The following is a 119,931-nucleotide window of genomic DNA, read 5'->3' as shown; positions in this document are numbered from 1 at the left end:
GAGGAAAGGAGGTTGGGAAGGTCAAAAAACAAGTAGGAGCAGGACAGCTGGAGAGGCAGATGTGCTTGTAGCAGGATGTAGAGTCCCCAAAACTTTGACTGCTGATGTCTGGTGTGATGGCAGCAGACTATGAAGCTGAAGGGCACTTCTGCTGCTGCATGTTTCCGGAAACAAACCCTTGCTAATGTTAGCCATGAGGGAGAAGGAGAAAAGGAGCTGCTGTCCCAGAACAGCTGTTGGTGGGTTTCCAGCAGGGAAGGCTGACGGGTTCCCTGCTGGCTGCTGCCGTATCTTATATTTTAAAATTCTTTCAAATGACAAATGAATAGCTTTGATAGAAGCTATTTTCAACAATTAAGCAGCTTTCAGTGAAAACCAAATGGTCTTAAGCCCTGTTTTGAAGGAGAGGGTCTCTGCTGCAGGAACAGTTAGTACAAAGACCTGACCTTGCTGTCTGTCTTCTCTCAGAACCCTTGTTGATGTTTTGCTCTTGGTCACCGTTGTGCAGACCAGTGCTCTTCCCGAGACGGGAGCTGGACTGTTCTTTAGTGAAAGCTGCTGGGACAGATTTTCAGGCTAGGTTAAACACATGTAGAAGCAGCACTGTGTGTTCTGAGTGACTGTCTCCTTTAAACACTGGCATTCAGGAGTATTTTTCATGTCTCTTTTAGCCTCTCTAAATGTAATGAATAGTGTTTATTACTAAAATGTGGGCTTTTGCTGCTTATGAATTACATTAGATCTTCATCGGCAAACACAAAGCAGATTCAGCCTTCTGGGAATATGAAGGCATGTTACTTGCCAATTTCTTTGCAGAAGTTTATATAGAGAGAATAGAATAGAGTTAGTTTTTTTCCATCATATAGCCAAGTTAATAGTGTTTGAATATTACTCACCATTAAAGTGACAATATTATGTATGTAATAACAATCAGTACAATCCTTAATAATTACATGATGTGCCATCTTACACGAATTTATTAGCTGTAAACTTTAGGCAGACACTGTCTCATCTGCACTGCTAGCACAGTAAAGGATTTTCCATCTTGAAATGGGAATATGATGCAAATCATTTCTGCAATTACATGACGTGGAAAACTTGGCTTAGGGAAAGACAGCCTTCTAAACTTTAGGTGGGAAGGGTAATACAATACAAAAGTATAAATACCAGAGTAGTGTGCAAGAACAGTACTAATATGTTGCTGCACTACCGGCATATAATTTGGTTTTGTGGGAGATGACATTGCAGTTTGTTATTTATGTAAAAATACTTAACATGTGTTTCTCATCCAATTTTGATTCTCCCATGTAGTGTTGTAATTTACCACATATGGCGTATGGTGATAGATATAAATATAAAAATAATGCAGTGAATGATTAAATGACAGTAAACTCACATAAAGGAGAACAAAAACCACAAACCATAAAATATCTGTGGTCATGTTACCAAAAATTATTAAGAATTGAAACTGAAGTCCTAAAAAGCACTTTAGGACAGTAGGTAGCTGGTGAACACTTTGTAACTCAGGTTATTGCGCCAGTCTCTGCTGTTGAACAATATGATAAGATTATAATCCCCATTCTCTTAGAATTGGTTGTGCTAGTGGGAGGTGAATGTTTTATTGATCTCTTTATCTTTTGATAATAATTAGTAATATTACTAGTGGAAACATTGTGATTTTACATAACGCTGTGGTGTTTTTGTTTCTTGGGAGGGTGCAGTGTTAAACTGGAAGCTGGGATTTCCAGTTTACTGTAGCACTGAAGGCAGCGGAGTAAGTTCTTTGTAGTCTATAGAGAGCTGTCTGTCTAGTGATGATTTGCCAAAACTTTTTGGGGAGTGAATTGAGGTGAATGGGAAGTGTAATCATTAAAAATTCTTTCTGAAAGCAGTCTGAAAAGCAGATATCCATGCTGGTTTGGACTTCTCAAGCTCAACAATTATTTAGGAATTCATTGGTTTCTTATAATAGCTTTCCTTTAGAAATACTTTAGTGACCCTGTGAAATGTAAACTTGACCATTTAACTTGGATTTGATTATTGCTCCCAAATATTTCTTCCCCACTGTCTGCTTGATGCTTGTCAGATAATGGCTGTGATCCTTCTTCTGTACTGGACTTTACTGGTATGGGCATTTGAAGCCTCATCCCCCTAAATGATTATTGCTTCCAGTGGGCCTCCAAATGAAGGAAAAACTTAAATGTTCAGAGCTTGGTGTGTTCTTAGTGATTGACTTTTGTCTGCTTATACATTTTTGTCCCACTGAACAGCAGTGCAAACCTGAAATACTTCTGTTTGTCACATCGTACATTGTAATTCTAGAACCACACTATTGTGAATTAGCATGAGAAATGCTTGCTTCATTAAATATTTGTTGCATGCTACACACAGAGATGTTTCACTATTGAAATTCAGTGTGAAATTCTAATGAACTATTTGTGGGAAATTAACCTTTATTATTCTAAAAGGTTCAAACTGCAGGATTTTCTGTTTGAAGTAGCTATAGATACTCTGCTTCTGTGAAGCTTTGAATCGCATCACCCTGTTTTGACAAGGTGACCAGAGTTTGAACTGGGAACTGGAGTGACATTTTTAACTGCAGTGACTTTTAAGTGGCTGAAAGCGGAATTGAGGTAGCACACTCCCAGTATGTGTGTTAGTAACAAAAAGTCAGTGGTTTCTTCCTAAATGTTGAGGTCATCAGTGGATATGTATTAGCATGTCTGTAACTTCAATTCATTCCAGTTTTTTAGGCTTCTGTTTTCCATCTCACCATTTACAAGGTGTTTAGGACACAATCCATCTTGTATTATACACGCATACAGGGCACAGTTTTTGACTGGAATTAATAAATGGTGCTGCAGTACAAATTCTGAAAAGTAAAAATGTTGCTAACCTTAGTTACGGTCTTGTAAAGTCAATGACATTACAACTTCTTCACATGGGGAAGCACGAGTGTCGTTAGATTTTTTTAGTATTTAGGTAAGTTTCCTATATCTTGTTAAGTAGAACTTCCCTGGTGAAGTCTTTGTGGATGTGTCTACTGTCACGTGATTCACTAGGCACAAAATTAAAAAAAAATGTTTTCCTGTCAAATTTTTGATTTTACAAAATAAGCTTTTGCCTTAAGATGGGTACCTTTGCACTTAGGTTTCCAGCTATTTGAGCTAAGTAGTATGGATGCGGTTTTCTGTAATTTAGGAGTGAAATTTATCAATATTTTAAAAATTCAGTAAGAATTTATAGAACAGCTTCTTTTTGATCTAAATATGTTCAGCTGTTCTATCTCTACAAAATATCCAGGGAAAAAAAACAAATGCACGGAGAATAAAGAGGTGTTTATTCATTCCCAACTCTACTAATGGACCTGTGTACAAAGAACATGCCAAGTCATTCAAGTTGAAGACATGTATAGGGAAGAGTGAAATTCAGTGTGGTTTATGTGTGTGTTTGGCACTCATTCAATTTTCACTTGTTCAAGTGCTGGATACATAGCTAAGAGTTGAAAAAATAAATCCTCTGTAACAGCCCTCCAGTGCCCTACTGCACAGAGAGGCTTCTTTTAAGTAATGTAAGATCTGATTCCATTAATCAGCTGTTGCAGCAAAGTTCTGAGGAAACCAGAGGTTTCAGTTTCACAATTACTTGAACACGTGAAGGACACACTCTTGTATGCAACTCTGAAGCATTTATTAAAGTTTATGTGAGACGAAGGGAAATACATTACTCAACAGGCAGATGTTTGTTTTTTCCTTTCATATGCACTTAAAATATACTTTAAAAGTGACATTAACATTTTTATTCCCAGTGAGAATGATCTTGGATCAAAAAATAAAAAGTATCAACTTTAATCAAGAAAAAATTATAAAATAGAATTTTAAGGCTCAAAGTGAACATCTTTGTATTGGAAATAGTAAGGCAATAAACAATGAATCACTTCTCCAAGATTTAACAGTTTAAATATTTCGTTAGGTCTTGCTAATAATTTTGTATGAAGACATTTTCCAGAAACCAATGCTTTTGAACCTGGTAGCGTTAAGAACACAGTTCTGAAAGGAATTCTTATTCCAGATTTGTTGCTTTGAAGTACCTATGATTACTGTCAACAGTTGGGATTGGCAGTTGTTTACACACTAAGATGAAGACTGCAGACTTGGTTTTTCGTGCTTGAAGTGTGTGCTCCCATCTTCTCCTCACGTTAGCAGACGTGAGGCATTCAGAAAGTATGCTCCACCTTCCCCATGGAAGCAAAGGGACTCAATCCAGCTGTTTTAAAGCAAGAAGTCCAACGATATCAGTATAAACTGCTATGTCATGCTGCTGAAGACTGGGTTTGCACCAAGCTGGACCAGAATTTCAAAGCAAATATAATACTTTTGCTTTCTAGAATTGCAATACAAAAGTTGTCATTTCTGCTCTTCTTTGAAATATACTGTGCCTCTGTTTGGTTGTGTACAAAACCAGGACTGGAAGGAAACAGGAAACTAAATAAACCTACAAGATTCCTAATCAGAAAACAGTGAGAGGTTACAAAATGGAGCATTTCTGTATCTCAGTGATACAATGTTACACTCCATCTTGTGGTGATTTAATGGACTCTTGGAAGATAATAGCTAACACTGGTTTCAGTGGATGTTCTAACATTGATTTTTGTTGTTGCAGTGGCCTGCCCTGGATAAGAGAATGAAATACCATGTTAGTGTGAAGTCAAAGTGGTTATTCAATTAAACAAAAACAATGAACAGCCAAGCTGTTCAGGAAGGGAGCACAGTTGCATAGTCTGTAGCGCATCTTGACACGGTATGATTAGCTAGTGCCATCCTTCACAGGACATGAACTCAATCAGCATCACATGTCTTGTGACAGCTCAGTGTGGTCTCTGCTGCTCACACAAGCCTTTTTCCCTTGGCGTTTCCATCAGTTAGCAACACAAACATAGGTTTTGTGTCTTTTTCTAGCAAGTCTTCTTTGTGATGAGCAAATCAATACTGCTTATTAACAGCATTTACATCCATTCACGTAAACTTCTTTCACATACTTATTTTATGGGCTCAGTATACGCAGAGGAGAAATGTCCTGTAGCAGTTAATGAGCAAAATTTAATGACTACAGACCATTTAGGATCAGATTCTGATTTTGTCTGTATCAGATGCACTGAAAGTAATTGAAATTACTGACTTCTGCATTATGTAGGGAGATACGATGGGTAAAGTTTTGATCCTTTTGCTAGTAAATTTTGTAAATGCTCAAGCAGAGAATGTTGTAGTTCAGCTGATCCACTCTCTGTAGCCTACCTTGCAGTGAGACTTCTGGGCCCCTTCTTGAATGACTAAGGATTAATCATTCTTACACAGATTTTTGGGAAAAGTCTTTCAGCAGTAGCTTCTTGTCCTCCCACTTCCAAAGAACTGAATGTACATTTTAAAAAACATTGCACTGCTTAATCCTCAGCTTGTCAGTTCAGGCTATATTGATGTAGGTTTGGGGACATTCCACTGAAATCACAGAGAAAAGGCTGAAGAGGTATGGTTTACGTATTTTCTCTGTGCACTTTGTATTTTAATTTGTATTGAGTTTTTGGGTGTGTTGTCTGATGTTGTAAAATACGAGAACCACTACTACTGTCAGTAATATTAACAGTATGATTCCAGAACTGGTAGCCAGATATTTGCTAATAGTAAGTACTAGTATTCCTTTCCTCTTAAGCATGTAAAGACCTCTGATTAAGTGATGACTCTTGTAGTTAGAATTACCTAATAGGATGTATCCCAGTCAAAAAGGAAAAGTGTGTGCTTACTTGAATTCTTAGTGTCTACTCAGTCAATAACTTATTCCACATAGGGTATTCAGACAGGCAGTACAAAGTAAAATAATTTAGGACGTATAGAGTGCTTTAGGTCCGAAGGAACCTCAGGAAGTCATCTGGTCCAACTCCTCACTCAAAGCCACGCAGGGAGGACACAGGGGAGTTCTAAGCAGACAGTCGCTTGACTAAGCCCATGCTAGTGTAAAGCCTGATAACTGATCACAACGTGGAATACTTCGGGTCAAAATCTACTCTTCAGTTCTTTCATGAAATAATGGGAAGACCAGGGCTGTAGATGGGACTAGAATTTGATCTTTTGCATCTAATTTCCTCTCTTCTCGCTTCCCAATAGCACTGGATTAAATAAGCAAAGTGCAATAACTTTCCTTGGATTGTTTTCCCAAGAGTAGTTACTAATGTGGGAAACTCTAATTTTTGGATTGCCTAACTCAGTCGAGGTTTAGTTTTGGAATCCCTAAGCCATCCTAAAAACAAGTGAAGATAAGAGGAGCAGTAGCTTCTCTGTCCTAGAAAATCAGATACACAATCTGTCTTATGTTGGGCACCCCATAACTGAAGTCTCCTGAATCAATGCATCACTTTTAATAGCTGCTATTTTTATTTTGTTTGCCAGCAAGGAGGTACAACACGGGCAACAACTGGTATTTCTACTTTCCCACTTAAATACCTGCACCTTCTTTTGTGTCTCAGGATGCGAATGTACTTTAGTTTCCTGGTCTGTTCAGTCTGGAGTGAATCGCTTGAGATTCCTCACACAAGCATGGAAGTTATAGTGATTTTTTGTTTTATGGTCTTCACTCAGGTGGGAAGTGGAAAAATACAAGAAATTCACTTCCTCTAAACCCCTAAGGCACCAACAGTTAGAGACAACGTATGCTGTATTTGAAGGAAACCCAACGGAAGACTCTCTCAGTCTCTGGCTATATCCAGTATCCTTTTGCTCTAAAGATAACTCCTTGTTGTTTTCTTTGCATATGTAATTTTTTTAAGTTACATTTTTAACTTTGAAAAAATCCAAATAAGGTCTAAAATGAAAGTATCTGTTAATTTTTCTTTTCAGTTCTGTGACTTTGATTAGGACTTTGTTGCATTCTCTAGCCACGGTTGAAAGCAGTAAGAACTGCTTGAAAACAATATCCAAAGAAGAGAGATACCAATAATTTAAAGATGCAGGAAATCGTCTGAGACATTCACAGATTCTAAGTGCTGGGAGGTATTAATACAACTATATAGATTCTAAATATAATTAAATCAGTCATTAAGTGTTGTCACTTAACAACTTCTGTTGCACTTCCATTAACTCGCCTTATTTATTACTACTATTAGTTACAGTAGATTTTTTCAGCTCTTTGCACCTAACTGTTGCTTAACTTCATAACTTCGTATATTAACAGAATTTTCTCTGTCTTTATAGTAGACACCACACTTGTGATTATTTCTGAAAGGATGTTGAAAACTTGAATTCTACCAGATAATAATTCCTTTTCAGTTAAATAAAAAATGAGCTAGATGGTAGATGTACTTTTCTTTTACTCACATTAAAAATCAGGAAAAATAGACTGGTATTTAAAAACCATGAAGTTACAAGCTTGATATCATCTGTGGTTAAAGGCAGAGAATCACTATAACTGTAAAGAAAAAAAATATGAAGCATATCTGGAAAATAGTTTCAGCTGTAGGCTCGAGAGTACATGCTTCAGACAACAGGAATTTTGGTTTCCTATGTTGGTGTCCTATGCATGTGCCCTGTACCTTACTTTATGAATCCTTACACCATGAGTACACAGTTCATGGGGTACACACACACACAAATATAAATATATAGGGTATACAGCTGTACCTACATGAAACACTATATTTATCTAGTCTTGAGTTCAAAAATTCTATGATTATCTGGCATAATAATATATAAAAATGAGTTACATCTTTTCCCTTTAACTTGTGCTTTGTGATTATCTGGCATGTTTTTTTTTTAGAATTACATTCAAAGTCATGTTGTTTACCCTCCTTCAGGATTGTAATGTCAATGTTTTCACTGGCATTATTCCAGCTAAACATCATCAATCCTTAACATGGCTTGCTACAGTACAGTAGCTTTAATTCAAGCAGTAAAAGTGGTATTGGCTTTTAAGTGCTGAAAACTTTTTTTACCATGTAATTCTTAGCAGACTACACAGTACTGGATTTATTGCACAACACTCCATACCACAATTATCCTGCAGTAAAATAATATGCAAAATCTTGTACGATATGTTACTTGCAACATTTGCAGCATTGCAGCAGCAGTACACTTAATTACAAACAAGTCGCTTGTAAACCTTGAGCATCTTGACTTGTACCTCTTTTTTTTTTTTCTTTTCCTTTTTTTTTTTTTTCCCCCACAGTTCTAATATCTCTGCAGGTGTAACTGGAACAATAGTTTGTTTGTTTTTCAAAGTTCTTCACTTTCCACCACCTTTTGGGTTGGGGATGAAAACAACATAGGGCTTTCAGTAGTTGGGAAGGCAGGAAAAATGTCGAGTCCTTGACCAGTAAGGTTTGCATACCGGCTGTTACCTGATCGAAGCTTTATTGGTTGTGGAATTTGATGATGCCACTGAGCTGAAGCAACAGAAACAGAATAGGCAGTATAAACCTCTAAGTCAGCAATGAAACAACAGAAATCAATGCACACAAATGGAAAGTTGCTTCCAACATCCTTGAAGAGAGCACAGCATTGTTGTTCCCTGTTTTAGGATCTGCCCCTTCAAATATTATCATTCACATAGGTTATATATTGAGTATTTTTATTGAAGTCTACTGATGGAATTCCATCCCTGTTCAATTCAATGGCAACATTTACACGGATTTTACAAAGTCTAAAATTTAATAATTTAGTCTTTGTAGCCTTCTCCAAAGCTCTTGGAGTCAGAACTAAAAACATACCATAGCATGAACAGAGATGAAGAAGCTGGACACGGCTCTGATTGTGTACTACTCCATCTTCTAGGGGACTTTTCTTCCTGAATTTTTTTTTTTGGTGGTATTTAATTTCAAAGTAATAATCTAGGGATTTTTTTTTAAAAGAAATTATTACAATTTTTATTTCCCTCTACTACTTATAACTAGTAACACGTGTTTCTTAGGTTTTTTAAAAGATACTGAAGGAAATGTAATCCAAAGACACATACTCAGTAATTTAAAAGTAACATTCAACAAGTTCCCATATGGACAAATACTGCCACTATTTTCTAAGAATATCTAGCTATTACATAATACTTAACAGTAGTTATTCTCAAAACACTTCCAAGAGGGGAAATTGCTATTATCTTTGCCAGTATTTATCTATACAAAACCTCCAGGTCTGAACCCAAACTGGACAAACGTATCTGTCAGCAATTAAAATGAAAAGGTAGAAGTTCAGTCTACAGTACTCTGAGAATAGCTTTGTTTGGGAGACCTACACTGATAGGAAATGTTCATTATCTTTCCATGCTGAATTTTGACCCACTCTTTTTGGAAATATTTGAACAAGAGCCTCCTTTTTTTCTTGGAGCCCCGATTTGTTTCTATTTGAACAATACACTCATTATTTATTGTACTTTTTTCTTTGCATATGGAATTGCAAATATTAGATCACACTTTCAATCCCCCAACCCCATCTATTCAAAATAGCACAAAGAAAAATTACTTCTGTCACTCCCTTTTGTGCGTAACACTTGCAGAGTCTTTAGAAAATATGGTTGGAATCGGGAAACATTTAGTCTCCAGCTTTTTTTTCTGTTTGTACCTTGAATCCTTTATATGAAAATTGAATTTATGTTTTTCAACGTTTAGCTACCTAAGGAATTATATTTTCATTTTATGTGACCTTTGTTGAATCAGGCTCTTGCCAGCCCTCTCGAACATTACATGACCGTTGTCTGTATCACCACAAGGTGGCAGAAAACTGACAGAGATGCACTGGTGACTTGTGGTTATCGCTGATCTTTAATTAAGTGGGATTTTTTTTTTTAAATGATAAATACGAGGTTGAAAACGTGGTTTCTTTTCCCTTTGAGGGTATGGCTCTAATCCAGTAGTTTGTGGAATGCGTTTTCTGTTTTATGCTGCTTAAGTGATCGAAGTACTCTCTTGCTCTAGATAAATTGTCTTGACTATTACATCTTGCATAGATAGAGTAATTAAATGATGTGCTGTAGTTCTTGAACTGGGCTGGAGCCTTCTGAGTCCTAGACAAACATATTAGATGCAAACTAGCCTCCATTAATTAAGCGTAGTCTGCATTATACGTGCTCCATAGAAGAAGAGGTCTACTTTCTTGTCTGAATTTATTTTTCCATCTCAGGTCAGGGCTCTAGCACAGGCATGTGTCAGAGAGAACAGAGTTAAGGTTCAGCTTGAATACATGTTTATTGTGTGCTTGCATGTCTAGGACATTTCGAAGGTGGCAAATAGGAGTAGAGAATACAGTGCAAAACTCCTCTTCTATATTTTTCCCCTTACCTGCCTTTAAACTGGTGCAGGAGAGCTAATTTGGCCATTTAGCTGTATTATTATACCTCCTCCTGGTGGCCATATTAAGCTGTAGCCATGCTGTGACACTAATTTCTAATCCACATCAAAACTAGCAATTTACAGGCTAAGAACTAGGTGAGGGCTGAGACTAGTCAAAGCAAATAAATTCTGATTTATTTGCTAGCCCGTACTTACCGTATATGTCAAGTCTAGCAGTACAAGAGACAATACCAGCTTCGTTTTTTGCGGACAAGGTATACCAGCCAGCATCTGCTTTCCTGGCAGGTTGAATCAGGAGGCAGACATACCCTGTTGTATCTTGATGCATGCTGGGAAAACAAGTGTGTTGGAGTTAGTATTTCTCAACAGCCTGTCAACTTTGAGATTTTACAATATGTACATTAAAAACGAAATAGGTTGTAACTTCTGTTCCTAAAGAGGTAACGTTCCAAGGCGTTTATAGTCAATAGATTTGCTTTCAGTATGGCCTCAATCAGTAATCAGAGTAGCTGAAATCTGTTCTTGGTCCTCTCAGCTGTGCAAAGCCATGGTGTGACAGCGTGAGCTGAATTGTTGCTCTGTATCTGTTAATATTGGAATTGTTTATTGAATTCCAAAGAACTAAACCCATACAAAGCTCCTACATGGTATTTTAGGACAGTTGTTCGTTTTACGTTAACTACAGTGTTTGCATGTGTACGTATATGTATAAAGGTCCATCACCATTCTCTGCAGCCGGGGTATATTATGCTCCATACCTTTATTCTGACTCAAGGAAATAGCTGCTGTTCATTTCACAGTGAAGCCAGCTTTTTAAAACTTTATGTGAATGAAAGAAATTATTTTCAGAACACCACCACTTGTACTTATCACACAGGTTTTCATGGAAACAATTGCTCCAGCCACAAGAAACTCCAAGCATGAGTATGACAGTACAGTACCTCATCCTCTCTCTGTTTGATGGGATGGTCTCATTATCCTTCTTCCAGTAAAATATGGGGGGTGGCATTCCCACAACTCTGCACTCTAATCTGACGGGGTACCCTTCAGGAACGCCACAGTTCTGAAGCTTCTCCAAAAACATGGGAGCTTTTTTAACTTCCTTTGCTGGAAAAAACAAAAAGAATTATTGAACAACAAGTATTTGATTCTTTGTTTCACTTTGAACAGTATGGAAGAACACGACCAAAAATTATTCTTGTGATACCAAAATAGGTTGTGACTTTTTAATGGGATGTTGGAAGGATAGTGAAATGCCGTGACATAGCCTCTCTAAGGGAACATAAAGAAAATAATAGGCAGAACTGATGTTCATAAAAAAAGGTATGCATATCTAGTGGGTCTAAACATACTACCAGGAAATTAATCCCAGCTCTGTGAATTTCAGTATCTCACATCTTGTAAGGCTTTATTAAAGAACAGTATTCAGGTTTGCATTTTTCTATTTAAAAATGTTTTTAAAGTAATAAAACTGTGACTGAAATCTAGGAGACCTCAACATATATTATTAATTCAAACTCTAAGCATTTTCTGGGGGGAAAATTAAGAATGTCATTTTGCAAAAGTGATGATGAGACAGAATTCTTACAGCCCTCTGTTAATAACAGGAGTGCACCTATTGACTGAGCACCAGATCCATTTCCCTCCATCACATGAGTTTTATAGCTGTTGAACCCTCCTGCTATCAATGGATTAACTATTTATTTATACTTGTCAGTAGGGAAACTAAGCAAGGTAAGTTTGAAGAAGTGAGTACAAATAACTTCATCATTGTGACTAATTTTTCGATTATTCTTACCTACAACAGTGAGCTCCAGACTAAATGAATTTTGTCCTGTTCTATTAGTCGCAAGGCAAGTATAAGTTCCAGCATCATTTTGTGAGAGAGGATCAATAAGCAGAGAGTGAACTCCAGTCTCTCTGACCAGCATCTTGTGGGTGCCATCTGGTAGCACAGGTTTGCCGTTCAGAAGCCACGTCAGGTCTGGAGTTGGTAACCCGCTCACCTAACAGACAGAGAAACAGCTAGAGACAAATGTTGAACTGACAAACAGATTTTAGTAAATTCGCAGGTAAGCCTTTTTTCAAATACCTTCTGAATTATTTCAGAACTTAGAACAGAGATTTTTTTTTTTCATTTCTCAGTTTCTGTTTTTCTGCTGATTAGTTCCAAAAGGGAGAAAAACAAAACAAACAAGCAACAAAATCCTGAGAGAAACAAATACGTGAAATGCCTAGATGTTTTTTAGTCAGAACGGAAGAAACTTGGTTATATACCAAATTCACAAAAGACTTCTAACAATATGTTAGTTGGTTTTGTTTGTTTGTTTGTTTTTTAATGTTGAGTATAAATCAAAACCCTGGATCTAAACCACTACAGAGTTTAATAGAGATGAAAGAGTTCTATACAAAGACTTCGTATTTCATAAAATTTGATGAAGAATGATACAGTTCTTTGTAGCTGTTAAACTTACGTGCTTTAGAACACTATAGATTAAGTAATTTTTAGAAAGATTATTAGGCTGTATTATAGTCTTAAAGATCTTTCCGATAGATAGAAGTACTTACTCATGTCTAAAATATTGCTTTCCAAACAATATTCTACAAACCAGAGAAACAGGGAAGTGGAACTTTCCTGAATGAGGGCTGCTGTCTTTCAGGTTTGTGCAATGCCAGACATGCCTTAAGGCTTCACAAGCTCTGCCAGGATAGCAGAGCTAAGAATAACCAAATTCTTTGGCATGCTCCCTAGTAAACTTTACATCATAAATTAAGTAGTAATGAATCTTGTTCATCTTCAGGGCATTAACTTCTGCTTCTGCTCCTACCTTGAAGAGTATAGGAGACAATCTAGAGCATGGAAGGGGTCAGTGTCAGTATTACCACCTTTGCTGTGCTACTGGGACAGAGGGCTACCAAAATATGTTGGAGCAGATGAGTTTCTTAAAGCTATTCAGTAACAGGATGTTCACTGTGTGTACTCTAACCTCTGACAACTCTCTCATGGGGATTTGAATTTGTAAATGGGGATGTTTCTGCATCTGTGCATGCTGGGGAAGCATAAAATGAACTGGGCTCTGTTCCCTCTTTTCAGGGAGCATTAATCTTCAGTAATTCAGTCCAATACAATGGGAACATTTGTTTGAACAGAATCCAACTTGCTGAATCCTCTCTTTCTCATGGTTTTGTGCTATTCTGGATTATGTTCAAGAATCTGATAATGGAGCAGAAGGACCTGTCATTCCCAGATGAACTTCTGGAGTTCAGACTGGTAAAGGACACGGTGAACGTATCTAGTAATCTGAACAGCTCACAGTAAGTGAGCCTTCTATTTCTGGGGTTGTGTTTTCAGTGTTCTTCATTCCACATAGCATGTGTTGAAAAGAAATCTCCTGAATCAGCTCAGAGACAACAGCAATAAGAAATAATTTTTTAAAATGAAGTGTTAAAACTTTAACAGAAAATGTTCATGCATGCAATAAAGAATATGAGAACACCTAACAATACCCGTACAGAAGTAGGGAAAGTGAGAATGAACAGAAGAAACAGTTAATACCTTACAGTCCAACCTACAAAGTCCCCCTTCGTGTGCTACCATGTCACCCGGAGCCTGTAGAAAGTATGGCCTGAAAAAGCGTTCTTGAACTGCCTCTTTGTCTCCTTCTGGTGCTCGGGGTCGTGTTCTGCAACACAAAAATTGCATGTGTATGTTTGGAAGTCAAACTTTTTTTTTCCTAATGCTTAAAGAAAGGAAGAAATTGTGGAAAAGGATGAACAGATAGCTTGAGTTAAATAAAAGAGCAGAAAGAAATGGACTGCTTGTCTTTTAATACTTGCATATTTTCCACTTAGAAAAGTTATCAAATTAACTATATTGTGTAGTATCATTGGATTCCCAAGCTGTTCTTAGCTTCTTTTTGCTTTTTTGGCTGAATATCATCTTGCTAGTCCGTCCCTTGCCTTTAACTCCAATGCAACAGGTAAATGAAATAATACTTTACACTTAAACTTCCCTGTGTTTGATGATGACTTTCAAAAATACTACATTCTAGAAGTGACCTGGTGGGAGGAAGCTGCTGCTACTATTTCCATTTTATGGCTGAGAACTGAAGTATAGAGTGCATTGAAGTACAGTAGCTAGTTATTTTGAATGCGCTCAGTACGAAGCATAAAGAGCGTCTGAAGGTCTTTTCTTTCCTTTTACCTGTGAGGCTGAATTGTTGATATTCGGCCCCGAACGGGGATACTCTGAACCATCAGGTGGCCTGAACAACTGATTCTCCCCTGCAAATCGTAACAGAAACAGAATTAATAGTTGGTTAGTAGCTCATTTCATTTTAAAGTATAAATATCTAACATTTACAATGCATCAGGATTTATTTTTAACAAGTAACTGAACTGCAGTGTCAATATTACTTTTTCAAAGTGAATGCTATTAGCATGCAGTGGCGTGCAGTTGAGGGGGGGTTTCATTGTGTGTCTGGAGCGGTCTCTTTCTCAGACTCTCAAGGCTGTGGCAATGCACTTAGCAGTGGTGCTGTGTAAACCAGCTTAAGCGGTGTCTGTCCCTGCTTGTTCATTCCTGCCGCTGTGTCTCCACAGGTACGCTCTGCTAGTACCTTTGCACTACCATACTTGTTTATGCAGCCACACAGAAACAGAAAAGTAGTTGGGTTGAAATATGATTCAGAAAAAAAAGGAAAAATTTAAACTGGAAAAAGTTACCTGATGTACTTGAGTGTACTGCTAAATAAACAGCTAAATAAACACTCTAGCACATAGGGTGAAGGAGAATGGTATTAGGGGATGAAACTGTTTCCCTTGAAACAAAACTTTTTGTTTCCTTTGTCTTTCTGCCTGAAATATCATGTCTGCCTTGTCACCACATCTCAAAAGATATCTGTCGGCAACAGAGGAGGGGTCAGAAGATAGAGCAGGAGTTATTAATGTGAAAAAAATGTCCCTAATGACTGTGAGTGGGATGTATAAGAAAAGGGGAGTAGTTCCATCATTCTTCATGATGTGGTTTCCTCTCCTGTCCTCTGAATCCTCTGATTTTTGATACAGTCACCACTCAATGTCAGACTGGGTTGCACAGTCTGTGTTCCTATTAACATATATTGGAAAAAGATGAAACAAGCATTTTTGTAGAGGAAAACAGAACACCTTACTTGTGGGTTTGCAGCCATAATCGTATAGTTGCCATCATCATCATTAGTAGAGGCTTCAATGTGTAAAGAACATGTTCCATCTTCTTCTCTGTTCATTTTGAAATGCGTGTTTTTCTTTGAAATCTGCTTGCCATCCTTGAACCAGTATACCTGTAGTGATCAGACCCCCCGCCCCCAGTGACTTAACACTTGCTCTGTGGTGGAATAGTGACTAGAAAAAAAATGTAGATAAGAACATGGCATAAGTTGACCAATTGCTGGTAAAAAATTTAGAATATAAAATCAGTTACAGTGTGAAATAGAATGATTCCAGGTTGAACTCAGAAAGCTGCATATCTCCTTTACATAGCTGAGCCTGTCAGGTTTGCTTTTCTTGGTTATATACACATTACTGGTTATCTCAGATCAGCTCTCATCTTCCTGAGAAGTTAATTTTTATGAAATTCTGTTTCTCTTGGAGTCAGGTGGTGTGAGGCAGTCCATACAAGTACATCAAGGCCTGATACGTGCTCAGGAGTTGATATTGTTATTTTAGAAAGCGGGTGGGAAATAATTTGTTTTAGAGCTCTCTTCACAGAGCTGTGTTCTTAGGAGTGAGACTTTCCAGAGGGATGTATAGAAAATAGCAGGTAGTTGATTTTTGTTCCTTTACCACTAACAGTGAGAATGACATAATGACATACCTTGGGAACAGGTATTCCAACTATTTTGCAAGTGAATGTGATAGGAGATCCTTCCATTACCCGAAAATGCTTGAGTCTCTTGTCAAAGATCGGTGCTATGTATTTGCCTGTAGGGATTTCCTCATGATGGACTTCATCATCTGATTCATCCACTGGAGTACGTTCAAGGCGAAATTCTATTTCGTTCATCAGCCTCTGCTCAAAGCTCGAAATCCTGTATTCCTGCAGAGTGAGAGAGGCATGGTTCTGAACAAGACGAGTCGCATTCTGTGGTATTTGCAGTCATTTGCGCTTTTAGACTAATTTTAAAATGAGTGAAAATAAAAAAGCCTACATACTAGGACACATTGAAACAGTCTGAATTTGGTCTGCAGGCACAGATTCTCACTGCTTCTAAAGTTTGCAGAATGTAATTAATGAAACTGAGGGTTTTTTTTAGAGGCAGCTAAAAAATGAAACATGTAATTTCTCTAAGTCTCCATGAAAAAAAAACTATGCTCTTGCACACTTGATCAAAACATCATTAAAATACACCAAATTTTTGAGGATTTTGTGATCTCATATTAGTCACTTGAAATTACAGAAATGAATACTGGTGTATATTTCAATTCGCAATTAGATAAGGAAAACTATACATACTAAAAGAGAAAACTAGGGAGAAAGTGAAATATTTTCAGAATAATTTATCTTCAGGTTAAAACCTGACCAGATTTCTAGCTGATGTAACTGAGAAAGCAAAACATCACATCTAAATCCTTAGAAGATTAAACAGATGATGCAAGAAAACCAGTATATTTGTACATAAATGACCATTTCCAGATAGTTTGATGTGATTATGAGCTTCCTCCTAATCCCATGAAGTCAATTAGAAACCTCTTGTTACTTAGCTGTTTTGCATGGGGATGTTTCTTCTCTAGGCCAAGAGGCATTTGACCAAATATCTCCTCCTCCTTTTTTAAATACAATTTTAGAAACTGGTGAATAGTAAATAAGGATGTAGCCTATCCTTAGATATATTCCATTTGCTAAAAAAACAAGGTTCAACAAATAACACTTGTCTGAAATCTTCTAGCAAGTTAATGGAAGAACCAGAAAAGATCACAAATCACTGGGACTTACATCCCTGATCATTTAGCCATTCCATCATACTGCTGATTATGCTTTTGACCAGTTGTTCCTAAATAGTAAGGAGCAAAGATTTTAGCTGACAAAGTCTTCTGATTTCTTCAGGAGACCAACAAGACAGAGTGGCCAAAGGTTGAGAGGTTACGGGGAATTTTGAGGAGACAGGTCTGTGAGACTTGGGGGTGAGAGGAGGAAAACGTGGCAGCCACAAAGTAAAAGAAGTTGGAAGTTGCCATGGTGGAATAAACCCCCTGGTAATATTTGATTTTGGTACTGTAAAGGTAGATGTTGTATATCAGTCTCTTAATCTAAAATATTTTTGGGGGGAGTTGCTCTAAGATCAGCTCTAATAAAGATGAGCTATGGGAGGAAAAGGCAGACAGGTCAGAGTAGGGAGGAAAGGACTTTGACAAATGAACTCTCTTTACTGGAAATGAAGTCCTCCTTCCGCTTCTCCCCTCTTCTCTGATGCTGTAGGGCTGTTCCTTCCACACACACAGCTTTGGAGCAGTGCCGATAATCACAAGGTAACAGGAGTGTTCACTTAGGTTGCTAGGTCCCCGATTCAAGATACCTTCCTTACCCTTAACACTCTCCCTCCACTCAGACAGGGAGAGTCTGCTCTCTGGTACCTTCTTCAAGCGTACCAATGCGAGTGCAGCTTTGCCAAGCAGAACTTTTTGACCTTGCGGGTCTGGATAAGTGTGAGCAAGATATGAGCCAAAGGATGGGAGCCAGCCACTAGATGGTATCATCCACTTTCTTGGTTGGCTTTGCTTGCTCTGTGGGCTGGCCAACAGCTGGTGGTCGGCAAACAGCCTTCTAAAGTTTCATCTTGTTGAGCTTTTTTTTCTTTCACCAGCATGTCTCAACAAATCACTTCAAGAGATCAAATTCTAATCTCAGTTAAGCCAGTGTAAAACTGGAGATTCTCTACTTTCTGACCAACCAAAGCTATAATTTTTCCCTTTAGATGGTGAGAGCTGATTATGATGTTCTAAGGGAAAGTTAAGCAATCAGTCTTTTACCCTTCATACTGAAAAAAGTCTCTGTGTTTTTGGGAACAAAGAATCAAATGAAAATCAAGCAGTGACTACTATGTTTTAAGTAGCAGCCATGTCACCAAAATGGACTGCAGTCATAATTTTGATTCTAGAGTCTCCCATAAATTAAGGAATTCAGACCTCAATACTTTGTTGCTAGCAATGTACTGAAGAATGTATTTGAATTTTTGTTTTCCTTCCATTTCTTTGAGAGTTTTAATAGTTTCCTTCATGTTGTTTAGGTAGTTCTTGACAGCAGAGAGCAAAATCTGTGGCATAAAAATTGCACCTACTGAGAAAGGATTACCTTGAGTCTCTGAAGTTTCTAGTAGAACCTGAAGATAAGATACCTAATTCTTCTAAGAATGAAATTGTTTTCAAGGATTACACATGCTATGTGGCCTTTAGAAATGTGGAGGCTAATTATGGATTAATTAAGATAGAAGTAATCTCTTTCTCTTCTTCTCTTTCCATTGTCTAATGGTTTGTCACATGAATAAAGGCTAGGGCAATATTGCAAGTATGGTACAGAGAGTCTAATTTCTGCCTGTTTAAACATATTACTGTTTATTATGTAATGACTCTCTCAAAAAAAATGTAATTATTTCTGGATATTGGTTATATGACAGCATAATTATAAAGCCAAATACATTGTTTTGCATACATGTTTCTCATCTATTGAATGGGAGCACTTTTGAGCACTGTTAGTCCCTTTGTAAAGATAAACCATTTTTCAAGTGTTATGCATGTTTAGAGGGCAACAGGGCTGGTAGACCGAGTAGGTGAAGCGGCTCACAAATTGGTTATCTCAGAAGCTAGGCACAGTAAGTCCATGAGGAATTGTTACTCTGAGAAGGCAGCTCTGAACTCAGATTAGAGTAAAATGAGTGGGAATGAAAAGTGTTAAGACTTATCAGAGTCAGATAGCAACTGAAAGCAGTAGTCTAGAAGACTGAAAATTGGAAGAGGGCTTTTGGAAGAGCCAACACCTTTTACTTGTTAGGTGTGACGTAATAAAGAACAAGGGAGGAAAAAGAGGCCTGCCTCTGCTCCCACATACGAAACCAGTCAATCTGTGTAATGTGGAAGTCAGCAGACCAGTTTTTTACTGCTTTACCAACAGTTAACATCATTCTTTTATGGCTGTACATAAATCTGCGCTGGACTGTCTTAGTTGGATACATTCTTCAACTTTATTGAGCTACGTGCATGTTTCATTAACCTACCAAGTGTGAATGTGATGACTTTTTTCAGCATGGTGTAACTCATCTCTAGATAAAATTTTTCTTTAGTTCAATTTTCTGGTGACTGTGTCAAAAGCAGGTTTTGGAAATGAAAATTGCTAATGACAAGAATAATGTTTCAAATTGAAAAGGCAGTATTGTACTTCTATACTTTTAATACATCCATAACTGTATAGTTGAAGATGGGGGAATCGTTGCTTCATCACCGAAGTGAGTTTTTCATCATATAGTGTTCTCTAGCAGAGAGATGTAATGGGCCTAGAAAGGCATTACCATTACACTTTCAAGGCATGACGATAATGAGTAAAGTGTTGACTCCAGAACAAAAAGCTACAGCGTGGAGTTAGGAGGAAGTGAAATACTGCAAGCTAATGGGCGAGTTCAGTATCGTTTATAGATAGCTGAGGTTGGTCAGCAATTTTTCATACCGATTTTTTTTCTGATTCATTGCTGTCCAAAAGAAGTTGTGGTATGTAATAAGAAATTGATAGCACAGGGTTGCTGTAGCCGTGATTCAACCAAACAATGCTGATAGAGACAGCTAACACTTTTTATTACCTCTAGTCCAAAGTTATAGGTTTGTCTTAAGTTGTCTAACCACCTAACATAAATTAAACTTAGAGCAATTATTTTCAAACTGTAATTAACCTAATGTTTCTTGCCTTTATTTTCTGTGAACACAGTGTATCATTTTTTCCTCACTGATGTACTGAAGAGACTAATTTCTTACAAACTTTACTTTATTAAGAAATATGGGCAGTTCTTCCTTTCTGTATGTCTGCTTGCAGAAGGAAAAATGATAGAGGAAGGAATGCATTTAATGGGGCCACTTTGAAGTTTATCAGGGATGGGTTTTTTCTCCGATTTCTGGAGTGCATGTGACTCTGAGTGTACGTGCACACACAGAAAAAGGTATAAAATAGAAGTAGCAGTTTGTCAAAACAAGTGCATCTTGCTGCACTGTCAACACTGGGCTATCATTAGTGGCGGCTGCTTCTCTGCGCGTGGAAGCCACAAGAGTCATTGTCTTTCCATGCTAACAAAACAGTCTCTGGCTAGGAACTGTGCCAGCTGCATGTGTTAGGATGGGTCATTTTAAGGACTTATATTAAAAAATACATTTTAAATCTGAAAATACTGAAATTAGGGTTCCCACTGCCCCGAAGTGTTGCCTGTGTGTTGTGCTCATACTTCAGTCTTTGTCTTTCTAAATGTGTTGTTTGGTGTGCATCTACATAAAAACCAACAGGGGTAAGTTAACTTTGCTGTGAAAATTTGAATGCCATCATACACACACTGCAGGTGGTATGCCAAACTTCTTATAAAGAACAGGAATCTCTGAAATAATTAGATATACACAGTTGTATAAAGAATATAATCTTGGAGTTTTTTGCTTGTTTGGTAGATTTTCTTCTAGGATTAGCAAGAACAGAAAATAGTTGTTAATACGGCTTTCTGAAGAACAGTTTTTATCACATAAGCCATAAAGCTATTTCTGAATGTGATTACGTAAGTGGAGTAGGGCAAAGTGTTTGTGGTTGTGGTTCAGACAAGTATTTTGTAAAGCGTAACACAAAGAACAAGTCAGTGTGATCACTGGTGCAATGTTAAAACTAGGCTGCAGTTCAGCATACTGAGGACACTAAGGGAAAGAGTATGAAGGTTCAAGCTCTGGTTTTAGGACAAAAATGTAGGATTCTAGCTGCTTTTTGGCAACTTTTCTGGAACATGAAATTTTTACAGACAGGATTTTACACACTTGTTTAATATAATAGCCAGATGTTTAAAATTGTGCTGTCTCCCAGCTAGAAAACTGTCAAATTCAAGCTCCTATCTACAGATGTAAGTGTTCTGTACAAATTAGAATATATATAACACATATATTATATTTGTATATAATTATCTATATATATGCTGAGTAGACTGCAACTTTTGAAACCTGGATATTTCAACTCCATGTATTGTCGAAAGGAGAGTAGGCAGTGGTGGTTGCATTAATATTGGCAGGGTATAAGTAAAAGGGTAAAAGAGTGTTAAAACTGGCCAGAGCAAAGCCAGGAAATGTGCTGGTGAATATGTGTCTTAAGCAATTCTGTACCATTTTTCTCTAGTCATTAGTAACACCTTGTAGATGAGCCGTGCAGCATTATTGCCACAGAGATGTGTGGTGTATTCGGTGTATGATTTGACAGTGTGGCTGAACCAGTTGAGTTGCCAGCTTGTGCTAGCACCAGCATTCCCTTGCTTCCCTCTCTGCTCATATTCGTATGCTGCCACACATCCGATCCCACAGTGACCTGTTCTGCGGGAGTGAGCCAGGAGAAAGTTAACTCAAAAGGAAAAAAAAAAAGTCAGACAAGTACTAGTGGAAATTTGGGGCAAGTGGAGAAGTGAAATGCAACTTCTGGGGGAGATGCTAACCTTTACACTGCCTTGGCAATATTGTTGTAGTGTGCTGCTGGATGGTTGTAATTTGACAAGTATGACAAACAAAATCTTCTCTCAATGCAAGTTTTGTTGAAGGTATGGATTGGCATCATCTTGTTTCTGTGACGGATCTGTTTGGCTCCATCACCATCATTTTTTGAGCACCTGACAGCAAAGCACTCTTCAGGGCAGGGCTGTTACCTGCATTTTACATGTGAGAAATTGAGGCCTAAGGAAGCTAAGTGACCTGTTAAGATGACAGAAAGTCTGTGACAGAGCAGGTAGTTGGATCATGTTCTCCTAGATCTTGAGTCAAGTAATCGTGCTCCTGGGCCACTCTGCTACCTGTGAAGCTTGTTGGCAAAAAGGGAAATTGCATAGAGTGTAGTAATTCCTAAAAGTTTTTGAGCATCTTTGTGTATGAATATGAGCTCTAAAATCCTGTATTTGTTGACGTTAAAACCTATCTTACTGTTGACTTTGTCAGGATTCAGATCTTAGTGAAAATACATGTTTACAGTTAGTAGAAGCTTGTAGCATCAAAATAGTCTCACATTAGCATAGTAACCCAGGGAAATTACCACAAATAGAAATGCTAGAAGAACTTTATTTGAGTGTTGATTCTCATATACTGTATAAAAACATAATTCTGTTTGCCACTCATTGCCAACTCCAGACAAATTTCCCAATTTATTCCCAGTTTTGTGACTTTCATTAGACTGGCTTTTTGGCAGAGTTATTATAAATCCAGTTAACAGTTTATCTAAGAAACTGGCATATACTGCATCTCAGTGTCTGTTTCCATGCTGTAACACTCCTTGGCTTCAATGTCTAATCCAGGTACTCTGACTGAAATCTTCTGTTTAGTTTGGATTCTCTCTCTCCCTCCCCTCCCACTGTCTTTCAGCAGTGGGAATAAAAAACCAACAGATCCAATGTGCAGATCATGTTCCATGGAGACATATCACTGAGGTGACAGCATAAGGCATGAATATCATGCCATCCAGATGTAAACATGAACCCTTGAAGAGTCTAGCAAGTCGTCTGTGGTACACAGCTAGACAATATTCAAAATACAGTTCAGCTCAAAGTGTTAGAGCAAGAGGAAAACGGAAGAGAAAGCAAATGAGGTTTGCATCTCCAGCTCCCACAGGCTTATTCTCTGGAGTGAGCACCTTAGGACTGTGTATGAAAGCATGAGGAGCTGAGGTTCCCTTTCCTAGGTGATGAGTTCTGCAAGCCAAGATCTTTACCAGGAAAACCTGTCTGGACATTGTTGTTGATTACATCTAGATCATGAGAAGGCAGCTACAAGTGCTTGTTCAAGAATTCATTCCCACGATTATTGGGAGTGTATACCTATTAATGTCAAGATCTGGTAACTTGTCTTTGTCAGGTTCTTAAGTCTCTTCTCATTTCTAGTACAGAGCAAACAAGCTTCCTTGGGGTTTAATTCCTATCCTTAATCCCAAATTGCCTACATTTGCTGACCTTTGGGAGGTAATATGAAGCTTGCTTTTGAGCAACATTTTTAGAGTGAGTGAGTTAAGTATCATTCTTGCGCTCTGGGGAACAGAGTTCTTGGTGATTCTTGCGACCTTTCTGAGGCTGACTGCTTATTATGGGAACTGCAAGGAGATGATTCTGTTTGATCAATGTTGAGGTGTTAGTGTGATGTGGCCTCTGCGACAAGTTGGGTTCTGCATATGGCTTTACAGGCTGTGGCTTTTAATGATCTAAAAGCTTTTGGACACACCCTGCATCTCCTCTGCTCTGAAATTTCTTACAAAGTATTCCATAGCAAAAGTAAAGAATATTCATGTGAGGGCTGTGCATAATTTTTTAAAGAGCTGTGGCTTTACTCTTTGTCCTAAAAATAAGGCAGTGACCATGCTGCTGTCTGGGTCTTATATAAGACACAACCAAGCAGCATTGCCACGCCAGCATTCTTCGTCATAAATGACAGAGATATGTGAGCAGAGTTTGTAGTTCTTATAACCCAAAGGTATAAACCAGGCCCAAGTATTTAAATCTCCTTTCTTTTATTATTGCACATTTAATTCCTTTATATCTATTACTATACAGGCTTTCAAGGTTTAATTACCTCATTTTTCTATTTTATATTATTTGACTGAAGATGTTTGATATAACTGAACCTCTTTTTTTCAACACTCCTAATTTTGGTGAAATTTCGTCTGGCAATACAGCTTACTACCATCTGCATAAATGACAGATATGGAGGGGTTTTTTTTCTGGTAAAAATCACAGCTTGTTAGTGCATGTACTTGATCAGAGTTGCAGCTAGAATCTTAGCAAAATCATATTTGTATTTCTATCAGCACTGCATGGTTACCATAGCTGTAGAAAAACAAACTAATCTGTTCTGTCTCATGCAACATCAGCAAAATTAGCAACTACATTCTGATTCTGGATTTCTTTGTGGTTGGTGATGAATGCTATACTGGATGAAACAGAAGGAGTACATCTGGATTATTACATATCATGCTGAGTGCATAATGCTGACACTTAGGAAAATCTTGACTTGTAAGCTAAACGCTTTTCATATGGAAGTCAATGATAGATAATAAATAAGAGCACCAAGATGTAAAGCACTCATGTTCATTACTGCGCTTTCTATAGTAATATAAAACAATACCAGTACTTTAAGACACAGACTTATCAGTTGCAGTTTTCAGTCTGGGTGATCCGTACATGCTCCACAGAGATTATAAATGAGACGAGATACTGCTATTAAAATACGGGGTTACAGTACAATTCTCTAAATAAAAATATGCTACAGAACACATTTTATGAGAAGGAATTTTTAAAATAGCATGTGGAAAATACAAGGAAGCCAACACTTTAAGATGCTTATTGGATGCTGTACTCCATTGATGCAGTTGTCTCTCATATAGAGGAGAGTTACGTTCGTATTTATGAGAAAGTGAATAAGAAGCCCTTCCCTACTATTATAATAACCAATTTAATGCAAATCTGCTATTGTGGGATGAAAATGTCTCCTTTTTAATTCTGTGTTAACTAGGAGAGGAAAAACCAGGACAAAATCTATGGCTGTGAATCCAGCACTCCAACATATTATTCTCATGATGGCAAAGCAATAGGAATTTTGGAAAATGCTGTGCCTCCTCTCATCTCGCTAAATAATCACTGCTTTCATGGAGGAGAAAACTCAGACTTGAATTTCCTAGAGTCAGTCTGAGCAGTGATTTTCCTGGATATGGAAGAATAAAATCAGAAGTGATTAAAGGTGGGGACTGAGGGGAAAATGAGGGAACTTCTATTGAGCAATCCTAAAATTTTTGTTCTCTAGTTCATTACCATTGACATTGTCATTACCATAACAATTGTTATGTGTGTATTTTACAGTGTTTGGGGGATTTGGGAATCAAGATTTTGGTTTGGTCTCATGTGGGACAGCAAATAAGTGTATAAATAACTTTTGCTGTCAGCAGATAACTTTGACACTAGTAGTGATCATTGTTTCTAAAGGGGTTATCATGCAGTTAACTCGAAAGACTGATTGGTATTTCACAGCGGCTCTCTAAATAATTTGTCTTACTACCATAGCAAGTACAAATTGTGACACTTGTGATTCATCTGCAAAACATACCGCTTGCCAGTTGTTTTACTCAAAGTGCTTTGGCAGCGTGATCTGTCAGAAAGGTCAACAGCAAAATTAAAAAACCAGGGATTACACTGCAGTTGTCCACAGAGGGTAATTTACTCCGAAGACTCCATGGATTTTTGTTTATCTTTGCGTGTTCTCTGTCAGAAGGGCTAACAGACGTTGTGAAAAGTTCCCTTGTTGATGACAGGTCAGGGTAAACTTATTTGCTGCATTAAGCCTGAGCTGGCGGGGAGGCCTCTCTGGCCAAGGTGAGAGCAGAGTAATGGCCTACAGACAGAACAGCTATCTAGCAGTCCTTTGTGTGTCCTGCTGTTACTGAACCTGATTTACAGTGATTTCAACCTCAAAATGTTATTTCATTTTTTAATTTATTCTTTAATTTCATAGACAATGTCCAGATCCGGTAAATATATTGATTCCAATTAAGAATGAACTGATATTTAGTTCCTTGAACTTTGTAAAAGGCTTGTTATTTTGCTAAACTGATGCTAGACCTAAAGTTTGGTGCATGCCAGTAACAGCTACCAAAACTTTAAGTTCCTAGCAAGTCCCTGTCAATTCATGTAAGCCAGGAGATTTGGGAAAATAGGTTTAATGCTAAAAATTGAATACCACATTTTGGTTCAACCAAAGTAAAACCAGAAACCTTTTCTTACAGGTTTGATTACTCCTTTGTTTGTGTTAAAAACATATGGTGTATGGATGTGTATGTGTGCAATGAGTTGAGCAAGTCGTAAAGTGAAAAATGAAATCCAGTGTGCAGAAGCTTCCCTGAAAGTTTTACATTCCTACCGGTCTCTAATAGAGATGATTAGTAATTAAAAATGCTACTCAGTCACAAAATAAACCCTCTATAGCTGCATGCCCTCGTACTTCCTATTTAAAGCTCCACTTTGCTATTCCAAACCAGTACTTACCACAAAAGCTCGCTCTGCAAAGTAGTGTAGCAGCTCAACCACACAAACACCTTTTGTGCCACAAGTCGTAATACATCTTGTTCATGAGTAAAATTTATTTTAATAACACTCAATTTACTTACCTGCTGACTACTTTGTTGGTTAACATCCTCTCTGAAATGGAGTTTTCTTTCCAGATCCTTTACAAGTGCAGTTTTATTTTCCCGAATAGAATCATCTGTTGCTAACGGCAGAGGCTTCAGATTTTTCTTTTTTAATCCCTGCGTGGGGCTATTAAAAGAAAATTCTGATACTAACATGCAGCAAAGAGTATATATATTTTTTATGTCACCTGTGTGATATGATATGTTACATTTCAGTTGTCTGGAGGAACCTGTTATTTATTTATTTATTTAGTGGCCAAAACACAACATGGGATTTTCTTTTTGTTTTGTTTTGTTTTGTTTTCCTTTTTGGTACTACTTTTAATGGTGCATCTCATTCCTGTGCCAGTAGGAATTGAGGAAACACATCTTTAAAAGAATAAGTATTCTAATACTATAATAAGCATCTAAGTTCTGTTTATATTTATCCTGGAATAATGATGTCACAATGAATGCTAAATAAATATGTATAGGTGTTACCATAGGTACACAATTTGTACATTTTACTGTATCAGGCGATAATTTAAAAGTTAATACAACTTCTCAGTGATATTTATCTCACATCTTCCTTGATCATTTACTCTTTCCATGAAGTTTTACTTCTTTCATTTCTCTCACCCTTTTATAACATCTAACATCAACAAGTTTGGTGGGGTTTTTTTTTAAGTTTTTATTTTTTAGATGTAGTCTGTTTTATTTTGGCAAGGTTTGAAAATAATTACATTCTTAAATAAGGCTGTTTGGAGACTGTGAGGATGCACTGCTGAAGCACAGCAGCTGCACACTACTAGAGAGCGTGCAACCTTCTGGTAGTTTCCCAGGACTTGGGATCTCAATAGCAGCGAGTCTAGGTAAAAGGCATAACTGGCAATTGCTGTGCTAGATATCTTCCTGTTGTCGTTCTGCAGACATAATCTCTCACTGCTTTTGTAACCAGAATTACTATAATTGATAATGCCAAAAAAGGAAGCTGAAACTTCAATAGCTGTTCACAGATTAGTACAGATACTGTTCGGGTTCCTTCCTGATCTTTTGTGCCCTCACTTTGACTCTCTCCCATGTAGAGATCTAGATCTGAATCTCAGCATGATGAGCTCTAGTTACGTGGGAATTCAGCTCTAGGCCGGGACCCAAGAAAGGTGAGTTGTAGAAAACAATATGAAACTACTCTACCTGGTAGGCATATTGATAAAGCCTGTACAGCAGTTAGAAAAAGTAAAACACTTAGCAAGGGTTACGTGTCGTTAATGCAGAGAGAATAGTGCTTGAGCACCTGCTCAAGGGGAAGGAGAGGGGTGGATGAGCAATTGCAGTTGATTTTTGCTTGCTGTTGCGCTATTGTGAAAGCAGGCCGAAGGCTTGAGCTGGGTATAGTTAAAACCTTAACTGTGAGCTTCATAACTTTATTAGGTACGCCTGCCCCTAATGCCAGGGCTGCGAAGGCCTGCAGGCGTGTGCCACAGCATGATGGTGGTTACGTGGCTGTGCTGGGCAATTAGGGGGTCTGGGAGTAGGAGTGCGACAGCGGTTTGAAGGCAGGATTTCTTGGCACACAGAGTAGTGAATGTTATGTATACAGGGACACTTTTTTCTGTTAGAATTACAGATTGGTTGATAGAGTATTAGCAAGACAGGTAGGAGATTGTGACTTACTGATGGTTATCACTACTATTCCTTCTTTTGTGCAGAGTTTGGATTTCTATGGATAAAAAGTTGTATCAAACTACCAGTGCTAGCTGTGCTAGCGCAGAGTTCACATAGTCCACAAAAGGAATACTAATTTCAATTCTGTTAGTAAAGAAGGAACTCTTAAGGGCACGACCTTCCCAGTATATCATCATCCTTATTTGCTTGTATGGTGGTAGCCATTTTGCCACAGAAATCATGCTGTCTGTCAATTAAAATATTTACGTGCAAAGCATTAACTCTCCTGAGATTTCCTGGGGAACTTTAAATATAGAAAGTATTGCAACCAGAAAAATGCCTTTACATAAATGATTTCTTAGATTTACCTAGACTAAGAAATAACTTACATTGAGGTACCTTTTAAAACTTCATGTGTTGCTTATAATAAAGAATGTTTTATAGCCCATATAGGTACATGGTCGTAGAGTGACTTATCCTGCAAGCTCATGAAATCTCTTTTCTCCCACTAGTACAGTCTCATGAATCTCTGAGCCCCCAAATTCTTGTATATATCTATTTATAAACTCTCATTTCTCTGTCTTGAACTTACCTTACTCTTTATGTATCTTATTATAGAAGGTATTATCCCTTCCTTTCTCAACTGAATGAAAAGCTTAGATAAAATGACCAGAATATATGAATAACTTGCTTTTCTATTTTATAAATGACTTGCATTTAAGTAAACTTGAACAGAAATTCGTCTTAGTTTCCTTTACTGGTATTTCTTGCCTCAGCTTTTGCGGATAGGGTTTATTCTACTTACGTGGCTGGTGTACTTCTGGGCAGTCCCATAGCATTGGTTGATGGCACAGTTGGAAGTGAAGGAAGAACAGCGCTAAGGAAAGCCACTGGATTCTGAATCCGGCCAGTTGGGGAGATAGGAGCAGGAGTCACACTCTGTGGCTGAAAGTGTTTTACGCTAGATATAGAGAGTGTTAATGGAGGCAATGTGGATTCTTTAGGCCTTGGTAGAGACTGTTCACTTTTGCTTGTAAACCCTCCTGAGGACCTTGATTGGGCAGATGGAGGATTTCCTGTGAAATTTTCCTTGTTATTTGTTCTTTGAGTTCCTTGAGAGATGTTGCTGAATGTTTTAACTGAGGAGCTAGAAGAGGAGCTGGTAGGCGGTGGAGTTTGTGATGATAGGAACTGCTTAGGTCGCGTATAGCTGAATGCTTGTGAAGTAGAGGCTTTACTTTGTTTGTGCGTAGTTGAGGTGGACTGTTGATGGAGTGAAGTAGCAGGATTCAATAAAGCTGTGCTAAATGACAACTCTCTTGTAGATGTCTGATGCACCTGCTGTTGTTCAAGCAAGACTTGGTTGTGGAGCTGTTTTAACTGGGTCTGATCACTGCATATAAGACAAAGATGAGCAAAATTGGTCACAGGCTCTGAACGTGCTGGCTGATTACATTTCCATCTGTGAATTGCGAGAGAAAAGTTCTATGTCCTGTGATACAGTAAGTGGTAGGGGGAGCTGCTACATGATGTATTCTCTAACGTTATGAGAAGAGCATAATATTAGTTTGCTACTAAAATAAACTTTTCCTTCCTCTCCTCTTCTTTGCCAGAGCTACAAAAGGTTTTTGTCTGAAAATTATATGAGTGAAGATGATGCTTACATTTTAACACATGAAGTATAAATACTAAACTTACCTGAAGACATTTAAGGGGTAGCATTGTCAAATTCTGCTCTATGTCACCTTCATACCTCTTTGCTTGTCTACCCAAGAGTAGGATTTGGTTTATCAGATTTTAAATGAGCATTTGTAAGCCCAATTGCAGTTACTTAGCTCCTCTTAAAATGGGTTCTGAAAACAGCACTTTGGCTAATAAAGCTTTGTGTTAATCCAGCAAAAGATATATTACCAATGCAGTTTAGGTGGTGCTGACATTCGGTGACAGGCAGGAGTGCATCATTCAGTGAGGACTTGCATTTCATGCAGTTATTTCCCAGATGCTATCTACTCAATGTGTCTTCAGGGCTTTTTTACTTTGCAATTAAGGAAAATTAGTTTGCCTTATCAAGTGGTTTATTTAGTTATTATGTGTATGAAAATACAGCATATGGAAAACAGGCTAACTTTTCCCCTTCCAACAACAAAAAAGGACATAGAGGGTATGGAAAATGATCATGTGCTAAATTGTCAAGTACTAAATAACTACTGTTAAAAAGTGAGAAGTGTGGAAGTAGAAACCAATCATAACTGGCATTGAAAAACCAAATACATGAAGTCAACAGAACTTCTTTTTATTTAAAAGAATTCTTGTTTCTATAATGTACTAAACAAAAATCACATTAAAGGTAGATAAAGATAGCAACTTCAAGCTTTCAAAAGGTAGAATGTTAGAGAGCTAGAAGTCGTGCAATCCTGGTTTTGTGCCCTTCATATATACATCTACATAATAATGCACTCCTTTGTTACGGGGTGGGGAGGTTTTTTTTGGGGGAAGAAATTCTGCTTTATGCAAGCATTGCACTACTTAAATCCTGCTTCTGCTCCCCTCTTAAATACACTATAGCTCTGGAAGTAAATAGGGTTGTGAATATGAGCTTAACAAATTAAAAGAAACACTGTTCTTCCTCTGCTACATGGTATCCAAGTTCTGTCTTCTCACTTGTAATGTTTATGCTATAAAATACATCCCTGCTTAAGAGTACCAAGGAATTACTGTATGAAGTCCTTCCTGAGTCTTTAGTTAAAGTTTTTGCACATTTAAGAAAGAAAATTAAGAACTCTGCATGCTTTTTGTTAAACTAGATTTGGGAGGTTTCAGAAATGCTGAAAAGATATTTCTTAATAAGCTGCAGTGTGAATTCCATAAATTGTCCTCAAAGAAAACTACACTACTTCTTAAAATTTCTCCTTCAGCTTAAAGTGCACTAATCAAGCAGGTGCTTTTTAGGTCAAGACTATGTATAAGACTGAATATATCTGGTTCTGGCAAGATTGCATACTCAGAATTGAGTGAGATATATTTCAACAACCTGCTTTTATTTTGCCTGCATAAAGGCAGCGTTGTTCACCTTTTGTTTGCAGCAGAAAACATTGTGGAATTAAATAAAATTTCAAAGGGAAAACATTTTCCTTTTAAATTTGGAGAATCGTTTTCCCAGGAGGGATATGCAGGAAAAAATACCTAGCTTTGTAGAATATGTTTTGTTTTTTTTTAATTAGGCCTGCACCATGTGATACTGACTGTATCTTTTTGTTCTGTGTTTGAGTTTTTTGCTCTGGTGCACTAGTTTCCTGGTCTATGAATGCTAAATAATATCAGTAACGCTCCTAAGACTTAGAATCCTTTTTACTTACAGCTTTGGTTTAGCCAGTACTGGAGGGGGTTCCTTGGATGGCGATGTTGGCTCTGGTATTTTTATTGGCTGTCCATTTATTCTCTCTTGGAAATAGTTGGGTCTGCTTTGGTTTGTAGTGCCAGGTCCATCCTCTGATGATTCACTTCCTTTATCATCTTCAGGCAGCTTGAAGTGCACACGGAGACCTATCTTAGAACTCGATCTAGGTTCATTGTGGTTCACGAGAACACCTTCAAGTTTAGGTTTGGGATTTTGATTTACTACATGATGGGAAGAAGTACGTGGGGAAGGTTGATGGTCAGCAGCAATTAAGTTGATTGAGCTTGTTGTGTGAAGGGTAGCAGGATTACTAGTGTCTTCAGATGCTGAAATAGAAAATATCAAACTTCTGGTGATGTGTAAATACAATAAATTACAGTGACATGTAATCACAAAAGTTACAGTTTGAAAAACTCACTCTGATGTCCTTTCAGCTGTTGGACTGAGTTGTTTGACCTCATGTGTTTAACAACAAATTCCCTTAACAAAGGAATGTTGTAAAGGCTGGGGGAAAAGAGATATAGTTCTAGTCTGGAAGATCCAGCAGTGGTCTTTAGCCATGTCCTCCATGAATTCCACCAGCATCTTTGAAATACAAACTTCCTTTTCAAAGAATTCTCTAACTTTTTAGTTATGAAGAACACTGCCAGAGCCTGAGCTGAATTGGAGTCAACAGTGCACTGTGCTTTCCGGTACTGTACTATGCTCACCTAACATAGTGCCTTGGCAATATACATCGTGTAGGCAGTATGAAAGAATCTCTTTTGAGGTTTCCTCCTTTGGGCTCTGCACCAAAGAGTTATTGAAACAGCAAATTAGACAGTCCATAGAGATTCCAAAAATGGCTATTGCCCAAATCTTGAGGCCAGCAAGAGTTATGTTCTTGGAAGGGCTGTGTGGGATTCATTCCCTTATGTTCCTTCACATTTCTAATTGGGGAAGGACACTTTGAAAAGACACAGCAATCTGTACGTTCGATAAGCAGCTTGGACTGTACAGTGCAACAGCCTGCTCTGCTTGTGTTTACTGGCAAGCAAAGGACTAAACCAAACTCTTACCTTTAACAGTTAGATGAGCTATACTAGATACTGTGCCGTATTTATTGCTTGCAGTACAGGTGAAACTGCCAGAATCTTCGGAAAATACTTCAGCAATAACAAGAGTACAAATTTCCTCTGCAAAGCATCAGAGCAGTATTATTACTTGAAGTGAATATGCATTGAACAAACACAGAAAGCCTTGACTACCCTCAGGGACATTTCCTTAAGATTTTCTACCTTGCTCCATTTGATCTTAGTTTCATCAGTATTATCAATTTTGTCAGCCTTTGTGTGTAGCAGCTGTTATCAGCATTGTCTGCAGCAACTGGTACCCTCTCTGCTCCAGCATGCCCAACAAAAGGGAAGAACAGGTGTCAGCAGTGTTTGGAAAACATGAGAAAATGTTTTCCTAATCACATGAAAAGATTAGGATAGACTTTCTCTCTGAAGAACTTAAAATTTTATTTGGAGAAATATAGTGTACTCTATACTCACAAATCACTAAAATATACGTATTTTTATCTCTGAAAATTGAAAGATTAGTTATAATTAACTGGGAACAGTTCAAGTAGAGTCACTCTGTAAGGTGAAGAAATACAAAACAAGCTGGCATTTTCCAAAAGTACCAGTGCAGATTTGCAGAGAGAGGGGATTGTGCTAATTGTGCTTACAGAAAATTGCCTTTTCACTTCTTTGTGAAGAAGACTAATAGGCACCAAAATAGTACTAGCAAAAATTAAATTCAGTCTTGAAAAGTCAACCTGGGGTTATGACATTCCTGTCTGACCAGTATCTGACATGTCTGGGCAGCAGTATCTATGGTGATGGGATTTTAAATCTTTCCTTTGGCCGGTTAGCTGGGGTGGGGAGGGAGAGCAGCATCTAAAGTGTGTTGAAATGTGGGCTGACAGCATTTCTTCAAGTAGACAGTGACTATTTTGCAAGAAACATTCCCAAAACCCTACAGGACTAATATTTAATGAGTATTGCTGTAGAAGACCATACCACACTGAAACATGATTGTTTAATGTCATCACTGAGGAAAATCTAGCAGCAACAAAGAGATTACTTGCTAACAATTACAGGAGAATAATAGTTTATTATAGCACTAGGATTATAGAACTAGTTTAAGGCATTATAGTATCTAGTTTATAGGACTTGGATTTGCCAACCAGTGCATGCATGGCGATCCAGATTCCTTCTGAATGAGCAGCAGGTGATGTGGCAGTGACAACTGCACCCAACTGATTGCCCTCTAAAAACTGCTTCACGTTACTCAGCAGTGATGCCACTGGACAGTAAAGGAACGGCACCGACAGATTCTGGTAGGAGCTCCATTTATTCATTCTTAAGCCTCAGCTAGAGACATTGCAGAGAGAGAGAGAGTCTCTTTCAAGACACTTTTTGAGGTAAAAAACTTTTAGTAGGGCAAGGAGAAGAGTTACAAAAGTTTATATTCTATAAGAATGAATACTCCTTTGGTAATTTTCTGTCTTAAAGGGGCAGCTTTGTATTTTTAATAGCGAAAAGTGTAATGGGGAGACTGATTGTCTCAAAATTTATAAGGCTCCTTTGCTTGAATAATGCAGAATGGCCTATGTTCTGCTCTGACCCTTGAAATTAGCAAAACCAGTCACTTTTATAGGACTTGCTGATATCAGGGGTGGAACACCTGATGTGATACTCTCATATTACGCTGGTAGGGAGCAAAGGGAATGGCTGACATGGCTAAACATCTGATGCAATGTTCCCTAACTGGTAAACTAGATAAAAATAGCTCAGTCCTACATCATCTGGTGTACTTCTGAACCTGAGATATACAGGGGACCCTCATACATTAATTTTGTTAATTTTTGGCTCATAAGGTGGTAATGTTTAGGTCCTAAGTTAGAACTGGGTCAAACCAGAATGAAAGCATGATTTTGCCCGAAAGTGATAGAACTGATTCAAATTATATGGTTATGGAACAGTTTACAGTGAAATGGATCTCACTAGTAGCTATAGAACATGGGGAAAATAAGAAATCTTGTTAATTAAATTATGCAGTTTAAATAATTAATATTTTATGAGGTTAAATCATCACATTTGTATAATCAAAAAAGTATGAGCCTTTTGATGATCCTCACCTGGTTCAGCCATAGATCGTGGTTCTAAAGGGAAGAAGAGCAGAATTAGTAGATTGAATATACTTTCTTTTGCCAATATTTTTTTTCCTTAAGCACTAACTGTGATGTTTGAACTTCTCTATATAGTGGAATACTTATCTTGATCCAATTTTCTATCTAAGGGGTGGTGGAAACAGCCAGGCCTTGTACTTAATGGTATGTGAAATGCACTAAACAGTATGAACGCTTATAAACACTTCTGAGAACTTATGAGTAGGAAAATAAATTCTGCAATAAGTATTTTTTTTGCAATCTTTGTACTACTTTAGTGTGCCTTGAAGACAATTTCTGAAACTGTTACACACATGAAATCAAGTTATGATAAGACATTATTTCATTTAGGTTTGATTTAGTGTGGTATTTAAGGAATTTTTATTGAGTTTTAGCAATTTTAGCATTCCAGTGACTTTCATGAAAACTGCAGGTGTTTTGACTACATTTGAAAATTAAAGTAGAAGTATATATTTATGACCTATCATGTATTATGTGCACACACATGATTGTGTGAGCATACTAACATGTTCGTCAGGGTACTTTTGTGGATAAATAAGCAATCCAGTCCCCATAAGCACAAAGATGAGGGACTTTACAGGCAATGGAACTCTACATAAATGATGCGAAAAGAAAAGCAAGCAGCTGAAGTAAGGCTGAATTAGAAAAGAACATTGAAGTGGCAAAGGGATCAAAACAGACAGCAAAACATTTCAATAGTTTGGAGAATCTCAGAGAAATACTACCTGTGAGTATGCTGTTCAATTCATCCACAGTTTTGGCTTCTGGAACTCAGATTTATTGCCACATATATGGCTTACATAGTTCTTACCATTGTAATAAGAAATTCGAAGTGTTGCTATGTTAGCAATTTTGTTGCTTACCTATCTTTTATTAGACACAATATTTCCACACAAGAAACATACTTTTCTGTAATATCCTAAAATCTGGAGAATCTTCTATGAGTGTTCCTTCTCTATACCATTCAACCTTTGGAGAAGGAGCTCCTTTCACTCGACATTCAAAGACAACAAGCTGCCCCTCAGAAGCTGAAATATCCTGTAACATCTAATAAAGAAAATGAATAGACAGTCAGTAAATGTCTTATTGGTCTGGAAGTAATACTGATTTCAGTAGGATTTCATAAAGCCACTTAAATCCTTGACTGGCTTGAGAAATGCATAATTCCTTTTGATATCTAGAAAATTTTAATTATCTCTATATACAATTAATTGACCTCTTTATTTTTCAGATATGTCTTAGAACAAATTACCTTTGTAAATACAGGAGCAGCAATTATAGGTCTTCCATCCAGTCCTTGCAAATAGTTGGTGGGGCTTTGAGTCTGTAGGTTGTAAAACATCACATGATGTTGTTCAGGTATACAGAAGATATTTTTCTATATACAGGAGAAACATGCTTTTGGAATGACATAAAAGAGATTTTGGTGGATGAAGTCCAAAGCAGAATATTTAATGCAATGAATAAAAGTTGCTCGATTGTAGAAAACTGCTGGCAGCCCTCCTGGATGGGTTACTGCCTCAGTAACAAAAATGCTGTTATCGCCTTATTGCCTTACTGAGTTAAGCACGGCAAGGAAAACTTCACTGCAGTGTATTATAACATCTTTCATTAATACTTCACTAAGGCAAATCTGTGTAGGCTGCTTGGTGGTAGTCTTCTTTTAAAAACTCTTACTTAGAAAATGTTTATTGATGTTAATAAGGAAAAGTTAAGTCATGTGTGTGACTGCTACTGTAATTCTTCTCCTTTGCTAAAACCAAGCAATTTACAGAGGTGGAATATCACCCTATTGATCCTCCTCAGTGACATCAGAATGAAATTATTCTCCTGGAAAACTTCCTTCTAGAACTTGTTTAATAGAGTTTTTCTTTTAGTGAAATAGAAGCTGCACCAGAACAGCAGAATTAGTGATTCAGTATCTCAGGAAACATAGCCAAATTTCATAAATGGTGTCTTATAAGCCAACAAGATTAAAAGTGCTAATTTTTGAGATAACTGTCACTCTTGACTTAGGAAACCTCTGTCAAAATGGCAAAATATTGCAAAAACTTAGTTCTGTTCTCTTTGTACTCAAAAGGAAATGTGCTTTACTTCACCTATTCAGCACATGTTTATTGGTTAGTACTTAGTTCTAGGCTGTAAACATGAAAAGGCAGTGTGAAGCGAGTTTCTCATTAACTTTTCAGTTTTATTTTTAAGTAAACATGTCTATTTTTTCCTATTAGGAAAGAATTCGCAGTTATGAATATTCTGGTAGTTTGCAACCAAAAGGACTTGAAATGCATAGTAACATTAATTAGAAAACTTTGGGTATGGATATTAAAGTGTTATGTGGTAAATCAGCGTATCTACAGAGAAAGTAAACATAGTAGTGAAATGATATAGCTTAAAATAAGTTTCGTTGAAATAAAATGATTTCAAGTGAGTTCTGTAGAGAGGGAGAGGAAAAGTTCCAGGCTGCCACTATTGAAAGTGAATGAGTCAGTCTGCAATGTGAAGAGGCCGGAGAGCTGACTTGCACGTCCAAGTGCCCTCCATGGCATGCAGTCTCGGACCTGCTGAAGCGCACATGGATTCTCGCCGCTGGCTGACCTAGTGGCAGCTGCTCCTTCTGCTCACTGCTGCAGAGACGCATGTAACCTGGGGCTGAAAGGTTCTCTTCCCTTTGCCAGGTGCTAAAGGTTAGCTAGGAGGCAGGACATCTCTTCTCTCTATGCAGCTACTGTATGGCTGTAAGGTTCAAAGGTGAAGTTCAATGGGAAAACGAAAAAGTAGAAAATTTGGGTGTTCTGAGTCACAAACTGTAGAAGAAACACCTTTTTAAGAGCTTGCTTTTGGTCCTTGAAATGCACTGTGTTGTCTCCCCTACCTGATTAACTGTTGTTGACACAGGCTGGACAGGTACAGACACAGGCTGAACCACAGCAGATGATGCCTTGGAGGTTTCTTGATGCTTGGTTGCAGTTCTAACAGCAGGAGATGCTGCATTCAAGGAGGTGTCAGCTGGCTTTGGTTTGCTGTGAAATATTAACCGAAAACAAGTTGTCTAATTGGAAGCTAGAGCTTCCCCCTTAGTTATGTCTGTCCCAGTTACATGTCAACCCCAGCCTCACTTCTGGGATTGAATTGCAGTTGATCTAAACTGATACGTACTCCTAGGGAAACTCATTTTATAAGAATCAGGCTGCATATTGTGCAACTCTCATGTCTCATACTTAGTTCAGGTACACCAAATGTAATAAATGGCCTGGATTAACCCATTTGTGGCCTGAAAGCTGCTGTTACCAGCTCTGAGCAGTATGAGAGCGCGATGCTAGTTTCTCAGAGGACAGTGCTAGCTTCTCACAGAATCACAGAATTATCAAGATTGGAAAAGACCTAAAAGATCATCCAGTCCAACCATCACCAATACTTCTCAGCTAAATCATATCCCTCAACACAACATCCAAACGTTTCTTGAACACCCCCATGGTCGGTGACTCCACCACCTTCCTGGGCAGTGCATTCCAGTGCCTGACTACCCTTTCCGAGAAGTAATATTTCCTAATGTCCAGCCTGAATCTCCCCTGGCGCAGCTTGAAACCATTGCCTCTGGTTCTATCACTGTCTACACGAGAGAAAAGGCCGACCCGTAGCTCGCTACAACCTCCCTTCAGGAAGTTATAGAGAGCTATAAGGTCTCCCCTGAGCCTCCTCTTCTCCAGACTGAACAATCCCAGCTCCCTCCGCCGCTCCTCATAAGGCCCGTGCTCCAGACCCCTCACCAGCTTCGTAGCCCTCCTCTGAACGCGTTCCAGGGCCTCAATGTCTTTCTTGCAGTGAGGGGCCCAAAACTGAACACAGTACTCGAGGTGCGGCCTCACCAGTGCCGAGTACAGGGGGAAAATTACCTCCCTGTTCCTGCTAGTAACACTGTTTTTGATGCAAGCCAGGATGCCGTTGGCCTTCTTGGCCACCCGGGCACACTGTCGGCTCATGCTCAGCCGAGCATCAATCAGTACCCCCAGGTCCGTTTCCTCCACACAGTCCTCCAGCCACTCCGCCCCAAGCCTATAGCGCTGCCTGGGGTTGTTGTGGCCGAAGTGCAGGACTCGGCATTTGGTCTTGTTGAACCTCATCCCATTGGCTTCAGCCCAGCTCCCCAGCCTGTCCAGATCCCTCTGTAGGGCCTCGCTACCCTCAGGCAGATCCACACTCCCAGCCAATTTGGTGTCATGCACTCTTGCACTGCTCCCTAAGCTTGTATGATGATTTGAGCCTAACAGGTAACGAAAATGTCATGGTCTGCTTGGATACAGATTCAATAATTTACTGCTGAAAAATAATAAGAGAGATGTATGCTTTTTGACCACCATATCATGCAATTTTGATAATGTACAAGTTGGCACCTCTTCCCTTCTTCTAGGCTGTTTGTATATGGAAATAAAAGAGTTAGCCCTATTTATTTTTATGCTAAGTAAAATAATGCAGACAGTGAAGAGATGGCCTTTTTATTCAGTCTGAGGTACGCACTGGCTGCTCTGGAATGTACCACAGGTCCCCCCAGGAAAGCCAGCCTTCAAACCAGAGGAAGCTTTACTCAGAGTTAACATACAGTTGTTGTGATTACTGATTTCTCTTTTGAAATGGTGAACTTTCTTTTGCACCTCTTCTCATATTAATCCCTTTAACTACAGGTGGTCAGATTCATGTGACAATGGCGGGAAGCTAAGTGAAAACTCTGATTATACCCAAACTCTATCTTTCATAGTTCTATAATTTGAGGACATCCTGATACAATGCCAGAGCAGTTTTTTTGTTTGTTTTTTTTTCCTAAAAAATACAGCATGCAACATATTACTTCACAATTTAATGAGGTAAGCAGCTTAGACATGCCATCAAGTGATCAGGATCATGGTCAGCACTATGTTAACACCTAATGAGATGAATAAGAAAAAATGTTATGCCTGAGACATTTGGAAAAGTCTGAGCTAGAACTATGAAAAACTTAGCGATTCGTACCAAAACCTTGGAGATCTTCTTGATCTTAAGTTTTATATTAAACCCTTACATTTATCAAAGTCCCTAAACCAATCCAATTTGGAGTACTTTATGACTTTGAAGTAAAAATCACCTAAGACAGGATTTGCTGTCAGCCTGAGGTCTTCAGTCAAACACACTGCAGTGTTTTCTGTTTGCATTTTAAAAGAACATGACATTTGTAATGAGTATAACCCTCCTTAGTGAATAATGGAAAAAAAAACCCAGAGTGCATAAGTTTGTCTGATAAAAATTTCCTCTTTATAGAGCACTGGTTGCTTTTGAGGTTGAATTACTGCATACAAAGGAGTTCAAAATAAAAGATCTATTATTTTAGTTTTCAACCAGTCTGACTCCCTTTCCAGTTTATAGAAAGACTTTGATTCTGAAAGACTGTAGATTTTAACAGCATTGATTCAGGTGCTAAATGCACAGGGAATGGATTTTATTAAGGAAAAATAAAACTATTTCCTAGGTTTTAGATTACATCTGACACCTTTTCTTTCTTTTTATAATTAAGTAGTCTTTTATACCCATCATTTCATTTTACTCTCCTTCATATGTATTAATTTCCTTATCTTAAATCTAAATAATCCAAGTATAGCCATCTTCTGCCAAAAACTTAATGACATTATATTTTAATGTGAGAAATTTTACTACACTGTTTTTCTAAGTCAGACACTTAAATCAGCATTTAAGTTGGCTCCTCTCAAATGGCATCTGTTTTAATAAATTAATTTTAGTAGTTTAATCTTTAAGATAACTTATTTCATCTTATGTTTATATTTAATATTAAAGTTTCATTTCTTAAGCTAAAGTTGTAGACATACAAGCAAATGTGTATTTGTTCCATGCTATTTGTAAAGCAAACAAGCAAACACACAAACAAAACCCAAGACAAACAATCCAAACAAATCCCAAACAAAAGCCCAAACAAGAGTATTGGAAGTTGCAACATCAGTAGAAACTAAAGTGTCTCCTCTTTGGGGGTTTTTTAACTGTAAGAAATATGGAAGATGTAATTGATTTTAAACTTACTGATCCATTTCGTCTTTGACGATTCCACCTTCAGAGTCAGAAGAAGAGACTCCTATGAAAAAGAAAAAAAAATCACTTAGCAGAGGGGTTTTTGGAGAAGTTTGTCTATGAATTATACAAACCTGTATTCAAACTTCCTCTAGAACATTCTAAGGATATATAATATAAAGCTGTGCTACAACAAAAGATAACATTGCAGTGGAAATGAGCCAAGGTTGCATACTGTGTAAGATGCAGAGCTGCTATTGATGTAAGGCAGATTTGGGATGAGATGCAATTGAAATGAGGAAAACAGCATCCAAGAGTGAATGTATACCTGGGTCTTCCTCAAGTTCTCTTTAAAATGCCACTAGTATGGTTTAGTCTGTAATTGCTTTTGTGAGTCAAGTAAGAGTTATTTTTTTTTCTCAGACACCTTATACTATGAGTTTTTAAGGAAAAAAGGGAAACAAAAGAGAAACACGTGGATTCATAGCTATTATTCTGAAACTAGTGCCTTGTAGCACAGTTTGGAGACAATACTAGCTCAGTTTACCAACAGCTGTCTTATTGAGACATTTTACACTTCCCATTCAGCCTTCACTGCTTTTGCAATTTGCATTTTCTGTGCAGTTCCTGACAGTGAGCATCTCCATCAGCCGTGGCTTCCATCCAGTATCCACTGAGTGAGGTAAAAGCAGGCCTTGGCCTTGGTCTCGAGAACTAGTGAATCCCTGCCAAGCCCAGACATCTCCCATTAATGTCAGGGGCAGTGCAGATACTAAAAAAGGATTCGTCCTTTCACTGTCAGATTAGAGATGTGAAAGAAGAATAACAGTAGAGCAAAATTAACCTTGTATTGAGTAGAGTAGGTGCTTTAATTTATGAATGGTCTCACTCTTGTCAGTGGTGGTACTCATAGTTTATTTCTCTGCCTGAGAAATGGAAAAAAGGCAAAAGGAAAAAAACAATTCTGTGTATTTATTTTAAATTTGTAATTCTGCTAACACAATGATGGATGCAATCTATAACCTTACTCAAAAATGTGTTAAAAATAAATATAACAGATGTCTCTTAAGCCAGGTAGGATGTGTTAAAAAGCATACGGAGAAAGAAGAGACACCTAAATCTGCAGATACATATTCTGTTTTATTTACAGCATCTATTGTGCAAGTAAAATATCAAATTGCCGGCATGTTTGTTTTCGTTATAAGGTCCCAATAACAGGTTAGAATGAAGCTATCCCATATTCAATTTGTAAGACTGTAGGGAAAAGGGCTTAATAAGAATTAAACATAAAGTTTAGATTCTTATATTTCTGTAGAGTAACCACACACACACCAACATAAGGTAGCATCAGAATCTGAATATTTCTAGACTTCGAATTTGCAGTGAGATATGTAAAATCTCTGAGAAGCAACACAATAAAATTGTATGTAAAGGGCAGTCACTTGTCTGAAGGGTATTTTACAGAGAAATAAAAAATATGTTAATAATGACGAAAAGTGTTGACTCCCTGCTATGTATTTTTTTTGTGACAAATCTATTACACAGTTAACATAGAAAATACATAATTGTATCTTAATCCTGCATGACTAATTTCAACAACCCATTTCCACAACAATTCTGACGTTACCTTCTATGTAAATCTCTGCAGAAGTGGAGTCTGTTCCATAGATGTTTGAAGCAAAGCACGAGTAACGTCCTGTATCCTCCTCAAAAGCTTCAACAATAACCAGTGAGTGTTGATCACCTGTCTGGATAATTTGAATGTCTGGTGAGTTTTCAAGCTCCTTCCCTTCACAGTACCACCTGCAAGGCAGAAAATATTGTTTATCAATGCAAACAATTTGCCAATGAGAATGACAACGTTGGAAGGCTTTCTTATGATAAAATGAGTGGGTTTAGCTTGAAGGTTCTCTCAGAGTACTGGAGGCAAGTGTCGAATCAACAGTCATAGGAATAAAATATTTATTATTTTCGTAGTATATTCAATTACGGCATATAGTAGAGCTCTTTTCCTTGCAATATTTAAACATATTAACAAGTTCGTTTATGTAAGTGACTCTAGTGCGTATTTTTCTTGATATACGGATTTCAATAGCAGTAGAAGAGCTCTGAATCTGGAATGCTCCCAATTCAACTCTGAATTTCTCCTGAGGTGCATTCTGATCTGTGTTGTGGCTTAAACTATAGCAAAACCAAAAACCTAACTAAACAAATTTCCCTCAAACTTCTGATTCCAAAGTTCATGTTGATTCAGAATGTGACTGAAATTTACTATAATGTTACTCTTTGTTTTGTCATATATTTAAGAGAATCTGCTTTTTATAAAAGATGGCGTAAGTGTATCACAAGGAAAGAGAAGTTCTATTACAGTACAGAGGCACTTCCTTACAGGAACGTGGCCAGTAAGACAGCTGAATTATTTTCTGCATCATATTGCTGTGTTTCGCATTTAAACCCAGCTACACATCCAATAATATTTTGGGCCCTTTAGAGGCTTCACACTCTCATCTAAGGCATTCCTGAGTCTCTCAGTGTTCAGAAGGGTTGTTTCAGTAGCAAACGCAGGAATCCAAGCAAAAGCAAAAGCAACACCTGAAAAGACAGCTCCATGGGAGCTCCATTGTGTTAATGACAGTAACCATCAGCTCGACCTGAGAGCTACTAGGAGGGGAGAGCAGGCCTGATTGCTGTTGCTTGCTAATATGGAAAAGACAACACAGAAAGAGAAAAAGCAGGTGGGTTTGCAGAACCCAATTCAAATGTAATAAGACAATCTAGGTTTTATAGAGAAAGTGTAGTACTATGTATCCAGAGGTAAATTTTTGGGATAATACTCTGAAATTCCTGTATTTTTAAATAATTAGCTAAATTTAAAAAGCCAAACTAAGGTGCATTCATATTCACCATAACTTTTTGCATAAAAATGGATAGATATAAAATTCCACAAAAATATCTGTATTTTCTGTTTACTGCTGCTTTTTTCACTAGGTGTGGTCAATTAATGCATCTTGTGCATGTGGGCGTGGGGGCTGTCATACCAATAACATTTTTTATTAAATTGGTTTTTTGAAATGAATAATTGTTTCATCCATCTTTATATGGTACCTTGGTAAAAGTACCTGCTAGCTTTTGAGTGCATACAAATGCTATCAGAGCAATGGCAGATGTATTTACTATTACATATTACGGCAACTAAGATTAGTTGTGGAAAGGATAAGGATAGGTTTTTGAGTAATAAATTGTAATAATTAATATTTCCTGGCTCATACTATAAGGTACTTTGGTATATTTCCATCTCAGATAATTTAGAAAAGCATTAATAAATAAATTTGTTTAACCATTCAATTGTATTCACTTCCAGTTCATGCTACAAATTGAGTATGAAGAAAACCCCAAATTAATATCTTGGGAAAAAAACTTCCTGTAAGACAGTCCATACCAATGGAAAGCCAGAATTAAACAGAAGTATAGTGTAAAATTGCAAAGGAGCCTCAAAGGGGCTATGAGATATGAAGGAGTACAGATCTGGCACGTAGATGCTGATTACATAGCTCAGAAGTAAACCATGCACTATTTGTGCGCCAGCAGGCCTAGCTGTCCAGCATGGCTTTCTTAAAGTAGACAGGGTATTCCCCCGTCCGCTCCGAGTTGCATGTTAGTGTAATCTGTAGCTGTACAGTCAACTGACTTGAATGTACAGCTTGGAAAGCGTACAGAAGGAAGCTCCTGCACTGCAGAATGAATCACACTGCTTAACACAATTTCCCCTTTTAGAAAGTCTTGGTTCGTGTCTGCATCTCCTTGCTTATCCTCTTTTACAAGCCTCTGTTGTAATAAGAATTGAAAATGGGTTTAAGAAAATGATTTTTATGAATTTAACATTTCCAGTTGCAAAGCACAGTCATGTAGTAAATATCATCATGTTAAAAGAGGATGCCAGTAGGGTGTAAAATGTCCTGGCTCTCTTCCCTGACATTTCACAGTTAAAGTACAGCTTTGCTTCACTAAAATACATGCACATCCTTCTTGCAGGGTTTTACCAAAGACAAACGGGCACCGCTTTATGCGGAGAACTTAAACCAAAGTTACTAACTTCTCTTCCATTTGCGCCTTAGGACTCTGATAGACAAGCTCTTGCAGATCTAGCAGTACTTTAAAATGTTAAAATCCTGATGCTGACTTCTTTGATGGAGGTTTCTTTCTCTGAGGGAAGGATGACAGGTTCAAGTGTGTTCCCAAGCCCAGCTGAGTGAGTCTAATGAAAATGAGTGTGCACCAGAACACAACATATGAGGATCTAGGATAACTGAACCATACAAATTCTCCTATTTACCACTTTTAATAACCATAAAAGAAGACACTAGGCAGTCAGGAGGCTACAGCTGCATCTTAAATTGCCACAGGTGTTTGCCTGAACTCAATGTGAGCCACAATGTTCAGAGAGTATTCCTCTGTCCCTCTGAAGTGCGACATAGTTTGTTTGCTAGGTTTTCTACCAATCTGGTAGGCAGAACGAGGTGCTCTGAGGTACTTTCTGTCTGTGGACAATCTGCCTAGGACAACAATTTACTCCAGGATTGCTTTCAGCAGCCGTTCATGCTACATCTCAAACCTCAATGGAACTTGTTTAAGGAACTTCACAATACAGTTGCAAACAGTGTTCTGGATATTAACCCAACCCATACAATGTGCAGCACCCTTGGAAATTTAGGAGACAGCTGTCATCATAGAAAAGGGAGTAGTAACATCAGCACACATCATAGGATGCCAAATAAGCTAGCATGTGTAAAAGATAAATAAGAACTTCCTGGGTGCTCTGGCTCAGACTACAAGTCCACCTAACCCAGCGTGCTGTCTTGACAGTGGCCAAAAGCAGACACTTGCAGAAGAATATAAGAACAGGGCAAATATATGCATACACATTTATATGTACTCATATAGTTCTTTGGAGTATCTAACCATTATCTTTATCTTTTTAATCTTTTTATCTTTATCTTTTATCGACTATTCTCTTTATCTTTTTTAGAAGGCATGAAGGAGCACTTAAAAATAATTTTACAAAGGTGAAATCACTGGTCTTAAAATTATTATTTATGTGTTCATATTCCATCATAGTCCAGTCAGGAACCTTCAGATTCTCTAATAGAAACCCATTCAAACAGAAGGAACAGCTGCATCTGTTTTAGACTTTGCCCATAATGACTTGTCCAAATCTGATATTTTCCCCACTAATAATTAGATATGATGGGGATTTTTTGACTGACTCCCCTCGAAGTGCGTATCACGCTTAGTTTTCTGTTCAGTGATGTCCTCATAAATGTTTAGATACAGACACCATAGCTAGTAGTGGGGTCCTTGGTATCCAGAACACAAAACACCTAGTGCTTGGGATAAAGGAAGAATTCTACGAGTAAGTAGAGGAAATGTTTAGCAGTCCCAAGGGAGAAGTATAGTAATGTACATTACAGGGTTGATTGAAAAGATCCTTTGAAATTGGTGAGTGCCATTTTTAAGCTCTAGACCAGGAAATTATATAGGATTCCTGTGATCCTGAAGGGAGAGGAGGGTTTTTATTCTAGGTACAATATGGTTTAGTCTTGTGTTGGTTTCAAGATTTGCAATTGGTGATAATTGACAACGGTCACATTTTCAGGAGAGAATACTTAAGGCTCATGCACAGTTGTATGACTACAAGCACAAATTGGGTATATGAATGTACAAGTGCCTTTTAGGTGTGTAATTCATGTAGGCAACTGTGTACTTTGGGAAGTGAGTCATGGCACTTACTCATATCTTTTTATATATCTACCTCATGCCTCTTCCTTATAATGTACCCTTGTTTTAGCATGTTAGCTTTGGCAGATATGAGAAGCTATTAAAGATAAAGGGGCGTTCTAGAATTTGAGCTCATTTTCAGCAGCATCTTTTCAGAACATTAAAATAACTTACATAGTACAGTGATATTATATTTTTGTGTCCACTCAAATGTGGCTTCTCACTCAAGTGACACATAAAGCAAACCACATTACACAGAATGCTGCTGCATAATCATCAATAAGATGTATGAACTCTTTGTGTAACCACTGATCAGCTTTTCCAATTCACTTGTGTTTGTGTAGAGAGGTCTGTATTCCATGCCTTTGTGAGGCACAATTCTGATTTCCTATAAGCAAATTATAAACACCATGTAAGCTATTTCTTCCAGTCATTTTAGTAGTATGTGAGTAGAATATTCCTTTAGTAGACTCAAACAGACAGTGAAGCAGGATTGAGCTAATTCTTTTCTTGGCAGTTACTTTTCCTTTGACTAGGCCAAAATTTGCAACATAAATGATTTAAAACTTCAGAAATAAACTTCTGTTTCAAATCTGTGTTTAGCTGTCCTATGCAGTGTGTTCTTTAGTCACTATTTTCACTGTGATATTGAAGTATTTTGAGATTAAGCTGAGAAGAACAGCGTGCTACATGTATGTTATCTCTTTGCAATGCTTAGAAATGAAAAACAACTCTCTCTTGTGAAATTAAGCTTTATGTAAATCTTTGGTATGGCCATATCTACTCCTTGCTTATTAACATTTTATTTTTTTCTTACTGTACAGCAAAATGTTGTACGTGGTAGCATTGAAATGTCAGTTCCAAGGGGAGTTCTGACATTGAGATATGTGGCATGACTGAAGTAGCAATACTCTCTGTCACTGACATTTCATTCCTGCCATGAATTGTAATGATAGCTTCGTCATACAAGGCAGGTTCACATTAAGCACAAGCAGCATCATCCGCTGTGCCAAATTCATCCTAGGTCTTAATCCATTGACTTGACTGGAGTTGCATGTAAGAGAAGTTTGGCTCTGTAGACTCTGAGCACTAAAACAGATAAATGTTTTCATTTGGCAGCCAGGAAGAAAAAAATCTTAATTAATCTTGTGTGGCTTCAGAGTCTCTAAAAATCTGTGATTAGTTGCAGATCTAGTCTCCTTAAACAAAGCAGCACTAAAATGAGCTTTTAAAGCTTTGTATGCCTATGTTAAAGAATGTTTTCATGGAAACCTATGACACGCAGCCTGTTTTTAGAACATCAAATCCTCCTGACGCTTCCAGGATAGCTGTGTATGCGAAACCATGCAATGTGATTCATAAGTAAAATTAATCTGGGAGTGATGTGCCAAACAGTTTGGAAAAATGTAGGCACCTCTGAACTTGAGGGAATAAGGAGTCCTCTCCTGACAGAGAGGAGTGAATGTCACACCTATCATTACTCATACAGAAACAGAGCTGTAGAAGAAAGCATGAGAAGGAGGTCATCAAAACCTTTAATGCTTTGGAAATATGCTACACATTTCTTTTTAATACTTTTTTCTATCCTGCAATATAGTCAGACTAAAATAATCAGTCACTACTGTAGTAGTGCTCTTTAATTGTGAGCTATGTTTGAGCTAGCTAGAGGCCCATATACTATAATATCAATCTGTTAGACACTGTATTCAGCTGATGATACTGAAAAATGGGTAATATTTCACTGAAACTTCTTTCTAGATAGGTAGGATTAATGAGCTTCCTCTAACGTGTGGCCTTGTTACATGAAGGCTGAGTTACCTGAAAAAGCAATGGCACAGTGTATGTGTATTCACCCGAGCAGGATTTAGCTTTCCATATACTGATATTTCAAATCAGTTCCCAGTTTCTTCTCTTGTTTCACCATCCAATTTTCTGTCCCTCACTTAGCCCTTGTATATGCCAGTTAGTTACCTACCAAGCCTGTAAATTATACTGCTTTATCATTGCCAATGATATTTTGACCCTGATCCATCATGAATGTAATTTACACCATTTTTTTACATCATCAATTGTTTTGTACTGTCTTGCTTTCAAAGTGGTATCTGTCCATCATATTTTCCAGTCCTTTTCATTCCTGTGATCAGCTTCTTTCTAAATCTCCCGTCTATCATTTCTCTCTTATAATCCCCATTACGTCAGTTTAACCATCTGATTGCTCCTAGTGTTGACTGAGAAGCTACATTACAGAGCTTGTTGAATCCTGTTCTTGTTTCACAACATTGGGTTCCCACAGTACCACATCTGCATTGTAAGCGTATATATTATACGCGTTATAAGTAACTTGGGATTCCTGCCTATGGTTGGAAAGTCCATTTTAAGGCAAAGGATGCAGGCAAGCATACATTAGCACACATGTGTCGAAAGGATGCTTGTTTACTGAGCTTGGTCATCCAGCTAAGTTGAAGGAAGAAGAAATCATGCCTTAAAGCCAGTCAGCATTAAGCTTTCTTTCATCAGTTGCCATCTTGCCAGTTAGTCCTTTCCTGGCACTACTGATTTTTGTATCTCTCTTGCTTATCTATTCAAATTCTTCTCTTCTTGCCCAGCTCCACAGATATTGAAGTAACTCACCACAAACCTTGGAAAATTGTTACCCTCAAAGCAAGATGGTTGCCAGTTCTGAGCCCAGTTCTGGACACAGTTCCACAACTACAGCCAAAAAGATTCTTCCTTCGGTATTTTGGAAGCTTTGCACAGCAGATCAAAGCCAAGCACTGAAAAAACCCTGCATTCTCATGGTCCCCATGATTAATGGAACACATACCCCAAAGTGCATTGTATTTTCTGTTTTCCTCATGCTATAGCAGTGACTAAAAAGGCCATGATGACTAGATGCACATGAATACTTATCACTCAGGCAAGTAAATTTTTTTACACCCTTTCTTACTGTTACTCCTACACATTGATGGATTTGAAAGAATCATGGATGAACAGGACAAAAATTTTGTTAATAAACAACTGTCATCAGGAAACTCTATTCAAGCAGCTAACATTCCCAGCTTTCTCCTTAATATGGCACATACACAGACACACCAAAAAAAAACCCAAACCCACAAGGGGAGAGACAGTTCAAACTTACCCCCTTGTGATTTCTCTTTTATTTGTTAGTTTAAATTTTGAAACTGAAAGCTGAGCCTGATCTTTTTCTTGAGCCTGATTGTTTGGGACTGATTTTCCCTGTAGAACTTAATTCTCCCTGTCCCTACTTCCCTTGGCCTTAGGGCATCAGCGTGTGAGTTCTGGACTTCTGTGTTAGCTCCTCTAAGACCCTGATCTGACTATAACTGTAAATCAGTAAACCAAGTGTGCGTTTCTGTTTGGAGCACTACAGTGCCTGACAGCAGTGTATTATCATTGGAAAAGTCTGATAGATGCTTATTCTATAAAAGTGTTAACAGCTTCTGTATTGGCTGTCATTCACATAAGTAGCTTATTTTAGTATTTAAAATGAAGAAAATAAAATATTTAAATAGAAATTTCAATGCAAAAGCTTCAGTTTTGTTGGGACAAAAATGGACCCAAGTTACAAAGATACCTGTCAACCAATTCTGTGGAATCAAGCAGTCCCTGAATTGGGTGCATAGGCATCCTGGCCATCCCTGGATCCTCCATGGGATGAGTCATTGTTCCTGGGTTCTCTGATCTGCCCTTGCGAGGCTTCAGTGACTTTATAGTGTCATCTTCTAATTCAGATCATTGTTAAACGCCTAAATTTAGATGGCATGAACCCCTTGTTAGTGTCAACGGCATGGGCATGTTGTGCTGTTTTAAGGATGGTGGTGTGGCTTTCTGAAGAAATACATAAACTTAACATCACCCACCACAATATATGTCTATAAACAAGCAATTCAGTGTTCACCTTCTCTGAATCAAAGAAAGCCACACTGAGTTTGTGTACAGGTCTATATACATAAGAGAAGATTGTCTCAGTTGTTTTCTTTGTCACAGTTCAGGGATCCTATGAAATGGGTAACTTACTGCCTTCATGTCAAGGCTGTCCATAACAAGAGGATTCATTTGTAGATCCTTGTTCCTATGTACTTAATAATGTGTTCTAAAAGCTTCTCCTTCTGAAAAATTAGCAACTGGTATGAGAGAAATCCAAGGGAGTGGAAGACAAAGATTCTTTACCACAAAAATCTTTAGCGCTTCCATCTATGGATGTTGAGATAGGCACAACCATCAAATTAAAACTATTAGTTCAGTGAGAAAGATGATAAAAGGTGTTGACTACATTAAAGTGGTAGTAGTGCTGTACTCAGCATTGTTTCAGTATATAAGGAAGACAGTGAGCTGACAGTTAGGAAAAGTGGACCATCTGTGAAGCTCAGAGTGCTTTAAGGAGATGCTGAAGATGCAAATAGCCCTTTTCAATATTTAGAAAAGCAACACAGATTTCTAAAAGGATAGGCAACCATCTAGACTAAGGGTATCTATTTAATATACTGCAGATACCAGGGTGCAAATATGTATAGTACGTCTCCAAAAGGCAGATGTTTTCCTTTCTATTGGATTGGTACAGTCCCAGCAAGGGAAATATAAGTCCACCACTGTAAGTGAGAGGTAAATTTCACTACTGAGCTCTATATGCACAAATTTAGATTTAGAAATGCTGATGAGATCTAAGAGTTTTCAAGATAAATTTAAAAGTTACAATAATCTGTTTCTCATTCACTGATGTCGTTGATGAATGAAGTGTAGCTTTTTCACATTTCCTTTAATCTCCAGTGATCTTTGCGAATGTTACTTATTTGACTTTCAAAATCCTCATAGATAAGGGTGAAAACTGAAGCATCAGAATTAGCAGGGTAGTCACACAGCATGAATAAGTATCAATTAATAAGAATGTCTTCTACCTGATAAAACAGAGATGTTTTTTCTAAGGTCACAGCAGAATCATTGTCAGAATCTGAATTAGAACTGAGCTGCTCCTGGTTATTTGTAAAATAGCTTAAATGAACTCCTTTCCTCTCTGTTCATGTATGGATGGTTTTGGTTTATAGGATCCTATGTTCACTCATCTGAAATACCTCATGCTGATGTCTGAAGGTATCGCAGCCACCGGTGCTTTTACACAATCAGTCTCAATTTCCGTAAAGATAAATAACATTTCTCACTAAGGAGTTAGCACTTTCTTTTAATTATTGAAGTATGGTATTTAAAAACAGTTCTCTAAAATTCAAAGAGTTTAATGTGTCCCAAAATGTTGTTTTAAAATGTAAGCAACCTGTTGTATGATTTAAAGAAAGCCTTTTTTTTCCTTAATCTATTTTAATAACTAAGATCAAGAGACTTTTGCTACAGATTACTGAAACATATGCGTCAAAATATCTGGACAGTGTGAGGCGTACACCTACTGTCACAGAAACACAAAATGACAAGTGCAGAATATGTTTACCTGACTTCAGGTGCTGGGATTCCTACCACAATGCAGTCCAATTGCACTTTGGTTCCTTCAGGAACTTCCCTGCTCTTCAGTTTTTGAGTAAAGCGTGGTGGTTGTCCAATAGGCTCATCAGAATATACAGAGGAAGATTCTGACTCTGTTTTAAGCTCTGCACTTGTTAATTGATTGATAGATTCCAAGTTTGCCGCCTGTTGATCGTCTGTTTGTTCAAATGTTTTCTCCGCTTTGTTTTCCAAGTCTTGAGGTACTGAAATGGAAAGCCTTTCTCTGTTTTCTGATGTGCTAGATAGGTTAGAGCTGCCCTTTTGAGCAAGCTTGTTCTTAGAATCAATTTTGCTCCTGTAGTTTTTGCATGTTCGGGGTCTTATTCTTTCAGAGTTGTGAGCTTTAAAAAGTGACGAGAGCTCCTCAATAAAATCCGCAGCCTTGTTTAGGAATTCCTTTTTTGATTCTGATTCGGAAGGGGGGTGTTTCTTTAGATCTTGGGAGCTCCCTTTGGAGCCCTTTGTATTTCTGACATGGTCCTGACAAAAGTTGGAGTGCAGGCCATTGTCTGATGTTTTCAAAGGTGTAGACTGGGCCATTTGTTTGTGTTTTCCTACGTTTTTTAGCTGATCTGGGGGATGCTGTGAATGTGCCTGAAGCTCATCCTGTTTAGTTTCCAGTGGATTCTGATCAATAGCTTGTCTTGCCAGGTTTACGCTTTCATCTAGCTCTTCTTGGCTCAAAAAGGCAGAGAGATCTGGAAGGTCATCTTGGGCAGCTACCTCATCTGAATCACCAGAAGCGTTGCCATAATGGAAGTTATGAGAAGCTGGTTCTGATCTGCTTCTTTCACTCTTTCCTTGATGTTTAGTTTCAGCTAAATAACTTTCTCTCAGAAGCTGAGATATTGAAGTTGAGGATTCTAAACTGTCGTCTTGCATGCTGCCAACAAAAAGGACAAATAGGACCATTCCTTATCAATAGCAATTTTTTTTTTTTATTGCATGCAATTACAGGCTTCTGAAAAGCAGAACACAACAATTTCAAAGTGCATCTGTGAATGCTGAATATTAACTTGTAAGTATGGCCTTGTTTTAAAGGCCTGCTTCTGGACATATTGCCAGCTACTATTGTCTTTACCCAGTAAAATCCATTCTTTTTAACTTTCTGTCATTGGTAGCCTTACATAGCTAAAGCAACTGCTAGTGTGGTAATTTATACTTTGTTCCAGGCAAACTTCAACTACAGAGCTATTAACTGAGTTTCAGTGTCAAATCATTGCTGACGTGTGTTTCTTAGCTAAGAAACAACCTCATTAGGTAGATTAAATGCTGGGTACTTAAAGGACTGAAAATTGTGAGAGTAACAGTACTTTTAAATTAAGTAAATTTGGTTCGAAAGACACTGAAGTAGTAAGGAAATGAACCCTCAAAAGCATTTGAGGTATAAGAGGACAATTTTAAATTTAAAATTCTTAGATATTGCATTATAGGAAGCAATAATGGTGCTAAATGTTCTATATATTCTTAAATTAAGTATTATTTCTAATAAGCTATTTAAAGTAACTAGAGAATTATGTCATTATTTGATACTAACATCATTTGTACTACAGACCTTTCGAAATTGTTGTCTTAGGTCATCCTGATTCTGAGAAAAGGTACTATAGATGAGAAGACAGTATCAGAAAGCCCATACTCAACCCGCGTGCCTGATAAGCAAAGCTAAAGTATCCCTTTTGATACTTCAGTAAATACTTCTGCATACTATTCTCCCTTTTATTTACACAAAAGCCATTATGAATGTAGGATTCAGGCATCCTATTAACACACTAATCTTAAAGTAGCTTAAATATGAAGACAAATAAAACAAATACTCTTCACAAGCTTTCAGAGAGCAGACACATCAGAGATACTGAAACACATGCATGAATATGTACTGGATCTGTCTCTCAGAATATAGAGTCCACAGTATCTCTCCCCTACTTCATTTATGGCCTGGCAAGTCTTGCTGTGATGGTTTCAGATATTACTATCCCAAGGTGTCTGATTTGTCGCACTGCAGAAGGTTCCGTTCCTGTTGTGGCATCAAGAGAAGGGAACATGCATGACCTTGCCCCAGCCATTTTCAATCCTAGCCTTATGTGATTGCTTAAGTTGCCACAGAGAGAGAAGTAAAGAAGGTATGTCTGCTCTGAAAGGCTTTCTGCTCTGCTAGTGGGACTGGAAAAGGGCTGGTAAAAAGCAAATGAGGTGGTAATACCTCATACTGCTGCCGTATTTCTTCCTGGAATGTGAGTGACAGCCCTTCTTCCTTATTTACAAAAAGGAAAGCTTTGATTTAAACTGTTTATATTCTTTTTCAGTGAACAAACATAAAGCTCTCATATTCTGATGTGCATTTTGAGACCTTAATCCTGCTGCTTGAGGCACAATTTGTTACATTGAAATTTTTTTTCTTACTTAAATATTTAGCAGTTTAGGTTTATTTATTTCATTGTTTTGTTTTGGTAATATGAAACAAACAAAATCAGTAAGACAACAAAGGCACCCAACCAAAATGTTGGTAAGTTTGTGCCTGTACAAAAAAATAACAAATACCATATAATTTATATGCTTCTAAGCACCCGGTCTAGTCCCTGCAACTGAGCCAGCATCTGCAGTACTAATTGAACACTTGGCATTAAATTATCTGGCACAGTGTTTCAGTAAAGCTGTGGCACATAAGAGGACATTGATTTGGGAAACCCACATGAGATAATGTTGTAAGCTATTCCATGACTGGACAGAGTATGTAATTTAACCTCTTAAGAGAACAAAGAGGTCTCCGTGAGGCTGAAAGTTCTCGCTCTGTGGATACTACTTTTGCTTGCTCAGCTTTTACGTCTTAAACAGCTGTGCAACCTTACTGAGACTGAACGTGTTTAAGGGGTTATATTATCTTGTTTATGTGCTGATAGCATAGTATGTGCCATAAAGGTCACAGCTAAAGCTACAGGTTCAACTCTGAAGAGTTTAAATGCATTCTAACATAAGGAGTTTACAGCCTGGAAGACAAACCTCACATATGAATGAACTGCAGACTTTGTTCTGGATCTTGTATATCTTCTATTCATCTTTTGAACAAAGCGTTGAAACTTGAAAGAAATAATTTCTGCTAATGTGAGAAATCATTTCTGCTAATTCCCTTAAGTATTACTGCAATATGAGGAGATGCTCTCAAAGAAGACATGTTTAGATGGCCAAAATAGCTTTATAATTCTAGTTTACAAAAAAGTAGAGTGAAGAAGCCACTGTCTGATAGCAAAAGGAGGAAAATTACATGCAAATTACTGCCACATAACAAAACCATAGGGGTGCCTATGCCTGGTGAAAAAAATAAAATGGCAGAGGAAATTAAAGTAGTCAAACCAAAACTTCCTTGTCCTGATGGTTCATTTTGGTTGGCTGTAATCCAGCTGTATAAAGCATCTTCCGTTTGGATGACCAGGCTAGACAGCACAGCCGTATGTGGAAGAGCAAAACCCACTTGTCTGTCACCATCCTGAGTGAACAAATAGGAAGCAAATGGACAGATCACTGGTTCAGCCCTGTCTCTGCCCCTCTGAGGGCAGCTCAGCAGATGTGAGTGTGAGAAAACAAAGTTTCTCAACAAAGGAGCTGGAACAACTTCCTTCCTTCTGCCTATTGGAGCAGAAGAGGTAGAAGGGAGCAGAGGGCTCCTTCTGGTGTTGGGAAGCAAGATATTGATGAGAATGAATCTGATGCCAAATTCTTAATCCTTAGAGCGCTGTCACTTTTCTTTAGAGCTCACCCAGGGTCAGAATATTATATCTGACTCTTCTCTATTTTCAGCTTGTGTAGAAGATAACTTTTTATTCTATTTTTAGTAAGGAAGAAGTTGGGTACTAGTCAAATGTAGCACTTTGAGGCAGTGCTTGGCTGCTGAAGTTTTAAGATATCTTGAATTATGTGATATTTCTAATTAAATGAAAAATGTTGAGTTTCAGCAAATGTTGCTGTGCGGCTACCAGACAATACAGTTACAATTATTAATTATGCCTTGCTTATGCCTTGAGAGATGCTCCATTTCTTTTTTTTTCCCCTCAAGGAGTTATACTCTCCAAGGACTACAGAGTGCTGATGATTGAAGGAAGCACTGGGTGAGCTGAGCCATTCAGATTTCGTAGTCAGGGGAGAACAATGTTGGTTCAATGAGACCAAGCCTGACAGGGTCTTGGGCTAAATAGCAATAAGGCTGAATTTAATATATTTTCTAAAATATCTATTCAACCATCTTTTTTTTTAGTGAGCTAAAAGATATCACCAGATGAACAGCTATGCTATTACAGGTTTGATTAATGATAATTAATAATAATTTAGCCTTCTATAGACAAAATTGGAATTCAAGCTCCAAAATGAAAATCTAGTCTTGACTCCAGTCTTTCTCTTTGCGTGACTTTCTGGATTGTTTAGATTGAGATATGGAATTGGCCTTGATAGGCCTTGAGCCTTCCCTTTAATTTTTCCTGATTGAGATTTTTGGAACAGAAGTGTCTTTGTGACTGCACAAAAACCATCCCATGGTCCCCCAGTGTGCAGCAGCACAGAATGCTGGCACTGAGTGGCAGTGCACAGCAGACCGCTGCCAAATCATGGAGCGAGCGAAATGTATACAGTAATAGCAGATATCTCTGGTGAGCAGATAAGTGCAGATAACTCTGCAGTTAACTCTGTTGAATAAGCAGTAAGGACAAACTCTAGTAAAAACACAGTAGATGGCAATCTGTGGTGTCAATGAAAGCACCAATCATTTTGCAGACTGGAAAAATCTGTCTCATCATGAACTAGTATCAAGGGGAGGAATTGCAATGCTAGTTACAAATAATAGCCCTAAACTGGTGTTATTTGGGACTGAAAATGGGGTGCCTGACTCCAGCTGTCAGGAGTTCTCGACTCTTGACTGGTCCATTACCTTCATTACCAAATAAGTGCGTCAAGGGCAACAGTTTTTGCTTTCCTAGGACACTAAGAGCTGTCACCTTGGGCACCTATTATGTTGAGAGACATCAGAGGATGTCACGAACAAAACTGCATGAACTTCTTCAGTCTACTAATTCAGTTTCCCCTAGCCAGCTAATGGCACAAGCTTTCTGGGTTTCCAAGAGCCTATCTTTATGCCAATGTTCTCTTATTAGCCAGGTGATCTTTAGGATAAAATACTCACAAAGGTGGAATTCGTTTCCATTGTTTGTTTTGGCAATGACTTGACCTGAAAATCCTTACTTAGAAGGGAGGAAAATCGCACTGCAGGAAGCTTGCACAGTGTGACGCCAAACCCTTGAATTTCCTCTTTGTTTGAGGCTTGTTAGACCATTGCTGAGTCATCACTGAAAGAATCAGAGCTTTTCCTAAGAAACAGCAGCAGTGAAATCTCAGCAAAGCTGAAGGGAATCCCAGATATATCTGAGTGCAGATCCTCTGTTTTATCTGATGAGAGACAGCTTTGTATGCTTGATGCCCTAAAGGTGTTTTTTTCAGTCTTTCTCTGTATCATAATAAAGAGGTTATCTGCAAATAGCAGATTTAGTGCAGAAAGCATTTGAACATCTTCTTGGGCCTTCAGTTGTAGTTAAAAATGAGTAATTTTCGTCAGTGCATGTTCCTGTCTAGCTTTTCAAGCTATGGTTACTTTAACTGAGACTGCTTTCGTATGAAACCCCAGGATCAGAACAGCTAGCAAACTGCTGCTTCCTTCTCTGCGTGGTGGCACCTTTGTGGCCTTTGCAAGGCTCCGGACCGCTATGTCCAGCACCTCTGTTTGGAAATTGGAAAGTTTAGCGGATATTAGAAGCTATATCCTTTTCCAATTAATTTAATTGCACATAAATTGCACACTGTTGAACACTAACAGTTATCCGAGTGTTTCAACTGTATGATTACAGCTCTGAAAAACAAGCTAAGAGATACACAAATGATCTGTCTTGCAGGCATTTAATTATCATAATCGCATTCGTACGTGCTTGCAGGAATTCTCACTTCGCAGTTGCCATTGTCCCCATTTTCATTACTGCCTGTTGAGCTGTAGCTGCTGCAGAACGGACTTTGAGACTCCAGGCATAGGAAAGGTTAGGCTGGAGCAGAGGACTAAGCGGTCTTGTGTGTGTTTGGGGGTGTAAGTGTAAGATATTTTTAATAATTGCATTTAGAAGGCTATGTACAAGAAGGTGGTTTACTTTTCTGTTATAGACACATTAGTAGCTTTGAATTCCATTGCTTATAATGGGTCAAGAAAGTCAGATAATTAAACTCCCATTTCCAGGTAATGTAATTAAATAATGGAAAATAGAGAGCCTCCAAGCCCAGGAGTGTAACAACTTCTGATAGAAACAGAATCTCTCTAAGAACAAGTAGGCTAAAGTTTATGTCCATGTTTAGGAAACATCCTACTTCTTTATGTATATTTTTCAATATCGTATTTTTAATGGTCTAAGTATATGTTGCATTTTCTTCCATCTCTAATTCGTTTTATATATTCTAGACCTTACGTCTCTCACTTGATTGTAAGTCTAGAAGAGGCTGGTAGCTGTTTCTTACTCACTGTTACATAATTTTGTACATAGTGAAAAGACTGGTGGTGTTTTAAATATCTTCACATACTGCTGCTCTTTGCTTTAATATAAATATCTGCTGTTCAAGGGATTTTTTAAATTGCTGTTTTAACTGAAATATGGCTACTACCGCTTCTGTTCAGAAAAATAAGTAGAATCAGGCCCTCTTCTGTACATAAAACCTCTAATAGTCCAGCTCCTCTCCTTACATACAGTGCAGGATAGACCTGGAGCAACTTCACTTAAACTGCCCAGGATGTAGCTGCAGACAGAATTACTAACTCCTACCTCACAGCCCCTCTCTTTGTAAATGCCACACAGTAAAATTTTTAAAGCAGTTTTCAGCTAAAATGCAGAAGTTTTCCTCTACAAACTTGAATCTTAAACCTTGAGAAGTCTTACCTATAAAAGAAAGTTCCCTTCTAAAAGGAAGAGAAAAAAGAGAAAGGAAGGGAAGACAGGGAAGAAAGAAGGGGAAAAAAAGGTAAATATAGAATAACAAATATCTAGAATTTTGAGTAAATGTCATTCTTTTTAATAAATATTTAATGGCTTGGAAGTTGAACAATGCTTCATCTTTTGAATACTTCTGATAGCGGATTGGGGCCTTAACTGGTAAAACTACTTCTAAATTCCTTTTAAACTGAAATTGCTATCTAGATTTTCATTTGAAAGGGAATATAGAATTGAATTAATTATATTAATTAATTATATTATTATATAGTATATGTATAAATGTATATACGGTTTTATATAATACATATAGTTAAAATATTATGCTGAAGTAATAAATAATTCAAATTTACAGGGATATAATTTAATGTGAATATTTTTGAACATTAGGTAAACAATCTTAAACCACAAGCAAGTGATTAGAAGCTGGGAATATTTAAGAGTCTAAATTCCTGTAGCAGAGGATCTATCTAGACTGCTTTTTGTGGTGATGTTGGTCTCCTCTAATACAGTTCTTTTCCTCACCAATTTCACCCATAGGTGTTTGAATGCAACAAAAAATGTACAAATCTTAAAGCCTTAAAAGCACCTATTTTGCTTTAAAAAACTTTAATGAGCCTTACGAGCACCTGTTTTGCAAGCAAGCAGTGATATTTGTCCTTTTGGTGCTAGAAATGTGAGAGGCTAGTTCTTGATTAGCACTGTATTTCATCCATAATGTCTCTTCCCTTTCCTGCTGATAGCGTAATCACACAGCCCATAAGAGGAAAAAAAAAGTTGGAATTCATAATCTCAGAAGTGGGCTGGGATAAATCCTCTCTCCAAGTCATTCTGCAGAAAACACTCAAGAGGCCTATGTGCACTTGGAGTCAGGCCCGGGCCTGTGACCTCCGTATTACAGTAGCGGGCTCCCTCAGCAGCATAAAACATTTGTCTTCTTCAAGGAAAAAGCACATTGAAAGCTCTTAACTTTTTCAACATTTCCTTCATACTCTTATGTAATGAAAAGACCTGGGTTTTTTTTACTCTGATCACAAAAAGTCTTTTATTTTTTTTGTAAGTAATATTGACCCTTAGTAGTTGTCAAAATGAGAACCGAGACCCGTTCTTACCCATGTCTCACGTTCTCTTTGTCTCCTCAGTAAGTGAATCTCCTTGAACTGCAAGGTAAACAATATCTTGAAGAAACTTCATATTAAGGCAAATTGAAATGGAAATAAATTTAATCTGATGTTTAAATTAAAAGGTTAAAAAGGAAAAGAGGTGATGGCTGTCTTTGAGGCCTGCCTGGGATGCTACGCCATCCTACTCTCCCATGGACCTGTGAAGGCTGGGCCTCAGATGTCCAGGCAGGCTTGGAGTGTAAGACCTCAAGTGCTCGAAATGTAGGACAAGTTTTTATTGACTCAAGTAATGTATGCAGTCCAGTTTCCTTCAAGGATTGCCTGCATGAGAAAGAGTTTATATGAAAGGCCCAAAAAGATACAGCAGAGGTCTGCATTTTGGTGCTGAATGTACATACAAAATTCCTTACTGGAAAAGAGAACTAACTGGCAACAATATTCATTTGTCCTGGTGGAGGCACACCACCCTGCAAAGCATTTCATGGCTAAAGCTGCAAATCCACTTCCATGAACTGTGACCCAAATGATTTAAATGAGGTCATTTCTCTTATTCCTGCTAGCAGCATGTGTGAGCTGCATAGAAATCCACAAACGTACACAGTTGAGGACTACTGTAAAGTTTTAGTTTGGGACTGAAGCTACAGCTTAGCTCTCTGTAAAAAAGTGATTTCTGTGTTGCATGGGCTCAGTCTAGACTGACAAATTACAGCACTGCATAAGGTACGGTAATGAGAATCTGCAGGACTTAAAACGCTGAGCAAATGTCTCTGTTCTACACAGGTGTGTAAGTGACCCCGACGGCAGGGGAATTGTGCACGTGTATCTGAAGACTGGACAACCCACAGCTTTTGTGCCCAGACTGAACAAGCACAGGATGGACAAGTATGCAAACTAGATGGCATTTGCACATCTTTTTGTCTGGTAATTTCAAGTCTGTGGGCTCTTTTGTTTTTAAAATTAGATTCAGTTTTCATACAAATACAGATTCCTAGTGAAAAAGAGAACTCAAGCCTTAAATGAGACACAAAAGTAATGTGGCTTGCATTTTTTCCCCCAAGATTTTTCCAGTTGGGCCTTTCTTTTTTCACAATCTCACTCTTATTTGTTTCTTTTTGTCTGCTGTTTTGTCTTTTTATGCTCTTTCATCAGTCTTGTTTAAGAATATTGTAACATAAAAACCTTCACATTTGAATAATATTTTCAAACGATGATGTTTAAAAGAGATTTCTATTAGGCAGAATTAATTTCCCTGTCTCTGAGAATATTACTGTTCATGAAAACAAGTACTAAAACCGTTTTAAGTTTTAAACAGAAAAGTAAACTGTTGGGGTTTTTTTGCCAATTATTTAGATTACAATTTAGATTGCATTGCCCAATTGCTGTTAAAATATTGTGGAAATTTTTAACAAACCACCTTAATGTTGTATTTATGTGCAAATATACCTAGACTGCTAATTCTTAGCAGCTGTTGAAAAGAAACATTCCTTCAGTACCACAGCAAGACCTGCTGTAAAACCTCTACAGAATGCACAGGAATAGCAAACCAGCACAGAGCACACAGTTCTCCTTTTGTCTTTGATAGTCTGTCCAATACAAAACCTAGCTAACTCCTCAACTGACTATAAATGATTTCTGATATGTAAGTATCATTCTGCTCGGCTACAGGAACTAACACACTTCCTATTGCTGTTTAACTTTGTTAGCGCATTCTGAAAGAAAAAAGACAGAAAGAAATATCTTGACCTTAGGAGCCTTCAGGAGGTGTAGGAGAGGGAAAAGAGCAGTGTTGAAGTTTGTGAAATTGTTCCATTAACCTGTGTTGATTTTGTTTCCACTCTTAAACTCTAGAGCATCTTCACAAATGTAAACCTCATAACCAAAACAAAACTACTGATAAAGTAATCAGTGTCTTCAGCATGATTTGTATAATGTTCTATTGACGTCAACTCAGGAGCTACTCCGTTCTCTTGTCAATTGTTGACATATTATTTTGTAAAACTTAAGATGGGCTTCTGATTACTGCTTAATGTTGCAATATATTCGGCCAAACATTTGCTACTGACAGTCAAATACTTTTCTGAGAGAAAGAGAGCAAGGGAGATAGTGAGAGCTCAAGCGGGAGAGCTATGCCCTTCCAGCAGGACTGTTTCTGCAGCTGTTGTGTACATTAATCCAGCGAGCAGATCTCCCAGGACTAAATATAGCCCGTGGGGTCATTTTACACGACAAAATAAATAAATAAATAAATAGAAAGTATTTAACTATAGGCTCACATTAAATTAGGTTTGATTTTGCTTAAGAAGGAAATCCAAATTACGGCATCTTGGTTTAAGGCTGAATAGCAGAATGTAAATATTTCAGAACGTGGAGGGGGAAAAAAAGCAGGACGAAGAATACAGTCCCGGCAAGGAACTTTTCAGGTCGTTACAGTCTTCTGTTGACTCTTTGGAGGAGTCAGACTGGCTCCGAGGGATTTTGAGAAGCCCACCAATGCTATTCAAGCCCTTTATAATGCTGCAGAACATTGCTTCTCTTTCTCTGCAATACACATGCCTCAGCATAATTTAAGTCAGTCGGTTTAAAAATTATTTGTTCCCTGTATATGTCTTATCAGCAATAATTAGCATTCAAATATACGTGCTCATCAAACCCTTCTGCACCTGTGCTGCAAAATCAAAACGCAGACCGATCTAAAGTTGAGGGATTACCTTTTTCAATTCCTCCAGATGTTGCTGCCCAACCCTGGCAGTTAGCAGCGATGACAATTATCCAGAAGTGTGAGATTAAAGTTAAGGAAGCGAGGGAATTCTTCGAGTCCTCAGGAACAGAAACAGCTAGGAGTCCATAGAGCGAAGAAGGTTAACCTTCGTTATTATAAGGATGGCTGTAAGAAGCTGGACAACCTGTCACCACCGGAGCAATAGCATTTGTCAGTTTGCAGGTCCCAAGTTATTTTGAGCAGCATAAACCATGTGCCCGCGGAGCATTCCACCTCATTGGACAGGGAATCCACCGCTCCGACAGCACCTATGGGCACCGAGTGCCTTCTCCTCGCTCATGAAACGTCCCCTATAGATGCTTATGTGGGTTTTGCTGATTCATCCAAGAGGCGCTGGGGTAGCATTGTGTTATTCTTGTCGGACGGTTTAGACTTCAGCCTTTTAAATTACTAGTTATTGCTATTGCCTTTATGTTTTGATCAGAACTCGAAGATTACAGTCACTGGGAAACCCATCAGCCAGTAATGATGTAAAAGTTTTGCAACTCCAAAGGAAAACTCGGCAAATGCATGTAAAATATTCCTGACTTCTTTGAAGTGTTCGACTTAATAAATACAGTGCAACAATGCAGGAATCCTGAAGTATGGCCTGTAACTACAAATACTCCAAAAGCTAGAACTTGTAAACTTGTTATTGAATGCACAAAAATAAACTGCTGCAGGAAAAGTAATTAGAAGCAGCAAGTGAAACTTAGCTGTAAATAAAACTGAGATATAAACATAGGTGGAATAATTCAAAATATTTTAAGCAGTACAGAGAGAAGTCCTGTTACTATATAGAATTTCATTTTGTAAAACTGAGCTGCTGGTTAAAACTTGGAGTGACTAAAACCTACCACATCACTTGGAAAATGTAGAGACTAGATTTTCTTTTCTACTCATCCTATATACCAGCAACATAAAAGAATCTGTAGTTCTAAACAGCTCAGCTTACCAAAAATGCTTCTTGGTTGTTGATATATTATTAAATATGCTCATCAGAATTCTAGTTTTAAAAGATTACTAAAATGTTATGCATTTATTATGGCAAGTTGATATACAGCCCTTTCCACAGCTAATGATGTAATTAGCTGGCTTTTTTACCTTCTCTCAATTCTCTCAAAATGTTATTGAATGCCTTTGCTAGAAAAGAGGTTCTCCTGTGGGATACAGTTCTTCAGAATGACGTATAGTGAGGCATAACAGTATTAAAAATCAGAGGTAAAGGCAATTATGTTATGAAAAATTTCCTGATGCATTGGAGGTAGTTTTCTTTTGTTTCTCTTTTCTAAAATCTCATTGTCAGAATAGCTTGCGAGCGTTAGTTTGTGGTGTGGTTTCTTCAGTGACATGGAAAAGTTGTACAGTGAAGTCAGCCCTTCTTTTGGGGACAGGTTAGGCATTTTATGGTGGTGTCTAATGTAACTTTATACTGGGAATAAAGATGTAATGTATTCTTTAGAATATCTGTAACAGTAGATGTGAGCCATAGCAGTGCTGACAGGAGCTGCATATTGGTACTGTACTGTACGCTACTGTGGCTTGGACATGACAGTATCTGTAGAAGTAGGCTACAAAGTCTGAAGCCTGAAAATAGAGTCTGATGTGATGATAAAATAACTGTAAGTCCATGTGGACTTCTGCTGAGATGCAGTTATTATAAAGTGTGCGTGGAGTCTTGCTGAGCTGTGAACTGCATGATATGCAGAATTAAGCAATCCAAAGTGAGTAGTCAATCTGATCTAAAAAAAAGGGCAAAAAATTGCCACTCGAAGAGAGAGTTTAATTTAAGACGCTAGAATTGCAAAATCATTGAATAATCTGTGCAATAAATGAGCTAAGGGTTATGCAGAAAGTGCAGCATTGAGAAACCATGAAAGTTTTGAGCCTTTACTGTAGCAAACTGATCATTGTAACAGCAGGTGGTACAAGGACAAAACTTCCAGGAACCACAAGAAGTTAGAGCACACACAGTAAATGTGCCAGGTCTTCCAGAGCTGTCATCTTGATAGAGCAACATCTCAAAGATTTTCAGATTCACTAGTCTGCGAATGACAGCATAAAGCCCATGAAAATACTGTTGTTCTTCTGTCTACTTTTTTTAGAAGACAGTGAGTTGAGGCTTTTGACTCTCGAGCACTAAAAAACCACTTCAAGATATCGTGATCTCCAGCTTTATGTCCTTTTGCCTTTGCTGGCTGGGAGAAGGGATTATCTGCCTCTCTAGAATAAAGCGTAGTGTTCTAGAATAAATTGCATGAGCACTAATTCTCTCTAGATCTTGTCTGTCAAAGCCCAAAGTACCTTTGCAAGCAGGAGTGAGTCGTGAAATGGAACTTTGTACATGGCTAGGATTATAACAGTAGGATTGTCAGACTGTAATTGTAAACATTCAGGATTTATCATAAATGGAAAAATCTTGATTTTCTAGATATTAGGATGAAATTAATACCACCCTATTAATGACATGTGCTGAACCATTAATTGATAAATGAGATGCGTTACACATTATTCGGTAGAGAACAATTATTAGACATCTGTGTGGACTACCCAAAATTATATGAGGAGTCTGCACTGTCTTTTGGGGGTCATCTGAAGGCATCCCTTAATACCACACGTATTGTCCAGCCTGACAGTAAGCCTATGAATATGGCTGGGGCTGGAAGAAGCCATCAAAAGTACAATATTGAAGAACTTTAGAGCCTTAGAACATAAAAAAGAAAAGGCAAGGCACCTGAAGATATGAAGAAGTCATTACCCTTTGCAACACCTACCTACCACCCTTTTTTTGTTTGTTTTTTTTTTTTTGTTTTTGTTTTTGTTTTTTTTTTGAAACAGCTCAGAGAAGAAGCAGGGCTTAGCTTACTATCCCAGAGTATCTTGAGGCAGATGAGCAGTACTCTGGGGCACAGGTTTGCCATAGCTGCAGTGATTTCAAAGTTATAATTAAGAACATAGTACATATAGGTCAGTATCGTGTACCTAGCATGTATTTGCTTACTTAGTTTGGGATAAGAAGTTCCCCAATTCAAGCGACCTCAAGCTCACAGTTACAGATGTACTAAAGTTTATTTCGGTGTTGGAGGTTAGTGCTGGAAACAGTGCTGACGGCTGCAAGTTGGCAGTAAGCTTTGGGACATATATTACAGGAGATCCTGATTAGTTAGATACTTATCACAGAAGCTAGTGATGAAAAACAGCTGGACAAAACTCAAAATTGTATTCTGAGCAGGAATACCACCTTAGAACAAAAGACATAAAACTGAGTGCTGCTGATGGAAGCAGAGAGAGGACGGAGGCTGGACCAGAAGACTGGGAGCCAGCTGAGTGGCCATACATGTGGAACCAGATTGAGCTTCTGGCACTCCAGGAAAGAAAAAGAACCTGCACCGAGCTGAACATTAGCAGCGCAACTCATGGGAAAGAGGACATCAGTTCCACAAAGAAAAGCTTGCTGGCAACATCTTTTAACAGCTGGTTTGTGAAGTGACTCTTAATTTTAATTAAGCTCAACTGGACTAGACCAAGCCACTTTCAGATCAGCTCCAGTCAGTTCACACACAGCAGCTGTCTGTATGCCTGTGGGGAGATCAAAGTAGTCAGAATTGTTGCTGTTCCTCTTTACAGGCAAGTATGTAAAATGGGACTGTAGCTCAGGTTATGCTTCTAACGCATTCAACCATTATAACTTGATCTGAATTCTTAAGGAAAATATAAATTTATCAATTATTTAATTGTGTATTGTGGACACACCAGTCAAGAAACATGTGCAGAATCAGAAAAAAAAGATGTTGAAGTTACAAAGAGACCTAAGAAACACAAGTCACAGACCGTGCCATAGTTATGCTTCCTTCAGGAGCTGATCAGCCACTGTCAGCAATCCTTGTCACCGTGGAAAGTGTGTTCCCTCCCCCGAATAACCAGAACTGCTGCTGGTCCTCACAGCCTGCCTTATGTTTCAGATAAGCATCTATCATCTGAAAAAGTCTGGATATTTTCAGGTAGCTTTGCCTATGAGAGCAGCTTGTGATACTTCCTCACATGCCAGTAATGAAAGCTCATTCGATCATCCTCTTGCCTTTATTCTGTCATAATTTCAGAAGAACATAACAGCGCTCAGTGTGTTTATTCTGGGGTGCTGGAAAGTGCCACCAGTGTCTACAGGAGAAAGAATTTTCCGATTTACAGCTCATCAATCTCTTGGCTTAACTTTTAAACCAATAAAAGGGAGTTTGCAGTGTGATTAAAGATACGTGCAATGATGTGCATGTCACAGATTGTGATTCTGTGTACTAAAAGTGTTGGCTGATGGGCAAATACAGATTGCTGTTGCCGTGTCTACCTGTGCAAGGGACAGGCAAGAATACTGAGGCAGATCCAGAGAGAGCTGATATATTCTGTGTATCACATTGACAAAAAAAAAAACCAAACAAACAAAAAAAAAAAAAAAAAAGAAAAGAAAATTATGGTCCAGCACTTCTTCTGCATTGCAAAAAGCAAGTAGACTGTCAGTCAAGCAACAGTGGGCAATTTCCTTACTCTAAAAGGACACTTACATACAACTAAACTATATAGTATAGTATAGTATAGAGGGTCTGCATATTCTGAGGATTACGGTACTGATGATCCTCCAGGAGCTTTGTGTGGAACTGATACACAAATGGTGGAAATGACAAATCAGTGTTTGGATTGTCAGCAAACTCATGCCCTGCTGTCTCTCTGAGACTGACAAAGGGGCTTATATCCAAAGGGCTCCAACTGATAGCAAGAAAAGCTGGTATCAGATATGTCATAATAACTTCTTACTGTGCGTTCGTGAAAGTGTATGTGCCATTAAGCTGATGAAGGTGCTATGCAATGCAATAGAAATTCGCTCTTGATCTAGCGGAACACAGGACATGATTTTTAAAATCAAATACTGCCTATAAGACATAATTACAGGTTTCACATGGACTTTATTAAAGCCCAGTCTGCAAAAGAAAAGACATTCAAAAGAAACAGTGATATCATACCAATAATTACACTTGTGTCTTCAGTTGTCATATACAAGAAAAAGTTTTGAGAAAAGACACAAACTCCACCTTTTTCATACCAGTTTTATTGTTTTTTTCTGAGTAATGATTGGGAAACACCTAATATACAATACAACAGCAGATTCTGTTATTGCCCATAAATATGTGCAGTGGCAGCAATAATAAATGTGTTCTTGTGACTAACACACGTGACCTTCAATTATACAGAGCATGAAGATGGTGTTTATACAGCTATCTCACAAACAGAAATGTGGAGAGATGGGGAAAACTGGAAAAGGAGGAAAAAATCTCACCATACCTAAACAAGATTTTGTACAATACGAGGTTTTTGCCTGTGGTTGTAATCCAATTCTAAATGACTGTAAAAAAAATATTAATGTTGTCTTTGTAATTGGTCCTAGTTTTCTGATAGGGTTTTAGATTGTGATTTCTTAAAATTTTCATTGAAAATTCTGGAACCAAAATAGTAGATGTTCAGCTTCTTTGAAAGCTTCCTTAAGGTTCTCTGCAATAAAGTTCTAGTGAGGTAGTGATTTTGCAGATCTCTCCAGAGCCCTGTGGAGCACAGAGTTACTACCCACTTTTGGTTTGCATCCCACCAACTGAGATGCATCACACCACTGGTCTTGCTCATCCTAAGGCTGAGCTCATTTCTTTCTAATGTGGAGTATGAAATAGACAGTGTATTAGACAAGTTTGCTCTACCCGGCTGGAAGAGTAACTTCAGAAGAGAGACTTAGCAGACCTGGAACCATTTTGCTGGTTGAATATGAATGTTGACTCATGAAGTACCCACTTTGTCTGTTGTTATACTAGCTTATTTCAAGGGTGGTGAATTGCTCCCTACCTGTGCCGCTTTGGACAGCAGCATTGATACAGTTTCTTGAAGCATCAGTGACTAGTTGCTGCTTGAGGTATTACTTTTAAAGGTCCAGTAATTTGAACAGCAGTGGCAAGCTCTGTTTCTCTTTCAGATTATAGACTTTAATGAATTATCTTAAGGCCATTATTGTTTTGGTAAGAAAAATGTTAATAGCAATTTTCTGGATGTTTCTGGTAAAGCTAGTTCAATAGTGATTTGCTAACCTTGTGTAAGATAATATGAGTTGGATATTTTCTATTCATATCATTATGCAGTGCATCTTGTAGCATAAGCCTGCCAGGTATTGTGTGATTCTAACTCAGATTCTAATTTTAGAAGTGGAGACATATCAGAAGGATGAAAGAAATGGTAGCTCTTTTCTGTAGAAGGCACAAATAATAATGCTGAAACATTCCTTCAGTGCCTATTTCTTTTTCACCCAAGCTGAAACAGGCTTGATCACTTAACAGGGCAGCACTCATGTGAGGATTGCCTGAGTGTTACTACAGAATTTTTCAGTCTCATTAATTATTTAGATGAAAGATGCTAGTAATTTGTGGGGCCTGATGCTGTTTCCAGTGAAATCAGTGATTGTTCTGTCACTAATATCAATAGGAGAAGAGTCAGACTTTTCCAAAAAGTTAGTTATAACCACAGTCATGAAAGCAGTCTGTCAGTCACCACGCAGTCACAGTGTCTTCTACTATGCTCATCCAGTTTCATCCGATGTTCCATTTATTTGCTTTTCAAAATGACTCAATAGGTAAAAATATACCGGTATTTTGCTTTATTGCAGTAGAAATGGTACAGCTGAAAAATGCTATAAAGATTTCTATAAAACACAGAGATGAGCCCAAGAACATTAAATAATTGATGTTATGGATGGCAATTGTAAAAGGGGATTTGTAAAGTCCCTTTTTTGTAAAAAACTTTTACTCAGTTGTAGAAGTGTCAGATTCTTTAAGGTGGATTCCCTGCCTAAAAAGCAGGGAGGACACTGTGTCCTTATTTTAAATTATGATCTTCTTTTTTTCTTATGGAGTACTAGCCATTGTACAATACTATTTGAATAATATTAGCCTTTCAAAGAACTCGGTCAGTTTGCAAAGATGCCTGTAATATGAAAGAGTTAGCGAAAAGCGTCTGTTCACAAGCATTTTACTGTTCCCTGTATAGTTAATATTTTATTAATTGTCCTGCATTCTTCCTTTTGTAAGGGAAATTCTTTTTTTTTAAGTTGGGTTATCCAAACAACATTCTACTAGCAGCTGGGTTCTTTAATTTGCTAGCATTCAAACTTTGAAATAGATAATTTCCCTTTATGTTTCAAATATAAGGTGCACGAGCTCTACCTGGAACTGCTCACATAGCTGAGTAGGATCTCCTTGAAGTTACCACCATCTCTGGGTGCAGGGTTTGGCTCACATCAGCCTTCTTTCTGGGGTCAGCGCTACCAGATTTCAATGTACAGCACACAGCACACAGCGAAAATTGATATATAGAGACTGGCAGTTGCCTAAAGAAGCCAAAGTTTGATGCAGCTTGTTATATAAGACTGTTTTAAAAAAATAATTTAAAAATCAAATACAGAAAAAATTGAGATAATACTAATGAGGCCTCTTATTTATAAAATCCAGTGACTTGGTGGAGACTATGTCTGGTAATCAATGGAAACAAAAGGTCAGAAATCAGTTGATCAAAATTAATAACCCAGAAACTTAATTTGATTACCAAACAAAATATCAAGGGGATGTGCTGTTCCAGTCATTACTTTCTTTGGGCAAGTGAAGTAGGAGGAAGCTTGATTTGACATTGAGGCCAAAGAAACAGCTTGATTGAAAGGTGTGAGATTTACAGTCAGGGTTATTATTCCCAGCATCGTCAGAGACTACAGGATCCATTCTGACACTATAGGATTTCACTGTCTTGATTGCGAGGCATGACTAGTCCAAAACAGACCATAAAAGGGGATCTGATAATGCCAGTTCTACTGTCTTCACCTCATTTGGGACACTCTGTGATATGTGAGATTTGCATTTTTACTATGGCCCTCTCCTTCCCTGTCCTTGTTTATTTCCTCACTTTATTTCTTGTCTTCCATGTGAATTTCCTTCTCTTGTTTTTAGTAAGAACCTGGCTTAGCAGACAATTGTTTTGCTGTGTTGTTTCAGGTCTCCAACTAAGAGAGCACCGTCTGGCACTGACTCGGTCCGATGCTGGTACGTGTTTGCTAGATCTTGCTGGAGCTGATACAACGATGGACTTATCTTCCTCAGAGTATGCGTAAGAGAGGGCACTAAGCCAAACACTGCATTCATACTTCTGCTGTTCTTTTCTGGGTTTTGCTCTCCCTTTTTTGTGTGTCTTGTCTAATTTGTTCTTCAGATAAAACAGCATTAGACCCTAGCAGCTACAGATCTATCCATTTCAATTGGCTTCTTTATCTTTCTTCAGAACGCACATCTCCAAAACATCTAAAAAGGATGTTTATAGCCGTGATTAATACCAACTGAACAGATCGTCAAGGGGACTGGTACAAAGAGTGGAGGGATCTTGTTACCTAAATCTGAAGTATAAGGAAATACAGAGACGTTACTAAAGTGAAAGCCATATACTTTGTATTTTGAATATTTGAACTTTTTGTCCTTCTATTTGTATTGTAATAAAAGTTCAATTTTTTTTTTTCTCATGGTAGCTATTTCTGTAGTTGATATTAAGCAGACCTGACATCTAGCTGTCTGCCTTTGTTAACCGCTTACTGTTGTCCAGAGACAGGGTCATATACATGAATGCTTTTGACTTGGGGTTGAGATTAACACAACACGTTATGGATTGTATTTTTAAAAGTGGATTAAGAGTCAGTCTAGTGAGGCGTATTTTGTAACCACACAGTCTCTGTTTCCAATTACACATTCATCAAACAGAGATTTACAGGGCAGTCCTTATTCTTATCACTTAAATGGCATTGCACATCTAGAACAGAGAGCAGAATTTCGTCCCGGCTACTTACAAAGAAATTCCAAAATCCATAAAGAACTGAGAGACTTCACTGAGGGTCCATCTGTAAGTGCTTTTAACATAAAAGAACAAAGTAAGCGTGGCTGTTATTTGTGGAAACCTGATCAATGTGAGTTGCGTGGTAATGAGGAAAATATATTCAGAGGTTCTTGCCTTCTGTCTGAACTAAGAACATATATATGATTTATATAAAATATAGGTATCTTCAGTATCCTTTTTCTAATTAGGTATAGTGGCTTTCCAGTGTATTTATTTGTTTTATGTTAGAGGCCCTGAGGCCTACAGCAAATTAACCACAAAGGGCTGGGCAGCTGCCTGAGGCAGCTCAGCTTAATGGTAGTATAGATTAGGACCTTTAGGATTTTAGAGTAACCAAAACCAGAATGAATGGCTGGTGTTTTGAGCATCAGAAGCTTTGGCACTTGTTATAGACAACCAGAACCACAGAGAATATCAGCTCTAGTCAGATCTGGAATAGGACAGAACACTCAATAACTTAGTTGCCAAAGCTATACTTTATGAGATATACTCCTAATTAGAATGTCTTCAATGATTGTTGCTAGAAAAGAATAAGGAGAGGGCATTCATGGATAGTCAACATTTTAAAAGTAATTTCATGAGACCTCTTGCTTTCCAGGCACACTCACATGAGACTTTCAGTGGTTCGTCAGCAGTGTGCATGGCAGTCAGCTCACCTCTGAACTTGCGGTCATCGGATCACCTAAGCTAGGTAGGCCTGGGATAAACAGTTTGGAGGAGAGCAACGTGATTGTTCAGTGAGATGACTAGAGGAACTAAAGACGAGAGCTTGATGTGCACAGATTACGTAGCAGGAGAGCATAGTTTGATAACAGTTTGCTAAAATATGAGAGAAGCGAACTCCATGGAAAGGAGAGACTGTGTATATTGTATTACAATGGTGCAGCAGGATGAACTGAGAAATGGTCAGTCTGAAGGGCCACAGCTGGGGAAGAGAGATACGTATCCATAGTTACATGGAACCTATCATCTCGACACGTGGCGGCAGCAGAAAAGCATGGCCGTCTTTGTGCCGACAACTAAAGTGCAGTAATGGTCTGTGGGCTAGGGGAGTTGTGTTGTCTGGTTACAGCGAGGAGAATGAGTGCTAGTGGTTATTATTTGACCTGTTGTGCACAGAATTCAGAAAGCACTGACTCTGCCCAGCTCTCTGTACAGACAAGGGAAAAAAACAACTCCTACAGCTTTAAAAATTTCCCTCCTTTGTATTAGGAATGCCATTTTGTAATGAAAACATAACCAGGATATCATTCCCAAACTCTAAATTTCATTAGGTGTCTGATCTGAGAAATAGTAACTGTTTTACCGGCACTTTGGTGTATCACCTTATTATGCACACTTGAGATCAGTTTACCAGCCCCTCCCAGTGATTCTGGCACTCTTTCCCTTATGCTGCCTCATCTGTCTGGAACGCCTTCCCTCAGGCCACTGAGTCACCTTCCCACTTTAAATGTTGCTTTTTTTCATTGTAATTTAAAACTGACTTGCATTATAAGTAATTTGTAAAATATTATATGATGTTGGGCTGCAAAAATTTTATCTATAGATACTGATGAACCTTCAAAAAACCTGGGTTTTGTTAGGATACAACTTTAAGGACAGAATTAATTTAAAAATAAGGGTCTTTTTTTTCTGTCAAAACACAAGCAAACTTGCAGAAGGGACAGAGACGAGAATTAAAGTAATTTGATAGTACCAGCTTATTAAACACCAGAAGTATCAGAATCACTCTGTCTAGCTAAAAACAAGTGATATTCAGATAATGTAAGCTTACTTACTGAAGTAAGGATCAGGACCCAGAAAATTCCCTCAGAGCAACAATAGCAGGAGGTACTGGCCATTCTGGCTAGCCATGCAAATTGTTAACTATGCCAAACATTACTTTTTCATAAGAATATAAGACAGAGAAAGAGAGAGAGAAAGAAATAGAAAGAGAGGAGGATATATCTTTTCTAACAGAAAACTCATTAAGACCTCTAACTCATTTCAAATAAATCACATAGTAATCAAAAATGTTCATGACTACAGGCAACATTTAAGCCAGTCATTCTGCTTATGTACCTGTCAGTCTCCAGAACAATCTAATTTCCAAACAGTCAAACTATGAATTTATTAAATGGAAGGAGTTAAAAGATATATCAGAGGATTTAAAATATATTCTGATCTGATAAACCACGCATACTACAAGCCAAGTTTAGACCAACTAGTACATCAGTGACATATAGTAATGCCATAACACAGGTTATAAAAAGGAATTTTCTTTGTGCCTAGGGTGTCTTTGAAAATGCTTTTTTAAATGTCTCTTTTTTTTTGTTTGTTTTAGAAAAGGAAGAATATGGGAAGACTCCAAGCTGTGACACTTAGAAAGAAAATGCAAATATTATGGTAAGTATTTTTCATTTAATCTAATTAGTAAAGGTCTTTCAAAGCACAACAAAACCTTTTTTGCCTGTTTAATTGATGCTGTGTAAATTTGATATTTGAACTAGATTTTAGACATAATGCTCTTAAAGTATATGCTTAGTGTTAAATCAGGACAACACAGTAAATCAAGAAACATCTGTTTTATCAAGAAATATTTACTGGTTTGGAAATTCAAAGATAGGATATGAAGACTAAGCCTATGTTTTCATTAAATAGTTAAAAAGATAGACTTCCAATTTTCTTACATATTTGTTGAAAAGCTAAGGGATTATCTGTGTAGACCCAGTTGTATATTCTTATTTGGGGTGTTTATATAACTTCATATTGTCCAAGATTTTGACATTTGAGTGACTAGAGGCAGTCATCTAAATCTGTACTCACCATTTTTTAAAAACCAAAATACATATTTTGAAGATACCTACTTTAGAAAGTCGCAACCCTAACGTTTATAAGCCATGGATATTGTATGCGAAAACTATTTCTCCTGTATAGAGCAGATTTATTTTGTTGTGCATTGAGCTGTTGAATAGGATTTAACATGTCTGAGTGAACAGAGAAGTTTAAGTGGGGGCTGGAGCAGGAAGGGAAGCCAGAACTGCTGGTATCATGCTGTGATGGACAGAGTTTATGTAAAATGCATTTCAGTTTGCTGACTGCACTCATGAAAGGAGTATAAACATGTATTTTTTACACTTTACATACTCAGTTGTGAGGTTTTGAGCTGTGATATAAACCCATCAAGACTCAGCTAGTTTAAATCAGCATTAGTTCCATTGCCTTCTATTAAGAAACAATTTACTCGTCAGAGGGTTTGACCTAGAGGAAAGGGAAGCAGGGAAAATGATGGCCAATAAGTCATTGGCCAGGGAGGGCCAAGAGAAAGAATTCAGTGGGAAGAACTTCCAGAGTTTTCCCAGCTTTCGTCAAGACAATAGAGTTTAAAATCCAAGAAGCAATGAATAATTTGTTTCCCAAGAATTAAGCCTCTAGTAACAGTCTCCACCTTGCAGATATAGCTGCTTTCTGTGTGCTCCCGTGGGCTCCTTTTGATTTTACTGTTGAAACTATTAAGGAGGGATAACAGTGCTCCAAGCACTATTGTTTCCTTTCCTGGTTTTGAAAAACTTAGGAAAGAAACTCTTTGCATACTGTATGCTTCCTAATCCTGAAATACTTGTTCTCTATGTGGAGCAAGAGAAAACCTTTGGTTCTTTTGCAGACATGCGAAGCTCTCTCTGGTCTAGATCTTGAGATGCAGCCAAATGTTTACATTAGAAAATATGTGATGATTAATGTATTTTTAGTTTCCGGTTTCATTATTTTTATCTTGATCGTTATATGTCCAATTAAATTACAGCAAAGTCAAGCATGGTATTTAAATCTTTAATTTCTCAAATATTTTTAAAATTATAAGTTTACTGAAATATAGCTATAAACATAGATTTATTTGGTAGTTCTTGAGCTTTTAAATCTCACTTAAAATATGTAAATTTAAATTATATTTAAAAAAACATTTAAACGCTACTTGTCAAATGGTATTTCTTTTAACTTGCTGTGGTTTTGTTACAAAACATTAGAAAAACTAATATAATAACAGTGTCTGTTTTGTTGTTATTTGGGCAAACAGCAAGTTCTGTATACAGTCAAAATTAGCTTTAAAACTAATGGTGTAGGAACTTTTAAAGTGAAGACTTTAAAACTGTATGTATTGCTATTAACCATTCTAAACTATATCTTAGCCAAAAGTTAACAAGTTTGATAAATTTGACTTGAAAATGTGCAGACACTGTAATCCCAAATACTAGATTCTTAAGAGATTGTTGCTGATATAACTCAGTGGATATTATGGCTATTTGTAATGGTTATAAACAAAATGCTTCTGGATTCATGTCTGTTGTAATTCTGTAGGGAAGCCAGTAGGGAATATTATCGTTACGAACAGATTATTTTAATGCTTATGGCTATTATAAACTCAAAAGATAACACGAACAGGTTTACAATGGTGATGAGCTATTTAGAGGTTCAAACTTGAACAAGAGGGCAGGAAAAATTACAAAGATCACATCATTTGCCTCTCTGGAAAAGTGGTTTTTAATCCTAATGCTATTTATTACACAGCAACCACTTGGCCATAAGGCCAAATAAACGTTATTTTCATTCATTTGATTTTAAAAAGTTATACTCAAAGGAATTTAATTTGTAATATTTATACTTTCTGTTAAAGAGCCAGTTTGCCTGGTTGAGTTTGCTACAAGCTTACAAGCTTACAGTATTGTTTGTATTTGCAAAAGTTTGATCACATTGGGCACAACATTTTTTTTACAAGTCTACTGGCTAAAAAATGTTGTGGAAATGTTTTCTGATGAAATTGCAGTTTCAAGGTGACTTTCCTGCTGGTAATCTGTCTGGTTTTGGTTGTGTCCACTGGGTCAGGGGGTGAATAGAAACTGCTATGTCTCAGCTGGATACTGTGGAGATGCTGCGTCTTTTCCTGAGACAGTCTCGGGAACAATCTCTCCTGAATGTCCAGGGATGCAAGTCCTAGGACTACCCTCAAATTTATGTCTATGAATGTCTAAGAGTCGTTTTGCTGCTCTAGAACTTCACACAGAAGCTGGAAATAGTCCTGTATTATTCTTGTATGAAAGTAAATATATGTATGTTAGGTGAGGACTATCCAATACCCCTCAAATGATCATTTCTGATTGGGAACAGTGATCATATTTAGTGGTGTCCTAGTGGCTTGCTGACATTAATGACAAGAAAGCCTTCATCGGTCAGTCATAAGTGATGAATCACTGCTACCTCCCTCCCTATCCAAGAAAAAAAAGCCAGCTTAATGTAATGGAGTTTTGGCACAGATCTACTGTTTCTGCTTCCAAATGATATATAGTAACTTTGGCTTCCCCTTTACAAGCTTGAAGTTTTAAATTGAAACAGTTTTTTGTATGCTGGGAGACCAAATAAACAAAGAAACATTACCCCAAAAACATTGTTCCAAGCTTCTCTGGAAAGAAGTAAGAGTCCCTAAATTACTCATATTAAAAAATCAACAACAAGATTGTCAGCATTTTGCACAACTCCAGTGTCAGTAGACAGAAACAAAAGATTACAAGTTTGTGGTGATTTTTCTTTCCTACATGGGAGCCTAGTAAGTATTGGCATAGGAGACCTCTGGGAACTTAAGGAGTCAATAGGTTTCTCTACACAAGAGTTGTGTGTAGGTAGCAGCAGTGATTCCATTTTTCACACAGTTATGAGGATCTGATTGCCTGTCTCATACAGCTTACTTTCCTTCTGTCTCCAAAATCAAATAAAATTCTTCTGAAATCTTTTATTCTAATGCGAAGGTTGAGACTTGCATCATAGGAAACTCAGTTACAGTCCTCCAAGGACTCCAACTCTGATTGCTCACATATAATTTCTGTGGAGCCCCTTAACACCCTCTGCAAGAGAATCTAATTTTCCATCTGTCCAAGAGTCTTCATCCACTGTGAATATTTAATCCACTTTTCGAACAGAGATGTCCTGTACTGTAGTTGATACAGATAGCACAGATTCATTACTGCTTTGACACCATGTTTCAGACCATGCTATACCAAATATCTATCAGTTGCTAACTGCACCAAAATAGATCTCACAGCATCATGCCCCTCTGGGTTTCAGTAATACATGTGAAATTATGAGTCTTATCTTGAATTAAATCACAAAAGCTGCAGCGTACTGTCCAATCATCTTGAGTAAACAGAAATACCTTTGCTGCAATGTAGTCCCATATTTTTGAGCAATAACTAACAGCAGAAATAGCTGAATGTGGTTTGAACATACTGGTCACAGTTTATGCCTTGGAGTTTTTATTTTCTTCCCAGCTATTCTTTGCAGAGTCCTACCACAGGAATAGAGAAAACAGCACATCCTGACGATTGTTTAGACACAGGGCCACAGGCTATGTTACACCTAGCTGATGGCAGAGTCCTCTGCTTCCTAGAGACCATGCTGTGTTGTCTTCTCTCCTAGCAATCAGCCCTAACATCCATTTCATGCCATGCCTATTTTGCCCTCTGATATTCAAATGTTTCCTTACAGTTTCTTTTTTATCCTCATCTGCAAGTGTTTTTCTGGTCAAGGACCTTTTCCTTCACTATTTCTGTTCCCATACCCAAACACATCCATGCCCATCTTCCTACTGCCTGTAAGTTTTTTTTTCTCTCAAATCTTATTCCTTGTAAAGCCAAGGACTTTATCACCCAAGAAATGAGGTGGAGAGTGAGCTGAATATCAGGAAAAATTCAGTCTAGCTCAACAGAGAGGAGGCTTTATGGTGGTATTTCTCGTTTCCATATCAGCACTATTTTTTCTTCCATTCCTAGTTCTATTCCAGTAACAACAAACTTAATTCTGTGAATTAAATGCCAGCTCCCACAACACCTCTAAGAAAAGAGAACATCCATGTCATTTGCACAGTTAGTTTTCCCCTCTGCTATCTCCCAAGCCCCCTGAGAGAACAGATCCCTCCACCCCACCTCTGTTTACATGAGCACCTTTCTTCTTTCACAATCAGGTCACCCCGTGCTTGGGACAAGAATTGACACTAAACAATCCAATATGGAAAATCTGCAAAGAAGCCAAGAGTGCTCACCATTGAGTGTCGTGACCAGCCTGTGCCTGAACCTCAGTTCTGGTCCTCTCTTGTGCCTCTTTGTTCTCCTCAGTGCAGGCTGCTACCTTTCTGCCTGCGCTTTACGAAATAGTAAGGCAGCTAATTTTAGGGTGCTTCATCATCGTGCCGTGCAAAGGCACAGTGTCATGTCAGAATCAGCAGCATGTGGCGCCACTTGGAGCTGCTATTTCATAAGCTGAGGTTCAGCATGTTCTCAAATTGATATCTGCAGGGCAGAACTGGCTCAATTATTGATCCTGTACTCCTGTAGGATTGCACGTTAAACATCAAACATCAATGTTTTGGCTCGACCAAAAGCCCATGGGAACTGGTGTCTCAGCATCCAACACTGAAGCCTAAACCCCCAAAAGATTACATGGGAATTTCCCAGTGTTCAGTTAGCACCTAGCCTGCTGATCTATTTATAACTGAAAAATTTGTGTAATAGTGAAGAACATCACTGCAATAGGAAGAGAACGTGCCACATGCGGGAAGGGGCTGCACTCCCAACCCTCTGTGTGGGATGCTCAAAAATGTTCAGCATCTTCAGCCCCAACTTGAAGGTGCCTGGGCACTTGTGTGGCTTCTGCCATACTGCCAGCATATGGGGCAGTCACTCTGAGAGCCAGCTGCAATTTGTGTGGGCTTGGGGATATTGGATACACACAGGAGTCTGCGAGCACGAGAGTTCATACCTAATGCAAAGGTCAGCTTGTTCCCTTCATTGTAGTCTTCTTGTCCAGGATTCATCCTTGTCCTTCACTGCTTTTCCATTTTCTTTACATCTCTCATCCTATGATTCTCATCTCATCCTATGATTCTCATCCTAGGATTCTTTTGGCTATTTCAGGTATATTTTGTAGCCTGATAGGATGAGGGGAATAGGGTTTTAAAAGGATTTTGTTCTTGCTTACTTTATTTGAAGGTATGACACCTCCGCTTATCCTTAAACAGCTCCCTTAAGTCCCTGCCTCAAGTTAGACACAGAACTTGCAGTGTTGGAGATTTAGTATTTATACAGTGATTTATCTTCACAAACAGGTCCCAAACTGTTCTTTTTTTTTTTTTTTACACTGTATTGCCATCAGTTAATAAATAATTGGTCCTACTGGTAAGCATATTTGCATTTGAGCTAACCCAAATCATTACAGTGAGCAGGGTGGGCGGACAGAGAACTAAAATATGCTCAGCTATAAAGTAGCAGAGCATATAAATCATTTACTCTATGTGTAAGCGTAAGTTACGTCTGTCTGCGTAGGCACTTTCATTAATTCACGAACATCCCAATATTGATACTGTGAAGAATATAAGGATAAAATGTAAAGTTGAAGTGCATAAAAGGGTCTGACCGTACCTTGTTTGTAAGGCTATTTGCATTCTAAAGCCTTTCCTTTGTCTTAATCAAGAATATTCTACACAAAGGCTTCACACAAAGGTTAGTAATTTCTCACAGCAAAATGCTGACATCTCTAATTTCATGTTATCAGCTGTTCTGGACACCCTTTTCTATGTTCTGTAGTCTGTGACACATCCAAGTATAAAACAAAGGGGTTTGAAATGAGGAATTAAATGTTTATAAAGTAGGTATTGCCTTTTGCCAGAAGAAAATGGAGACAGAGAGCAGAGTCCATCTCTGTTATTAGCTATACAGAAAAGTTTTGTGCCATAACACAGTAGCCTTCAAAAACATGTATATTAACTGAAAGATGTTTTCCAGTAGTAAAGCATAAAGTATATAACACTATATATATTTTTTTCATGTTTCTATTATCTGAATGAGTGATTAACTGGGGTACAACTTAAAAAACACAGTTGTGCTGACAGCAATCACCAGGCAGTAGGCTAGCATTGCTATTTTAATAATGGCAGGGCAACTGAAAATAGTTTCCTGCTTGTTGTGACCATCAATAAGAAGGCTGTGCAATTGTAATAGGAAACCCTCTGTACAAAGGCACTTGGAAGGAATAAATCCCTTCCCTGAGCTTAACCAGATTTACATTCCTTGTTTTCACTGCATTTTGCATCACTGCAAAATAATGAGGGTTTTCTTTGCAAGTACAAGAATGAACATTGGGAATTTTGAGGTTCAAGCATGCTCAATCTTCACCATTGCAACTACAGAACCACATTTTGGCAGATTTAGTGCCAGTGCACACTGAATGGATTGTACGGAGTGGCTGGGAGTCCAAGCAGTGATGTGGCCGCACAGCAGGTACTCCCTTCCCCACACTGCCTGTGTGTCTTCAGCCCCGTGAAGGAAGGGGCTTTCTCAAGGCATTAAGTCAGGCAGGATATGGCTTCTCTGGCATGGAAGAGAAAATGTGCTAAGCTAAGTAGCAAGTGGAATAAAAATATGGCTTATACTTTATTTGAAGACACATTTGGATTATTTAATTTACAATAATCTGGTTTTAGGAGTAAAATAATTATTTTAAATAAAATAGCTATGTCTATTACAGAAGGAGATTTACATTTATGCAACATTGTATTTTTTTTTAATATTTCCTTTTCAATGCGTTAGGCCAGTTTTATCAAAATAATTTTCTATGTAGAAAGTGTAGTGGGCATATAACGTTTTCTTCAAGTACATGGTCATATCCCCACATGCTGGTCAGAGGACACATTGCACAATGAATGACAATACTTCAAGTCCACTTCACTGTGTAATTATTCGCAGTTACTGCTCTGGTGGTCCCACAAATAAAAAGAAAAGGAAGTTTAGAAGATAATGAATGAAATGTTTTCCTCCATTTGCTATCTGTAACAGCTACTGCTAACCTTCCGTTCTTACAAACCTGTGTATTTGCTGCCCTGAAAACTGCTGCATCATTTAGCCTTTGTCAGCTATCGCGTTTTCTCTATGTATGTATTTAATATTTCTGGTTTGGATCTTTACTGATTAATTTACAACCACAACTCCTGAGAAGTCCTGTAGAATCTTACCTATTTAGATACACAAAGGAGTGTTTGATGGCTGGACCAAGACACCTCATTTGTTGTTTGGTTGTTTGTTTTAATGCTTTCCATTACAGGGCAAAACGATACCAAGCACAGCACCTCTTACCCATAGTTTGCAAAGGCACTTGCTGTGAAGATTTTCCTCCCATTACTAAGCAAAATCCTAGGGGAAAAAAAAAGCTAAAAAACGTGCCTAGCGTGTAAACTTATCTTTAGTTGCTCCACTAGACATGTGTGTTCAGTGCAACAAGCGTTTTAACGTGCCCACCTCGTGTATGCTGTGACAGCGAGAAAAGCCCGTGCCCGGAGTGCAGGACGGAGGAAACCGCACTCGTTCGCGCCGCAGGGACGCGGCGAACACCGCCGAGGCGCCCCTCTCCCCGCAGCAGGGCCGGCGCCTCAGGCCGCAGCGGCGCCCTCGGGGCAGGAGTCTGACCCCTCTGTCAGGAGTTAATGACAGGTAATTGCAGTGTGAAGAACAGCTTGTTCCTGCTTCTCCCGGGCGGGTCCCCTTCCTTCCCGCTCCCTGCTCTCATTCTTGGCGTGCCCTCGGAGGTGACGCAGAGGCTCCTGCAGATCTGCGTCCATCACGGACAGGGAACAGCAACACGCGGCCAAGTCTCTTCACCGCCCTGCAGGGAGGGAGAGCCGTGCCATCACGGGTCCCACGCCCAGCAAACACAGACGGAATTATTTGCTTTTTTTCCACTTTTTTTTTTAAATTTTTTTTCAATTCAGTGGTGTCGTACAACGACGGTATGCTCTAAAGCTGCTGTATGTTTCCAGAGCCGGGAACGGCCGCAGCCATCGCCCCGGAGCCAGCACCCCAGCCAACAGCCCTGCGCCTCCCGCTCTGCTCTGCTCCGCTCCGCCCCGGCAGGCACCGGCAGCACCGAGGCATCGCGCCAGCGCTCCTAAACCGCTTTTTCGGCGTCAACGTCTCCCTCACAGCCCAACGGCGGGAACCGAAGCCACGCACTGACTCCGGCCGCGACCTCCCCGCTCAACAGCGCCCTGCCGCCAGCGGGCCCCGCCCCAGCCGTTAAACGGCCGCCGCCAGCACCGCCCCCAGCCTCCCGCCGCTGACGTGACGTCACGCCGCGCCGCCGCCGCCGCCGCCCCTCACCACGAGGCCCGGGGAGGGAGGTGGTGAGGCGGGAGCGCTACGGCCCCGCCTCTGAGTCTGCGCAGGAGCGGCGGCCGGGCCCTGTCACTGCTCCGGGCTGGGGCCGCTGGCGCCCTCGCGGTGGCCGGTGGGTGCCTGCGGCGGGCGGGCCGGGGCGGGGCGGGGCACGGCACAGCCTCGCGGCGCCGGGGAAGAGCGGAGCGGAGCGCTTTGCCGCCGCTGGTGAGTTCCGCCGTTACGCGCCGCCGGACCCCTGCGGACTGGGGCGTCGCCGCTCTTCGGCCCCGCGGGACTGGTGGGAAAGTGGCCGGGGCCGCGCTGGGCCCCACCACGGGGTTGGCGGGGCGGCGGCGGCTGCGGGAACGGGGCGGAGCGGCCGGTGGGCCGGGGCGGTCGGGACTGTTAGGGGCGACGGCGCTGAGCAGCTGCGGGGCTCGTTGAGGGAACCTTGGCGCCTGGCGCCGCCCCCTCGGGACGGGAGGAGGCCCCACTCCGGCCGCCGACCTGCGCTCCTGCGCCGGGGTCGCCCCGGCCTGGCCCCGCGGCTGCTCGCTCCAGCCCCCAGGGCAGGGAGCCGTTAAGCCCGGTGCCGCAGGCCGGCTGCGCTCGGCGGTGCGTCGGTGAAGGCGGGCCGTGTCCCGCTCGGAGGGGCGGGCGGGAACGTGCGGTGCAGCCCGCGGCGTCGCCGGGAGCCCAGCCCGCGGCCCGGGCGCGTTAAGAGCGCGTCAGTGCCCCAGCACAGCGAGGTCACACAGCTCCGGCCTGCGGGAAACGTCCAGGCTCCTCCCGAAGCACCGTTGCTCTGCTAGTAGAAAATGAGACGGGTGGTTCGGTATTTAGTGTCATCGGGCTGCTTTTGACGTCATGCACGGTGGTATCCGGCAGCTGGCGACGTGAGTTGGCTTTCGTGACTGCATACAAGGATAAAATACTGCCGTGGTTGGAGATCAAAGTACAAAACTTCTTTGGCTACTGGCTCGTAAAAGACAAAAACAAAACAAAACACCTTCTGTGGAGATACACATCTGTTTCAATAGAAAGGAGAAGTTTTCTTCTTTGTGCCTCGCTGGAGAGGGAGATAAATCTTGGCTACGGGAATCTTCAAGCACTATAATCATATATCTTTTCTGACTTCTTGTGTTGCAGGTTGAAGCTTGTGTTGCAGTCACTGCTACAGATGTGTGAAATTTGCTGTTGCATAGCTATGTCTTAACCGAAGGCGTCTTCATTTTGATGTCCCCTTCTGAATGTGGTAGGATATAGCTAGTGATAGCTAGGGAAGTATTTGGTCATGCGTCATCTCCTGAGATAGGTAAACAGAATGCAATATATTTTAAGCTGTTTGGCTGGTTTTGGGTTTTTTGGTTTTTTTTTTTTTTGTTTGTTTGTTTTGGTTTTTTAATGAGATCACAAAAATGAGCATCTTGTTAACTGCATTTTGACTCTTGCAGAGAAAAATAGTTCATCCTGTTGTGCTGGCAAGAATTCTGCCCTTCTTTGGTTTGTGTAATGCTTAGGTGCTAACTGATGGCTTCTTTGAGCAGTTTTATATTTAGGTAGTTTATACATGTTACAATCCTGTAAAATATATAACTGAATGCATTTGTAGTGCATTGTATTCTGCATTCCGTTATTCGTGTTATCTTCCAAATGATTGCAGATGAAAATTCATAGCAATTTTACGCTGTATTGCATTAATTTTTGAATTGCTCTGAAAAATATGGGCAAACTTACTGTCACACAAGTGTGGTGTAAGTAGTAGTGAAAACGTTGTAAGTTAATCACCATCTGCAGTACTGAAAATGAAAGTGTGGCTTTGTATGCTTTCCCAATAGGTACAGAGGCTGTCAGCACAAATACTAGTAATCACGATTTAGGCATCAGGGATGGGGGTTTGCATGGGGGAGTATGTATATCTGTCCTTCCTGTTACTGCAGGGTAACTGTGAAGCTGTATCCTGTGTTAATTGCAGTGTAAGACTGGGGACTTGAGTTTCAGCTATTTATTTTCTTTTAAATTGTAAGTTTAGTTGACTCATAGTTGAGTAAATGTAATGATTGACACATCGTATTACTCTTTGTGTTGCATAGCTGGATTGATCAGAGCTGACCAGTTTTTTCCAGGCTATGAGTCAAGTGGTTTTTTTGGGGATGATCTTGAAGCCGTATACAGTGCTTTTTGGAGTCATACAGCTCCTTGTGTAAAGAAACTAGCCTGTACTGTCTCCTTAAAAGATGTTTGAGCTCATTTCCACTGGCTAGAATTGGTTGTGACTGCCATTTGTATAGATCTGGATTAGGGATTAGAGAAGTTTTACAAAGAATGATATTTTAAGTTTTTGAAACAAAGTTTTATAAAACTGAGGACCTGCACATCTTGAAATGGGAGAGACAGCATTTTACTGCAGGGTTAATGTAAATACTATCAAGGAAAGTAAATCACACTGTTGCCGATATAGTGAAACCTAGAACAATTTTTCTATAGAAAGTGAACTTGTGGATTGCATGCTGTGTAGAAGATAACATAAACCTTAGGGACAATAATGAAAAACGATACATTTTTCTTTTTTTTTTTAACAGCTACGCAGAAGGGATATTCTAGAAAAGTGAAGTTGGAAGATCTCTGTGATCAAGAGAAGCATAAACATGTTGTGCTGGGGAAATGCATCTTTTGGACAGCTGGGATTGGGTGGAATCGATGAAGAGATTGTTTTAGAACCCAGAAAAAGTGACTTTTTCTTAAATAAAAGGGTCAGAGATGTAGGATGTGGACTGAGACATACTGTTTTTGTCCTGGATGATGGGACTGTTTATACATGCGGATGCAATGATCTAGGACAACTAGGGCATGAAAAAGCCAGGAAAAGACCCGGTAAGTTTAGAAGTAGTGAACTATGGAGAGTACATGTGGTTGTGCATGTATTTTTGTGTTGTTGTTTGTTTTGTTGTGCTATATCAAATCCAAGATTGCCAGTGTCTGTGCGGGTGGTGAGTTCTGTGCACAATAGTTCTTCCAAGAATGGACTTATTTTTAACTTGAAAAGCACTCCTTTGCTTGGATTGCATCTTGTGACAGCTGGACACAACCAACTGTCCCTCCGTATTTTTGCATGCTGTGCCGCTGGATAGTGCCACTATTTTTTATTTCCAGCATGGAAACACTTTACCTAAGGCCATGGGAGACTCAGTGGCTGTTTTGAATCTCGAGGGGAGGTGACCTGCTTCAATACGTGGATTAACATTATACTATATGTATGGGTTTGGCTACTGGAATATGGTAGAAATGAGTATTTGGCGTACTATATTTGAGAAAATGCTATGTGTTTTTAATCGTCTAATAGGTGATGTACAGCAGGTCTGCTGAAAGCAATATTCTTTTTAAGAACTAAAAATAAAACTTTTGATAAAAGACTTTGTAGCATACACAGTGCTACAGGAAGAGGATTTGGAAAAGCCTAAAGGATGCAGTGTAAAACTTCTTTGGGCTTTTTTTCTTCCTATCTATGTTTTATGCATGTTTCTGCTTCCTGTTAGTGGAGTTCTATAGCACAAGTGGGTAAACATCTTGCAGGGACTGCAGAGGAGTGTGCACATGGGCTCCCTTCAGAGCTGTGCGTGAGTCATGTCTGCGTGCTACTGAGAGATACGGAACAGTGCTTCTGACAGTACTTACAGTACAACATAAGAAAACTGAAAAGGCTTAGTAAGAGTTTATTCTGATCACTCCTCTGGCAATTTTACAAGTTACATGGCACAATAATTGATACAAATATTTCAAACAGAAGTAAGTCATGCAGTATTTTAGTAGTTCTCAGTGTTTCAGATTTGGTGCCAAGTAAAGATTTTGTGTGTGTGTGTGTGTAGTTGATATGTAACTTTTTAAAACTAATTTGGACTTCTATTGGGAAACAGTAAGTGGATATTAAAACTGATAAACTTTAATCCAGTGCAAACATCTGCTTCATGTAGAAAGTCAGCTTGTCAAACTTAGTCTGAATACTTGTTACCCACTTTTAAAATGATGTTGAATTGTCTTTTACATCTGAAAGTTAAAACAAAAATATCTGACTTAATTTTTTTTGGTTGGTTGGTTGGTTTTTTTTTTTAAACAGCCTTGTATGAGCTTTCATGTGTCATGGACAATGGTTACTATAAATCTTTTTTTTTAAACATGCTCAGACACAGCACTCATTAGGATTGTAATGTCTTCCTCCCTAATTTGTCTTTCATCTAGAGATTACCGACAATACTGTTGAATGTTCTAATGTGAAGTCAGTGTATTGGGATAACTTTACTTGCACCATCTAAAGAGGTTCAGTGTCTTTACAAATTGGTGCATAATCTTGAATGTTTTTCTGCTAACTGAAGATAATTTTGTTGCTGACTGCATGTCTTTGCCACCTCCGTGTCACCAATGGCACTATTTCTGTGCCTTCCCTCTTTCCTCCACACAGAGCTCTGCTTGCCGAAGGGGTTGTGTGAATATTTCTTAATCCTTATTGGGCAAAGTCAGCTTGGCTAGTTTAGCAGCTGGTGAAGATAGTCTGAGCTAATCTGCGTGCTGTTGCCTGAACTGGAGAGAACTTACATGACCTCTTCCACTGGCAGAACTGTGGAGGCTGTAATGGGCTGAATTGGGGCAGTAACCTCTTTAATCAGACCAGCTGTTTAAAAAAATGAACTTGCATCTGCTGCCTGTAGTACTTGATTTTGGAAACAGAGTACCTGTCGTGTTGCAGATACAGTTAGCTGCTCTTTTGGGATTGACTACACTAGGCAGTGTTTACAGTGTGTGTTACATTGATGATACACAGGCTTTTTCAGTGGCATGCTGTTCTTAGGCAGGAATAGAATTCATGTGTTTGAGAAGTGGGCAGAAAATGCCCAAGCAGGCTCTTGTTTAAGGGGACTGTTGAAAATTCCAGCCTTAATGACAGGCCCTGGTGATATTTCTCCACTTTACTGTTGCTGAAATGAAAATGTTAGACTTCTGATCACAAATCCTAAGCATGAAAACAAGCAATGAGTTTTTCCAAAAGTATTTAAAGGTATTGATTGGAAAAAAAAAATCAGATATTTTAGTGCTTGCTTGTCAGAGACAGGGACTGTATATCTAGAAAAATTACTCTTTAGGATCTGTTTCTACAGTATTTTGCATCATAAAGAGGTCATTGTGTAGCTTATTGCAAAATCAGTAGCTTTCTCTTTAATTTGCCCTGCCTTGTTTTGCAGGCTTTTTTGTTAATAATGAATAGGTGAATTTAATTTGCTGTGGTGGAATGTTTTCCTCTTGCGTAATGTCTACACGTGTAGTCATTTGACAATAATCTGTTTGACCTTAATGTTAATTGAGTTTCTGCACTCATTTTCAGATGGCAGGATTAGAAGGAACTATTATGATCATGCTGCAGTTTTTGTACACTTCTCTATATAGCTCCAGATACAGTTGTTTGTTTACTTTGGAGTGTCAGATTTAACTTCTCCTAGAATAGCATCCTTATAATTTTAAATAAAGGATGTTTTGGCAGACTTCTGGGCTTGCTTCAGTATCTTTTCAGTTGATATCTTGGTACTGAGTTACAACTGTTTCGAACAACACTAAGTTGTTACTACATTAAAAAAAAAAACCAAAAAACCAAACCTAACTACTTTTTTGCTTATTTGTTTTTTAGAACATGTTGGTGCACTGGATGCCCAAAATATTGTAGCTGTATCATGTGGAGAAGCCCACACTCTTGCATTAAATGACAAGGGTCAGGTATATGCATGGGGTCTGGCTACTGATGGACAGCTTGGATTGCCAGGAACAGAGGAATGCGTCAGAGTGCCCAGGTTAAAAATATTTAGTATATAATAAGTTTTTGGTTTTTTTTTTGTTTTTGTTTTGTTTTGTTTTTTTTTTTAAAGTACTTAAATCATATTGGTTAAACTATTCTGCTGTTTTAATTAAAAACACACATTAGGAAGTGTATTTTAGCTATGGCACTTGCATGCTGTAAACATTCTCCTCTCTCAGAAAGTCAGCTTATGTGAGAAGTGTGTCATGGGTTTGCTTGGTTTAGTTTGTTGGATTTTTTCCTCTTTTTTTTTTTTTTTGAGAGTTATATTGTAAAAGTAGGACGAGTATTTTAAGAATGTAAATGGGGATTGATAACTGCCATTTAAGAGAAGTTAAAGAGAAGTAGAATGTTAAACTTTCAAAATCAGTTGTGGGAGTACATTTGAAGAAGGTATGTTTGCTATCTGATGGTCATACTTGAGTTTTCACCCTGAGGTTTTTTAGCTATGCTCAAATAATATGCCTTCCAGTTATAAAAAATGAATGGTAGCCAGATTCGCTTGCTTGTTTGCAGAATGCTGTAAGCGTTCCAGCTAGCTGAAGTCCACATTTTTACTGTGATGAATAGGTTCACTGAAATCAGTGGAACTGTCTGTAGCAGTAAGTTTGTATGTTTGCAAGCTGGAGGTTTTCTTTTTTAATTTTCCTTTTACATAGGAAAAAGACATATGAAAGTAACAATTCCTTGGAACATTAGTAATTTATGACTTTAATCATGGCTACTTGTGACATATGTATAAATATGAAAGATATAAATAACTACTGTAAGGTTATTTCTGTATCAAATTTAAAAGCCCACAGACTTTTTAGGAACTCCTGTTTTTCTCATCAAAAGTTGAAAACTTAGTAGATTAAATGGACAGTTGTATGTATTTGCAGCTTTATAATATTGTGCAGTACTTAATAGCTCTGTAAAGTGAAGTTTTGATTGAATTTGATCTTGGTAGAGATTAAAAATTGAGTGTTCAGATTTTAACAGAAAGTAATTCAGTTTTTATATCTAATACTGATGTGAGGAAGATTGTAAAACCTTTTTTCTTTTGGAACTAGAAATTAAAAGTCATGTTCTTCTTGCATCTGGTATTAATTTCCTCCATTCAGCTGTGTGACATCTCTTTCCCAGCGCATGAACCTCCCTAAGTCTTCATTATGGCCTTTTACTGACTTTAGTAATTTGAAAATAAAAGAGAACCAATCCTTGAAGGTGTTAGAAAAATTGTTTTGACTTAAGAGTACTAAATAGCTTCTAAGTAAAGTTAGGATAAAAAATTTGTTTCATATATACTTCAGTGACAAGGCTTCACTTTTTGTATGTTACCCTTTGTTGTGACTTTATATTTTATACCATGACCTAGTAGCTTAATTCTTTCTCTGTTTTCTTACCCCAATAGAAATATTAAAAGCTTATCAGAGATCCAAATTGTTCAAGTTGCTTGTGGTTATTATCACTCGTTAGCACTCTCAAAAGGTAAGCCAAAATCTTCTGAAGTTTTGTGTAATTTCTAACCAGGTGGTTCTAAAGGCTCCAGCATTTATTTTGACTTTTTAAAAAAGGAAATGTTTTTTTAAAACATACTACCACTTAACACAGATGAGGTGTCAGGTTGGTAGGGAAAGCGTAATTTAATGATGGAAGCTTGAATTTGAAAAATAAATGTACAAACGAGTGTTGTGTTCTGATTTTTTTTTCTAATGCTTTTTTGCTTTTTGTTGTCTTGCTTTCATGCATTCTTATTTCTCTCCTTTTTCTGTTCCTGCTTCTTTTTCATCCTGCTAGCCTGCCACTTTCACTAGTCTGTTTTAACCTGTAACTTCAAGTTACTGAGGCTTGCAGGCAGTCACTTGTCTGCTTTTCTGTTGCAAAGCCTCTGTTTTTGGTGGTGCTTCTATAGTTAAAATATAATGTCATGTTATAACCCACCTTTTGAAAGGTTTAAACATCTGTCGTCAAAATTTTGATGAGGCTATGAGGATATACTTAGTTAGCCTCGCTTGTGTAAGAGTATTGCATGTCTGGTTAGAGCTATCCAGAAATGAATATGAATTTAAATTTACTGCTTCTTTGCTTCCCTGTGACAAAGGAGAGCTGTGGCCAAAGCTTCCATTTGGAAGAAGTGGCTGCTGGGTGGGGTTAATGGAAACTTAGAAACTCAAAACAAAAATTCCAGAAAAATTGTAAAGTTAGACAGTGTTTTTAACAATGTGCAGTTAAAATAGAAACAACGTAAGTGGGACGGGGACATGTTAATTGTATGCTGAAGGGTTTTTTTTTTGCTTTCTCTTTAAATGTAATAGCTTATACTGACTGTATGTGCCTTGATACTGTATGTGACTTCTCATGGACTCATATTGAGTGTTTTCTGTGCCATTGTGTATTCCCAGGCATCTTTACCATTGTAGCCTGGTGCAATTCCTCTATTTTCAGGATAGGCAGACAGAGATTTATAAATAACCCTTTGCCTGCATTAAGATCAGCAGTAGAATGTGGGGAGTATCAGAATTGTGCTGTTAAGTGTTCTATTGGTTAAAGGTGGAAGAATATAATAGGAGTTTATAATAAAGAATTCACTCACTATTTTAAATAGTTACAAGCTTCAAGTACAGTTCTGTGTTTCTGTTCTTCACACATACTGTAGGATGTTTCTTTGTTGTGTGGTTTGTTTTTTTTTTTTTTTTTTTCTCTGACTGTGAGAGAGCCTGCAGAAATACTTGCAATGTAGCAAGGTCAATCACAGTTACAGCCTTAAAAATAGACCCACACAGGGAGGAAAATGGTGTGAACTTACTTGAATCAGGCGTTTTGAGAGGAGACTTCGTAGTATTTTTAGGTGGAATATTGATCAGGTGGATTAGTTCATGTTTTTATAAATGATTATAAACGATTGACATAGGATTTCTTTGGTGTTAGGAAGATTGTTTTGTATAAAAGTGGTGGTTTGAGGTTTTTTTTTTGTCTGATTGGTTTTGGTTTGGTTTTGTTGTTGTTTAAATAAATAAATAAAGTCAGGGAGAAGACATAGGCAACATTACTGCTTTAAGGTAGCATTGTTGTTTGAAAGGTATCACATCAGCAAAAGCAAAATATCTTTGTGATTAGGTGTTCATCTTTAGGATAGTAAATACCTTGGCAAAACATTGATTGTTCAGCAGAACATTTTCTTTTTGATGCAGTCTTAACATCGATAACTCTCTGATTTGTGATTCTTCAAAATGTTTTTTTTCTGCATAAGGCATCAAATTATGTTATAAACTTTGTGCTTCATTGATCATATAATCGATACAATCTTTTAAAATTTAAAATATACGTCACTTAAATTGTATGTGAAAATTAAGTAAGTTACTGTAGAAAAGCTTACATGAGAGTTGTGGTTGGAAATTGAAAATTTTGGCATGTCCAGTATGTAACCTCAACAAGATCTCTGCATAAAAATATATACAGTTGTGAGGCTCCAAGTGGAACAGCATCTTGCTTAGTAATGACCAAACTCGGCTTACCGAACGCTGATGAAACAGGAATGTTAAGAGCAGTTTTGAGGGTTTTGAATGTGATTTAAATACTTTCAGTGTGATTAAATATTTGAGTTGAATGTCTGAAGATTAAATGAGAATATTTAGCTTCAAAAGTCAGTAATTTGCATCCGTTTTCAAATAAAAAATATTTGAAGAGTAACTGTCTAACTCTGAGCTTTCCTTACAGTAAATAAACTTTGTATAGTTAAACTATATTGATTGTATTTCTTTTTTTTTCCTCTTTAACAGGAAGTGAAGTGTTTTCCTGGGGACAAAATAAATATGGTCAGCTGGGCTTAGGTTACGAGTATAAAAAACAACACTCGCCACTTATGGTTAAATCTCTGCTGGGAATCCCTTTTGCACAGATTGCAGCAGGAGGAGCTCATAGTTTTGTATTAACTCTTTCTGGAGCCATCTTTGGATGGGGACGCAACAAATTTGGGCAACTGGGTCTTAACGATGATAATGGTAAGTACTCATTACTTCAGTAAAATTTCATGCTGAAGGTCTTGGTTTGTGAATCTAAGGACAGCAGTATTCCTAGAAAAGGAGCAGACAGAACAAACCTTTGCTGAATGTTGTCGAAGAGTGCTGATATCATATGAGGTTGCATAAGGAAGACATAGAGTTTTTTTCCTCAGCTGTTTTGCAATGTCAGTGTTATGCTGAAATTCTAGCCTGCTTGACTTCTTTCCCTGTTCTAGATTTTTATGTGACTTCCTGAATGGGATTGAATTAAGATGCTGTCAAGTAGTTACAGTTTGGACTGAATTTTGCGTAGATTAAATTGATTGACAAAACCAGTAATCTGTCAAAACTATTTGGTTGTTCTTAGTAGACACATTTAAAGCATCTTCATTTTTTTTTACTGCCTTTCTCAGGCTGCTTTTGATAATCATTCACGATTTTCAGTTAACCATTTCCAAAATTTCCTCCTCTAGGATATTGATACTCATGAACGATTTTAAGCAAGCAGTTAGGCTAGAAAAACAGTTTTTTTTCTTTGTTAGTTGTGTTACGTTACGTGCACACTGCGCACAGGGTTCCAAGATGGGAGTATATGCTATCAGATTCCTGCAATACACAGTTTGGTACAGAATCATCTAGCTAGTTTCATGAACTCAAGTTTTCTTGGTGGTTCATTGTTCTCAACACCATTTAAAAAGAGAAAAATGTGTTGTAGTTAAAATACGCATCTGAATTAATGCTTTAAATCTGGTCATGCTCGTGATAAGGAAATTACATGTACTTCATGGGAGTTTTCTCAGTAAAATCTTTTTTTTTTTTTTTTAATGTCAGCATTAACATTTTAAATTACTTTTGTGCAACTGAATGACAAAGTTGATTTGTTCTGATGATGGAAGGAAGTTAGTTGTGCTTCCTAATTATTTGGTGTTCCATTCTTTTGTATGTTTCGTAGTATTGAACTATGACCAACTGATACCAACTTATAGCAACACTTTAAAAATATGAAGTACATAAAAAACTCAAACCAGCTGTCATTTATTTTCTTTTCTCATGGCCAATGGCAGGTCTAACATATTGTTCTGTATTTCGTGATTTATGTATTGACATATGATTCTATCCTAGTGAAAAGGAGACTATTTGCTACAAAGTATTTCAGCGTAGTAGTGTCTCTGTCTTTCTGTAATAACACTTCTCAAAAATACGTAAACTCAGTGACAATGATTGCATTATGCTAACAAACTTAGAGTGCTTGTTTGACTGAAACTGAATTAGAGAAAATGAGCAAAACTATTTGTTTCCTGAGTTTTGTTTTCTGAATTTTATTTTCAAAACAAGCAATCCACTGCTATATTAAAACTTTCAGACAGGTATGTTCCTACGCTGCTAAAGTCACTGAGAACTCAGAAGGTCGTTCATATATGTTGTGGAGAAGATCATACTGCAGCCCTTACAAAGGTACAATATTTAAAGATGTATTTATACTTTGATTTTTCTTTTATTTAAAATATTTTTGGGAGAGGGTGCTACCTGAATAGGAAATAATAAACAAATTTTCACCAAAAATTTCTTCCGGTGTTTCCGCAACTACATCCAATAAACGTTGAAGAACAGTTAAATATTTGAAAAAAAACTTATCAAACACAAGTAATCTTTCAGTAGTTTTAAGTTATTGTCAGATTTGTTGAAATTGAGCATACAAAATACAGCATTTTTGATACAACAGTGCATGCTGCATTATTAAAATTAGGCAGATAATAAAATTTACATTAGTGTATCTTGAAGAGATTAGCTGTTTTCTGACGGTAGTGCCTCTAGCATTGCTGTTATCACTGATCAGACGGAGTTAATTTTGAATTTAAATTAAATGCTTGGGAGATCAGGGTGTGTCTGGTTGTTGAAAGTTTTAGTGAATTGCTGTTTGCTATTGTGGTGGGTTGATGTTGGCTGGATGCCAGGTGCCCACCAAGCTGACAGAGGAGAAGAGATAAAATAAAAGGCTTGTGGGTTGAGATAAGGACAGGGAGTTCACTCGCCAATTCCTGTCATGAGCAAAACGGACTTGACTTGGGGAACTTAGTTTAATTTATTGCCAATCAAAAGTCAGAGTAGGGTAATGAGGAATAAAACCAAATCTTGAAAACCCTTTCCCCCACCCCTCCCTTCTTCTTGGGCTCAGCCTCACTCCCCACTTCTCTACCTCCTGCCTGTGAGTGATGCAGGGTGACAGGGAATGGGCGTTGTGGTCAGTTCATCACCTTGTCTCTGCTGCTCCTTTCTCCTTGCTTTCTTCTATTATTTATTTCAAGGCCAGTTTGGAAAAAAAGCATATATTCTGTGTCCTTGTGGCATGTTCATACGGAGATGTAGGAATTGATGAAAATAGAGAGCTGAAATGTGTCAGATTGCCTTACACATCACTGTTGGCTAAATGCACCATTTGGAGCCTTGCTTTTAAGCTTATTTGGAAACCTTTAGGAGCAACATAGAATGTATAATGCTACTGGTCTTTCTTACACTCATTTTAGTGATAAACAGTGTATTTCAAGCATCGATAAAGTACCTTTATCTTGTGTTGGGTGAAACAACTCATACATGTCTTAGTTTAATCAATATGTATTAATATATTGGCATTTCCTGTTGTTCATAACTCTCAATAAAATGTATCCATTTATAAACAGAATATTTTGAGCTTACTACTAATAGCAGTAGAAAACAATTCTGGCTGATCAACATTTGGGCAAGTGAATAAATATCCATTTCATGTCTGAACCTGTTGAGTTCAGAATATTGTTGTAGAAGGCATTGGAGTTTTGAAAGCTTTTAAATGTTCTATTTCTGAGGGAAAAAAAAATGTTTACTTTTGGAAAAAGTATAGGCTTAAATTTTTACACTGCAGCAACTTAGAAGTTATTTTGAAGAATATAATCTGCCTAAATGTGGTCATGCTTTTATTGTTCATATGTGCTTAATTTTCTACAGTGAAAGGAAAAGCCTGTTTGCAGACAGTTGCTTTTTGCCCTAACGTATTCTCTTGATTTGACTGAAAAAGATATGGCAGCTTTGCAATCCTGAAATCGATATTGATGTATTGTGTGAGGTTAGGGAAATACAGAATGTAAAGAAAACAACAACCTGTTAACATGCATTCTAAATGTTTTTCCCTTTTTAATGTATACACGTTCATTTCAAACTTGCTTTAAAGCTGGTGGATTTAAGATACTGAATGTACAGTAGTTTTTTCTACAAATTACTTGTCACCCATTTGTGTAGCTCCATTTTCCCTTGCATGATAGATCTCGCAGAACAAGGGGTCTTCATTTATCTTTTGTAGACAGTAGTGTGTATATGTGTGAGCATTCTTCAGGTCCTTCTGAAATTCATAAAAACCTGTCACTATTATCCTGATTTAGTGAATGAGGCTGTTGGTTTTTATCAGCGGATGCTGCCATTTTAATGATGATTTCCATCAAAGGTCCAGTCTGATGCAGAGTAGAATTTAAACAGCTTTACAATTTCAAAGCATTTGAAAATGGAAAGTTTCAAAGCTGTTGTAAGGTAACTTGTACAACCTTTGAAACTGTTTCTAATTTAAAATTATTTCATTTCAAGTTTTTTGTTTATTTCTTGATTAAATTAGTCAAAACCACTAAATATTTACTTGCCTTACAACAGTGTTAAAGTTTTCTGGTTTCTTATGCTTTCAAATAATGAAGCTCACTATTTCAGTCATACTCTGCATCATCTGCCTGAGGAGGGCAGCTTCCTATTTGGTAATCTAAAATTTCTGTATAGAATTTAAAAGCCAGAGTACACTTCTTTAATAGTTTGAGTTTATACACTGTTGTAGTTCATCAAGACAACTGGCAAAGAGAAAAAACAAGGATTAGTGTCTATTAATGACACAAGGTAATGGCAAGACTATTGTATAATAGTACAGAAATTACAAGAATGCAATTTAACACAAATAAGGTAATACTTGATAGCTATGCCACATTTTCGTAACTGCAATTAACTTGTGACCCTTCTGTGTCTTGGAGCCCTCTTGTGCATATATATTTTCTCTACTTTCCCCACAGTTCCAAAATCATCAGATAAGGAGATGTATTAAACCCCTATTTCTGTTAAGTTTCTTATTCTGAGATATACTGTCATTTTAATGCAAGGAATTTATTTGTTTAGGAAGGTGGGGTTTTTACGTTTGGAGCTGGAGGCTATGGTCAGTTGGGTCATAACTCTACCAGCCATGAGATAAACCCAAGGAAAGTTTTTGAACTTATGGGAAGTGTTGTCACGCAGATCACTTGTGGCAGGTAAGGTCTATCCTGTGCTAGCGCTATGAATCTTATAAATAACTTGTTTTCTATAAAACTTCATATATATTGCAATGTGAAGTGGGTTTTTCTCTTAGCCTTTGTGGTTAGAGAAGACAAGATGGTCTCTAACAAAAGAGAGAGACCTTACGGGGATTTAAAAAACATTCAGTAGAAGAACAAAAGGAAGTTATACTATGTGAGAGGCTCAGATTTTCTAAACTGAAAGTGTGAATAATCAGTGTGAGGGTGTCGTTTATTGCTGTCACTTTGTCGCTTCCTGTTAAAGAACAAGTTTGTTTGGGGAGGTACATGAGCATCACAGAGGATAAGAGTAAAATTTGGAAATGTAACTTATTTTGTGAAATACCTGAAATACTGTACAGCACTTCAGTTCTTAATGGGTTTTTATTGTATATGTTATAGTAGCGCTCAAGAAATTGTAAAAATTCCCAGCACACATGAACATACTGTTGTCCAAAGAATTGCGTTCTGAGAAGATAAAATGGGGGAGGCAACGTAATTTTTTTTTTTTTAATTTGGATTAAAGAACACGTAAATGTAAACCTATCTTTTTAGCAGTTTGGTTGACATTGAGTGGACTCATTGCCTTTTAATAGTTTACATAAATTCAGTATTGGTTCTTCCCAGGCTCATGATAGGAGAGAGGGCATCTAGAGTTGAGGGGATGGGAGGGAAAAGGAGATGCAGCAAATCTGGTACCAGTTTCAAATTTCTGACTGTCTAGAGATATGCTCTAAAGGTCAGACTGTGACTAAGCAGGGGTTCGGGGCAGAACTTGGCATTTCTATTCAGTGAACTTTTCCATGAGCATGGAATGTTGCCTACTGGAGTATAAATGGAGTATTGCCAGTGGCAGCGCATTGGCAATAGAGAAGCGGCGTGTTTGGTGCTATGGGACCTTTAACATACTGTTTAACACAAGTCTTAGGCTGATCTTCACAAAGCATGTTATAATACTTAGGTTTTTGTTACTGACTTCTGTTTGCCCTAGGCAGCACACTACTGCGTTTGTTCCTTCATCTGGAAGAATTTATTCTTTTGGACTCGGAGGTAATGGACAGTTAGGTACAGGAACAACCAGTAATAGGAAAAGTCCCTTCACAGTGAAAGGAAACTGGCTTCCTTATAGTACTCAATGCCCTATAACCACAGGTAAGCAACAGCTGGCATATTTACTTCTTGGATTCCTGTTCCTTTACAGTGTTTTACAAATCTTGAGGTTTAAACTAAGTATGGGGTTATGATCATTTTCTTCCAAACCTTTTGTTTTCACTGTGCCCTGTTCCCTTAAGTCCACTTCTGCAGTAGGAAATACATGCTTACTTGTGCTATTGAGTTAGGTCCTTTGTTAGCACTAGAGCTAAAACTTGGAGCTGTTGGCGTTCACCTCAGTTAAAGGTTGTCTTAACTATTGTATTGCAGAGATCCACTTCAACTAGATTACGTAATGAAGGAACCTTTTTCTAATTCGGTATTGACTGCAGTGTGTTAAGCATTTCTCAAATTCACGTTTTCACAGTTGCCTGTTTTTATTCCTATTGCAGATGGTGAGGAGTGTTACTGTGTAAAGAGAATTTTCTCTGGTGGGGACCAAAGTTTTGCACACTACTTTTATCCACAGGTAACAAATCGTGTATACTTTGCTTCCAAAGTCTGTCAAAGTTAAATTTTATGATGATACATTTGAAAATATTTTCATATTGAAGGCATGTAACTACATTGTGATGTTTTAGAGCAGTGTGGAAGCCCAAGACACGAAGTCTATTTAGCAATTGGAGGACTTGGATCCAGTTATTGAGTGTTAGGTGTCAGTAAGCTCTTGAGGCTTTTGACGTAAGCTTTTTTTTTTTGAGTGATGGATTCATACACTTCTTTTCCTTTCATAAAGGAAAAGGTGATTGAATATTTGAGCTCTTCACCTCTGCCCAGCCCTCCTCAGTAACTCCTGACTGCAGCTATGCTGTCTTCTGCTCTGTAGCCATTTTAGCGTACTGCAATGACGAGGAAACAAATGGAGCTTTTAGCTAAAAATGATAGGTGGTGACATAGTTTGTTATGGGATAGAGTTTTATGCTAGTCTTACAACGTAAATTTTAAAAGGACAAGAATCAATTTGTTTAAATTCTAGTATGGAAAAAAAAGTCTAGAAGGACTAATGAAGCATCAGGAGTTGAGTATGTGGGGTGAAAACTAACTTGGACACAAAGGGAAACAAATTTTAGAGGGAAACATGTTTATTGTCAAGAAAAACTGAGTACAGGTCAGGCTTGCAGCAACCCTTTGCTCCCACAGCCTGCTCTGGTTGTACAGAATTAACAGTTTTTCTAGGGTTCCCCCCCTCCCTTAATTCTGATTGAGTTGTGGTAACTAATCCTGTATTTGAGGGAAGCTTGTTTAGCGGGTGTATGCTGGAAAAATTACTGATAATATAGGCTCAAAACTTCTCTGTTAAAACTATTTTCTTAAAAACTTTCCGGTGTGCAGTTTTCATAATTACTGAAGTAGATTCTGACTGACTAACGGAGATGAACTGGAGACTGTGTGAATGTAGTTATTGTGGCTCGTTCTGTACAAAAGTATTAGCAATAGATGAACTTTGATGCTGCAAAAATAGCTTTTTTAGTGCTTCTTAGTTTGATAATTTGTACTGAATTCTTTCAAAGTTATGCGAGTACTGTACTCCTGGGACTTATGTGTCCTTGCCAGTGAAGGTGTCTCAGCCAAAATCTGTTTGCTTTCTCAAGTTAGTTTTCAGGCAGCTCAGGTCCCTGAGTTGTTTCGTTGTGGGTTTAAATGGTGCTTCTGCTGGACACAAGGGAAACAGCAAGATGATTTCTCGTTCTGATCCTGTAGGGTGGGATCAGAAGTACTGATTTTTGGCGGCAGCTAGTCATCATTATACTGAGTCAGCTATGTTGTCAGGCTGCACCTTTGGGACATATGTTTCCTTTTACCTAAACCTTATTTTTGGTGCTATTTGCCATCTCTTTTTGAACCAGTGCTTCTACTCAAAGCGATGGTCTTGATTTTGTTCCTCTTCATTGTTAGAAATCCTACTGGAATTCATTTGGTGTGAGCAGCACAGCAAAATGCAGGATGCAGGAAGGTTCAGAGAAACATGATTCATTCTGAGGAGCCTGATGGAAGTGGGGTGGGAGAGCAGCTGTCAAAAAAACTGAACAGCTCTTTCTCTGTATGCTCACAGCCTGGCAGTGAGCTAACTGGCTTGTAGTGACTAGAGAGTAGAGGTGCTTGCTACTCTTGTGTAAAGCTTGTTTAGTGTTCATCTTCTAGGAAAGGGCTTGTGTGTTTAGGGAGTTTACCATGAAGTAAGCTGTGGTGTGAGTTAACACAATAATCTAGATGTTTTTAGTGCTGTGCTTTCATACTGGATGCAGAACTGCTAGAATACAGTAAATTTATCCCTGGGCTTATTTCGTGGTAATAGTCTGGGTAGGCAAACTATCAGTCAGTGAAGAGATAAAGAGCTCAACTACAGCGTTGATTTTTCTGGAAATCTATTTTGTGTGCCTGATTCTTTATGCTTTCTTTAAAATTTAGAACATGGTGCCACCAGATGATTTTAGGTATCCTGACTTTTTGAAGCAGATCTGGACTGTGAATGAAACATTTATTCAAAGATTGCTGACTTTCCCATCTGGAAGACTTCCTGTAGAGATAGCTAAGTAAGTGATATTGAGGAAAGAAGTTGTCTTTCATAATTTTACTTATGACTTGGGCGTTAATGCAGTTTTGTGCATAGATAGTAAAGCTATTTTTAATTACTGATTTTATTATATGCAGAGCTTTTGCTGTGCTTTCGTTGTCATGCTTGTCAAGTAGTGTAGATCCTTTATTCTGTGTCACCTCTGTCACGGTTTAGATGACTGTACAAGATTAAATTGAGTAGTTGCACCATTAAAAATAACAGTATGTGAACAACTCAAAGGTTATTGCTTCTACTTTAATAAAGGAGGATGCAAAGAAATTAAAAGCAGATTGCAAAACTTGCTTTCATTTGGGCTGTGTTAAGCATTGAGTCTTGAACAGAGGTTTTATCTGGTGTTGTTTAGTCATGTTAAAGTCAGTATTCCATCCTATGGATGTAATTTATTAGGGATTAAATATAGTTTGTTATTGCAAATGCTTATTTGTAAAAAGAAAACAAAATAAATGTAACTATTTCATATGAACAATTTCAGTGAAATTGATGGAACGTTCTCCTCAGCTGGGTGCCTGAATGGGAGCTTTTTGGCTTTGAGGTGAGTGATCAGGCTTTTAAACAAGTATTCCTGTGAACAGAATTAAGGGTGACCACCTTCCTAGTGTCTCTTATTTCAACTGTAACACCTTCCCAGTATTTCCTTATCTGACTGTTACTCTGATACCTGCAATCTAAACTTCCAGCTCCTTTACTGCCGTATCGTTTGTCAGCTGGCCTAAATGCAGCATGTCTTCGGAAGTGTGTGCCACCTGGCTACTACCATGCCAGCCAGCAAAACTCATTACTTCTCAGCCACAGGTTGTATATAATTCAAAAGGAATATATTGCACAGGCTGGTTTAGATCCTAGTGTTTTTACACAATTGTTTTGCAGTTAGAGAAGATCTTTTTTCAGTTACTTCAAAGGTCATATAAGAAATGGAAGTCTGATACTGTGATCTCACATATTTTAATTCCTTAGTAAGTAGGGCTAAAAATTCAAGGTGGAAAAAATTCTTGAGTTGCTGAGAATACAGATTCAGTTGTCTTCTCTGTATTTTTCTTGCTGCAGCAATGATGATCATTACAAAACCAGCACTAGGTTCTCAGGGGTTGACATGAATGCTGCTAGACTACTATTTCACAAACTTATACAGCCTGACCACGCTCATATATCACAACAGGTTTGTGCTGCATATTTTCCTTATGTTTGAGATTATCTTTCTTACACTCATCCAGAAAAACTATTGTTGTGCTTCCTCTGACCCTTTTAATAACTTTCTTTACTCAATAATATATTAACTGCAAATATGTAAAACAGTGTTATGTTATGCCAATTAGGTAACACCTCAGCATATTGTATGTGTCTGTATTTTAATATACTGTCTTTTTTCCTAAATATATAATAGTCTAATTTAAAATTTTGATGATTGTTTTCTAGATTATTGTTTATCTACATGGGAGTTTGTTTGAATTCAAAACTGCATTAAAATAAACTGAATTTTATGATGTGCTGTAGGTGGCAGCTAGTTTGGAAAAGAACCTTATTCCCAAATTGACCAGCTCCTTGCCCGATGTTGAAGCTTTGAGGCTGTATCTCACTCTACCAGAGTGCCCACTGATGAGTGATGCAAACAATTTCACAACATTAGCTATTCCTTTTGGAACAGCTATTCTGAACCTAGAAAAAGCTCCTCTGAAAGTTCTTGGTAAGAAGCTGAGTTCTTTGCTGTTAAAACTAAGGATCTTTGGATGAAAATGCACAGAAATTCCATTAGTGAAGGCATAGTCTTGGCAACACCTGCTATGTATTTACAGTTCTATGGAATTCCTCACTAAGAAAGCTAAGAGTTAACATTTCTTAGTGTGTAAGAAAACACCTATTCTCTTGCTTTTCGGTGAGTTAACTGGCCATCCATGTGAATTCACTGGTATTGTAATTTTTGGACTGATTCCACTTGGGAGAAATTAAACTGTGTAGTTCAGTGCGTTTGATTCATGTCTTTGCACTTCAGAGTGAAAATTACGTGGTCAGGCAGCTAACAAGCTCTAAGCAATTTACAGAAGTGTTATGCAGCAGATGTTAAATTGTCTGTTTTGACTGCAGCACCTGTTTTGTTTCTTGTGAGTGGTTCATGTTTTCTCATTAATCCTAAGATGTGGTCTTTAAATATGCAGCAGAGAACAGCTCTATTTTTTAAACTCTACTTCCTTACAGCTTGTTATTGTGACTCCTGTCACCTGAAATTCAGCTTAAAGAGTTCAGGTTTCAGAATATTTCCTTTTTAATTGGTATCTTTCTGAGAGGGTGCTTTCTTCTCCCTCAATTATTTTTTGCCTTGTAACCCATCTCTTGTGTTTTTCAGTAGTTTTTAGCAAGAGTAAAGAGCTTGTCTGCTCTAAGGAAAAGCAATCTGATAATTTCTTTGGACTCTATGTCCTTTTTTTTTTTTTGTGTTGCTTCACTTTCCATTGCTCTCAGGACTCTTTGCTTAAGTCACAGTCAAAAGTTACTTTGTGATACTGTTGTGTGCTCTGGATGAACAGACCATGTAAAGAGTTGGTGTGTAACAACAGAGCATCTGAATAGAGATTCCATTGTTTATACAAAGAGTAGTTTGTTTAAAAGTCTGCACCACTCCTGCTGTGTTAAACTTTATTTGGAGGGGGTGGAGTCTTGTCACTGACAAGTATACTTTATAGCAAACCATGTTTTTTTAGTTAGAAGAACAACGTAACATAATGTTGTAGTGGCAAGTACTAAGTTTGCATGTTTATGATTTGTTGACAGAAAATTGGTGGTCTGTGCTTGAACCTCCATTGTTCCTCAAGATAGTGGAGCTCTACAAGGATGTTGTAGTTCACCTCTTGAAGTTGTGCAAGATCGGCATTCCAGCTTCTGAAAGAAGAATACTTACCAGTTTTCTACACACGGCTTTCAGAGTTCTGGAAATATTGCACAGAGTATGTTTACCTTAATTTTAAACAATTACTTATCTGTTTGTTTTTGTCAGCATCTGTGTGCTGTTTAGTTGTTGAAAGAATACTTAGTCTTGTATATACAGAGTCCGTAGTTATTCCATCTGGACCTATGACCCATTGAAATTCTGGATTTCAGTCTGACATGGTGATGGAATTACCTGTTTTCTTAGGAACACAGGCTGACGCAGTCAACTGCATCTGTGAGAGTATGTTGGAAAGAATTGTCTCTTAAGCTTGAAATGATAGCAAGGAAGATGACAAGTGGAAGATAAGAGCAAGCTGTGTTTTGAAGAAGAAAAATCTGTAGCTTTACAGAGACAAACATTTATTTTCTGATTTGTTTATTCCATTGTTAGTATTGTAACTTAATTGAAGAAAACTAACGAATTTATGAACTTTGAACAAAAACAGTGTAAATCATTTGGAGTAACCGGACTGTGCACATCACAGTGTATTTTCTAATTGCTGCTGAGGTGTTCCCTCCCACCTCCTATTTTTTTCACTCAGTATTTTATTCTGCTTCTATGACATTTTGTGTTCATATGCCAAAAGAGCATTTTAGGCACTCCTTAAGGTGCTGGTCGAGTACTGTATTTGTAGAATCTGGCAAGGTGGGCCCAGGTGTCTAAATTGGACCTTTGTGTGCTATACGTAACAGCCTTCCTCCCCAGGCTGTTGGAAAGAATTGAAAAGACTGGCTTTGGAAGTTGTAATTTGGTGCTATGGTTTGCTCAGCTTTTCTTTATTCTTTATGGAGACCATCAAATTAAGGCTTGAGAGTAAGACGGTAACTGTCTTGTGATAGAAGTGTAAGATGCCTATTACAGATTCCCACGTGGAAAGCTGCAAGTATATAATAAATGATGACTTTGCTGCCTTTGGAATTTTTGTCACTGCTTAGGCTTGCAGTAGTTGTAAATCTTAACAGCTGAAGTTGATCTTAAAATCTTAAATCCTCATGGGTAACTGTAAAATTGTAATGTGGCTCTCTGAAGTTCCATTTACTTATTTATTGTTTTCAAACTTAGCTTTGACAACGTGTGGCTACATTGTAGAAATAGTTAAATTTGTACCTACCCTGCTGCCCAAGTATTTACATTGGTGTAGTCTTAATAATTAGCTGATATAGACTAAAGTAAGGAAAATATGGGGTGACATATCTAGGGTGTTAGAAACTTGTGCCTCTGGTCACTGGTAATAGAGATGGTATTCACGCTGTCGTTAAGAATTGAGTTCTTGAATTGTAGTTCTTAAACTTGTGCAAATACAGGAACAAGTACTTTTTCCATTGTGTACATGAATATGTATATTCATCACTGTTCGTGTGAGATCATATGATGTTTCAAAGTGGCAGCACTGTATTGTGCAATGCTGTATGCTCAGTTGATCTTATTTTTCTTTGCATCTTTGATGGGGTTCTGAATAATCCGTGTATCCATGTCTTTAACATCGTACTTTGCATTCTTGTAGGCACTGTTGTTTCTAGAATTTTTTTTGGTAGCTGAGTATCTGTGGCTGATGTATCAAATACTTGAAAAACATGGAAAAAGTCCTTTTGAAAACTGTTATACAAAGTGCTAATAAAAAAATAAATTGCACTTCCTCAGGTAAATGAAAGAGGACAAGTTATACAGTATGACAGATTTTACATTCATGAGATACAAGATTTGATAGATATCAGAAATGACTATGTCAACTGGGTCCAGCAGCAGGTATTTGGAATGGTAAGTTGTGTTGGTTTTTATTTGGGGTTTTTTTGTGGGTTTTTTCCCCCCTCATGCTTTGTTTTGGTTTTGTCCCTTTAGAAGCCTGTAGATTCTCTAAATATGGGCACTTTCTTTTCATAAAAATATCTTCACAGATCATTAATGCTGAACAAGCTCTGGTTGGGTACTAGTTAAGGAAGAATTGTTAAATAGGTGTGCTTCTTGTAGGGTATCTTTCTTTGGTCTGACACTGCTCAACATTTTTGATCCATCAGTTAAAAAGTGTTTTGGAATGCCATCACTTGAAACTTACCATGTCAAAAAAGTTAGGAAATTATAGTAAAGCAGGCAAAATAACCTGAATTGCTATGTAAGATGGGCTCAGTGAATGAGAAAGCTGAATCTGTCTTGGAAAACTAAGTCTAGAAGCATAGTAGGAAGTTACCGGGGACAGATAACTAACATAGTTTTCTGCTTGGAGTATAGCAACAAGAACTGAGATAATTAGTTCCTGGATCTGTAAACAGAAGAGCGGTAAGTGGGAGTAAATTAATGACTGTGCAGTGAATTAGTGAGTTGGATAGGACTTTGCCACATGTTTCTTTGACTTATGCTTTGAAATAATATTGAGTAAGTTATATATGCTTTCTCTAGCCACTTAAACTTTTTTTTTATAGTCGTACCTGGAGACCTACTTTAGCTGCATTTTATGAATACAAAGCAAGTTATTCTGTCTAACAAAGAATTAAAATTGCAATGTAAAGTAACAGCAGGGAGATTGGAGAGTATAAAGAAATAATGAGTCAATATTGGCAGTCATGACAGATGTTTCGGCCAAGCTTGTCTAAAAAACTAGCTGGTGTGTGATATAGGCTGGTGTTGGTAGCTAAGAGATGTACTAAATGAGATGTAGGTACTAGGGGTAAACATTGCAGGGCCTTGGAATTGGAGACAGATTGTGGGTTTGGAACAGAGAAGGGTATGCTAGTGAAGGCTGCAGAAGTGGTGGAATTTGAAAGATGATGACCTTTGCAACTATGCTCCAAATGGACGCAACCAAACCTGAATTGCATATGTTGTGATGAGAGAAGAAAATACTGAATATGGGAAAATGAGAGCAGGAAAATTGCTTTGTAATGGAAGTCCTGTGCTCCATTTGTTAATTAAATTGGAAGATTCAGCAATTGCTTAACATTACTGAGAAAATACTAGGTACTGAATTTTCCTTTACTCACCATTATTTTGTCATCCATTTGTGCAGTTTCAAGTTCAGCAGAAAAAGTTATTTTGATTTATGATGGGACTGAAAGAAATTCCATGGCCTTAGTCAGATCTCCTTCGTAAATGGTTTTGATGACCTTTTTCTGCCTTCATATCCACTAACTTCCTGTGTTCTTGCTTTTAAAATGATAAGGAGCCCTACTTGCACATTGAACCAGTAAAAATGAACGAAAATTTATTTTATTGTTGTCATTTTTTATTGTCATAATTTGAGGCAAAACTATTTGCTCAGTTCCTTTATTAAAATGTGGAGGTGAAAATTTAGAAGAAAAGAGAATCTCAGAAATATTCATAGTATTCTCAGAGAGAAACTCTGAAGAAAAACTTCTATTATTTGAACAACAGAAAAATGAGTGGGGAAAAACTGAGGGTACTAAATAATGAACTATTGATTGGACGAGGTGTTCCTGAGGTACAGCTTAAAGGAGCTGAGAAAAACCATTTGAATTAGGAGTAAATAATGGTTGATACAGTAGGAGTATGAAATTGCATAAATCTATGACAAATGGGGTACTCAAATCTAATATTTCCTGTAGGAATTAGGGATAGAAATAGAAAACAAAGTATTCTGGCCTTCACTTTCTGTGAGCCATGGATGTCTAATATTTGATTTCTGAGTCTCTCATAGTCAAATTTAAAATTCATTAGTTTGTCATTACCTTTTATTCTTTTTCTGTTTTCCGCCTGCTGGGTGGAAATGAACTTTGCTTTCAGTACAGGGTAAGGAGGGTAACGTGGCACAAGATGGATAACTGATCTAGCTTGTTGTGGAAGTCTCTGAACAGTCCCAGCCATATGTATTGGTCTGTCTTCAAATTTGAAGAATCAGGTTTTTTTTTCTCATAGACCTAAATTATTCTTGAGACTTTATGATAAAGTGGTGGGATTCTTCTCTGTGTTTAAATTTTTACTCGTTAAAAATGTTTTGCATTTAATTTGACATGCTGCAGGTAATTTGATAATGAAAACAATAGGTAAAAGCAAATGTAATTTATTCAGTGTATAGAAATAAACATTTAAAGTGTTTAACTTTTTTGCATCCAAGAAAACGTTACACTTTAATGGTCCTTTTGAAAAAGACTGATATATAAGGTGTTGAAGGACATGGTTGTATTTGGTAGTTTAAGTAGAAAGTTTATGGTGGATATTTATTTCTCAGTAAACGTTCTCTTGGAGGGGGAAGCTGTAGATAAATATTTTTAATTCTACATCAGAGATGAATAATCAATGCAGATACTAATGCTGCTTTTTCATCTTAATTATTGCTGCCTTTGTGCAAATGCTGTCATAGGATGTCAACCATGGATTAACTGAGGTAAGATTGATTGCAATCAGATTTCTTTTGCAGAGTGTAAGGAAATCGGAAATACGAATGGCAAGAATTGTCTGATGTGTTCTGTTGGGCGTAAAGCTTTAAGTTAGCATGGCTGTAATCTGAAAAGGTGTTTGTGGGGCAAAAATATGTAATTCTTTGCATTGCAAATTCAGAGCAGCATTTGAAAACAAGGACTACTTTGATAACAACTACTAGCCATAATAAAAGTTCTGCAATTAAAATGTTTTAAGTGAGAGTGGTATTGTGTGTGTTTTGCTTTGGTTTTGTTTTTCTTTTTTTTTGCTGAAGTACTAAACAATTGAAAATGTACTTAGTTTTCCTAAGATGCTTTGATCCTCCATTGACAATAAGTACAGACTTCTTTCTCTTTTCAGTACAATAGATGTATTAAATGAGTACTATTGCCATGGCTTCTTTAATCATGATTGTAGTTTTTAAATAAGCAGAGATATATGACATGGTTCTTTTCATTCTAGTTAACAGATATTCCTGTTACAATTTGCACATACCCGTTTGTATTTGATGCCCAGGCAAAGACAACTCTCCTACAAACAGATGCAGTCATACAGATGCAGGTAAAAGTCTCAGTTTGTAATGCTGTGAATTATTTTCTGGTAGTTGGAGATCTCGGGGATTGCTCTTGGTGTTGTTCTGTAGCAGATTTTTTTGTTTCCTTTTTTTTTTTTTTTTTTTTTTTTTTTTTTTTTTTTAAACTCATTGTCATCTCTTCATAAGAATGAGCAATCTAGTTTTAATCTCAGCGTCTGTACGTGGTAAAAGCTAGTGGTTTTTTGGATTTTGGATCTCACTGAGATTACGTTGTTTAATTGCTTAAATTTCTAAGGAACTTCTCTTCCTTTCATTAATTGACATGGCTTTTGTGAGGTGTTAACAACCCATAGTACAGGTGTAAAAGACCAGCCAAACAAAAATCTAAAACCGATAAACCACAAAACTCTAACACCCCACCCCTTACGCCCCCTAAACCCCCAAACAAAAAAACCTAGCAACCAAAACCAACCAAACCCCAACCAACCAACCATTACCTCCAACCAAAAAACAACCCACCTCCCATATGACCAAACTTTAAATGATATATTTGTATAGCCTGGAGCTGGAAGTCAGTCTGTCTTGTTAGAGGCAGCAGCCACTTACTGTTACTTTTAATTTCTTATCTTAATGGGACTTAGGAGCTAGTGGTGTTCTTCAGATTGGTAGTATCAGAGAGGCAACATGTTGGCACCACGTGAATGTCTAGTGCACACGTAGTTTCTCATTTAGTCTGTCATGCCACCTTCAAAATGCTGCTGAACTCTGAAGGCTGCTTGATGTCTGCAAGGCAGTAGAAAAGAAGCTTATCTTGAAAATCTAGCATCTGCTTGGGATAGTGGGTGTAGGTTTCCTGATCTTGCAGTTTGCAGCAGTTTTTGGCTCTTTTCCTGTTAAATGCAATTATATGTTACTCCAGATTTCTTCCACTTCTATTTTAACTAGAAACTTTCCTAGAAATAAATACTTGATACAAACAATTCTATATCTCTTGTCTAGAGATAGATAGACTAGACAACTGTAAAGTAATGGAGAGAATCTTCTTTGTTTTCATGATTCTCTAAGTAGAACTGAAACCAGTCTGATGTGGTGAGCTATACTTCTGGTCAATGTTTGGAATTTTTTATTTATAAATATAATCCATACCTGTTCAGTCACTCTAAGGGTGTAATAAATCATGTTTTTAAAAAAGGAAAGAAAGAATGACGGGAGGCTACTGCAAAAGTAACAGCAGTAAGAGCGCCAGCTGCCTCCCCATGTTTATAATGTTTAACGCAATAAAAGTTATTGTTCTCAGTCTAAAATTAAACAGAAGAGATAAGTCATGCTCAATAATGGACTTGTGTATAAAAATACTAGCTTGCATTTGTAGTTTATAATAAAGATAGATTCTTATGCCTTTAAAAGTGTATATACACAGTCAATACCAGCATTTGATAAATTCTGAGAAATGTTCACATAGAATGTTTCTATTAGCAATATTAAATGGTACTTAAACACACAAACTTAAGAGTTCTATGCCATATTCGGAACATTTCATAGAACCATAGAATGGTTTCAGTTGGAAGGGACCTTTAAAGACCATCTAGTCCAACCCCCTGCCAGAAGCAGGGGCACCTTCAAAAAGTGTAAAGGAAGAATATTTCCTGAGGTAAAAGGAATATGAAGCGAATTTGGGCAAATTGAGTAGCTCTCATAACAGCTATTCCCATTCCTGACTTCTGCACTTTTTTAGGCAAGACTAATGGATGTTTAATTTTGACAGGAATCTTATGTTACCTGCTGACACTTTCACTCTGTTTTTTTTCCAGATGGCTGTTGATCAGGCTCACAGGCAGAATTTGTCTTCTCTCTTTATGCCGGTATTTGAATCTGTCAACCCATGCCTGATATTAATGGTACGGAGAGACAATATTGTAGGAGATGCTGTGGAAGTCCTAAGGAAAACGAAGAATGTAGACTACAAGAAGCCACTCAAGGTATTATCAGTGCATGTTGCTCAAAGTGTCTTTCAATGATGTGCAAGTAATTGAGAATATTTTTGGACAAATATTGTTTCACAATCTGTTTTTAATTCAGCGCTAACTGAGTTACGTGTTTCAGGTTATTTTTGTAGGGGAAGAAGCTGTTGATGCTGGAGGTGTTCGCAAAGAATTTTTTTTGCTCATCATGAGGGAGTTGCTAGATCCCAAATATGGAATGTTCAGGTATTATGAAGAGTCCAGGCTGATCTGGTTCTCTGATAAGGTAGAGTGCGATTTACAGAAATTACTTTTATTTTAACTGACAATATTTGTATTAATAAAGTATGAACCTAGTAGTTTGTGGTAATTTTATTTCAAGAGGAGAAGCTGAAGTAAGTATTCTAAAAAAATATTTCGGTTTTTTTTTGTCATTGTTAGATAAAGCTCTCCCCTTCTGTTTTTCCCATTCCTTAATTACTTCTTGTGGGTTGTCCCCAACCCAGGCAAGTTCAGTAGGAGGAATTGCCAGCCGGAGTAAATGGACTCCATCAGTAAATCAAGGTAGCGGAGAAAAACACTTGAAGTGGCACGTTGAACAGATGTTTCTGTGTTCAGCCACATTTATGGGTCTGTTTCATAGGTAGACATCTGATCATACTTCCTTAAAAGTTTTGGTCGTTGACATTTTAGTCATCTTTGAGAGAAAAACACTGACTAGGGTGGCTGTATCCCAAATACCTGAATTTTAACATTTCCACAGTTGTGTTTTAAGCCTTGGCTATTAACTCCAAGGGAGTCAATAGTGAGCTTCTCTCTCCTTCTCCCCAAGTTTTTTTTTGTTTTAAATTGACATGTATTTGAGCACTGAATAGTGGAATAGTAAGTCACTGACAAAAAAAGAATCTTATTGCAACACTGAACAGTATGCATCACTTACAACATATTTTGTGTTACATCTCCACTACTTTTTCTAAGGAATGCTGTTTCTTTGGGTTTCACACTCTCTCTCAGCTGGTTAAAACTTTGTCCTGTTTTCTGCAGTACTTATGGGTACTTAAGTATTTAAAGAATATATAAATGAAACTCATTCAGACTATACTGCGCTGTACACTTTTTTTTCTGGACTCTGCAAGATTAAAGTAACTATTTTAAACTATCTTGTCTGTTTTCTGTTCTTAGACCTTTGAAGACAGTGACTTGTTTCATTTGATTGGTGTTGTCTGTGGGCTAGCAATATATAATTTTACTATTGTAGACCTTCATTTCCCTTTGGCTTTGTACAAAAAGCTGTTGAATAAGAAACCATCCCTGGATGATTTAAAAGAGTTGATGCCAGATGTTGGCAGGTAAGCAAGAAAGAAGAATGAGTGTTACTAGGAATTAATTTTTAATTCAACATTTTTCTTTGAAAACATAAATAAAGTATGTTATTTTCACACTAATGGGATAAACAGCTCAGAGTAACTTGCAGCCATCATGTCATTTGAGAAAGGATACATGCTGTTGTTAAACACCTGCTCCTAAATGCTTGCATTTACTATTTTGTTTTCTGTTTTATTATCCTACAAGAATTTTAGGGGAAAATAATATTGCAAACTCAAAGTCTTTGAGTGTTAGCCATTAATTTTATAAGCCTAAGTGTGAACATAGTTTTAGTTTTTGAATGGCTTTAGTCCATCAAGGAAACGTTTTATGCTTATTTTGGGAACAAGTACATGCTAAATATCTGCCCTTGAGCAGGGATTTGAATAAAGCCCTAACATGTAGGAGGTTCAAAAGAGCAGAAGTGGATGTTTGATTGCTTCAGTGTTGTGGATCCTAAAGTTTTCATAGATTCAAGGAGAAATTGAAGAGGTTAATGAAAGAGCCCATTGATGGCTGTTAAGTACTTACTGCTCTGGGTGTTGGGAGTCCCTTAGGTGAAGACTAGGATGTGAATCTTCTCTCTTCACACCTGGAGATAATCAAAAGGAAATAACACTACAAGTAATAGCAAAATAATTACTTGAGGTTTTCCAACACTGCTCAAGGTGCAAGTCAATGACCTAATAAATGAAGTAACAGTAGAAAGATTTTTTTTTTTTAAATTTTTTTTAAATTTTTTTTTTTTTAAACTGGAGTTATCAAAGCATAAAAAATACTTCAGGAAAATAAGCTGGTCCTTTTTTTTCCTGGTGGTACGAGTACTTTGTAACTTATTTTGCAGGGGAATGCAACAGTTACTGGACTATCCAGAGGATGACATAGAAGAAGCATTTTGTCTTAATTTTACTGTAAGTTTTATATAGTGTTTATATAAGTATATAAGTTGTAAGAGTTCATATAGTATTTCTTATCAAGCTTAAATAAATCTTATTATTTCTTATCAAGCAAATAAAACTACCTCTGGAGTGTTTGAGCAAAAGCATCAGCTGCTGATTCCCATTAATTTTAGCATCTGTGCCTGCTGTTCGTGTTGCTGTTAGCTAAGTGGTGGGAAGAAGTACTCTACGCAGTAAATAAGAGTTGTACTGTTTTTGTTTGTTTTAAATAGATCACTGTGGAAAACTTTGGTACAACAGAAATTAAAGAGCTTGTTCCTAATGGTGCTGACATTCCTGTAGTCAAACAAAATAGGTGAGTTTTATGGGTCACAGGGTAGTCCAGTAGGGAATGTAGCTGGGCTGGTATAAATATCCTTTGCCAAGCTGTTACATGAATGTTGGAGGCAAAACTACTTTGCTTGTTTTTCCAACCTTTTTTTTGTGTGTTGTTAAGAGAGCCATTGTGTTTAAGAATTTGCCAGCTGCGAGACTGTCTAATTTTACTCAGAATGTGAAATACTTCTTTTTCACTTTGAACTTAGAAGTCTATTGTAGCTCTTTAAAGGCCCATTTTGGCTACATGGTCTTTGTTGTATAAGACTAAAAATGGTTGTGGTTCTGCAGGAAGATATATATAATTGGAATTTAGGGTGTAATGATGAAAATTCAACCTAGATGCCATTATGTGGCAACTGTTTGGATATGAAATATTATTTCAGAGAAGTCTCCCCTTTGTAGATCAGATAACTTCAGATTAATTTATCTGGTGTTATTTTCAGAAGAGTGTGTGAGGGATGGGGTTTTTTCCCTTGATCAAGGATTCTGTTACTTCTATTTATAAAAGCAGCCTCTCCTACCCTGTGTTACATTTCTGCTCTGGGAAGATAGGCAGAATATATTTGGTGGTGCTTTTGTCTGTTTTTGCAAAATACTACAATTTTCCTATCTCTTTCTATCCGTTCCTGAATTCTCTGAGTAAAGGGAGAACTGAATGAAAAGAGCATACTCTATGAGAACAGAATGCACCTAGGCCATGCACGGTAGGAATGACGGAGAAAATGTACCTCTAGCATATTTCTAGAGGGCAAATGTTTTGGGCAGCATTTTCTGTAACTAGCTAGGTCTGTTGTAGAGGAAGGAGCAATGACAGAAGATTCTGAGGGTATCATAACCCTGCACACAGCTGTGTGCAGTGACAGTACCTCCCACAATGGAGTGATTTTTATCCTTGTGACTTGTCCTACCATTAAGAACTGCAATTACCACCTATAACTCTTGCAGGGGATTGTTTGTTTTTTTTTTCTTTATGTTGAGTTGTTTGGTTTTTTAATCCTTGGCTTGTAGCTGAGGATTTGTGATATTTTATCTTAAACATGATAGCTTTGAAGTTCTCTAGTGTTTTGCTGTTCTATCACAAAGTGACAGTAAAATTGGATTTGAATTATGAGAAAAGTTTCAAGGTGCTCGTGGAATCTGTGCTGCACTGTCATCACCTGTTGTCTTGCAGCAATGAGGAATTCCTGCTTATCAAGATCCAAATATTCCATGATGCTTTTAAAATATTAGAATAGAATATAATAATGCTAATTAGATTATTACTGTGAATATTCTCTGGAGCAGCATTTCCTTCCACTGTTAGTATTACACAAGTTACCTGCCTCTTTGCTAATTAACATAGCGTGCATAAAACGGATATCTCATTCAGTGCTGGAAGGGGAGTAGTGTGGTCCACCACTTGGCTCATCTCCAGTATCTTCAGTTCAACAACTTCAATAAATTCATTATCAAAATGTGTTTAGATGATTTTTTAAAATTATTGGTGATGTTACTCAAATACTATATCACATCAAGGAATTTTAGTTCTCCCTCTAAATGCTGCGGAAGGTGTTTCCAACAAGATATGAGAACTCCTTGTACTGAAGTACAGATAACAGGCAGTCTCTTTTTTTCAGTGTCTTAGCTCCTTTGCACCGATCTTTTTACTGTCTAGGACTCAAATGTCCATTTCAAGTTAATTTGCGTTTTCAGTGCAGATACGGTAATCTCTTTCATTAAAAAAATACAGCAGTGAGTTTGACTAGTCTGTTTCAGGACACTGCATGTAACTCAAGCCTTTAAGCTTCTTGCCATTCAGTCCAATTCACTACAATACATACAAATAAGAGAAATGTTTTTAGTGCCTGAAATAACAGTAAATGTTACTGGTTTTCTGTTGCACGTTAGGGGCTCAGTCTTGGGGATCGTGGAGGGGAAATACGTTTGTGTTCCATTTTCATTGAGGTTGTCTTCACTGTGGTTGTAACATGAAGCAGAAAATAAAATATGTTAGGATTCTTTTTGCTTAACTTTGAGTGCTATGTTCTGTAGAGATAGGGCTATTGTTCTACAGCCAGAAGAGTGATGTGGTGGTGGCTTGGTTTTGTTGTTTTCTTTTTCTCTCAACATAATTCTTTTTTTGTTCTTCGTACAGGCAAGATTTTGTAGATGCATATGTGGATTACATCTTCAATAAATCTGTGGCTTCCTTATTCAATGCATTCCATGCAGGCTTCCACAAAGTATGTGGAGGTAGAGTTCTTCAGCTCTTCCAGCCCAGCGAGTTGCAGGCAATGGTGATTGGGAACACAAATTATGATTGGAAAGAATTGGAAAAGGTAAGAATCATTGTTAGCTATTTGTTTCATATACTTTTAATTTCAAGATGCAAAAGCAGAATCTTGAAATGTCCTTTTGAGCTCTGTTTTAATTAATGTGACTTCCAGCCTTGATTGGATTGACTGCATGAGTGAGGAACTTTCTTTAAAAAAAAATTTAAGCGAATGAGGACGCTGAAATATTATTTACTTTCCTGCTTAAAGTATTTTCTGTCTAATTTCTGAAGGAAATCAGAAGGAGAGGAAGAAAAATCCACAGAACGAAAAAGGCAGCTGTATACAACCTGTTATGTTAGAAGGAGGAAAGTGAACAAAATACACATAGTTAACAAAAGTAAATATCCTTGATTGCCAAAACTCAGTGAGACTTTGTCACTACTTTGTTGGGATTGAAAATGCTTTGCACTACATGCATCTGTTCACATAGTTGAAGGCAGACTGAACAGCTGAAGAGGAGTGATGAAGGAAAACAGTAATATGTTACTTGCAGTATCCCTTTACACAAACCACGTTCATTCTACTTTAATGTCAGATTATTTTACGAGTTCTGCATACAAACAATAACCTTATTTACTGCTCATTTTAGAATACAGAATACAAAGGAGAGTACTGGGCAGACCATCCTACAATTAAAATATTCTGGGAGGTTTTTCATGAGTTGTCCTTGGAGAAGAAAAAACAGTTTTTGCGTAAGTATTTGAAACTACTTCACGGAAGTTGCTAACTGAATGGGATCCCTGTGATTTCAGGCTCTTGCTATAAATAAGAGGGCAGCCGTAAGTATTTGCCTGTAAAGATGTGATTAACATTATTTGGAAGAAAAAAAATTGTTGTAGAAGAAATTGATTACGAGATTGTCTCTGATTTTACTTGTGATGTCCTGAATAATTCTGGGTGGTGGGCAGTTACAAGATCACAGTAGACAAGAGCAGCATTTAAAAAAAAAAAGAAGGAGGGGAAAAAAAAAAAGAAGAAAGGAAAAAAAAAAAAGAAAATCCAACCTCCCCAAAAACTCAACAACCTAAACTGCTAGTGTCATTTATCTCATGATCAGGATTTTTTTTCTGTGTTTTGACATAAGATTCACATCCTCCAAAACTCATTGCACATAGATGGAATTTTTGAGTTACAACTAATTGTAAATATCTCAAGAGACTGATATGAGTGGAAATGTCCAGGGGGGAAAAAACGAAGGTATGGAACCTTCCTGTGAGTGAGCTTTTGTTGAGAATAGGTCGTAAATTAATTTCCATTCAGATAAAATTCTTATTGAACAGACTAATTCTGTGTATTTACAAGATGCTTGCAAATGCTCGGTAATTGATTTTAAATAACAAATTCTGATGCATTAATAACTTCTTATTCTTTTATCTTTTTTTTTTGACTGTTTTGTTTCATGTGCTAAATGAATTGCATCGCGTTTATATATATCACCTGTTATATTACAGTTAAGAGTTCATATGTGTCAGCTGGAAATTAGGTTAAGTCATTATTCCCTGTTTTTCAAACTTACCAGAACAACTTTAGTGTGAAAAGCTAACCACTGCTGAAATAACTAAAAAATGCAGATAATTATTAGAATTGCATATATGACATACACAATGTTAGTTTTCAACTACTTTCAAGACTGTGTTTGTTTTTTCTTGGCAGTGTTTCTGACAGGCAGTGATCGTATTCCAATTCTCGGAATGAAGTGTCTTAAACTGGTCATCCAACCAACAGGAGGTGGAGAAGGTTATCTTCCGGTAGCTCACACTTGCTTTAATCTTCTTGATCTTCCAAAATACACAGATAAAGAAACCCTAAAATCTAAGTTGATCCAGGCTATAGATCACTATGAAGGTTTCAGTTTAGTATAACTTCAGAAATGAGAGTTCTATGTAATGTGGGATCATTAAACTAACTTTTTTTGTGTCTTTCTTGTGGTGGTAAATTCAGTGGATTAAATGATGGAGTTGATAATATACTCGATTATTTGCAAAAACGTTCAGTGGTACAGATATTCATGGGAGCCAAAAAACATTTACTGAAATGAAGAACTGTCTTAATACATAGCTTCATGTACAGACCCATGTGGATTTTGCCATCTTACAATAAAAACGAGAGTATTGTGAATGGGAGTCAAGTTTCACTAACGTGAATTAACGTTTCACCTTATGCAAACAATTTGGCGTGTGAGTGCATGAGAGACTTGCTTAAGTTTTTCAGATCACTTAGTAAGAATATTTAATTTTCCCCTGATAAATTCACTTGGTAACTTTTCATTTTGTAAATAATAAATTTTTGTGATAAAATAATATGTTCTGATAGCAGTATGATTTCTATTGCTTGTAATTGAATATGAGCTTAATTTTATGGCTTTTAACAAAAAGGTGACTACTCTGATTTCTGAAGATATATTTTTGTGGTTTGTTTTAAGAACCTTAATGATGAAAGTGATTGTTTAAGAGACATTCATCTTCACAATGTACAATCCATGAAGCAGTCACTTAGTGCTGATACAAAACTATATACGATGGCGTTTTTAATATGTGGATGGACAAGCTGACTTAATACACTTTTATTTTTAAGGACTGATTCTATAATTAAGTGGACACAATTATAAAAGACGTTAATTTATCATGTGAAACCTCTGCAGCCATGTGTCAAGAATACAGCTCAAAAGAAAAAGATGCACCAGACAGTTGTTGCTGTCAAGAGGTTAAACGTTTATTTTTAAATGCTGAAAGCGTAGTTAGTGGTTTCTAATAGAATTTTCACTTTTTTCCAGATAAATGCATTTGAAATAACTCTTCAACACCCCGTTCCCCTTTTCTTGAGACTTTATTTTTAGTATAATTGCCCTGAGACGATTGTGCTTAGCTGAACACTTTTGGATTTGACTTTCCTTCTCTGGTTAAATTCCGGATTTTGTGGTGTTAATGCATATGTGACTTGCAGCTGTGAAACAAATATTTATTTTTTTTAGATTTTTAAATGCAGTGAAAAAATTCAAGCTGTAATAAAAGACTTGAATGAAAACCTTTGTTGGTTGATGTGTACGAATGCTTGCATCATGCATATTTCTTCAGTTGGAGGGCAACTTCTGCATGGATTAAATCGAGAGTACAGCTAGGATACCAAGATCTCACTTGAAAAGCAAGGAAATTCATTCATTGTAATAAATTGTATAAGGCACAGTTTCTGCACTGGCAGTAGATGTGGATATAATACAAAGCAGTCAGTACAGTTAAAATCATTCTTTTTTCCTTAACACTGTGTTTTTACAGCTTTCTCATGCAGTGTAACCTCTAGTAATTCTTTGTATGCAGCCTGTATTCCATGTTTTCCAACATTTAGTACCTGGCCGGGAAATTCTCCCTCTTGTGAAAAACAAGAAACCAACCAATACTAAAGCAGCTTAATCTTACTGTACATGGAAGAAAGAAAAGGAGAAAAGAGAGGGGGAAAGAAAGGAAAAAATACTATGCCTTCGTTTTACCAGGTAATATTAAAACACTTCTAAAATCTTGAAACACCAAGATTGCTAAGGCAAATATTAAAATATTAGGAAGTGGCTAATGTAAAGCAGTCATCTTTCTTTTTCCCTTGTGTACTGTTACACGATCCAGTGCTGGATTTTTTTTCCTGTGGGATTCTTGCTTCGTTCAGTGTACACAGTTGATGATGCTCACTGAATAGTAGAGGTTTTTTTATGTTCAGTTGTGCAGATCCAAGTCTAATTTAGTGTGTATCATCTAAACCCAGCACTATATATATGTATTTAATTTCCCTCTCTGACTCTCTGATTTTGCTTTATTGGATTTTTTTATCACTATCAGTATTAATTTGAAAAATGATTAATAGCCTTATTCTGTGGATGAGGGGGTCTGAGACAGAATCCAAGCCTTAGTTACTGAACACTTGCCAATTTTCAGTACCCAATTTAAAATGTGCTAGAGAACTTAGATGTCCTTTATCTTTGAAGTGCAGTTATTGCT

General features: G+C 37.8%; 2 protein-coding genes across 7 annotated transcripts; one reads left to right on the top strand and one right to left on the bottom strand.

The window, feature by feature from the left end:
- Positions 1-3,668: 3,668 nt before the first annotated feature.
- On the bottom strand, positions 3,669-63,286 carry MYPN (myopalladin). Its single transcript, XM_086752078.1, has 20 exons — positions 63,152-63,286; positions 52,266-53,201; positions 42,660-42,835; positions 41,045-41,096; positions 37,857-38,004; positions 36,237-36,308; positions 35,890-36,031; positions 34,934-34,957; positions 32,826-32,942; positions 31,727-32,093; positions 29,176-29,763; positions 26,706-26,853; positions 16,179-16,400; positions 15,496-15,645; positions 14,529-14,608; positions 13,881-14,007; positions 12,123-12,330; positions 11,266-11,431; positions 10,520-10,653; positions 3,669-8,428 (listed from the first exon to the last, which is right to left on the bottom strand). The coding sequence occupies exons 2-20, from the start codon at positions 53,198-53,200 to the stop codon at positions 8,259-8,261; spliced, it is 4,026 nt and encodes a 1,341-aa protein (XP_086608204.1). The 5' UTR covers position 53,201; positions 63,152-63,286; the 3' UTR covers positions 3,669-8,258.
- A 20,071-nt stretch (positions 63,287-83,357) lies between these two features.
- Positions 83,358-118,972, top strand: HERC4 (HECT and RLD domain containing E3 ubiquitin protein ligase 4). Of its 6 annotated transcripts, none has more exons than XM_086751783.1 (26): positions 83,359-83,616; positions 84,468-84,573; positions 85,901-86,192; positions 88,993-89,152; positions 90,551-90,627; positions 92,919-93,140; positions 94,504-94,595; positions 97,320-97,450; positions 98,466-98,626; positions 99,019-99,095; positions 101,036-101,160; positions 101,677-101,736; positions 102,249-102,360; positions 102,696-102,885; positions 103,968-104,140; positions 105,766-105,882; positions 108,437-108,460; positions 108,958-109,056; positions 110,842-111,009; positions 111,134-111,277; positions 112,174-112,340; positions 113,201-113,267; positions 113,528-113,610; positions 115,768-115,951; positions 116,538-116,640; positions 117,602-118,972. In XM_086751783.1, exons 3-26 carry the CDS (start codon positions 85,967-85,969, stop codon positions 117,808-117,810), a joined length of 3,171 nt encoding a protein of 1,056 aa, XP_086607909.1. In that variant the 5' UTR covers positions 83,359-83,616; positions 84,468-84,573; positions 85,901-85,966; the 3' UTR covers positions 117,811-118,972. The 6 variants fall into 6 exon arrangements, with proteins under 6 accessions (XP_086607913.1, XP_086607909.1, XP_086607908.1 ...); XM_086751782.1 differs by having other exon boundaries at positions 84,468-84,633; XM_086751785.1 differs by having other exon boundaries at positions 83,469-83,543; positions 84,468-84,633.
- The last annotated feature ends 959 nt before the right edge of the window (positions 118,973-119,931 follow it).

The sequence above is a fragment of the Chlamydotis macqueenii genome, chromosome 7, assembly GCF_036417535.1.
Source record: "Chlamydotis macqueenii isolate bChlMac1 chromosome 7, bChlMac1.mat, whole genome shotgun sequence".
Lineage (NCBI taxonomy): Eukaryota > Metazoa > Chordata > Aves > Otidiformes > Otididae > Chlamydotis > Chlamydotis macqueenii.
The sequence above is the reverse complement of the archived record's forward strand: the minus strand, read 5'-3'. Positions and strand labels throughout refer to the sequence as shown.

What these genes read in the sequence shown, in the direction of transcription:
- MYPN (XM_086752078.1), bottom strand. Translation starts at nt 53,200, where the DNA reads ATGCAAGACGACAGTTTAGAATCCTCAACTTCAATATCTCAGCTTCTG. An exon ending in TTATGGCTGCAAACCCACAA is followed by an intron (nt 14,609 to 15,495) that starts GTAAGGTGTTCT and finishes TACGATTTGCAG; the next exon opens with GGGAGAATCAGTTGTTCAGG. An exon ending in TCAAACAGAGAGAGGATGAG is followed by an intron (nt 10,654 to 11,265) that starts GTACTGTACTGT and finishes TTGTTTTCCCAG; the next exon opens with CATGCATCAAGATACAACAG.
- HERC4 (XM_086751783.1), top strand. Translation starts at nt 85,967, where the DNA reads ATGTTGTGCTGGGGAAATGCATCTTTTGGACAGCTGGGATTGGGTGGA. An exon ending in GGGTCTTAACGATGATAATG is followed by an intron (nt 93,141 to 94,503) that starts GTAAGTACTCAT and finishes TAAAACTTTCAG; the next exon opens with ACAGGTATGTTCCTACGCTG. An exon ending in TTGATGCCAGATGTTGGCAG is followed by an intron (nt 112,341 to 113,200) that starts GTAAGCAAGAAA and finishes CTTATTTTGCAG; the next exon opens with GGGAATGCAACAGTTACTGG.